Genomic DNA, 132,653 nt, shown 5'->3' with positions numbered 1-132,653 from the left:
CCAGAATAATGTACAATAGGGCAATATCACCCATTGTTGCTCAATGATCCCTGCACATGTACACTACACATACTTATGCATCGTGTGCGTAATGCTATACATACACACACCTATACATAGCGCATATATTATGCATAGTGTGTATACAATGTATTCCCATACATCTCAGAATACTGTAATGCGTGCATAATGAATTGGTTGGCTAAGACAGCCGCGTGCTATCGCATTGAGACTCCATGGGCCGCACGCCGCACATAGTCGCCCCGCCCCTCCATCTCCCCCCTCCCCCTCCAATCCCCCCGCCCCCCTCCGGTCCCCCCTCCATGCCCCCCCCCCCCGCGATTGCCGCAGACTCCGTGGCGCCACCTCGTGACGTCACCGCCCCAGCTGGCGCCGCCGCGGCGGCTGCCGTGGCAACCGATCGACCAATGACAGGCGGCGGCAGTGGGAGGTTGCGGCGGGGGGGCGCGGCGGCCAATGGGAGGCGGCGGTGAATGCGCGCGCGCGGCTGATGAATGGGCGCACCTGTGGAGCCCCCCCCCCACCATCACCGCCCCCCTCCCCTCACTCCCCCCCCCACTGCAACCCACCCACCAGGATGGGAGGCCGCCCTCGTCCCGAACGCCGCACGAACACCGCACTAACACTAAACACCCAACAACAACAACAGCGGCGGCTCCCCTAGCCCCATCACAACCACCACCACCACCGCCTGACACAGATGTACACGCGACGGGGACGACGATGATGATGGTGGTGGTGTGTGTGTACACTGCGTGGCTACTGCAAAGCAGCAGCCACGCAGCGTTACGCAGATGCGTAACCTCAACACGTGGATACTGTACGCATAGCTACGCATATAGTTCCTTCGCATACACACAGCTGCATACACATTGCTGCGTGCAAATCGCTTTGCAGTATATGCATTTACGCATTGCTACGTAATGTACACACAGCTACGTACACAGGATAACCTACACATTGTTGAGTACGTGCACAGCTGCATTCACAACGATACACAAAACTGCATTATATATACACACACACGTCACTAAACAAAGACATAGTACACACGCAATGAACTACATATGCATAACTACACAGCCACGTGCACAAAGCTACAAATATATGCACGCATGGTGCTAAACACATTCACACAGCCCCCTTTGCACATAGCTATAAACAACGTAAGCCCCCGCATAAGCCAAATATATTCACACAACAACACAAGAACAGATAACCGGTCCTCCCAATGATGTACACACACACACATACAAGGACCCAGGCCTTGCCTTAAACCCAAAATGTGGGAAAATAATGTTTTTTTTGTTGTTGAAAGTCTTTGTAAAGCAAATTTTTGTTCTCAATTCCTTTTTAGCTTTTCAGAAGAGGCATGTGGGAGACTTTTGATTCCTTTATTGAGGAGAGGGGGAAAAAAAGCCGGGTTTAAGGCAACAAAGGTCCTCATTGTACCTGAAAAGTAGTAGTTGGGAAGAGTCTATAGGAATTCAAACTTAACAGGCAACGAGGGAGTGTGGGAGGGAGTGTGGACAACACATCTGCTGATAACCCCACGGGCACCCACTAACATAATCACCATAGCAACATATATAATAATAAATATACCCAATTTCAATTACAACCAGTCACACGCATAAATGTAGTTCATTGTAATATTGGTAACAAGGACTTCTTTCCCCCCAACCCCATACATTTTGGTAGCTTTTAGCATCATAACCTGATGGGAGGGGAATTACTTAATTGACTACTGATGAATATATATTGCTGTTTATAAAAAAAATTACTCTATTTAAAAAAATGTATTCTGGCCCTTACCTATTGGTGAACTGTAAAGTCTGTTGCAAAAGTCGATGTTTTATATTGTTTTCCTATCTATAAACAAATTACAGCTTGTTAGTCTTTATATTTTAAGTCAAGGCCACGTTACTCATTATTGTGACATTGTGATGCTACTTATGTATACATCCACATTGTATGTGGTTCCATTCAATAAAGTACTATAATGTGCAGAACTGTATGTACATTGCATTAGATATATCATAAATAAGCAATGTGAAAACGTGGTGGCTTGTGATATACAGTACTGCCGGAATGCTGTCAACATTCCAACATGAAATGGTAATTTTAAGATTTATTACTAAAATGTAAGAGACAACACAGCTTCAAAAGTTTGTTTACAACAACGCACAGAAGGGACGTTACAATAATGTTCTTAGCATTGTACAATTAATAATAATATGATGCTGTGCATATAAAGCTGTTATCATAATCCTCCCATACAATGGGTTGTTGTGGGTCCCCGAGTTACATTTAACGCAATTATATATGAATATATAAACACACACGTTAGGTCTGAATAGGGTCCAGCGTGAGAACTGGCCCGGTATTAGCGTACTAATAAACTACAGGGCACTTTCCATTGAGTTGTAAACGTGGGGTGTGTGTGGGTGAGAGAGTGTGTGCACATAACAGCGACCTGTTGTGTGTATGTGTGACAATTCAACAAGGATGCCGTGTAAGATCTCACAGGGAAAGCCCCTGTGGTGTATGTACACAAACAGGGTCCCGTGTGTGTAACAGGTTCTATGTGTGAGTGTGTGTGAAACAATGATTGGTGTGTTGTATGTTATTAGGGGTCTCACGCATGTCAATAAAACAGGGAAACCCCTGTATGTATGTATGCAACAGGGTCCCTTCCCCATGCCTTGTGCGTGTCCTTACGTGTGCAACAAAGTCTCATGTGTTGTGTATATGTGCTTGTGTGACAGGGTCTTATGTGTGCGATTAACAGGGCCCTCGTGTGTGGTGTATATAAGGCTACAGTGTGTGTGTGTTATCAAGACTTCACGTTTGTGTGACACAGGATACCACAGATATCGATTTAGACGTGTATAACTGGTCTAATGTGTTCTAATATTCAACCTAGCAAGGGTCACCATGTCTACGTATACAATATATTCGGAGTCTAATGTATATAAGTCTGTAGATGTCATGTGAGGCATGCACTCACAATGGGAAATGTTGCTGTCTATAAATAATTGTTGTGTGTGTATTGTTTGCACAATGTGTGAGTGTTATGTCTTAACTGTAGGTCTTGTGTGACTATGGAATTGCTGATATTTGTTTGTATGAATTTGTTTTGTATGCGTGTATGTACGTCTGCCTCTCTGTACGCTCTATGTGGGCCTGTGTATCTCAATGTTTGTGTCTCTCTACGTATGTCTGTGTGTACATTTGCGTATTTCTGAACATCTCTTGGCATGCATGTATTTTGTGTGCGTGTCTGTGTATCTTCTTGCGTGTGTGTCTCTGTCAGTATGTGTGTGTGTGTCAGTATGTGTGTGTGTATCAATATGTGCGTGTGTCAGTATGTGTGTGTCAGTATGTGTGTGTGTCAGTAGGTGTGTGTCTCTGTCAGTATGTGTGTGTCTCTGTCAGTATGTGTGTGTGTCTCTGTCAGTATGTGTGTGTCAGTATGTATGTGTCAATATGTGCGTGTGTCAGTATGTGTGTGTGTCAGTATGTGTGTCTCTGTCAGTATGTGTGTGTCTCTGTCAATATGTGTGTGTGTCTCTGTCAGTATGTGTGTGTCAGTATGTATGTGTCAATATGTGCGTGTGTCAGTATGTGTGTGTGTCAGTATGTGTGTCTCTGTCAGTATGTGTGTGTCTCTGTCAATATGTGTGTGTGTCTCTGTCAGTATGTGTGTGTGTCAGTATGTGTGTGTGTCTCTGTCAGTATGTGTGTGTGTCAGTATGTGTGTGTGTCTCTGTCAGTATGTGTGTGTCTCTGTCAATGTGTGTGTGTCTCTGTCAGTATGTGTGTGTGTCAGTATGTGTGTGTGTCTCTGTCAGTATGTGTCTCTGTCAGTATGTGTGTGTCTCTGTCAGTATGTGTCTCTGTCAGTATGCCTGTGCGTCTGTAAGTAACATCTAACAGGGGTCCTGCCCGCCACTGCCTGCGACAAATTAGCGGGCGATTCGGCTCATTTCCCGAGGGGGGAGGGTGGCTGATGTGTATGTACACGTGTGTGTGTGTACACGTGTGTGTGTGAGAGAGAGAGGCAGGGTATAAGGCAGGGTGGCCGGGTGGGGTAACAGGTGGCCAGGCAGCACAATAGCTCTGGTATGGGGGCTCTGGGAAAGCCGCGGGGCTGGCGCCAGACTGTCTGGCCTCCTCCCCCCCCCAAGCCCAATGCACACCCCCCCATCCCATCCTCCCCATTACACACATACACACACGCATCCCTCCCTCCCTCCACATCACACACACACATCCCTCCCTATCACACACACACATCCCTCCCTCCACATCACACACACACATCCCTCCCTCCCCATCACACACACATCCCTCCCCATCACACACACACACATCCCTCCCTCCCCATCACACACACACATCCCTCCCCATCACACATCCCTCCCTCCCTCCCCATCACACACACACACATCCTCCCCATCAAACACACACACACATCCCTCCCCATCACACATCCCTCCCTCCCCATCACACACACACATCCCTCCCCATCACACACACACACATCCCTCCCCATCACACATCCCTCCCTCCCTCCCCATCACACACACACATCCCTCCCCATCACACATCCCTCCCTCCCTCCCCATCACACACACACACATCCCTCCCCATCACACATCCCTCCCTCCCTCCCCATCACACACACACATCCCTCCCCATCACACACACACATCCTCCCCATCACACACACACATCCCTCCCCATCACACACACACATCCTCCCCATCACACATCCCTCCCCATCACACATCCCTCCCCATCACACACACACATCCCTCCCCATCACACACACACATCCCTCCCCATCACACACACACATCCCTCCCCATCACACACACACATCCCTCCCCATCACACATCCCTTCCCATCACACACACACATCCCTCCCCATCACACACACACATCCCTCCCCATCACACACACACATCCCTCCCCATCACACACACACATCCTCCCCATCACACACACACATCCCTCCCACCCAGCACCCCACCCTTCCTCTCACTCTCCTCTCTCACCCTCCCACCTCTCCACTTCACCATCACATCCCATCCCACACGCAAAGTCTCCGGGCCACTCACTAAGCTGCCACCACCACCACCACCAACAACTCCACAATCATCACCGGTTCTTCCCGTGAAGTCTCCAAAAACACAGGATTCACGCGCACACTCGCACAACGTGCATACCGATACACAAGTGTGTGTAAATACACACGTGTATATGCACGGGGATGATGTGAATGCATTGATGCGGGACCGCGTGTACAGGTGACCACATGCATTCCGATACACATACCCATACATACATACGTTGCAGCGATTCCACCTTACAGCCTTAACAGAGTGTTGGGGCAAGAGGTGTTAGCGAGCTCTTATAAAGGAACGGTGTTGGTGCCTGGTCAGGTGTGGGTAGGACAGGTTCAATTAATTAGCCACTTATTGGTCTGTTTGCTGGAATCGAACTCGGATGGCCGAGTTCGTAGCGTAAGTAGCGCGCTAATCACTGCGCCACCGCTCCCAATAGATATACACACGTGTCTAAGCATGCATTCCAATACACACGTGTGTACACACTCCATACACACGTGTGTGCATTGTCGACACGTAGTCATACTCATGTTTACATATTTCACATTACTCATACATATATAGGCTCTATACGGAATGCACACGTGTACAAACAGGTCAATATGTATTCGGGTTTGCATTAAATATAAACGGTTACCGGTTTTGTCTTGCGAAATATAAATATCTATATATTTTTTTTACTTGTTTTTAAACTGATAAACTATTAGAACTGCCACCAATATGTAAAATGGTGAGCCCACTGCAATTGTAATCCAAAGGTCGCAGATTCGATTCCATCACCCTGCGCCTCTGTCCCACCCAGCAGTAATAATTTGGTCCACCATAGTCGACCGGCCAGGGGTAAAGTACTCTCACCATTTTCCAAGACGTGTGATTGGCGTGGAAGAGAAGGCCAAACACTTCCATTGGAGCTCTTTCCGCCAGCAGTGGCGAAGCAAGCAAATTGATGGCAGGGCTTGCAAACTTTTGGGGATTTAACCCGAGAAACGAGGGCGAATTGCACCACGCGCGGTGACTTATCCCGCCGTGCGGTACACACGCACGTGTGTGTATATATCCATACTCACACACACACACGTGTGTACATGCAAGTGAATATACATGCATACACATACCCCATGCATAGACGTTAGCCATGCATGCACACGTGGGTGCATGCATGGCTACGCGCTACCACGTGTTCACACACGCACACGTGGCTACATTCACACGTGCGTCCACACACACCACCGCAAGCACAAACCTCTTCTTGGAAACGCAGCTTTGCAAATTATTCTTCAAAATGCACACGTAAAGGAAATAAAACAGCTAGATTCTGCAGCGCAAAATACAGTACGTTATATAAATAAAGTTTAAGAAATCTATAGACTCATATAGTTTTTTTTAATGCTCAAATGGAATTATCCTGTAATTGTATTACAATTGCACGGGGAGTAAGCTAATGTGTAAAATGCTTAATAATTGTACGGGTAGATGTTATCGTTTACTCTGCTTGTAACGTGTACGGAATGATGTACGTGTATATTGCACATTTCCAAGTATACGTTGCCAGCAGTAGAGGGCAATGCAGCTAAATTTTTAGTTGTACTGTACCTTCATGGCCCAGCGTCTTTAACAAACACTGACCAGCGTGCTGAAGTATAGTCAAATCCCCCACTCCCCAATACCCGTACAGCAGTGGATGAACAAAAGGGCTATATAAGGACATAGATTTAAAATTTTTTGCCCTTTGTAAATTATATTTTAACGTGTAACAAAACATCTGTTCAGGAATACACTCACAAAGACAAATTGACATCCAGTTTACATTTGGGTCATACGTCTCCAAAGTCAGCACGGCAAAGTATGTATCTCCGTTCCGATCTAGGTGTATGACAACTTTCTAAAAGTTCTGGTTTTGTATCAGGGGACTTTAGAGAGGCAGGAGAAAGTCGAGAGACGGTGGTGAGGACTCCTCGCAGAGTCCCATCAGAAAGCTGCCTGTGCTGACCTCTACAGCAACACCTGGCTGTCGCACACAATCGAATCTTGTGGCTCTTGCAACAACAACAACAAAAGCCCCCCCCCCACCACCCCCGACTATCCATGTGTGTGATCCACCGTCCCATCAATCAATGCACGCATCTCAGAAGTTGATAACACAGTAAATAAGCCCACCGTTGTTGGTTTTGAACCGTCGGATCAACACGTTGCCAACCAACGTTCCACATTTACCGGCTTAAGCGCGTTCGAGACTGTTTTTGACTTGCTCACGAATGTATTTCGGGGCATTTTCCTCGTGTTGTTCGGCATCATTTCTAACGTTTCGCTTCCCCCCACCCACCCACCCGACGAACCAGCACCTGGGTTGTCGGGGGTTTCCCTCCTTCGGGACGCTGGATTTCGAGGAGGGGGCCCACAATTTTTTGTAACGGGCAATTGACCACCCACCACCCACCCCCTCCCCAAAAAAAAAATTCGACTCCAATTTTTAGCCCATGAAGTGCTCTGCAGACGTTCACGTTGACCCTGTGTGTTGGTGCGTACACTTGAAATGTCATTTTTATTCCACGTAGTCCCACCCCCCCCTGGAGGCATCTTAGTGTGTGACAAGTGTTTACTCCTCATCCCTGCCCCCCCCCACACCACCACACTCTCGTTGTGTCTGTGCCAGGCACCAGGCGTGCCCAGCGTGCTTCCATCAGCTGGGAGGCGGACAAATAAAAAATACATCTCGTCTCTCTCTCTCTCTCGTTGCGAACATCCTGGTGGCAGCTCACGCGAGACAGAAGTTCTCATCTACTCAAAAAAAAAAGATGCAAACCTATCAGGAGTGACTTAACGCCACATTCTCGTGATGTCTCAAATGTATCACACATGTAAGGAAGTCTACCATCATCATCATCATCGTCGTCAACCATGATCAATCCACTGCTGGATGAAGTATGCCTAATTCCGTGGGAAGTATCTCTGTAAATATATTTTAAAACATTCGAACATCGGGTGGATACAGGACACAGTAAACGTATTTTTCTTATTTCAGGCCTCTCTCGCCACCGTTGTTTCTGTTTCACTGGGTTCTCGCCTGGTAATAAAGAGAACTGAACCGACATGTTAAAAACAAAGCCAGCACAAACACTCGTGTTGTTTAGAACAAAGTATAATGGTGCAAAGGAAAACGAGATTAAACATCGTGAAATGTGATACTACTAGAAGAAATAAAACAAAAACAACCACAGAAGACAATATCGCGATGTGTAACCCAGATCGCCATTGCAACATAGGCAATGTATCGCGTGTCTCAATGGACCTACGGTTAATCTACGCGTTAAATTCAGCATAATACAATTACATACACATTCAAAGGTTGTTCGTCCTTCTTAACTCTACACAAAAATATACGGCAGAGGGAAAAAAATATATCTTCCCATCGTCCACACAATTGTGGAAAGAAGTGATTTGTGTTTCATAGTGTGTAAGGTTTCACACTTGCCACATGTGAGTAAATAAATAGTGTTAAGTGTGCAATTTGTGCAGACCTGGGTTGCTGATTTATACACGCATGTTGATGCTTTATACACGCATGTTGCTACTTTATACACGCATGTTGATGCATTATACACACATGTTGATGCTTTATACACGCATGTTGATGCTTTATACACGCATGTTGATGCTTTATACACGCATGTTGATGCATTATACACACATGTTGATGCTTTATACACACATGTTGATGCTTTATACACACATGTTGATGCTTTATACACACATGTTGATGCTTATACACGCATGTTGATGCTTTATACACACATGTTGATGCTTTATACACGCATGTTGATGCTTTATACACGCATGTTGCTACTTTATACACGCATGTTGATGCTTTATACACGCATGTTCACGGTGTTTAAAGTGGAGGGGCTCTGGATGCACATGAAAAATTTAATAAACAATGTCGTGCTTGTAATTGTATTGCATTTAACACGCACATTCTACGAAATTTCATCCTTGTGACTCTAACGTACATTGTATACTACAACATGGAATGCTAGGGAATGTAATATACATCATGTACTACATAATTGAATCCGATTGAATATATGATACATTATATATAGGAGTACATATCGGTATTCTCGTACATTTACGATAACCAATGCATTTTATATACATTATTCTAGGGGATTTAAGATAGATTATATATTACATAACGGTATTCTAGTGCACTTAATACACGTGACATAGTTGATCATTTTGCCGGTGTGTCATTCCAGTATGCATACAGGAGCATAGCACCCCAATCTACCACTGCATATATCCATCTCTTCATGTTTGAAATTGCATGGACAATCCATGCATATATATCGTCATGCGTGGATTGCACTTGCAAGTCATGTGCTATAGCGGCCTTTCAGATGAAGATGGTGACTTCTCACTGGACTCACACCTGAGTGAACACACAGCATTAATACACACATTTATATATATACACACGCACGGGCGCATGTGCGTGTGCATGCATGGTAATGGTACTAATAACAGTGCTGAAGTCCAAGCATACCCCCCCCCGCCACTCAGAAAGCACTGCACGTGTGCCTCGGCGTCTGCCGTGCAGATGAGGCGACGCATGTGCATTCCAGCACCACTGGCTCCCTCGCTCATGCCTCCTCCGTCTCCCCCCTCCCAACTCTTCTCGGGGCCGACACCAGCTTTCATGGGCTAACGGGTGCACAGGGCCACAGCCGCCCCAGGCCGAGAAGCAATTGATTTAATGTGAAGGCAGCCCATCAGCGGCGAATGTAAGCCCACCTTGAAGGGGCACCACACGCGTTCTGTCCACGGCGTACAAATGCGAAGGCGCCCAATGGATTTTTTTTTTTTACCCAGAGCCTCAACACGTCGAGCAGCATATGGTCGGTGAATGTCCCTTCAGATGCGTCGGCACAATAAGGCTCAGACTCACGCGATCGGCTGCCTGGGAAAACGAGATGTGGTTTTGTTCTTCGCGATCGTCTTATTGAGGCCCCAAACATGGGCTGTTTGACATTACATCTCCGTGACGAGTCTCTTTTTTTTGGCGTCTAGCCTGGGACAATACCAGGGACTGGCTTATCTTTGTGATTTCGTAAGTGAGCAGGTGATGTGAGATCATGACACGTGTGAAGTCACTTACTGCTGGGTCAATTTATATGGAGTTGACAATTAACTTTTCACAGCTGCCTGGTAATTTATATATATGGGAAATAACCGAAGTGATTATTTGTTTATTTTCACATTGTAAAATGCGGGTTAAGACTATTTGCAAGAGAATGTTATTTTTAGCTGGTGCAAGAGCCCAAACTCCCAATTTGAAAATTACCCATGACTAACTTGTAAAAGAGTCGAGTCAGCTCCAGCAGCATCGTCATCCCTCCGGGGTCAGTAAAATGAGGACCATTTGGCGAGGCTGCACCACATGGAGTGAATCCAAAAGGGCTGTCCTCTACATAGAATAGTGTTTGCCACTCGAATGTGAAATTGAAAACACGGAGATTTTCAGTTTCATTTATTTGGTATAGCCCTGTGAGCCATTCGGCTCTTGAATCGGGTGCAACCGCAACAAACAAAAAACTAAAACATGAACAAGAAAACACCTTAATTGACTATGTGACTGTGCAAACAGAAAAACCAGGAAAAAACAGGAAAATATTCCTGAAAAATCACCATACACTAACGCTGTGTGCAAAAATCCCAGTGGGATGCAAGTCAAACAACAACAACAACCACAAGACAACTTAGATTAAGGCGATCAGTCTAACGCCGTGCTACAACAAACAAACATGGCCAAACCAAAAAACGTTTTCGAAATCACCAAAATAAAGCCATAAAAGCAATGTAACAGTGATCATAGGAACTGTGCCCGAATTTTCACAATAAACGACATAAACAACATGTAACACCAAACCCTGCAGCCATAACTGGCTGCATGAGTCACTCCACAATAACAGGAGCATCAGTCGAAGTATCAAATTTTTCAATGCACCTTTAAGATCAGCACACTAAATCAAAATACAGAATGATGACCACCCGCTAAATATTAGTGTATGGTGACACATTATGCACATTATGCTTAAAATAATGTTTTGGAAATATTGTCATGTTACATTTTCTGTTGAATTAAGTATGAAACAGCATACATTTGTTGGTGGGAGCGGAGCGGAAGTGCAGTTCACAGCACACCGTGCTGTGAACCCGACGACCTAAGTTACCTTCCCACCCACGTCTAATATCAGTGGTAATATTTAAACTGTTCCTGGGTCAGCCCTATCCTCCACCAACCCGATTGATGGGGCTTGGTGAGCCCTTCATAATTTATTAACTCTGAATTTGATAATTGTAGTTCTATAAAATAATGTTACTCTACTTAATCCAACCAAAAACACATTTTAGCTCAACGAGCTCTCATCTCACTGAAATAAAATAAAATGTGCGCATATATATCATGTACAAACTTACATACTAAGAATTGCACTCTGATTGAATGGCATTCAGGCACCCATAACATATATAACGATTAAAACAATAAAATGTGTAGCCCGTTTGACAATCTACTGCTGGATGAAGGACTTCCCATGCCATGTCAGTTATGGGGGTTGATGGGCCATACTTCACCACAATGGTCATTGCAATTGATGAAGGAGGTAAGGACACCCAGGATAAATTCAGATATGACGAACCACTGATATTGCCTGTGACTAGGCATTTCAATTAGGACATTGGGTTCATAGCGCCGTGCGCTTACAAATGCGCCACCGCTCAAAACACGTAAATATTTAAGAGTAAATATTCTCCTATTATGGTTTTTCCAAAGAATGATTTGCTCCCACCACAATAATGTTTAATTCGCAACACTGGCTCATGGCCCTAAATGGAGAGTGACTTTGGGTAAATATAGCATTGAAATAAATGTAGAAGCACTTGTGTTGTATGGCACTCGATGACTCGACCACAATATATGTTTTTGTGTGTGAACAAGCATTGTAATTTGACATCAATGCGTTGAAAAATGGATGGGTTATTGGTCCAGTGGTCTGCGCACTGTGCCATGAACCAGGCACCCTGAGTTCAGTTCCCAACCACAGGCGATATCAGCGGCGAACTAATTTAACTGGCCCGAGGCCTATCCTTCATCAGTGGTCACTGACGACTTTGGTGTAGTACGGTATAGGGAAAAAAAGCCCTCTAACTGACTTGGTGTGGGCAGACCTTCATCTAGGAGTATAATGACAAATGTCTGTTAGTGTGTAATAAAATATTTAAAATATTAAAGAATGCCACAGATATGCAAGATTGCTTACAGCCTCCCTATCGGCTTGCTATAAATCCAGCTGACAATGACTCACAGATTAAACCTCAGTGGCATCAGGGTTAATGGGACTTAAACTCGCGCTCTCAGCCAGTGTGGCCTTCCCACGCCTAAGGCACTCATAAAGCCATTAATGCACAATGAACTGATACACGAGCCTGTCCAATAATGGTCATTGTTCCATATTGTTTTGTGTTATCTCAGTGAATGCTATTCCCACTCATGAAAATCGCCCTCGACCTCACCTAATGTTCTATTTTCCTCGCAGGGTCGACCCAGATGCCAGATGCTGGGACTGGTATAACGCCCTCAATCCCGCCCCCAGGTATCTCACAGAAACCTATACACCCCTGCTTCTCCGTGATTCAGAGAAGAAAAACGGGACTTACAGCAACTTTTGGAGGAGAAAAAAAAAGTTTAAACAAAGTGCAGAGATCTCCTCGTATCGGGAGTAACGTGTAGGGCTGCGTGTGGCACGCGGTACCAGCGCTCCCACGGACCGGGCATTAGCATGAGAAAGGAGAGGACGGGCCCTACGCCATATGGCACCCGTGGGCCCTTTCGGGGGGGGGGGGGGGGGGGGGGCGTGGGTGGGAAAGGGGAGGGTGAGGGATTGAGATGGGAGTTGGCGAGGGGGGGCGGTTGTACTCAGCGATGGTGGGGTGGGGGGACAGGCTGCTTTGTGACTCGCACACACACACACATGTGCCGCACAATAGGGCACATGGCATACGGAGGCCAGACCTTGGGATTGTGTGCCAATGTGCTGCTGAATGGCGATGCAATGGGAGACCCACGACTCATTGTATATTGGTATCGATCACTCAATCAATGAGAGCCCATTGAGCTTCATTATCTCTTTTCTATGGGACACCTGTGGGCCTAGAGTTAGGTAGGGATGGAATTAAATGCTGGATTTAGTTTTTAATCCGAGGGCTGTTTTAAAAATTTGGGATTTCTGCGACAGATCTGGTCCACATTGACTTACTCTTGTCAACAATCTCATGTACGTGTACAGCCATTTTGTTAGTCTACTGCTGGATGTGTCCCCAAGCTATGCTGATCGTATGGTCCCTCTGACGATACTTTATTCTGACTAGCACAGTTTGGTTTAAAGCAGAGAGCATAGACGTGGGAGTATAGAAGTACAGTACAATAATGGACTTCGCTACACTGCCCTCTGCTGTCCACCACGCAACCTCTCAACCTATAACAATCTGTTGTGTATAGTGGTCACCCATCCATGCAATAATCGGGCTATTGAGCCCTGTCAAGATCGGGCACATTCCATGTGATTTATTCGTAAAGGCTTAATAATCTCGCATTGATTTAAATGCACGCCATGCGTGCGTGAAAAATGTGTGTGTGTGTGGTGTATGGATACGTATATGGTGGCTAGGTGGTGGCGTGATCTGGGATGCAGTGTTGGTTGGATTTTCACAGCCACCGGGTAATTTCTTGTGGGCATTTTTTTATTTTTATCAAACCATGCCATCTGTCGGTACAGTGCGCGTTAGGAAAGCCCGTGACCTCACGATCAAGGATTGGCCACTGGGTGCAGGTGTCACGGTACTTCAAATGTACCGTGTTTTATATGTTTATGATTTTATTGTTTCCCTTCTACGTGACTTGAAGAACCAAGAATATATATTGTTTAACACCGTTTAAACTGCTACACACCTCGGGTCGAGTGGGCTCTGTTTTGGGCAGAATTATTGCAAAATTATGTTCCAAAGCGTAATTTATGCTTGAGTGCGATATTTAAAAGAACATTGGATAAAATTAGGAATGACTGAATAGGCATGTTGTGCTTTGGCACCAAAGCTGTGGAAGAGCTTACCTGGAAGTATTTTGAATGCCCCCAGAATTATTTAATTTAGCACAACATTAAAGGCATTATTTTCAGGAGGTTTATGAACAGCTCGAATTAAGTGGATAGGACAGAGAGGAGACTCAAGCACATGCTATCTTTTATTTGTTTATTCTTGTTTGATATGGATACTGTATATATGCATTCTTTCTGAACATTGTGTTTTGGTCTGTACTTTAATCACTTCCTTACCATGTACGCAATTATCTCAAATACCAATTTGTTCTGGTACCTCGAAATGTACCGCAATAAAAGATGCGGTGTAAGCAATAAATGATTGTTGGCGATGAGATAGCGATTGAAAAACTGTTCCTTAAAAAAAACTCAAGTGTTATTTGTGCAATTGTACACGGTTAGGTATCTGACTCTTGTTTCTGAAATCATAGCGCAATCTAGCATCATGCTTTAGACTGTGGGAGAAAATGCTGTTGGTGAGCGCCTATTTAGTGTTGGCATATGCCAGAACCACACAATCTGCCTCTCCAAGGCTGATTGCTCACACATCACTAATTCTAGACTGAGTGAATCTAGTGTAAGCTCAAGGCAGGTTCAGATATCGATTGCTAATGATCATGGCGAGCTACTGAACTTGGGTATATTGGGTAGTAGCTCGCCAGAATGCCATAATTCTAAAGGCAATGACGCCTCACAAGCATTATAGATTACTGTAAGCGCCTATTAAGGCAGGCATTGCACAAAAGAGGGTGATGTGGACAACACTACACCCAGCCACCTTTGTTTCCCGAGTTTTGGTCACACACGACACCAAGATCTTATTTCAGATCTGAGTTGACCTCAGGGAGGCCCAAAGAAACCACTTGCTACTGATGTTATCCATATTCGCGAATCGAACCCAGATCACTGCGTGTGCTAACCACCAAACCACCAGCTCACCACCCCGCACAGAAAGACAAAGATCCCCCGTGTAGCCTGTAACAGACTGTAGGGGCAAGTGCTGTTAGCAAGTAGCACCGATCAAGGCCGACACGGCACACGTGGGGGTGGGTGGCCAACACCACGCCCGGCCGCCTTTGTCTCCCCAGTGGCGATGTGTACACATCGCACCAGGTACTCATTTGGGGCTGAGTCAACCTAGGCCAAGGCCCGATTCAGATAATCGTCACCGGTGTTGGCCGTGAGCTGGGATCGAACTCGGGTCGCCGGGTTCGTAGCGCAGCGCGCTAACCACTCCACCACCGCTCCTCTCACACACAAACACGCGTGCATACTGTACTGTACATACCTTACTCATGCACACACGCGCATACAAAGATCCCTCGTATAGCCTGTAACAGACTCCAGGGGCAAGTGCTGTTAGCGAGCAGCACCTATGAAGGCCGGCACGGCACACGAGGGGGTGGGTAGCCAGCACCACGCCCGACCGCCTTTGTCTCCCCAGTGGCGATGCTTACTACACACCGCACCGGGTACTCGTTTGAGGCTGAGCCGACCTAGGGGAGGCCCAGGACCGGTTCAGATAATCGCCACTGACGTTGGCCGTGAGCGGCCAATCGAAAATTCGGCTCGCCCGGGATTCGTAGCGCAGCTGCGCTAACCGCTGCACCACCGCTCCCCCACACACGTACGGACACACGTACGGACGGCCACGCAAGCGCACCCGTAGAGCAAAAAGCAGTTCGCACGTGCGCACACAAAGAAGATAAAACATCTCTGCCACACGTGCGTGCGTGCGTGCGCGTGTCAATACGAGCGCACGCGCACGCAGGGGCCCCCAGCGAGTCTGCCCTCTCGCAGATAATAAACACGTGCTGCACGGAGCACGTGCGCGCACCAACCCCGTAACTGGTGTGGGAGTTGGAGGAGAGGAGTGGGGAGTGGGGGTGGTGGTGGTATCGTGGATCAGTTCCCTTGGAGAAGCTCCCCCAGTGCGGGGAGCCACATGGGGCTGGATGGTGGTCGCACAAGCAGCGGCAGAATGCTGCGCTCGAAAATGTTGTGCCTCGTTTTGGAGAAGTTGAAGGGGTGGCCCACCCACCCAGGGGTGGCCCACCCACCCCACCACCTCCTGAACTGCTGTCCCCCAGCGTTCTCCATCGTATTCAGCGGCGCCCATAAATCATTAGCGCGTTAGTCAACGGTGATACGAGTCGCAGTTGTTTTTACTCTATTGAAACAAAAATAGGAAATTATAGAGTTTGTCGGTCTGTGCCTGAAACGACGAGAATTCGCCGGATATCGTCAGATCTATAGGAAGCTAAACCGGGTTGAACTTGGTTGGGGTAGTGCTGGCATAGATCACCACCAAATATAAACCAGGTGTTATAGGCTGCTTGCGGTTCTAAGTTGTCGGTCGGAGTCAGTGCAGAAAAATCCATTATTGAACTGTGCACTGGTCGAACATCTACTACGCGCCTTCATTATAATAAATCTGTGTTTTATCAAATGTTCCCCGCTTTCAGAAAGCCACGCTGACAAGCGTGGTGAAGTATGGTCAAAATACTCACACGGTCAGCACAGTAGTGGTGGAGACCACCATCCAGCAGCGGAGATCTACATAGTTTAATATCAAGGCAAATAATAATTAAATTCGTTGGTGATACAAACGTGGCAAGGAAAAAAAATAACAATATACACGTACAAATAAAACAAATCAAGTTATTTGTTGGATAACATGCAGAAATGGCAATCTTAAACGTAAGGATTTAAAATGTACATTCTTTGGGTCTTTCGGTAAAGCCACGTAGATAGAAAAAAATCACGACGTTTCGATTGCAACACAAGCAATCGTCATTAGGTGAAATAATATAGCGGGAGAGCTGAATCACGAAAGAATATGAATTCCTGCAGTCACGAAAGCTTTAAGTGAAGATTTAAAATGTATTTTGTCACATTTTTAATACTATATAAATGTCATATATATAAAATGCACATTGTTTTGGAGGAAAATAGCGTTAGAAATATGCAGCAAACTGCAGTTAATAAAACGAGAAATTTAGACTTTCAATTGAAGTAAAACTAACACAAATTCTTAACCTTCCCTATAAAATCTGACCGAGTCTCGACACTAAATATGTAAGAGAGAGAGAGAGAGATCCTTGTTTGAAATTGTTTAGTCGCTTTCCTTTTTCCAGCACTTAATATAATATGGGAGTGTATTGCACTTAAACTCCATACAGATTCATACTCTTTGGTTCTATTCGGTAAAGTCACGAAAGCTTTAAATCTAGAATCCATACACATTGTCTTTGGTTCTATTCGGTAAAGTCACGAAAGCTTTAAATCTAGAATCCATACACATTGTCGTAAACCGACTTGCTGTACTGCCTACCATAGATACCTGGTGCGTAGCAGGTGGGTTTTGCCACTGAACCACGATGCATGGGTTCACCAAAGCGCCCCTTTTCAATGGCTGTGGATTATTGGCATTTGCCACCGCACCTGCCACCAGTCCACACGTGTTGTTTTTGTTTGCATAATTAGCAACTTCTAAAATTCTAAAACCGTCACAATCTTGTTTGCCAATCAGTGATAGAGTACCGACGTGGATTTCATTCGTGACGGGGGGGGGGGGAGTGCAGCTGACATAATTTCAAGAACACAGAATCATCCCACGCGTGTGTAATTTATGGGTAAAAATTGTCCTTTGCTTTTAGATATACTGTACATGTTTGATGATGTCATAAGTTTGGCCTTTAACCCGAGGATGTAGCCGTGGGTCGTTAGTCCTTATACAAAAGATTTCATGTATTATTACATAAATTGATGAACAGGCTACCTTTCTTCTGAGAAAATATACATTACAGGAGAACTCTTTTATGCGAAACCTATTTTGCCATGACTTATATTATTCATGGCAGCTAGTAGGTTTGAAAAAATCCCGTTATCCGCAATCCTATTGTTCCTATTATCAACGATCATCCATGGATTTTCCCACCATGCTTTGCAGATCTGCTTCCTATTATCTGCAAAAGTTTCGTGAATGATTGGAGTCGCGTGGCAAATTCCCCCTCTTATCCATTACTCGCTTGACTACCTGGCTTCGCCCGAGACTTGTCATGGATTAATACACGGCCTACACGGAGGGTGGGGGGGGGGGATGCGTGACGTCAGCAGGCACACTGCGTGACGCTACTGCATGCGGGTGACATCACAAATGTGACGTCACTGCTCACTTGCCGTGCAAAATATTATATCCATTATTGCGCCCCCCCCATACAAAAATCTATTTTTATATTTTTTTGCATTGTGTACAGTCTGGAAGCTACCCACATGCCAAATTTCAAGTTTGTTGCATGTTGGGAAGTATGCTAAACATTTCAAAGGGACACACACATTCACAAATTTCCCTTTATATATAGATTAGCTGCAAACAAAAAATTCCCGCGGAGGAGCGGGAAAACAATTTAGCGTAAAACAGAATTGGCGATTGGTCCGCCACGTCACCACAAATAAAAGGAATTCTCCTGTATGGCTTGCACGGAACTGCCAGACCCTACCACGGAAACTCTGCAGAATAGTTCAGAGCTGCATCCTTGAGTTAAGATGCATATCAACTGCGCTGCAAGTTAAGCAGGTTGGCTACCTACGGTGCGAAAGAAGTTCAACATACATACATAATTGCCTGGAACATTAGACTGTGCAAACAGGACCCCCCCCCCCCCTCTGAATGACATGACAGTGTTTGTTTGGAGGTGGTGATTAAATCAGTTTTGTTGAGTGTGGGAATGCAAACTGAGCGTTGCTGTGGCTGCATGAGTGCATAGCAAGTGACTCAGCTTGGGATGGATTTCTAGCACGGGTCCTTCCAGGCACTCGACACCTTCCAGGTCCAGTGGGCAGCCCCCGGGCCCACGCTTTAGGCTGCCTAAAAGTCTCAATGCTACTGACACAAAGAACTTACAACAAGGATCGAGGTCTGGGAATGCAAATAAGCCGCATGTAAATCATCGGTATCAGCAGTGGTCAATCCACAGCTGGAGGAAGGCCTCCCCAAACCGTCGTGATGCCCCACCGTCCCGCAATGTAATAATAATATTTATAACGCGCCAGATTTAGCAGACAAGTCAACAACTCAGAGGGGCTGTCCATAAATGACGTCACGCACCTAGGAGGGGGGGGGGGGTTAGACATCTGTGACGATGTGTGACGAGGAGGGGGGGGGTTTGAGAAATGTGACGTCACATCAAAATGCGCAACATTAAATAAATATAGAATTATATTCTTGGTTCTTTCGGTAAAGTCACGTAGAAGGGAAACAATAAAATAATAAAAATATAAAACAATACAATTCTCACGACGTTTCGACTGCAACACAAGCAATCATCATCAGGTGTGAAAACCACAACAAGAAAATTTGAAAAAAGTGGCGTTTTTTTAACGTTAGCACCACGGAGAGCAATTTGGCAGTTATTCAGATGGACGAGTCCATCTATGTTCGGAAAAAAGGAGGGGGGAGACGAAAATAATGGATGCGGTCTGAAAGTCACCGTAAGTGTGAACAATCAATTAAGACCCGAAATGGTTTATCAAATCCTTCCAATGATTGCTAAGCCAGAATCCATCTTCTCCGTTGAAATTGTGGATAACCTCATGAACGAATCTCTCATGGTAGCCAGATGGCTTGCAAAGAACCTCTGTCTTGGAGAAGTCAATGTCATGTGAGCCTACTGAATTATAACAGTGATCTGCCACGGCCGAGGTGTTGGTCCTACCGTGATTTAGGTCTGCTTTGTGTTTATGAATGCGGTCCGAGACATGTCGTTTGGTTTCTCCAATGTAACTACTACCACAGAGGCAACTTAGTTTGTAGACGCCAGGGTACTGTATGTCCGGAATCACATCTTTTACAGACGGAACCAGATCACGGATTTATGTAATGTGTTGAATCGGACCTGGATTTTGTGTTTATTCAAGATTGTGGAGATCTTTTTTGTGATCCCCGCAATGTAGGGTAAAGTGATGGTTTTGAATGGCTCCTCAAGAGGGTCCTTCTTCATGGTTGGAGTGATAGCTTTGCGGATTGTGTAGTCGGAGTAACCATTAGCCTTAGGAGCTTGGTGTACGTGCTTGAGGTCACTGGCTATGTGTTCCTGGTCGGATATGCATTGGGCTCTATGGTGCAGAGTCTTGATAAGGGAATTCTTCTGGGATGGATGGTGGGGGGAATCCAGTTTCAGGTAAGCATCCGTATGGGTAGCTTTCCTGTAGACAGAGTGGCTCATTGAACCATCAGGTCTCTTTTTTCTTAGGACATCCAAAAAAGGTAGCTTGCCATCTTTTTCGACTTCCATGGTAAATCTGATGGCTGGGTGTATGGAATTGATGTGGTCGAGGAATTGGTCTAGAGCAGGCCGGCCATGTGGCCAGATGACAAAAGTGTCATCCACGTACCTCTTCCATAAGGTTGGGCGCAGATTGGCAGTCTGGATGGCGTCAGTCTCAAATTTCTCCATGAAAATGCTGGCTACAACTGGAGATAGGGGGGAGCCCATTGGGGTGCCCTCAGTTTGTTTGTAGATCACTGTTATAATTCAGTAGGCTCACATGACATTGACTTCTCCAAGACAGAGGTTCTCTGCAAGCCATCTGGCTACCATGAGAGATTCGTTCATGAGGCTATCCAACCGAGAAGATGGATTCTGGCTTAGCAATCATTGGAAGGATTTGATCAACCATTTCGGGTCTTAATTGATTGTTCACGCTTAAGATTCAAAAAAATATTTGCACCCGCGATTCCTAATGTGAGGGACAAAGTGAACCCGTGCCCCCCCCCCCCAAATATAGAATTCAAACTCCGCCTCTGGTTCTATTCCTCAGTTGCCACTCCGTTGTTATCGTTCAATAATTTTCTCAAAAGTTTGAATCACGTCATTAACCTGCGTATGTTTTCTCATGCATGTGTTTCTCCGTCTGTGTCTCAATGCAATTGCAAGGACACCGCGTATACATATAAAATTCAAACAAAGACTACCAGTGGTCTGGTACATCCGTCAGGCTCGCTGCGGGATGCCTGCGTTATTCACATGTTGCTGGCTGGATAATTTAAAACTCAGCATCTTGGCAGTGCTCTTACACGTGCATTAAGGCGCCTCTGGATTAAACGGTGTCCTCCATCAACCCTATAGCGTCACCTTTTTTTTAAAGACTGTGGGAATACTTTTACAGGAGGCACGTCACAATGTTAAATGCACTTTAATGAAATATTAAACGATAACATGCAAAAATAATGATGAACGAGAAACTATATGATGTTGTCCGTCATGAATTGTGCTCTCTCACCCCGCATGTATTTGATGAAAGCCTGCGCTCCCCATTGCTTAAGTTTACTCCTTTTTGGCGATTTTTTCAGGTTCCCTTACAGTAAATGATTGCAGAAAGTTTACATCTCAAATTACAGTACTTGACTCTAACAGTACGAGGGGGCTGAGTTTTCAGTATTAGTGGAGGGGGGGGGGGTTACCAGTGGTGGCACGAGCCCATATTGGAAACCCTCAGCAAAAAGTGTAGTTGGGTGCATCACCTGACTAAAAACGTAATGTCATGCACAAGCTATGTGAGCATTCCATAACAAGTTGAGTGAAATCACTCAGCTAATAAGACTCGTAGCAATTACATTCACTATTTTTGTAGTAACAACAATCATTTAAATGTATAAAGCGCCCTAAATAAGCGTTCTCAGGGTGCTATGCATGGAAAGGCAGAAATGATTAACATCAGCCAAGCAAAGAAGTGAGAAAGACGTTTGAAGATAACTAAAGAGAGAAAGCCATTTTAAACAGATACATTTTAGTTGAGATTTGTAAGTATCTCGGAAGTCCACTGACCTCGAAGGGGCAAGGAGTTCCAGAGTTTAGGTGCCACAATTGCAAACGCACCATCACCCCAAGTGTGTAACCTCGACCATGGGACGGTGAGCAATGGACAATCTGAGGATCTTAATGATTTTGATGGGATATTCGTGGCTGAAGGAGGTTATGAATGTAGGGAGAAGCAAGTCCATTTATGGCCTTGAATACCAGCAAGATAGTCTTAAAATCAATACGGGTACAGACTGGGAGCCAGTGAACGGACAGGAACACAGGTGTGATGTGCTCCTTAAAGGGTTTGACACCCTGGCGGGTGGAATTTATGAGGCATTTAATTGTTTTCATTCTTTGGAGTACCTGAATTCACCCTTGAGCTAATTGGGACCGCCTAAGCCTTTGCTTCGTAACTCTGGACCCAGCGCCCCCAAGTGAAGCTGCCCCCCCCATTGTGAGAGGCGTGTTGTGGGCCGTCCATAAATGACGTCACGCGATCTTGGACGATATTTGACCACCCCTCCCCTCGTCACACGACGTCACAAAAAGTCAGAACCCTCTAAAATATGACGTCACAAAGCTCTGCCCCCCCCCCAAAAAAAATATAAAACATGCGTCAAATCGCTTTAAACTATTGTGATTGTAGTGCGTATTTAATGTGGCGCTGCACTCTGATGTTGTAGGAGAAAACATTTATTAAAAAGTTTATTTCATTAAATAGAACGTAATAAAGTATTAAAGCTTTCGTGACTGCATAAAATTACTCATTGTTTTTTTCGGTAAAGTCACGTATGTAGAAATACAATAAAATTATATTAAAACAAAAAACAATCACGACGTTTCGATCACAACGCAAGCGATCTTCATCAGGTGTCAAGAACAAATCACGGAGGAAAATACAACAAAAAGATGAGAGACGAGAATTCAACAAACCTGAAAAAACATTATGTGAAGCACATCCAGTCAGGCCAACAACACAGTGTGACACTTCCTGGCGGACCACGAATTTCAGAGGAGTGTTAAATTTCGTGTTCAACCTTTGGATTGCACATACCAGCATAGATAGAATGAAAAATACGAGGTACACGGTCAGTAGAAATACATATGCCTCCCTGTCCGTCTTTCCTCCCTCCTTACCTCTTGGTGGACTTGTATATGTATTTCTACTGACCGTGTACCTCGTATTTTTTAACTTGTAGAGCCAAAGTCATTGTATTTTTTCATTTGCTATACAGCCCAGATAATACGACAAATCTCCAACCTTAAACACCCAGTCGTTCATAAAAGTTGAAGGCAGTATAGTACTATAGTAATAGAGCAAGTGCAGGATTATTGAACCGGAATTGATAGCTTGAAAGCATTTAGCGTGGGGCCCCTGAAAGTGCGGCACCCGTAGCTACATATGTAGTAGCTACTTTGCTACTAGGATAATCCGGCACTGCCTCAATTGAGTACCTAGTGCGGTGTGTAAACATCGCCACGAGGGAGACAAAGGCGGCAGGGCGTGGTGCTGGCCACCCACCGCCTCGTGTGCCATTCCGGCCTTCGTAGGTGCTCGCTAACAGCACTTGCCCCAACAGTCTGTTACAGGCTACACGGGGGATCTTTGTCTCTGTGTGTGGCCACGCCATGTAAAGCGCACACGTGCGCCAAGCCCTGTGTCACCAATTTGCATCGCGTTTGCATGAGAGCTGGTGTGCACGTGTTCCCCGTAGCTCCCCGTGGCTTCTTCATGTCGCAGCACCTGCAGGAGCGGTCCCCCCATAGCTACGTCCGGCAGGTGTGACTACAAGGGGGCTAAGAGGGGACTGAAGCCTCAGCCCAGCCCCCCCCCCCCCCCCATCTGTTAAAAGCTCAACACCGTCGCCCACGTGCCTTCTTTTAATTTGCAAGCACCAATTTGATTGACAACGTTTAAAGTGATCGTTTGCGAAAAATGGGAATTTATATCTCGCTCATCTCAAGCCATTGGTAGAAATTCCACCTTCCTGTGGCAGCGGCGAGTCCCATGCATCGGACAACTACTGGACTGTTCTTTTGACCCTTTCCACAAAGTGCTCCCCATTTCATACACTCGCGGAGGGATGATGAGCTGAGTAACCCCCCCAAACTGTCCGCTAAACAGTGCACGGTGAGAGAGGGCTGGACAACGTGCAGAAAAATATTCAAAAAGCTTCGGGGTGAGATCTAGAGCAGATCGCGCGATAGACGGCATCGTAAAGCGTTTTACTATATCAAGGCGATATAACAAGGTCGTAGCCATAAAGTCAACATTGTGGGGGACCAAATCTTTCAGGGAGTGTGGGGGTCCCCCCCCCCAAGAAAAATAAATAAATCTAAATTTGAAAACGAATTTCCTGCCATTTTGTGCCTAAAATATTTTAAAAATTCACGAACACATAGGATGTACTTTTTTTAAACAATAATGCCTAATAGTGTATTGTATTACATTGCTCTGTTTTTCTTTGTGTACCTTTTCTTGTTTCATTGTATGTAATGGCAAAGTACAACCATAACCACAATCATATAAACAGAAATCTATTTTATAGCAATAATTTTTGGGGGGGGGCATTTTGATCATATTTGAATATGGGGGGGATGTCCCCTCCTCCCCCCCCCCCATATATATTATAATTAGGGCCTTGGGATATGTGTCGGGGGTCTCTGGCGTACTGGGAGAAGTGAAACTTGATCAGTAGTAGCCACGGCAATGGATGCGGTCTATACTGGATGTGGAAAAAAAACTATAACCTTTCACGGGTTGAAAACCCAAGCAGACCGTGACTGTAATTAAGCCTGAGCACATAATCTCGTCCATACAGCTCCTCCGTCAACCACTCGGTTTTTGTACTTCTCACTCTAAATCAAGTCACACAACGCGGTCACCTCCAAGTACACGTGTACCGCGCCCAGGTGTGTGTGTGTACGTACACAGTGTCTGCGTTATGTATATTAGTATCTGTGTGTACTTGGTTCGCCTGTGTGTTCACCGTGTTTGCAATAATGGCCCAGTGTTTATAGGTATCCAGTTACTCTACGTCCCTTGGTGTATCTGCGTGTGGATGCACACGATGGTCCGATATGTCCTTCTCAATACTTGTGTGGTCACTATGTTCCTTCGCTTACCTGTGGTGTATATATGGATACTCTCTGTTCATGTGTGTGTACACTTCGATTTGCAGGGCTTAATGTCAGCCGGAGGACAGTCAAAAAATTGTGGATTAAGCACTAATGTCCGTGTATACGAACCACTGTGTCTACACTGTGTTCCTGTACGTCTGTATGTCCCTCTATGTTCCTGTGGATGCACACGATGTTCCGGTCTGTGTGTATCTCCCTGAGTTCCTGTGGGTGGACGTTACATCCTGCCCGTATCTGCGTTCCTGTGTCGCCGTATGTTCACTGCGCACGTCTCTATCTATGTACACTAGCTATGCGTAAGTATTTACACGACTGCCTCCCTTTCTGTGTTAAGTCTCAACACGCGGGGCCACCACGCGCCACTCCCCTGTGTGGGTGTCGTAATAATCACCACCATCACAACCACCACCGACCATATTCAATCCACTGCTGGATGAAGACCTCCCTAAGCAGTCGCTGTCTCTCCATGTCTTGCGGTACCATAATCCACCGAGCACCTGCTAGCACACGAGCCAATTTAAGTGCCCTACCTCCTTTTGTGGAAATCCACACGGGCATGTTCCATTCCTTGGCCTGCCACTCCGTCATTATTCTTGACCACTGGTCGTCATCCCCCTCGAGCGGCGTGTCCTGCCCAATCCCACTTCACGGTTTGTAACATGTTGCATTGTGTTCAGCCTACGTAGGTTCCACGCGTTCCTATTTCTGTCTCTAAGCGTAAATTGCGAGAACGCATTTCTCCATAATTCTCTGGGAACTTTTCAGGCTTAAAAATAAAAAAATAAAACGTCTTCGTTAGTGTCCACGTTGTTGATCCACTCGCCATAGCAGGAAATGCGCACTGATAACCCCGTATTCGTTAGACACATTGGTAGTTTGGTATGTGGAGAGAAACGTTGGACACTATGTGTGTACGTGGAACTTCTTTCGCACCATATGTAACCAACCGTGTTAATCCGAGGCGCGGGGGAAGGACAACAACATAAACACATGCCGAACAAGATACGGGAGAACAGCGAAAACATACTCAGTAGTAGGTAATACACTATATACAAACTCAACCGATTCGTCAACAACATTGCCCTTTAAAGGGAAACGATAATAGACGACGTTTTAGCCAATTGCCCTTATTCTGCTATGAGTGTTGACGAATACGGTGGCAGTGTTACGGGAGAAATGTGTTAAGTGTTTTGTTTTTTTTATTGGATACCAGTACCAAATTCAGTGTCACACATCGTTCGCGGTAGCCTGTTAATTGGCGATATTGCATTTTTCATAATCAAGCATGGGCTGAGTGGAGGACGTGTGTCTAAGTGACACGATCAACAGGCACAAGAGCCGCAGCAACAAAGTGCAATTGTGGCCATCCAACCCAAAGCTATGGCCCCACACACATAGTAAAACCACCGTAGTCTGCGCTCCGTTAACGGAGGAGGAACCAGCAAAAAAAGTACACGAGGCTCTTAACTTGCGAAAGCCCTCTCGTCGCAATCAGCAGACCCTCGACGATTGGCAAGGGACAGGAGCGTGAGCTCGCAATCACCGCCGTGCGTGTACACGGCTCGTTCCTTCGTGGGAGTCGGGGGGCCTCGGGGGGGTGGGGGTGGCGGGATGCAGGTGCAAGAAGACTTCTGCATCCACAGCCGCTGCCACTTTGCATGAAGTACAGGTGCGGCGAGCCCAAAGCGTCGAGTCAGCGCAGTGCACACGCGGGCACCCAGTCACGCAGCCACAAACACGCGTGGACAAGCGGCGAGCTGCAATAACAACCACGACTGCACACGAGCTCCAACAGTACACTTGCTTCACCACACCGACACACGAGCTTCAACATCACCACCACAATCACCACACTAGCCGAGTTCTATGTTTAAGGAGTGTTTTGCATGTGGTCGAATTTTAGAATTTAGTTTATGAAAACGAATCTTAGAACTTTATAATGATCGCGATAGAGGGTTCAAATACTGTTGAACAAATCAAGATCAAATGAAGTACTCAAGTGTAGTGAATTTGATGTTCTCAGCGTAAATTACATTTTGTGTTTGGTTTTAATATGAAAGTTGGCCTTTCTCAGAAAGCAGGGCTTTTTTTGCTCTTAAGAGGCAAATTAGTCACGGGCGCAGCTAAAGAGCAAGTACTTTTCAGGGTCTATCACAAAATAACTTTTCAGGGTCTATCTCACCACGTTCTCTCGACCTTGCTTGTGATAACAAAGCACTGTGATCACTGTGATAACAAAAAACATATCTGTGATGTCATTTCTGGGTCATTCTCCCATGTACTGCTGCTGTGGGAAGTTCAAGAAATAAGAAGTGTGTTTAAAAGAAAACTAAAATCATAATTTTTAAACTAATCAGCGCCTGAACAGCGAATTAATGCAGACTGCACGAAATAATGTCCTCCTCAATGTAAACTCTCACTGACATTTGAACCCTTCAAACAAACATACGTTGCAGAATTCTACACCAGGCTCTGTGGCGGCTTGTGATCATTTGTTGGGCATGAGCTGGGGTTGTGAGGGTTAAACACAGGCGAAGGTGGCATTGCTGACTCATCCTCAATGTTTCATTATTTTCTCATTTTATAAATGGCAAATTTCCCCATCCCCCAATAAGAAATAATTAAATTCAGTTTAATTTTTTTTGTATTTGCCCATTACCCTGGAGGGCATGTCACAACGCGTGATGGCATTTCACGGGGTGGGGCCACAGCCGGCCGGATGCACACGCCTGTGTCACCCCCCGCAACCGCGTGGCGCGTTCCGTGCCACACGCGTGCGTGCGTGGATGCGTGGATGTGTGGGTGTGTGTACGTGTTTGGGGAGTGGTAGTGTAAGTGGTTAGTGCACTGAGCCAAGAACCCGGTTCTCCGGGTTCGAGTCCAGGCCACGGATAACATCATTTGGCAGCCGATATCTGGATTAGTGGACGTGCCCTCTTCACAAAGCAGCACCGACCAAAATACGGCGACGTAAGTCAAGTACGGTACCGGTCCTTCATATCCCGTGACTGGTTCAGCGTAGGGAGACCTTCATCCAAGAGTAGATTGACAGAGAGCTGTGCATTATACCTGTACAGTACTTCAATTTCCCTCCCACATGAAGCCACATACATTCACGAACGGAATTGTTCAAACATCCCAATGCAGGAACCTCCCGAAGGTCTTGAAACTCGGTGAGGTTTTCTTGGATAAATGAAGGTCACGAGTTTCGATCATGAGTCATTAACAATTTGAATAGCAAAAACTTAAAAGTACGTAAAAAAAGGCATGGCGAGATTCCGCTTGGAGTTACATTGATGGGCAGGGTGATTATCTTGGTCTTCTCGAAGTTGGCTCGGCCTGTCACAGGTACCTGGTGCGGTGTGTGAACACCAACACTGGAGGGACAAAGGCGGCCAGGCGTGGTTTTGGACACACCACCTCTTATCTTGTTCCGGCCCTCATAGATATTATCTAACAGCACTTGCTTCAACAGCCTGTATAGGTTATGCGAGTGGGATTATTTGCTCTATCGTTTGTGCGTGTATGCAGGTGGACTTTATGAGTGTGCAAGGGAGGTGGTGTGGAATTGTGATCAAAGAAAACTAACGTTTGATCCCTGGCGACTGACCAAATGGTACACACTAGTGGCGACTTGGACATGGGACCTGGGCCTGCATCTGCCTTAGGTTGGCACAGCTTGAAAATGAGCACTTGATGTGGCGTTGTGGTGAATGTCAGCACAGGTGAGACAAATGCGATAGAGTATGTGTTGCACTGGCCACGTGACCTCACCGAGTCTTGCCAACCTCGTTCCAAAAGGCTGTGGCGTTAAACAGGCACCTTGTTGATGTCTGTGTTGCCTTCGTGCACCCGGTACTCGTCAGTTAAGCGTGGACTGTGCTTGGATGGGTGACCACCATGCAGAACAGGTTGTTATAGACTGCAAGGATACGTGATGGGCAGAAGAGGGCAGTGCAACACAATCCTTTGTGCATTGTACTTATTATATGCTCCCATTTCTATGCCTCCTACTGTCATCAACCCCCACTGACCAGCACGGTGAAGTTTGGTCAAATGACCCCTCATGACCCATAAGGCGTGGGGAGGCCCTCATCCAGCAGTGGATTGACATAAAACTGTGTATCTACATCAGCAAGTGGTCTTGTAGGGCCCAAAGATGGTACTAATGACTGTGCCTTCAGTCAAATTCCCAAAGTGACTTTTGCCTTAACTTGGAGATTACGTTTTAGCAGAAACATTTGGCTGTGATGCTCCCTGTTGGGCACAAGTGGAATGAGTTCTATAGCTCGGGCCAACAATAGTTATTAAGTTGTGAACCGTTACAATTTGAAGCTCCCCCCCTCTAAGAAAATCAACAAACAGAGCTATCAAACGGAAGCCGACACGTTTCTTGCATGGAGAAAGTTTATTATGAGTGGTAAGGGATGGAGACCATTGGGAGAGAATTCCAAAGTGGGAGAGTGCGAGGGCAAGAAGCAAGACATTAGTGTGGACATATCGTTACGTAAAGCCAGCGCCGCCGGTTCGCCTAAATCAGTGGTTCTTAACATTCACTGCAGCCTTGCACCCGCCCAGAAAGGGCATCTCACACACCCCAGGGGGTCCAGCGGTGCACCCCAGGTGAAGGACCACTGGCCTAAAAACAACACGCCACCCCTCCCGGATGGCAGCAGCCTCAACTCCACGCCACAAATAACAAACGAAGGCGAGAGATGGAAGCGTGAGCCTGGACCGCAGCCGGTGTCGAAAATAAACAGCGACGCGACGACCGTCGACCCTCCCGGTGTCAACCTTCCACGGCGACAACGGTCGACCTTCAACCGAATCGGGACCGGTCCACGTGGCTGATGCGGTTACCACCCGATGACGCCACAAAATCGGCGCGTCGATGATTCGGCGGGGCCTGAGAAGTGGGGCCACGAATCTCGAACCATCGACGGGGCATCGTAAACACTCCGCCGCCGCCGCTGATGTCTTCAGTCATTTAAAAGAGGAATGGGCGAGATCCACCCTGCTTCTGAACAGACAATTGAGTGAATATTCATGACGAGCCTTTTTGCCCATCCAAGGACGGGAGTATTGCAGTAAATCTGAAACTTAAGCAAGGGAAAAGCAGACCGCGACGTGATATATTCATTGCATCAATTCGTGTGCAATATGCAAGGGCGTGGTGACACAGACCTATTTTATTTTAAGGTTATAATCCCTTGTTCATCATGACGTCCTTTTTACTTTGATGTCTCAATAGCGTTACGGAGATCGCGTGACGTAAAAGTTCTACAGTCTACATTATAGACTACCAGTACGCTCACCGAGGTTAAAAACTAGGCTACAATCTGCATTATAGACTCCCAGTACACTCACACAGCTTAATAACCATTACTGCAGTCTACATTATAGATTGCCAGTACACTCACTCCGATTAAGAACCAGGCTAGTCTACATTAGTGTTTTTTTATTTCTATTCACTTTATTTTTTATTCTTATTTTTATATCTACGTGACTTTACCGAAAGTCACGTTCCTGGGTGATTATAGTAGGAATATGGTAACTTTTTTTTTATTGTGCTTAGCCCTTGGTTCATGCACTGTTGGGTGAAGGCCTCTCAAGGCCATTGTTTGACCATACTGTGCTCCACCACGATGGTCAGTTTGCTCTTGGATTGGGTGGGGGGTGACCAGGACTGGTTAAAAATCCTCAGATATTCACCAAGTAAATGTGCCACGTTTGGCCAACGTCGTCATGTGGTTGCCCCAAAGTTGGCTCAACGTTCCATGTTTTTTTGTGCCGCATTTGCCAATGTGTTTCTGCAACTTTGCAACTCTGGGGTTCAAATCCGTAAATTATGAGAAAAACCCATATCAGAAGAGCATAATCACCCGAACTGAAAACCCACGTGTTAAACAACAAGATGGAAAATGCGTCCAAAAGACAGAGTCTTTGAGCATTATGCAAAACAATTACATTGTAGGTACTTCAGAAAATAGCGACGATTTGTTTGCATATGCACAAAGGTGTTTAATACACATGCGTGTTGTCTTGTTTAAAGCCTCTGGAGTTGCAACGGTCTTGGCCTAAAGGGAGAGTAGATCTAAGTCAACGTTTTGAAAGGCTTGCCATCTTCCACCCACCCCTGCTGATCTCAGACTTTGATGGCTTTTACGGTTTGGTTTAACATAGATCACGACGGTGTTTTTAACTGGAATTAAACATTGCTGTATGACATTGTATTCCCGCTGTTCATCACAGCACTTGGCTTAACGGAGTTAACCTAATTGGTGTATGTGAATATATTAAAAACGCATTCACCCACAGAAGCCTCATCGAGTCTTAATGCTCTAGGGAGGGTCCTGCATTGGGATATTCGGCCACTTTATATTCACGTGCGTTTGGCTTCCGTGTGGGAAGAGCCCCCTTCCAAAAATGAGAGACTGAAACGCCTCAACACACACGTGACGGGGTGACACATTCAACACTGTCACTTTTTCCACCTCGCGGCCCGCTCAGCCTGCAGCACCTGGCAAGCCGCGGGCTGGTGATGCATCCACCTAATTAACTCAGCTCAATTCGAGATTCAGCAGGAGGCATTCGTGTGGTTGTGCTGCCCTCTGGCGTTGGTCCTGTGGCTCACAGCGACAGCGGACGGTGTGCATACAAACATTATGCTAAGTGCGGCACTGTAATGAGCAAAAAGGACAGAGGAAACATTGAAAGTCTAGCACAAGAATGATAACTTAACCCATATATTTATCCTTGCAAATTGTGAATTTTCGCATGTCTTTTATTTAAACTTCAAATGTCAGCGAACCATAGGCGATTTAAAAACGTAGAACTTCTTAATGCTCGTCATCTGGTTGAGTAATTGGAAAAAAAAGGACTCGCGTACCTTGGGGGCATGAATGCCTTTAAATACAAACACATACACACTGAAACACAACGTGATTGTAAACTCGTTTAATAATAATAAAAAACATTATTCTTTTCGCAACAGGTCCACATTTTAAAACATCAGAGCTGTAACTTTAAAACCCGACAGAAGCATGTACAATTGGAGGTAAATGCTTCCATTCACTTGACATAACATTTGGCAAGTACTCACAGTCAAGAGTGTTATGTTAATGTACAACCATTTCATGGGATGGTCACGAGGCTCTGCAGCTCTCTAGGGAAGGCCCTTTGTGCGATTAATAAGGCCGTGTCCGCTACGTAATTGGTTCATCTGCATGCACAAGATGAAGAAGACACACGTGCCGTACAGAATCACGGGAAAACACCCGCACAACACCTTGTGAGCCTAAAAATGAGCTCCCTTTATTAGAGGTCCAACCACCAGCTGTAACATGAGCAAGGAAACGTAGAGTTGCACACCCATCACCAGCTCCATACAAACTGTGGCGGCGAGTTGTGCAGCCGGGCTGAACGTGGTTGCACAAAATCCGTTCGTGATGACAAGGCTCCCAAGACAATTGCCGAGCTGAGCATTGTCGAGTGTTCTTTTGAGAGTTCAACTATGAAACTATATATATATTTTTTATTTATTTTACCAGGTAACGCACACCGATATATATAGCTATTTTTAAGAAGTGACACGGCCTCACATAATAGCTCAATGAAGTGGCGTATGTGAAGATTCATAGCGGCCAAATACGCTGAACGCATGTTTCTAAATGTGGAGGGGAAAAACCGGAGGACCCGGAGAAAAATCCACGCGACCACGGGGAGAAGACACAGACTCCAAATATACAACAGGCGCCAGGGTTTGGATTGAATCCACGACCTCCTGCATATCAGGCGAGGGAGTTAACATCTTGCCATCGTGGCGTCTCGCATCAATGATCAGGGCTCCAAAGAACTACAGAGCTGAACCCTCTCCAGCATTTACAGTGGCTGTAAACTGGGCCTAAAAGCAGCAACTTTAAAATCGCGGAGTGACAACAACGAAACACGGTGTTTGTCCCACGCCTTCATCAAAATGTGGGATGTTTCGTTACGGTGTTTGTCCCACGCCTTCATCAAAATGTGGGATGTTTCGTTAAGCTCAAGATTGTCTCCTCCTTGCACAGACACTGACTGCACTATGCACACATCCTTTCCATAACCAACTGTGCCCTAGCGGAGTGGCCCAGAGTGGCATGATCTTTATGAGTTGGAATCTAGGCAAGGTTGGAGAGGTGAGTCAAGGTTAGGATTGCTTCAGATGTAAGCAACACAAATTGAAATCGTACTTGAATATTGCAGCAAAAAGTTTGGGTAGTATGGTAGAAAAAAATGGTATATACAAGGTGGCTGAGTAAATCAAGGATCACAGCACTCAGCCAGTCCTGCAGATTTTAAGTGTGCTTCAAAGTGGCCAGCCACGAATGTGCCTGGTTTCAAATGCTTGTGAATGTAATGGTACGACATTTTCAGAACAACCTTTCAGCAAACCTTGACTAGATGTTGCCCTACAAAGGTGCCACTCCCCTTTGGGTGAGTTAGTAGGCCACAGAAGTGTAGCAGGAAGGATGCTTGGAGGAGCTATTTATGGTGGAGAATGTTTACATATTTAACACCCTATTTTAAAGCCCCCCCCCCCTGCCCCCTTCAAAAGTCATCCGTCTCATTACTCTACATTTTCACGCATCTAACATTCGATTTGGCGGGTCCCGTTAAAAACGTCGAAGCGAGGTTTCGCTGTACAGTACTTTGTTCCTGCAATAACGGACGACACATTCATCAATGCAACATGCTCATGGAACTGTATAATTAGAAATTAGAAATACCTCGAAGTAAGCCACACGGGTCCTTGCCTAATCGTACAAATTCCAAACATTAAACTCCACAAGTCTGCAGCCGTGCACATTATCTGGCCTTCTTCAAGTCAATAAAGACCGCTGCCGAAAGACAAAATAAAAATAAATCTGTAGTGCAAACACGTGCCGAGTTTAAAAACAAGCGTTTGATTAAAATTGAGGATCTTTCTTTTTTTTAAAACAGCAACCCAAAGACACAAAATGGTAAAACACACATTTGACAAAATACATGACTGTACGCACTCCAGGGGAAAATGAAAATCACTGGCAAGCCAGTCCAATGAGGATGCGTCTTGTATTGAGGTGACGTTTTGTACGAGCAATTGGTATTGCATTGCGTATTTGTGTTGTATCTTATAAATTAGTTATATTCAAAATAGCTCATGCATTATAATGCAAGCTGCATCCAAACTGCAATGAGTGAGTGCTTCATTATTACATGGGCACACACACACTGGATGTTAGTCTACAGCACTCAGTCACGGATGTGTGAAGGGGAATACTGAATACTAATTGATTTTTGATCATAAACATTATTTCATTTCAATAGACACAGCAATAATTAGCATAACCTCATTACTAAAACGCCTTTTGACATCCCAGGGCCTCAATAATGTGCTGACGGAAACTTTTTTCAGAATTTACAGTATAAAAATGGCTAAACAGGCAAAGAATAATAGCAATCGGGCCACTTTATAACTAAAAATCTACAAAAAAATGCCTTTCTGCCAACACAAACTAGGCCTCTAGTCTCAAAGTGCTGCAGCCAGCTGAGGGCACTGCTCACTTTAGTTAAATTTTCCGGAGAAATTGCCAGGCGACAATGGCAGGAATCAAACCACCGACGCCATCAAAAAGGCTCCATGGTGACAGCGCATTCACTACTCAGCAAAACAGACACTTAACAGAGTGTGAGATATCACATAACATGAGTGCTTGTATCCGTCAGTCGTATAAGTAATCTGTTTCTGCTGAATTTCATTGAACACGTTCTTAAGTAGCGGAGCATCTGCACAGCCAAAGGTTCAAACAGACGCACCTCTAACGAGAAAGATACAAAAATAAAACGGTAACCGCAACCGGCCTGTCTGAGGTAAAGGTTACTAGAGTCGTAGCAACGTCACAACGTGCAAAATAAAAAAACACCACGACACCCTCCCCCCGCGCTCCACGGCACGACCAAACGCGCGTTGCCAGAAACTCCATCCCCTCTACCGTCGCGTCACTCGCCGGAGATCGGCACTCGGCGACGAAGGGGCTCTCATCGTTACGGAGCGCGTCGTCGCGGTGGGCCCTATGCCGGGGTGGCCGGGCGTTGTACGAACGCGCTTGGCAAACAATTAGTGGTCATTCGCGTAACAGCCGTCTTTTCTTCATGTTTGAGAAGCCATCGGAACATTAGGACAACGGGACATTGGCGTGGAGGGGTTGTTGCCCCTCCGACCCCTGCTACACTGCGGGGAAAATGCTACAAAAGAAAGTGGGAAGGTGTAGAGGCACAGCTGGCCAGATGGTGGGCTGCAGAGACTGTTGACAGCAGCCCAATTTGGAAGAGGTGGCTTATTAATTTATATCCAATTAATAAATCTGTTCAGCTGTCATGAATCTGGTCCTGTGAGAGAAGCAGCCAATCTTGTGAGCATGAGACTGCTAGAGTCATACATAAAGGCTGGGTTGTAAGAGGTTTACTTTTATATAGAATCCAGATGGCAAATTGAGGTTTAGAAGGAATAAAAAAAATGCAATTTGCAGAAGTGAAAGAAGCATAAGATGTAAATACGTTGTCCTAATATTGTTTTAGCTTTTTCGAGTCCCACGTTTGTGAGAAAATGTGAATAGTCCCTTAAAATGAATAATAACTTCAATCCCTCAATAAAAGTTATTGGAATTATTGGTACACATTTTAAAACATTACTGCAGATGTTTAAATTAATATTTTTGTCACAGATCAGCAATTCATCTCTTGATGAATTTAAATTGGACAACTCTCAAGTAAAAAAACCTATAAACTAGTTCTGCTAATACTCAGCACAGGATTTAAATCAACTGTGCATTGGACCTCGCAGCAAATTTTCATCGTAGTTCATAGGTCAAGTTTACATTTAAAATAAATGTTAAAATATGGCTGCGTGGTAAATAACATATAATACATATTCTTGGTTCTTTCGGTAAAATCACGTAGAAGGGAAACAATAAAATAATAATATATTGTTATATATATTTTTTATTGTTTCCCTTCTACGTGACTTTACCGAAAGAACCAAGAACATGAATCCCTGCAGTCACGAAAGCTTTAAATCAAGATATAATACAGTTTTTTTGTTTATTCTGATGAGAACTGATTGTACTGCAATCAATAAACGAATGTTTGTATATAAAAAAAACACCTACGTTTCTCGAACATCTTTTCGAGTGGGATTAGTTTGTTAAACCTACGTGCCAATTTTTTTATGTTTGACAATTAAATTGTAATACAACTTGTATACATAAAGTATTTAGAAAAATATTACTGCTATTTTTAAGGCGCTTTTGGTGTGAAAGGCTCTGAGTTTGTTCAGGACAAAGCCTGCATAACTAGGCCCAAGTAAATAAAAGTCTTCCATGATAGAAAATTTGCTTTCAGTAATTAAAACAAAAAAATGTTGTCTTGTTTTGGTGTTAAGACAAAATATATGTGCAACTGCTATTAAAAATAGTAATAAGTAAGCTTATGGTTAAATGTTTTATGAGGTAATGTCATTCCAGAATTTCTCATTACATTTTTCCTAGACCAAATAGACCACAAACTCCAACTGTTCATCACATTGCGATGGCCCAGGAAAGAACATTTTGGGTTGTTTGGCACTTGAAATCTTTCATAGTGTGGCTTTCCATACAATTTTCCCAAACTAAGAACAATAAAAATTTGACTTTTTTCCCCACTTACTGGTGCTGCCAAACAACACTGCCCCCCAAGCTAATGGTCTACAGACTACGGCCGTGTTTCCTCAGCCTCCGAAGGTCGGAGGACACTTTAATACAATGCAGTGGCTCGCAACTAAATCTGTTGTGCTGGTGTGCATGGGGATTGGAGGAGACTGGTAAACACGAAGAGCCGAGCCAAGGATGATGCTCATCGAGGTTTGGCATTTGTAATCGCTGATCTAAGGCACTTGTTACAATTTTTATTCCATAACCATTTAAGTACAATTTTGTAAATACAGCGCTTGAATGTGACATTTTTCTATTATTTAGGACTTTAAAAAAATACATTGGCCTAAAAGCCTGGTGTTCTGTGTCGTGTCATTTACTCCCACTCCCTCCCAGACCCCTCTCTTTCCCCCAGCACCACCAGCCTCCCTAAAAGCCCAGCCCTCCCTAATAAAAGCCAGCACTCTCTCTCTCTCTCCACATGAGACTCCACACCCCCTCTCACCCCCTCCTCCCACCTTGCAGGAGTCTGTGAGGGACGGTCATAAAAAAAAAACCACATGGGGCGTGCTTCTTAGGACCGTGCTCACTGCTTAGTTGTGCTGGACGGCCGATCTCATTCGATTTTGGCGCGTGGCGGTGGCGGCACCGGCAACCGTGATGCCGGCGGCACCCCAAAGTTACAGCCGTTGGAGCAGTTGTTGTTGAGCGGCTTCTGGTGTGGCGTGACGTCATTCTCGGAGCCCGCGCTCCCCCTGGGGCTGCTCCGTCGGCTCGGTAGCAGCAACACGGCCATCAGCGACAGCAAATGGAAGTGGAAGTACATGGAGCTACGGGCGCACACGGCGGTGGGGGTACAACGGACGAGTTGTCGGTTACCGGCCACAGGGTGGGCCACTCACGAGGCCTGGACCGCGAACGACGACTTTAATCCAAGGTCAAAGGCAATGGCCGATTGCTTAAAAATCTGTAGCTACGGCATGGCCGGCTCCGATTAGCACGGTTGGCTACGTACGGTGCGAAAGAAGTTCAACATACGTACATACATACACGATGGCTTACTTTTTCATGAAATGTAATTTTGCTTATTTTAACAGTTGTGTGCCTCTCACAGGAAATTAACTGTTGACTTTGCTTAGTGTTTAACTGGATGTGTGTTGAGCGAGTGCATCAACTGCTCGGCCCACCCAGAATCCACTTAATTGGCCTTGTTGTATCGGATCGATCGGCCATGCCATGCTAATCCACTGTTTCAGCCTTGCGGTGAATGATGGATTAATTTGGCCGCAAGGATGTTATGCTTAAACATTAGAGTGCTCTGCAGTTCCGGGCTGGGCCCGGAGGAGCAGGACTTACGAGTGCCAAATACCGATAAAGCGTCCAACCATAAAATGCGTGCGCGGGCAGACGCTAGTGTTTGTGGATCATTGGTGGACCCCACTTAGCCAAACTCCTGGGTGATTTAAATCAGCGTGCCTGCACTAAATGATCGCGATTGGTAGAGATGGCAGCTAAGCAAAATAGCTATTAAAAGTTTCAACTACAGACCTGGGCCAGGTGACCGTGGAAGGTCGTGGAATATTTGCAAGTTGCGTTGCCCGAGCGGAGCTGTGAATGTGTAACTGTGACCCATATTGCGGAGGACTGCCCTCTAACCAGGCTGCTCAGGAAGACTGAGAGCACTGAGCACTGCAGACGGAGATGTTGTGGCCTGGCTCGGCCAAGAAGGCACACGTTCGAAGAAAAATAGTGGTACGTATTACATTTCCCACATCTGGCTTCGTGACATCAGCGCGATCCACCAACCCCGCTGCTGACCTGTAGAATCGCAGCGTGGGCTCAGTGGCGAGCAGCACGAACGGCGCCACCGTGTAGGCGATGCCCATCTGCGTGGAGGCCCACGTGACCACGTCGTACGCCACCTTGAGGCCTCGTGAGCCCAGGAATAGGTGCCGGAAGTTGTTCCGCACCTGCACACACCGCACCGCACGCAAGAGCGCTCAGTCAAATTGATGTGGCGAGCGAAAGGTGTTACAGGGTGTGGTGGCTCATGGCTGCTGTCGGGTAATTTGAAGACAACGGGTGGTGGATTACGTGGATTTGTAAAACTTCTGAACCCACTGGGCTGCAAGGTGACCCAACACATGGTAAGGTGAGAAATTGGGCCGCGATTCCCGCTCGTGCAGAGCGATGAGTGTTAATCCCCTCATATGCACTGTGGGACTTCTGGTAATTATTTATTCAGGGAAGCGTCACTACATCTCAAATTTCCCGAGTGCTCTGCCTTCAAATGCAATTCCGTCCAAATTCAATTCCGTTAACGACGTTTTCGCTTGTGGTAGAACAATGGAGTAATTTGACAAAAACTTCACGCATATTAAAGGATACCACGAAAGTTTATGCACAGATATATTAAATAGATTGGTGTACTGCCATCGTGACCTGAACAACTCGCAGAATCACAACCTTCCCATTTCCTCCTCCCTAAAGCACAAAGCTTATCAACGAATTGGCCAAACATCCAAAAATGCAGGACCCTCCTGAACAAAAGTCTTGAAACTCGAACAGCCATTGCTTTTTAAATACCCCCATTCCAAACTGTTGAGAACCACGAACCAATGCGCCCTTCTAGCTTTGGATTTTGCTCAGTCACCCATGACACACCCTCACTGCTCTGGAAGCTGGTACATCCACCCACCTTGGAACTCTCTCTCGTGCCAGGTCTGAACCTCGCGATACCTTGGGAGCCTTTTACGTTTTGTGTGCAATGTAAATCTGACTTACGGTTTTTCTCTTTTTTTTAATTCCCTGCCTTTCATAATTCACTTGTCAGGATGTAACAGCCACTGGGTTTGGAAAATAAACACATACAGTGGAATTATAGGCAGTACATAATTATTTACACAGACGTGTAAACCAGTGTTTCGGTTGAGTGGCTTGCATAAGAGATTTGGCAACAAGCCATTGATAAGGTATCATTTGAAATATCTACCCAGTAAAGCCTGATTGGGTCTCAAGACTATTTAAATGGATATGTTTTGGTATGAGTGGCCATTTCCGTATGACGTTTTGGGAATTAAAGGAAATCGTAGGTGGAGACCTATAACTGAGTAGTCATGTCATCCACATACTTTCTTTACTGCCTCATACAGGATTCACGTTGGCCTGCAGCTGAAGAGGTATCTCACATGCACGACTGTTCCACCCCCCGCATGATCCAACAACACAGACCATTGCCTCAACAACCAGCAAGAGGAAAAGATTATAACTTCCCCTGGATGAAAATTGTTGTGTACTCACGTGGTTCAAAGTCAGAGCACACACACCGCTACATTGCACCTTGGTGTGTCTATGCGAGATGCTGCGGCAGAGGACTCAGGTGGCACTACTAAGTTCATGGTCTCAGAAAAGTCGCACAAATAACTCATCGTATTCAATGGGGGCTTTTTTTCACTTAATGTGGCTTATTACAGATTTTTTTTTTATTAAATAAAAATTATTGACATGCACGACGTCTAAAAGGAGCAGCTCCCCACAGGTAACTTCAAAAGACATTCTGGGACATCTCCTTGCAGGGCAAGATGACTTACTGCACCGGCAGGCGCAGTGGTAATATTGAATGATGATGGTGACGATGAGGACCGTTGCTTTTGACTCATCGTGGTGGACTACACAATCGAAGGTTGCCCAAATGGAATGTCTTTGTTTCATGACAACGTGAAACCTACGGTATAATTGGAACACAGGAGGGAAATTTGAGATGTGAGATGAGTTTTTTGCTGGGGGGGGGCAGGGGGGGGGGTGGGAATGGGAGGGGAGGGGCTCACAGCTCGAGCTGCCATGGTCATGGGGATGCCGGTGAGGAAGGTGAAGTAGTATCCGGGGTAGACTCCATGCCACACGGCCGACAGCACGAACGTCGCCACCGTTCGGTGTTGTGCAGCTCGCTCGTAGCACACCCTGCCGGCACGTGGAGAGGTCGGATGGGGTCAGAGATTACACGGGTTGTATGAACGTGGTGGGGGGCTCATAGAGGGGTCAGAGGTCATACGGAAGGGTTCATGTGGAGGTTAAAGGTCACAAGAGTCTCACAATTTCACAATTGACCAAGTTGCAATATTAAGTCGTGTAGCTGGGTGGCTTGGGGCAAAAAAAAATACAATTGAATTTTTAAAACGCCCCACCTCCGGCTGATAAATAAGTACCACTTTGTGGGAAGTCAACAGTATTCATTGTACAGAGAGACTGGTCCTCACGACATGAATGTGGAATTGCTATGATTGGGTCAAGCCTGCCAATGCAGGTGGGAGTACTGTCCAATGCTTGGTTGTGCATGGGGATACTTAATCTGGGACGTTTTCTCAATATCTCATGACATGGGTTAAATACGTAGAAAGCAAACACACAATGTGAACTCACCGTTTCAGCCAAAGTGCAGTCTGTATGTTCCAGTTATCGATGAACATTTTGAAGCTGGTTGCTGTCTGTAGCGACAAAACAAACATACATTTTCCAATCGTAAAAACACAATGCACCAAGCTTGTGCGTTAAACATTACAAAACTACATATTGCACCCCGTTTTTTGAGACATTACTTTAAACAGGAGTAACTTGCGTGGCAAAGAAAAAAAAATAAACTCTCAGAGGAGTCACTGTTGGTAAAGGAAATTTTTCATTTTATTAAAAATTTCGAACAGCTGTTAAGCCTTTCTGTACAACCTTTCTTTTACATGTTTAAAAGGAGGCAGATTTCAAAAGAACATGGGATCCCTTCTTAGAGGATCCCCACATCCGGGGCTCTTGGCTCAGTGCCACTGTGACGACCATCTTGCAAACTGCTTGAAATCCAAAAGAAAATATTCAGTTATTTTTTTATTTTACCAGTTATGGCCCACTGAGCTATATAGCTCTTTATCAGAAGCGACCTGGCCACAAATGATAGCTCAACGAATTGGCTTATCTCACGGAAATGTATTGCAGCCAAATACTCTAAACACATTTTGATTCTAACTGTGGAGGGAAAAACCAGAGGACCCGGAGAAAAATCCACACGCCCAAGGGGAGAAGTGTAAACTCCAAATATACAGCGGGCGTCATGGTCGGATCGAACCCACGACCTCCTGTATACCAGGCGAGGTACTTAACACCTCACCACCGTGACGCCCCATGCTCCTCAACCAATAGGCGGCACAGCTCCTAACTCTCTCACTTGTTAGTCACTTCCCACCCCCTTCGTTCCCAGCCCTCTTCTAATAATTAAAAGAAAACAACGGCCTTCCCCGTGATATTCCAATGGTAGGCTCTGTCATCACGCCTCATATTTATCTTTAACACCCAAATTTGTATCATTTTCTAACGAATCTTGATTTGCAGCTTTCGTGACTGCAGGAATCCATACTCTTTGGTTCTTTCGGTAAAGTCACGTAGGTATAAAATTTAAAATAAATCACGACGTTTCGGGCGCAACACAAGCGTCCGTCATCATCTGGGAAAGTCATGGTCTGCTGCCGAGGCAGACTGTTTTAAAACCAGTTATTTAACTATCTCCTGTAGTTAATAACCAATGGTGATCGATAACGATTGTCATCGGCGCGAATCTGCAGTGGTCGGGTTAAAACGTTTTTTGGTGTGGACATGTTTGTTTTGTTGTAGTACGGAGTTAGACTGATGGCCTTAATCCAAGTTGTCTTGTGGTTGTTTTTGTTGTTTGACTTGCATCCCACTGGGATTTTTTTGCACACAGCATTGGTGTACGGTGCTTTTTCTGCAATATTTTGCTGTTTTTTCATGGATTTTTTGTTTGCACAGTCACATAGTCACTTTAAGATGTTTTTCTTGTTCGTGTTTTAGTTTTTTGTTTTGTTGCCGGTTGCACCCGATTCAAGAGCCGAATGGCTCACAGGGCTATACCAAAATAAATGAAACTGAAACTAACACTCTTTCTCCATTTAGATCAATTTACTCATGCCTCTCATCTAAGTTTGAGAAAATGTCTCGTGATATCGCTGTGAATATCCTTAATAAGAGTGTCTAATTTTCCAGACTCCTCTTCTGATTTGCATGCTGTGACTTTCTTCATGCTATATCAGCGTCGCTGCTCCGTTGTTATAACATCGTTTGATATCATTTCTATATTTAGTTTTTCCCAAGTCCTTGATTTGTAAGGGACGAGGTAACTGCGTAAGTTTCCACTTCATAAAATTCCAATTCATAATAAGCTAGGCATAATGGTAAATGGCTATTAATTTATATTTCCTAGAATCTATTTGACAGTAAGTACAACAAAGTTAGTTTAACAATAGGCCATTTGTTATTGGAGGTACACGACTAGAAAACACAATGGAGTATAAACTGTGGCATTTATTTTAGGTGGACTGGGATCAAATTTATTACAAATAGGTGAGACAGTGAAGGTTGAGGTGCTGTTGAAGATGTAATTTAATCAAGAGCAGTATATCAATGCACTGAAAGAGAAACGTTTTAAATTTACTGCGTATTTCTAGACATTGTATTCGGAACAGAATCACGGGACAAAAGTTGGCAAACGCGTAAAGAAACGGAGATACATGCTTGGAATTTACTATGATCGACAGAAAGAGGAGCAAATGGAATAGAGAACAAATGCTAGAGATGTGGAATTCTGAGGAAAGGCAAGTGAGGTCAGGGAGGACACATCGCTATGAGGGATGACACCAAGGGTACAAGGCTGGGAAGGGAGTGGTGGCCAAAAGCGGAACATGTCTGAGAGGACGACCACCACGGGGGTGGAGCAATGAGATGGAGCTCATGTACGAGAGCAAGGTGGATTCGCAAGACCATGAGAGATGTATGTTGAACTTCTTCCGCATCATAGGTAGCCAACCGAGCTAATTGGAGGTGCGAGAGAAGGACAACAAAATAAACACAAAAAGCAGTTCTAAAGAAATTAGTTTTTAATCAATGTTTAAAAGTGCATAACTCCAGTGACTTCCTATTAAGAGATGGTGATAAAGTAGCAAGGCCTTCATCCAGCGGCAGATTGATCATAGCTGCTGATGATGATTATGATAACATGACGGCTCGCAGATATAGCTTGGTTAGCGAGTTGTCCACGCCCATTGCACGACTTGCGCAAGGGCTCGTCGTACCTCGATGTTCCAGATGTTGAGATTAGACACCAGGTCCCACTTGCTGCGGCCGTTCTTGTCGTAACCGTTGAAGCCAAAACCGGCCGCGTTGTTGATCGCGTCCGCTGCCGAAGACACACAGAGCGCACGGGACGCGCGGGGCGTCAAGCAACAGCGCTAGCGGCAGGCAGGGTGGCCGTGCGCACGGCCAAATGCTCACCAAATGAATATCCACAGCCTAGAGCTTTAATGAAATCCCGGCGCACGCTGTCAACTCGACTGAGACGACTATAAACGCCGACTAAATTGGCACTGATCACGTACGTATTTTCACAGCCAAGATTATGATTCACAATTGAGTTTTTTGGTTGGGCGATGGCCATCCACCACCCGATATAGCCAAACAAATTGAATTGTCACGTAGGTGTACAAATGGCCGCATTTCATCGGGACATCTTACCGGTGAGCTGAAACTAAAATAACCGACACGTTAAACGCTTGCGCACGTGACAACTAAACGTGTTTGGTGCTGTACGGTGGTGGATGGTCTTACGTCAGACAGTCTGGCCAGATCATTACACGGCCTAACGCCAAAAATCTATCGTAAATGAACACCGAGCCCACTGCATCACACTCACCCAGAGTCCAGGCGAAGTAGTACTTGGGCCGCCCACCCTGGCAGGACACGTAGAGGTAGCAGAGGCGCGCGTGCAACGGCGCCGAGGCGATGAATGCCTCGTCGGCATTGAGCGACACGGGGAAGGCCTTGGAGAGTGTCAGGTAGAAGACGAGCGAGAGCAGCACCATCAGCAGCTTGGATGTCACGGCCGCCTGCTCACACACAAAGATAGACAAAAATCCCCCATATAGCCTTAATGGACTGATAGGGCGAGTGCTGTTAGCGAGTAGCACCTATGAATGCGAGGAGGTGGATGGCCAACACCATGCCCGACCACCTTTGTCTCCCCAGTGGTGAGTACCAGGTACTCATTTGAGGCTAAGTCGACCTAGGGGAGGCCCAGAATCGCGCACACACGCACGCACATAAAGACCCCGCCCTTCCGTTTAGATCCGCAGACTCACAGCGGCACATGCTGCTCGCGAGCAAACATAAGAACCAGCATAATGCACCAAGGAGGTGATGGGAAATAAGGTGGAGGGAAATGCGATTGAGGTAGTGGCAGCTGAGGTGGGGGGGTGCTGTTGAAGGGAATGCGGCAGACGAGGGAAGAAGTGAGACTGGGTATAAATTGAGGAAATAGCAGTTAAATGGTGTGGCAGTTAACGGGATGACAGCTGAGAGGGCAGCAGTTAGATGGGTTGGCAGTTGTGGGGGTGGCGGTTGCGGGGGTGGGAAGACTGGGCAGGTTCAGGGACAGCGGTGACATTCGGTGGCAGTGGCTGTGAAACATCTGAAGGGGGAAACAGGAAGAGACGGCTGCCGTGTCAAAAGGCGAAGGTTGAAGAGGGTGGCGGAAATTGAAGGGGGGCGCGGCAGCTGAAGGAGGGCGGTAGTAGATGGGGGGGGGGCGGCAGGTGAAAGGGGGTGGCAGTTGAAGGGGGGCGGCAGTGGCAGTAGAAGGGGGGCAGCAGTTGAAGGGGGGGGGGTGGCGGTTGAAAGGGGGGGCGGCAGTTGAAGGGGGGGAGGGCGGCAGTTGAAGAGGGGGAGGCGGCAGTTGAAGGGGGGGGCGGCAGTTGAAGAGGGGGGGCGGCAGTTGAAAGGGGGGGCGGCAGTTGAAGGGGGGGGGCGGCAGTTGAAGAGGGGGAGGCGGCAGTTGAAGGGGGGGAGGGCGGCAGTTGAAGAGGGGGAGGCGGCAGTTGAAGGGGGGGGGGTGGCAGTTGAAGGGGGGGGGGTGGCAGTTGAAGGGGGGCGGGGCAGTGACAGGGCCCGGTGGGTGGGACATGCAGGTGCGCACCGCAGGCGATGGCTCATGTAGGGGGCCGTTCTCCCGGCCGCACGCGCCACTGCGCTCCCACCCCTTGTAATGGCTGCCCTCAATGAAGGCCGTGTAGTCCTTAAAGGAGCTGCTGGGCCCTGCGAGGATGCTCAGGAAGTTCAGGTTGAAGCTGAGAAACTGCAGCAGAGTAGGCAGTCTCCTGCGCGAAAAAGAAAAAAAACCGAGCTGTGTTATTCTGCATTCTACAGACAGTCTCAGGCACTGCAGGGGAACCTTCCAATGCGCATTTCTGTGTGGGAAACATGCAAATGTATGTTCAACTCTACGTTAAATTGGACGTGCGTATTTGGGACACGATTATCACGGTTGGCTATGTACGGTGCGAAAGAAGTTCGACGTACATATAAGCACTCGCATTCTAACAGTGGTACACGAATCATATCGGCATGCGGAAAAAAACCCCATTAAATTAAAAACAACATTTTAAAGTATTTTATTGCCAATTTTCATAAATAGACGATACATATCTGGGAATTTGTGTTGGTAAGCCTTGTAGGAAAGATTTGTAGCGACTGTTTTTGTGAAAACAAGCGAGGGGGTTCTCAAATGGAGCAAATCGTCCAATCTGTAAATGATGAGAAAAACATCGTAACCATGGTAACAGCGCAGGCTGGAAAACCGTGAATTTTAAACACACAAAAACGTGTTAAAAAAAGCACATGGCCTTTTATGTTTATTCAAAACCCCATCAAGAATACTTATTTAATAATTAAAGAGGACCATAACGTACATCTTCAGGAAATCCTGGTGGCTTTTGCATAATGCCCAGAGGCGTTGTGCTATTCTTACACGTTTTTGCGTGTTGCTTGAAACTTATCAGATGGACCAACGGGTGGATATAATATTTCAAGGGCGCAGAAATAAGTGGCCGGTGGTCTTCTCTTAAACATATGCGCACAACACACACAATCAAGTACAGATGCCGCACAATGTATTTGTGCATATGCACATATTCACGAGGCAAGGAAGTGTAGCAGTCTTCACACAACATCCTTCAGTTGCTCCGTAACCCTTTGTAGATAACCACTAAAGGGTCATGTCTTCGTGAATCTGTGAGTATGGTGGAGAAGCGGAGTAACCGAACGTAGCCAAATCAGAGCACACTGCGGTTCATTATCTCCTTTGAATTTGCATGCAGGAATACCAACGTGTGCACGCCCACGCGTGTGGATTCGTGAACACTCGTGTCTGTATGTGCGTGTGTTATGGTCTCACCTGGAGGCCAATCTCCGTTGTTCCACCGTAAGATCTTGGTCTTCTTTAATCATGCCTGGTGGCACGCACACACACACACGCACACACAAACACGCACACACACACAAACACACAAATCCTGTGAGCAGGCACCAAACAAGACCAGGTGCTCATTGTAGTCTGGGTGGACCGAAGGGAAAGGCAGACCAGGGTCAGATTCCAATTGCCAATGATGAGAACAGTGAGGAATTGACCCTGGCTCACTTGGATTGGAGGTTATTGCTTAAACCATTGTACCACTAATCCAAACGGAAACAAAGAAACAATGACACACACACACAATGATGAAAATACAATGAAGCACACACACAGAGAAATGCAAAGACAAATGCACAAAGGTATAAAGAGACACAAGTTAATACACACACACTGAGGCCAATCACCTTTTAGTGAACCTGGTTAGACCATTTTGGAACGTATTATTCGTGAGCACCCATAATGGTCAACATTTCGTACAGGGGTGTGGTGAGGCCTACCATCAGGCCCGGCCTCTTTTGCCTGGTGTTGAAAAACCTGGCTGCATGTTTTCATTTAAATCTCAGTGAACTGCCATCGGCACACGTACAGAGTGGGAGGGGGGGGGAGGCTGCCTTACATGCTGGGCACGCCAGCCCCGCTGTGCACTCCACGGCTGCCGAGCACTCGCGTGCAATGACACGCAGGCGCGCGTGTGGCGCGTGTGTCGAGGGGTACGGCCAGTACCCCCCGGTCTACGTCGGGCGATGCGTTCCCGAAACGTGCGACGACGAACATCGGAATGACGCAAGTCAAAGCAAAATGTAGTCCGCACGCAACGAGAGCGAAAACGAATACAACGGTAGGGTACGATGCAGCTGTGTGTTAGTGCGCGCGCCTTCATCCTGGACGTACCGACAACGTTATATTAATTTACTAAATGACTAAACATATTGTACCCAACACAAGTGTATAACAGTAAACTTTAACACAAATTATACAGAGTGCAATAATATACAGTGCACAATTAAAAAAAAATCACCAAAAATGCATGACATACATAATACATTCTTCTCTACAGGAGAGTACATTGCTTCATGCGCGACACAAAGTAGTTTACGTACAGGGTAGGTGGAAGCAAAGGCTGAGAGGCGACCGATACGAGAAAGGATGAATGATGATGCTGTCAGTAACTCAAGACACAAGTCGGGGGGGGGTGTTGCTGCATTCACTTTGGGAGATTCCTAAGCTGATATGCCAGGGATTTCTCAGCTACAAAAAAAATACTCAATAAGGAAGCGAGGCAAACATTCTGAGTGTTGTAAAGAAAACGTCTTTGAGACTCTGTGAAGTATTCATGGGTGAAGGAAAAAAATGGAGCCGACATTTTCTTTCTCCGTTTTCCACAATTTTATTCAAATTGTGTTCCCGGCATTGCGTCTTAAAAGAGACGTTTCGATTCTGAACTCTCGCAGAGCAGTGTTACAGAACAGCCTGCAGAAGATGATGTAACAATGTTTAGTTTTACATAGCGCCATTTGTGCAAATTGCATCTCACAATCGCAGAGGAATCACAGCTGGAAGGTAAGCCAGTCCCAACAATTGAATCCTTTGGCGGAACCCCGGGGTCCCGCAAAAATCAGGTCAATAATAATTATTATTTTTCAGTCCGCCCACTACGTGATCCCGACAGCAACGCGCCGCCCGCCCAGACTCGCACCAACAAGCGCCAGCAGCAGCAGGCGGCGATCGACACGATGGGCGCCACCCCACCGGCCAAACGCGAGCCCCGGGGGGCGTCCGCCGCAGTCGCGCGCGGCGACGACGCCCTCCGGTCAGCCGTCGATCCTCAGCTTCTTTGCCAAGGCGAGCCCGCCGCCCCCCAGGCAGTGAATTTAACGTGTTTATGTAATTTTTCAACTTTTTACGAAACTTAGTGCCCCCAAGTAGCTCTTGACGAGGCCAATCGATTGAGACTAGTTTTGTTGTCGGTAAGGCAACAAGACTCGTGTCGCTACGCGGTTTTTCCCAACCCGGGGCAGTGATGGGACCCCGGGGTCCCGGCCAATTGCTTCAATTGTGGAAGTTTTCAGTCAATTAATGACCGTTTATACGTGTGGGGGGAAACTACAGCAACCGAAGAAAACCCACCCGTGCGAGGGGGCAACGTTGTATCCCATACAGAAAGCAGCAGCAGCAGAAGTTATTTGTCCACACTTTGCTGTACCGCCGTCTCCTGGCAAGCCAGGGTATGGCACCTCGACGCCCATGGGAAGCGAGTTTCACAACATCCGTGTGATCCACCGACACTCGTCTCCACGAGTTTACATTACAGGCCATGTGCGTAGGGAGCATTGCCTAGCGGTGGTGCGGAGCGGTGGTGGTGGTGGCAATGTCATTTCCCGTGACACGCGCAGAAGGCGCGCTGCAATTTCCCGCGTGTCCTGTTCGCATGTATGTTGAACTTATTTCGCATCATACATAGCCAACCGTGCTAACAGGAGGCGCAGGGGAAGGACAACAAAACTAAATACAAAAAGCAGTTTTGAAGAAATAAAATATTCTTGAGAATAAAATTCTCGAATGAAATTTTTAAGAAATGCTTGAGAGATTCTCATTGCATGGCAATGAAACTGAAAGTAGTATATTTTTTATTCTAGAACTTATGCAAAAGTGAGAATCCAAATTTCACGTTATATTTTTTTCTCTGCAGTTCCTGGGTTATGTGGCAGAAATAATCAACGAACTTACCGCTCTTGAAAACTCTGTTTAATCAAGGACAGCTGCCTGGGTTCGAACACAGAATCTCATGAGTGCCGGATCACTGCTGTAAACAGGGCTGAGCTTTAAACTTACCATCATGAATCTCAAAAGCCAGGCTTGTTATCTTCTGTGTCATCACCATCATGGGACTGAAGGACAAGCAGAGGTGAGGGAAAGAGGTCAGAGAGGACATTATAAAAAGATAGCAGCACAACATCGTTACGAAGGGTGGGAGAGGTGGAAAAAGTTTTCACAACATCCATATTCTCTTTTTACAGCAGCCACACAATAATGCAAATATATTGTCCACCAGGCCACATATTTTTAGTTGTCGTGTACTTGTGACCACATTATGCCATATGCTATGTCACATGTCATTGTGATGTCACCATCGGTACATGTGCTTACTAATATTTACCTCCTATGTTCAGGTCTCTCATCTCTCGATCTCACTTTTATCACACTCGCCTGCATATCTTGTATACCGCTCTCCCATCTCTAACACTTGTTTTTGTACCTTTCACCTCAATAATGTGTATTAAATTTGTCTTGGCGGCCCATAAATTGGCAGGCCATTGCTGGCTTACGGACCGCTGTTGAACAACCCTGCTCAAGGAGAACGTTATAAAAGCAAATGCTGATATGCCGAGGTAATAATAAGATCCCGTGGGCACATAAGGCCACACGAACTGAAATACCAACTTTGTGAAAACTGGTTCAGTGGTTAGCGTGTGCTGCTTTTAAAGGCGCAAATTAATTTTACAGCGTGACGATCATAAAGTAACCAAATTAATAATAACATACACGGAAGACTTTTAGAAAAAGCGTAAAGGAAAAAATTAACGCAAACATATGGAAGAGAAAAAGTTGGCCTTCTTTGAACATGGGAGGTACAGATGAGAATACAGGAAGGCCATGCCTTGCTGTGTGTGCAGTACAGGAGAGGGAGTGACCTCCCATTGTGTCAAGATTGATCGAATACTGAGACACAAGGCTGTATTTGTTGATGAGGACAAGGCAGGGAGGAGGAGAAGGGAGCCAAGTTTACAGAAGCAAAACAACCACAGATAAATTTCTGATTAATCGTTAGCAAGCAGAGCCAAGAATATATTGTCGAAGCTCCACAGTGGGATAAAGCGATTGATTTGCCGCTGAATGAAAATCCAGCAGCAAACATTTGGCGACAAAGAATAAATGAGCGCGTTCCAAGTCTGAGTCCAACATGCACCAACGCGCGGGTGCATACAAAGATAAAGATCCCCCATATATCTTAAACAGACTGTAGGGAAAAGTGCTGTTAGCAAGCACCAATGAAGGCTGGAGCAGCACACGAGGGGGTGGGTGGCCAGCACTACGCTCGGCAGCCTTTCTTTCCCTAGTGGCGATGTTTACACACGACCTTAGGTACTGATTTGAGGCTAAGTCGACCTCGAGGAGGCCCAGTACCGGTTCAGATATTCGTCACTGATGTTGGCCATGAGCGAAAATATGACTCGGGTCGCCAGGTTCGCAGCGCAGCGCGCTAACCGCGACACTACCGCTCCGCCCAAACGCACGCGCGCACGCGCACACCCACACGCACGCACGCATTAACTTGTCCGAATGTAACTACCGTCATTGCCCGTGGAGGCGGCAGTACAAGGCACATTATCTATCATCTCTGACGCCTGTGAGCGTACCGACCGCTGCCAGCCGCACCTTCGCAGGGGTCAAGAGTGCGTCATCGCACGTCCGCTAACCAGTCGCTGTGCGGGCAACGTGACGTCATGGCGTAACTCAACCCGCGGGGCAGATGTGTGGTATAGGAGGGATGTGGAGAAATAGGAATCATGAGGATTGTGGTCCAAACAGTGGTGTAGGGATGGCACCGAGTCAGATCGTGCCTCGTTAGGATTTCATCTTGTCAATGTTTGTAGGATAATTCCTGTGGCACCACCATACTAAATATGGCAACAAAACGTTCACGCTTATGTATTTACTAAATATCTACGGCACAGCACAGGGCAATACCATCTCATTTTAGTAAACCGCCGTGCAGTCATTATCATCATCGCTATGATTATCATCATGATAATTATTAGTGACCCTTCAATAGTGCCTTTCTCATATTGATATATATGCCATTGGCATCAAGGTAGGCTTCATTAAACTAGGTATGTTTCCAAAATGGCCTTCCGAGTGCTGTTATACTGACAACGAGTGTCATTCCCCAATGCAGAAAAATTCTGGACGTTAGGACGCGCGCCTCCAACAAACGTCTCTCATTGCTGTAACTCGCGACGTTTGATTGATCACCACGAATCCATTTGGACCTGCGAGACTCACCCAGAGAAGTCGGTGGAGAAGACCCCCGAGGTGAAGATGTAGACTCGGCTGATTTGGCACACGGTCAGGTAGCCCATCGCAAAGATGAAGGTGTATCTGCAATGCACAGACACACGCACCATGGGCCGAGGTTAATATTAGCAACGCAGAGATTTACCGTATTCTGTGGACTTCAGGAAATGCTCTTGACCCATGTAATTAAGGAAATAGATGGTGGTGTATTTTATAATCCGGAAGCTGTGCTTGTGTGTACGACCACATTTGCATAACTTTATAGACACCGGGTACAGGTTCTTCATGCATCTTATTTCATGCAGCGCCTTATCTAGAGTATCAATTAATCATTGTCATCATCAGCCATGGCTAATCCACTGCTGGACGAAGGCTTCCCAAAGCCACTGCCATCTCTCACATTCTTACGATGCAATAATCCGAGCACCAGCGCATGAGCCAATCTCTCACTGCTCCATCAACTCATTAGAGGTGCTCTCAGAAGCAGTCCATCCCCTTAGCTGCCAATCCGTCGTTATTCTTGACCAACGTATCAATTCGTCGTTGAGAACAAATTCTTAGGCTCACGATGCGTGCAATTGAATCGCGCAGAAGAGAATACATTCTGGCATAATGTCCACATATAGGTCAGCGGTGCGAACAAAATTGTACACATAAGACAGAAATCCATTCAGGACCAGTTCCTGCCATAGTAATGAGGAATTGCTACCACTGTCTTAGGCAGGTTTGAGCATGACATCACATTGCCAATGGACTCAACTGAGTTTGTGCGTGCATGTGTGTGAGTTTATGCATATTCCGGGGAGCGGTAGTGGAGCGGTTAGCGCGCTGGGCCACGAACGCGGCAACTCGATTTCGATTCCTGCTCTCGGCCAACACCAGCTTCAAATAGGTACCTCGTGCGGTATGTAAACATCGTCACTCGGGAGACGAAGGCGGTTGGGCATGGTGCTGGTCACCCACCCCGGCATGTGCCGTGGCGGCGCTGATAGGTGCTGCTCGCTAAGAGCACTTGCCCCAACAGTCTGTTAAGGGTGTTTGGGAGTCTTTGTCTTTGTTTATACATACGCATAGCAATGTGTACGCATGCATTGCCACGTGTTTCCCTAGTGACAGACCACAAGAGGCAATCGTGTAGGGGACGTGGGGGGGACGGCAGGGTGTGGCGTTTGTGGAGGCAGTAGCATTCATTGGCATTAGAAATCGTCGGAAGCGCCAGCTTGTGCCAACTGCATCTCTCCCTCTCCTGACACAGCGAGACGTTTACTCGCTGAAATACAAATCGAGGGTTGGCCTTGGCAGTCAGATCTGGCACAAGGACTGTGCCGAGGTCGGTCTGCAACGTGCCGCTCTGCTATTGGCAAACACGTGTATTTTGTTTGGGCCAAAACGCATGGCGAGGGTTTCCCAATGCTAGCCACCGTTTCTAATCGTTACAGGTCTAACTCTAAAAAACAAACCCTTAGTCCTCTTAATGGTCTTGAACTCACCTTGGCACTTAACCCTCGTCAGAAAAAAAAAACATTACTTGTAAATCTAACAACCCCAGGGAAATCTATGGCCCTATCATTATGATACTGGAGCCCTATTACAAAGACGGCTAGCTCTTTTGTTATTGTATTTTTTTTCTAATTTATCACAGAGCAATGACTTGAAAGGAAATATGAAGCCATTTTGTGAATTCCCTGCGAGAAGAGGACCTCCCCCTCACCACTGGGAGTATTTGACCATACTTCACCGTGCTGGTCAGTGCGGGTGGGTAAAGGTGTGGAACATCGTCGCGTGAGTTTGGAAGTAGAGTACAACAATTGATTTGGCCGCACTGCCTCCTGCTGCCCCACCAACTCGCCCAAGCAAACCAATGGCAACCCTGCTTGTGTGTGGTGGTCACCCATCCACCAGGCACAGACTACAACCCTGCCTTGCATAGCAGAACTCATGAGATCGGAGGCATTTCCTGGCGACGAGGCCGTAAGGCAATTTTGATTTGTTACAGATGGAAACAAACGTGTGTGGCGATCTGGCACTTCCGAGGATTTCCAAGCAGCCACCAGCAACGGCATCCCGGTGTGAGATGGTAAACGTGATTACATTATTTATCAGGCTCTGGGCAGCATGGTGCGAGGGGTGAGATTGTGGTGGGGGGGGGGGGAGCAAGGCGGGGGGGGGGTGGGGGCGGGGCAAGGGGGCGGGGTCTCCCCCTCTTTATTCCACCTGATGACGATTGCTTGCGTTGTGATCGAAGCGTCGTGATCTACTATATTTTCTACCTACGCGACTTCACCGAGAGAACCCAAGAGGATGGATTCCTGCAGTCACGAAAGCTTCAAATCAAGATTGTCCCCCACTGTTCGGCGACCATACTTGTGCACGTTGCGGGTGTCCACGAGGACGATGATGGCGTAGCTGGCGATCACCTGCACGAAGAAGTGAGTCGCGTACCTGTGCACGCCGCACAAGAGAGGCAGAGAATGTTCAGGCAGGTGCTGCGAGACGGCATAGCAACGTGAAGACCGTGGCTGGCTCCCCAGTGTTGAGGATTACGTACAGCGAGGGAAAAAAGTATTTGATCCCCTGCTGATTTTGTACGTTTGCCCACTGACAAAGAAATGATCAGTCTATAATTTTAATGGTAGGTTTATTTTAACAGTGAGAGACAGAATAATAACAAAAAAATCCAGAAAAACGCATGTCAAAAATGTTATAAATTGATTTGCATTTTAATGAGGGAAATAAGTATTTGACCCCTCTGCAAAACATGACTTAGTACTTGGTGGCAAAACCCTTGTTGGCAACCACAGAGGTCAGACGTTTCTTGTAGTTGGCCACCAGGTTTGCACACATCTCAGGAGGGATTTTGTCCCACTCCTCTTTGCAGATCTTCTCCAAGTCATTAATGTTTCGAGGCTGAGGTTTGGAAACTCGAACCTTCAGCTCCCTCCACATATTTTCTATGGGATTAAGGTCTGGAGACTGGCTAGGCCACTCCAGGACGTTAATGTGCTTCTTCTTGAGCCACTCCTTTGTTGCCTTGGCCGTGTGTTTTGAGTCATTGTCATGCTGGAATACCCATCCATGACCCATTTTCAATGCCCTGGCTGAGGGAAGGAGGTTCTCACCCAAGATTTGATGGTACATGGCCCCGTCCATCGTCCCTTTGATGCGGTGAAGTTGTCCTGTCCCCTTAGCAGAAGAACACCCCCAAAGCATGTTTCCACCTCCATGTTTGACGGTGGGGATGGTGTTCTTGGGGTCATAGGCAGCATTCCTCCTCCTCCTCAAAACACGGCGAGTTGAGTTGATGCCAAAGAGCTCCATTTTGTCTCATCTGACCACAACATTTTCACCCAGTTGTCCTCTGAATCATTCAGATGTTTCATTGGCAAACTTCAGACGGGCATGTATATGTGCTTTCTTGAGCAGGGGGACCTTGCGGGCACTGCAGGATTTCAGTCCTTCACGGCGTAGTGTGTTACCAATTGTTTTCTTGGTGACTATGGTCCCAGCTGCCTTGAGATCATTGCCAAGATCCTCCCGTGTAGTTCTGGGCTGATTCCTCACCGTTCTCATGATCATTGGAACTCCACGAGGCGAGATCTTGCATGGAGCCCCAGGCCGAGGGAGATTAACAGTTCTTTTGTGCTTCTTCCATTTGCGAATAATCGCACCAACTGTTGTCACCTTCTCACCAAGCTGCTTGGCAATGGTCTTGTAGCCCATTCCAGCCTTGTGTAGGTCTACAATCTTGTCCCTGACATCCTTGGAGAGTTCTTTGGTCTTGGCCATGGTGGAGAGTTTGGGATCTGATTGATTGATTGCTTCTGTGGACAGGTGTCTTTTATATAGGTAACAAGCTGAGATTAGGAGTACTCCCTTTAAGAGTGTGCTCCTAATCTCAGCTCGTTACCTGTATAAAAGACACCTGGGAGCCAGAAATCTTTCTGATTGAGAGGGGGTCAAACAATTATTTCTCTCATTAAAATGCAAAAAATTTATAAACATTTTTGACATGCGTTTTTCTGGATTTTCTTGTTGTTATTCTGTCTCTCACTGTTCAAATAAACCTACCATTAAAATTATAGACTGATCATTTCTTTGTCAGTGGGCAAACGTACAAAATCAGCAGGGGATCAAATACTTTTTTCCCTCACTGTATGTATGTTCAACTTATTTCGCACCGTACATAGCCAAGCGTGTTAAGCAGAGGTATGGGGGAAGGACAACAAACTGCACCATTTAAATCTTAGTCGACTTATGGGAGGACCAGGACCAGTTCCGACATACATCGCCACTGATGTTAGCCGTGGTCAGGAATCGCTTACAGCTTCTTCAATCAATGGTAGAACACACAGGCACATTCATGTAGCCCCTATAAGCAATTTCTTGCCAAGATCCTGCACAAAAACAGTGAACAGATGAATGAAGAAACATCTTGAGCCTGGACTTGAGCATGGAGTCGACAGCATTGATGGCGGTTCACATCTGAACTATTATGAATGTGATGCATGCTTATAACATTTTTTTTTTACCAGACCCTGCTAGATATAAAGGGGAAACGAATATTTGCATGAAACACAAATGCGCTTAAATTAAAGGCATTTAAATTAAAACAATAACAAAAAAATAATTTGCACCCCTTCTGTCCCGGATTACGCAATTTCAAGACCGTAAGCAAGCGGCATAAACGGCACCGCTCGGTCACCGCAGGGCTTGGCAGCCGACGTCCCTGAAAGCCGTAACGCAGCAACGCGGCAACGCAACCCGCGCGTGCGTGCGCGGCACGGGAGATCATGGCGCGAGCATCAAATCCAAGCGCGCTGCCGCCAAAAGGCGCAGCAGTTGGGGAAAGAATTCTAAAAGCACGGAGCGAGCGAGAGGGGGGGGGGGAAGATGGGGGCAGCAGGGGGTGCGGGGAGGGGGGGGCAGGAAGCATCGCTGCGCGGCTCGGAAACCGCACGCACGGCCTCGCCGGTGCTGGGCTCCTTCAGAGGAAATCCTTTAGAGGGGGCGGGGGGGGGGGGTGGCAGAGACGATCCCTGCTATTGGCTCGCAACTTGCTGGGGTTCCAACGGGGTTCCCCTTCCCATCATCTGGCCACAGATGCTGCCAGACTTGAGCGCGCGCACACATCCTGCCCTAAAATACCATTGCCGCTTTTGTTTTTTTGCACTGAAATCTGTGTCCCTTTGTCTGGGCGAAAGGGAGGCCAATGATGTTCATTATTAAAGTTCTCCAAAGGAGAGTTTGTTGATGTGGTTTGCACAGCAGCAGCAGCAGTAGCCGTTAATATTACTGTAATGAAAATATTTAAAAGTTACGGTTAAAGTTGTTTTGTTTTACTCACTCGCTTGCTCAGCTCATTCTCTCCATGCACTCAAGCAACCACATAACCGTAGTTAAGGGCCCAGGACATGACCTTTCACTTACTTTATTGGTACAACCTGATAACCTATATACATGAGTGGGTTATTACACTCTTGACTGATACTGGACAAAATAAAACTGGTGACACTCACGTTTTTTTCCCCATCTGAGACGGTAATAAATGTCTTCTGTATTTGGAGTTTGCACATTCTTTCTCCCCGTGGTCACGTGGATTTTTCTCCAGATTCTCCAGTTTTGCCCTCCACAATTTCAGACGTGTTTTGATTATTTGGCTGCTGCTATAAATTCCCACGTGTGATATTAGCTACTTCGATGAGCTATATGAAAAAAAAATCTCAGTGGGCCTTACCTGGTAAATAGAACAGTTCAGTTTAGTTTAGTTCTATTGACTATCACTTTGTCCACAGCTCCACTCACCCATCCACCCATACATTCACTCATCCACTGACACACACGTTGACTCAAAAATTAAAACACTGACTTCATGACCCACCCATTCACTTACTCACATTCACACACTCAATGATCTGCCCATCCACTTCACTCATCCATTCACACATTCCATTCCCCTTTCAACCACTGCCACACTTACCCACCCACCCCTGGTTTCACCCACCCACCAACACAACACCCAGTCACTCACTCACTCACCTATTCAACACCTCGTTATCCACCCACTCACTAACTCAAGATAGTCACCCAACCACTCACCTACTCCACACACCCACCCACTCACTCATCCCCTACCGACAACCCACCCAATCTTACTTCCCACCTAGGGTGCCCATGGTGGCAGGATGTTAATTACCTCACCTCGTATACAGGAGGTCGTGGGTTCAATCCCGACCCTGACGCCTGCTGTGTATTTGGAGTTTGCATGTCTCTTTCCCCGTGGTCACGTGGATTTTTCTCCGGGTCATCCAGTTTTTCCCTCCACATTCAGAATCAACATCACGTGTTTAGAGCATTTGGCTGCTGCAATTTTCCACGTGATCATAAGCCACTTAGTTGAGCTATCATTTGCGGCCAGGTCGCTTCTAAAAAAAAGAGCTATATAGCTCAGTGGGTCTTACCTGGTAAAATAAAAAAAAGGATTTTAGTTTTTAAACAGTTTAATCACTGCCCCAGTCCATCCACCCACCCCATTTCACTCACCTCACTCATACAACCCACCCCCCCACCACCCACCCACCCTGTCACTCACCAGCCAAAGCAGAAGATAGCGAAGTACGACCCGAGGAGCGTGGCCAGGCCGTGCCGCACACGCTCGCTCGCCGCCCTCGGGTGCAGGTAGAGGCGGAAGAAGAACGCCATCGCCAGTGCGAGCAGCTGGCACATCACGAAGTTCACCTGTGTGGGGGCACGTCCCGTGGCGCGCGGTTAGCTCGGCACCCATTGAGAGCCCTTTGTCAATTCCCCCTTGCTGCGTGAAGGCCGCTCTCTCCCCCCACGCTCTGTCGGGTCACCGGGCTGGTCAGCGGAGGTTGGTGAAGAGGGCATGGCCGCTCAGAGACTGGGTGCCAAAGGCAACATTTTCCCCAGGCCTTACACAAAAGAGGGCTGCCACAACAAGCCCGTATTATTTATTTATCTTTACCTATAAACACGGTGGCATCACGTGAGATGGTGCCCCAGTACTTCAGCCCGGGGCCTCAAGGTATATCTGTGGCCCAGGGGGAAGCCAGGGCCGCTTTGGATGTCACTCGCCACTGACGTTAGCCGTGACAGGGACATCAGCTCAGGTAAATGGGTTCATGGCACAGCGCCCTGATCACTGCACCACCACTCAAAAGTCGAAGAATCTTGAGGCGGATGGGGTAAGAGAACTCACCCCGTACCTCTGACCAACACGGTTGGCTATGTACGGTCTGAAAGAAGTTCAACCATACACACATTTACATGCGATGTGAGACGGCACCGCAGCGATCCTGCGTCCAGATCCGAGTTTGCGGAACGCGTTAGTAAACCGGGCCGTCAGGTTTAGGGAGCCGGCGGGTCTCAGCACAGTCACCTATGACTACGTCTGTGAAGTCTCTGAGGGCAGGGTGATGGAAGCGCTGGTAGCCGCATAGTTTCCGAATGGAAACGCGTTTGTCTCATTACACCGACAGCACACTGGCAGCACACCGGGAAGAAAGTTTTGGGGGATGAAAAAAATCAGTGCTTATCTCCACAGTCAGTTGTGAGCCAGTGGTGGAAAATCCACATTCCTATGACAGGGATAATTATTTTCAATAGCATATATATACACACACCAGCGTCAAAATATATCGCCAGTATACGACATGCAGTGTTGAATGGGTTCAACTTAAAGAGGGGATGGAAAGGGATACACGTGGTAACACACACAACAAAAACCACATACATTGGGTAACAATGTTTATTTTAAATAATTACTTTCATTTAAAGCTTTCGTGACTGCAGGGATTCATATTCTTGGTTCTTTTGGTAAAGTCACGTAGAAGGGAAACAATAAAATAATAAAAATATAAAACAATAAAATTCTCACGACGTTTCGACTGCAACACAAGCAATCATCATCAGGTGTGAAAACCACAGCAAGAAAATTTGAACAAAAGTGGCGGTTTTTTAGCGTTAGCACCACGGAGAGCGATTTGGCAGTTATTCAGATGGACGAGTCCATCTATGTTTGGAAAAGAGGAGGGGGGGAGATGAAAATAATGGATCCGTAAGTGTAAACAATCAATTAAGACCCAAAATGGTTTATCAAATCTTTCCAATGATTGCAAAGGCCAGAATCCATCTTCTCGGTTGAAATTGTCTCTGTGTTTGTATATGTGGATAGCCTCATGAACGAATCTCTCATGGTAGCGAGATGGCTTGCAAAGAACCTCTGTCTTGGAGAAGTCAATGTTATGTGAGCCTACTGAATTATAACAGTGATCTGCCACGGCCGAGGTGTTGGTCCTACCGTGTTTAAGGTCTGCTTTGTGTTCACGAATGCGGTCCGAGACATGTCGTTTGGTTTCTCCAATGTAACTACTACCACAGAGGCAACTTAGTTTGTAGACGCCAGGGTACTGTATGTCCGGAATCACATCTTTTACAGACGGAACCAGATCACGGATTTTATGTAATGTGTTGAATTGGACCTGGATCTTGTGTTTATTCAAGATTTTGGAGATCTTTTTTGTGATCCCCACAATGTAGGGTAAAGTGATGGTTTTGAAAGGCTCCTCAAGAGGGTCCTTCTTCATGGTTGGAGTGATAGCTTTGCGGATTGTGTAGTTGGAGTAACCATTAGCCTTAAGAGCTTGGTGTACGTGCTTGAGTTCACTGTTATAATTCAGTAGGCTCACATGACATTGACTTCTCCAAGACAGGTTCTTTGCAAGCCATCTGGCTACCATGAGAGATTCGTTCATGAGGCTATCCACATATACAAACATCAAGACAATTTCAACTGAGAAGATGGATTCTGGCTTAGCAATCATTGGAAGGATTTGATAAACCATTTTGGGTCTTAATTGATTGTTCACGCTTACGGTGGCTTTCAGACCTTAGCCATTATTTTCGTCTCCCCCCTCCTCATTTCCGAACATAGATGGACTCGTCCATCTGAACAAACTGTCAAATCGCTCTCCGTGGTGCTACCGTTAAAAAACCGCCACTTTTTTCAAATTTTCTTGCTGTGGTTTTCACACCTGATGATGATTGCTTGTGTTGCAGTCGAAACAGTCGTAATAATTTTATTCTTTTATATTTTTTTTATTATTTTCTTGTTTCCTTTCTACGTGACTTTACCAAAAGAACCAATAATATAAAATAATCACGTGAAATTTGTTATGATTGTTACTTTGGCAAGGAACATGTTGGAGAGGTGTTTTTCCAATCGGCGAATGTGCCAGGAAATTATCTTTATACACGGAGGAAATGCAAATGTCGTTTCACCAGTGCTTCGCTCAACAAAGGTAGAAATGTGTCTTAATGGTCTCATAAACCACGGAGTCCCAATGCTCACAAATGCACCGAGGGGAAGGGCAGCACTGCAGTCTCCTGCCCACAACCTGGATTTAAGCCAGCAGTAGGAAATTCCACATTCCCATGGTGGTGACCAGTCTCGCCACAGGGCAATCACTGTGACGCAGTCTCACCAGGTGGCGTTCATGTCACCGGATCAGGTAAGATAACGAGAAACCACGCTAGGTTTCCAATTCTCAATTTTTATTTGAATAAAAGTTGTAGAGAAAATGAATAAGGATTAATGTCCTTTCTAAAAAATGTATCGCGAACATGATGAACATTTATACAGATTTGACATTGTGGTGACGGTGATAATAGTGGTTGTGGTTATCATGATTTTTTGTAGCAGTAGTGATAACTTCTGATGGCGGTGATAGCCAAGGTGGTGGTGGTGATGATGGGGTGTAGTGGACCCTGGCTGAGAATCAAAGTCACGACCTCACAAGTGTGCGAGTCCAGATGCTCGACAAACCAAGTTATAACTCGAAAAAAATCACCGTGGTTAATTTCTTTCCACGTAGAAAAACATCATCGTGACTCAATTCATCTATATTGCTCTGCGAAAGAAATAACTAAGTACGTCCACTACAAAAAATACATCTGCCAAAACAACAAATCAATTAAGACAAATCCACACATTATTTCATTTCTGCTTCAACCTACCCGTCCCACCCGGAAAAAAAAACTTGTTTGCGTGGTTGTTATTTTTAAACACGGGCGATTTGCGGGTAACAGAATGTAACCTCGCTCACGTCATCGCACGCACCCCCAGGGGCCAGACGACAGAGACTCCACGCTGGCGTCACTGCCACCGGCAGTCGCGGTGTGGGATGGGGGGGGTCTCTTAGCACAGCCCGGCTCGACATGGCCTGCTCCTCGCCCAGCCCCGTAGCGTGGGGGTGGTGGTGGTGGTAGTGGAAGTGGTCGGAGGGGGCGAGCTCCACCAACACCGCTAAGGAAAGTTTATCGCCCTTGTAAATAATTATGGATGTACCTATGATGGAACGTAGCCAACCGTGCTAATCGCGTTGCACCGATTGCTCGCGCGCACCGACTTGATCTGTCGCAGCAACTCTCTTGTGAATGTGCAAGGCTTCACCTAACGACGACGGTGATATACCAGCCTTCCACACTTGCTGGAGGGGGCTGCACAAAAATCGTAGCCTTTCCTCGCACACACACACACATACAAGGGGGTTTATGACAGCGAGAGGAGATTTCTGTACGACGGGCAAAGGCAGATTTTTATTAAAGTTTGTTTCACAATGTGTCGTGCCACCAACTCCACCCCCATCCCTGCTGCGCGTTTAAACGATCACGCTACAGGATGGGCACCTGTGCTTGAGCCCCGTCCGCGATGGGGTGCCACGGTGCAGAGATGTTAACTACCTCGCCTGGTCCACAGGAGGCCGTGCGTTCGATTCCAACCCTGACGCCGGCTGTATATTTGGAGTTTGCGGTGTCTCTCTCTCATCATCATCACCACGGTGGCTAGGAGATGTTAACTACCTCGCCTGGTATACAGGAGGTCGTGGGTTTGACCCTGACGCCTTCTGCTGTATATTTGGAGTTTGCCGTGTCTCTCTCTCTCTCCACGTGGTCGCGTGGATTTTTCTCTGGGTCCCCTGGTTTTTCTCTCCACATTTGAAAACGTGCGTTTTAGAGTATTTGGCTGCTATACTTTTCCACGTGATAAAGCTACTTCGCTGAGCTACCCATGTGTGGCCAGGTCGCTTGTGAAAAAAAAAGCTACATAGCTCACAGTGGGCCTTTCCTGGTAAAATAAAAAAAAGTTTTAGTTTAAATAGTATTTGGTTACCCCAACGGCTGGATTCCCTGCTCGCGATGCCAGCAGCAAGCAGCCAGGGGCTGGAGGTGGGGTGGCTGCGGGAAGACGCAATGCGGGGCTGCAATGTAAGACGGTGCGCGTTTCAATGCCAAGCGTGGCCAAATGCGCTGCCAATGCCGCCCAGTGAAGGATAAATAACGCTGCTGCTTCTGCTGCTGCTGCTACGATGGCCCCATGGCGCTACTGGATGAGGGGAAAAAGGTCCCGTGGCACACATGCCCGGCTGGCACGGCGACGATGCAGCTCTCCCACCCCTCTCGCCTGCGACCCTGGATCTTGACTCGATTCACGATCGTGAATCAATTCAATACTCAAGTGGGATTTCTCATGGTTTCATCTTACTTTCTACTGTTCTGAAAAAGAATATTGTCCTCAAAATATATTTTTTCACAAATGCTCTTTCCCATGTGTAAATGTTTTGTCACACACGTTTGCATAAACGTAACATCGTATATAACGTGCATATTCTTTGCATTCGTTGTATGGAATAGATCCTGATTCGATGCATGTACCATGAATGCAAAGATAGATTTTATAGGAGGAATGAACGGATAATTACATGCCAGAACACATGTACACGTTGGACTCGCGTGCACACACACAAGAGTTGGATATGAACCCTCTTCAGTCTGGCTGAGCTGCAGTAGTGTTGCTAATGAGCGCCTATTAAGTGGGGATTGTCTTCCCTACAGTCATAAAGACAAAGATCCCCCGTATAGCCTTAACAGACTATTGGGGCAAGTGCTGTTAGTGAGCACTGAAGAAGGCCGGCATGGTACACGAGGGGGTGAATGGTCAGAACCACGCCCGGCCGCCTTTGTCTCCCCAGTGGCGATGTTTTCACACCACATCAGGTAGTCATCTGAGGCTGAGTCAACCTAATGGAGGCCCAGGACCGGCTCAGATAATCGTCACTGGTGTTGGTTCTTGAGCGGGAATTTGAACCCGCGTTGCCGGGTTCGTAGCGCACGGCGCAGACTGCTACACTCTAGGGGAGCGGTCCCCGAGAGACTCACAGACACATTAACGCGCACTGGAACGCGTGTTGCAAGTATAGTCAGAGTTGGCATCCCTCCTTTTAAGTGTAGGATTCAATTGCTGTGAGCGAATGCTTGGTGACGGCGGTGAGGTCAGGGCCACGCCCAGACGCATTGTACAGCGTGCTAATGTGGTCAAATCACAACGTGATCTCATCTTGGGCCGAGATGAATCACGTAGGGATGGACACGCAGCCATTGACGCGTAGAGAGGCGACGCATACAAACAGACACACAGAAGGGCACACACACACACAGACAAAGACACACTTCAGCAGCACACTATGGTAATGCACAGATGGACATGGACTCACACTGATGGACACAAAGACAAAGATCCCCCATATAGCCTTAACAGACTGTTGGGGCAGCTAGCACAAATAAAGGCCGGGTGGGCACGCGAGGGGTGGGTTGGCCAGCACCACGCTCGGCCGCCTTTGTCTCCCTCATGGCAATCTTTACAGATCGCACCAGGTACTCATTTTATGCTGAGTCGACCTAGGGGAGGCACACGACCGGTTCAGATAATCGTCACTGGTGTTGTCCGTGAGCGGGAATCGAACTCGGGCGGCCAGGTTCGTAGCGCAGCGTAGCGCCAACCGCTGCACCACCGCTCCCCACTTCTGATGCGACACACACACAGGACTCACACAGATGGACACGCTGCTCGTGCACAGAGACCAAGGAACATGTCACGTCGGCACTGTCTCTGCTGTTCGCTCGACTGGCTCTCCCGCCCACAACCTTCACAGCAGTCTCCCGAACCTCCCTCCCACCATCCACACATTCCTAGCGAGCCTGACATCCACAGCCGCCGGCAGACACAACTCATGTGCCCCCCGTATTACTCTGCTACAGCATTCTCATCGCATATGTGTGCGCTCTCTCACACACATACGCACGCACCAACAGAGAGAAACGCAGAGACACACACACACACACACGGGCTGCCCGGGCAAGTGCGCTGCTGCGGCGGGTAGAGACCGGAGAGTGTGAACTTGAACTTGTTAAAGGCGATTCCTTCTCACAAAGGGTGCAGTAAATTATGGCCGGCGGTCAAAGCTCAAGCTTTGCCTGTGGCTCCAACGTAAGGCCAACAGACCGGCTTGCAGCTGTCCCTATATTTACAAAGCAAAGGCTGAATGAGCGTCGAGAATCTGTTGTAGTAGGGAGGGCCTCCTACACGAAAGGGGCCTTTTGCCAGTTCCGTTCGAGCGTTTCGCACGCGGAATGGACCGTTGCTTTTTTTTTGGCATTCGAATGGACAAACGCACACAAATATACACAGACGGTGCAGCAACCCACCCACTTAATGTACCGCCACCCAGACACATCAGCGCGCTGCAGGAAGGTGGGTGTGCTACACGTATAACGAACGTGCGGACACTCCTCCGCCAATTCATTCTCCTGATACAACGGTGGAAGCTTATTTTTTCAAATCCACCGCCCCAGCCCTGCCGCCCCGGCATTTATCCAAACCCAGCAAGAAGAGGCCAAACTATTTTCCACAGGGGCCTCTTGAGGCCCTTGCCACCGGCGGTGGCAGAAGAAGGCAATTGCAGGTGCTGCCCCTTTACCTTATTTAAGGTGCGATCCTGACAAATTCCGACCCGGCAATGCCACCTCGCCCAGGAGTTGTGAGTTGTAACACAAGTTTGGATCGAAAGAGGCGGAGAGGCATCTGGAAACAACACCAGGCTGGGCAAGACCAACTGGCAGCCACTGATACGCACGTGTTCAAGATAAACAGTCGCTTGCCACAGATTTGAGAGGGAACAAATAAGCTTTGGGAAAACTTCCACTGTAAGCGTGCAAATACACCAAGACAAAGATCTCCCGTGTAGCCTTAACAGACTATGGGGCAAGTGCTGCTAGCGAGCACCTACAGTGAGGGAAAAAAAGTATTTGATCCTCTGCTGATTTTGTACGTTTGCCCACTGACAAAGAAATTATCAGTCTATACTTTGAATGGTAGGTTTATTTGAACAGTGAGAGATATAATAACAACAAAAAATCCAGAAAAACGCATGTCAAAAATGTTATAAATTGATTTGCATTTTAATGAGGGAAATAAGTATTTGACCCCTCTGCAAAACTTGACTTAGTACTTGGTGGCAAAACCCTTGTTGGCAATCACAGAGGTCAGACGTTTCTTGTAGTTGGCCACCAGGTTTGCACACATCTCAGGAGGGATTTTGTCCCACTCCTCTTTGCAGATCTTCTCCAAGTCATTAAGGTTTCGAGGCTGACGTTTGGCAACTCGAACCTTCAGCCCCCTCCACAGATTTTCTATGGGATTAAGGTCTGGAGACTGGCTAGGCCACTCCAGGACGTTAATGTGCTTCTTCTTGAGCCACTCCTTTGTTGCCTTGGCCGTGTGTTTTGGGTCATTGTCATGCTGGAATATCCATCCACGACCCATTTTCAATGCCCTGGCTGAGGGAAGGAGGTTCTCACCCAAGATTTGACGGTACATGGCCCCGTCCATCGTCCCTTTGATGCGGTGAAGTTGTCCTGTCCCCTTAGCAGAAAAACACCCCCAAAGCATAATGTTTCCACCTCCATGTTTGACAGTGGGGATGGTGTTCTTGGGGTCATAGGCAGCATTCCTCCTCCTCCAAACATGGCGAGTTGAGTTTATGCCAAAGAGCTCCATTTTGGTCTCATCTGACCACAACACTTTCACCCAGTTGTCCTCTGAATCATTCAGATGTTCATTGGCAAACTTCAGACGGGCATGTATATGTGCTTTCTTGAGCAGGGGGATCTTGCGGGCGCTGCAGGATTTTAGTCCTCCACGGCGTAGTGTGTTACCAATTGTTTTCTTGGTGACTATGGTCCCAGCTGCCTTGAGATCATTGACAATATCCTCCCATGTAGTTCTGGGCTAATTCCTCACCGTTCTCATGATCATTGCAACTCCACGAGGTGAGATCTTGCATGGAGCCCCAGGCCAAGGGAGATTGACAGTTCTTTTGTGTTTCTTCCACTTGCGAATAATCACACCAACTGTTGTCACCTTCTCACCAAGCTGCTTGGCAATGATCTTGTAGCCTATTCCAGCCTTGTGTAGGTCTACAATATTGTCCCTGACATCCTTGGAGAGCTCTTTGGTCTTGGTCATGGTGGAGAGTTTGGAATCTGATTGATTGATTGCTTCTGTGGACAGGTGTCTTTTATACAGGTAACAAGCTGAGATTAGGAGCACTCCCTTTAAGAGTGTGCTCCTAATCTCAGCTCGTGACCTGTATAAAAGACACCTGGGAGCCAGAAATCTTTGTGATTGAGAGGGGGTCAAATACTTATTTCCCTCATCAAAATGCAAATCAATTTATAACATTTTTGACATGCGTTTTTCTGGATTTTGTTGTTATTCTGTCTCTCACTGTTCAAATAAACCTATTATTAACATTATTGACTGATCATTTCTTTGTCAGTGGGCAAACGTACAAAAACAGCAGGGAATCAAATACTTTTTTCCCTCACTCTTAGAAGGCTGGCACGGCACACGAGGGGGTGGGTGGCCAGCACCACGCCCGGCCGCCTTTGTCTCCCTAGTGGCGATGTTTACACACCGCGCCTGGGACTCATTTGAGGCCGAGTATGACCTAGGGGAGACCCAGGACCGGTTCAGACAACCACCACTACTACCCCTCGCCCCCCCACCCCCCCGAAATGACGGTACGACTCCCAAAGCATTCCATCACAGATACTTGGGAGTCGATTGTTCCGAAGTGAACGAACGCCAGGTGCGAAAGGCCCTGGCACCTTGCCAAACGAAGGCGGGATAATCGTGCTAATGGCACCACTGCCCTTCCCTCCACCACCAACTGCGGCCAGGGGGAAGTATGAAGGATAATGATTGACAAGTTAAACGCTTTGGGGCAAGGATTCGGCCCTGCCAATTTCTAAATAAAGGAGTTAACGTACGTATACGTGGCCGTATGTGCTGTACACGTGCATGTTCGACTCACTGTCTGGTAAAGTGGACATTTACAGAATTAAAACCATGTTTTTTTATTATTATAAGCGAGTGTTTGTGTTCCCTTTAGTATGATAGAGAAAATTATGTTTTCTGCCTAGGGGTGGAAATTATATTTATGTTGAACTTCTTTCGCGCCGTACGTAGCAAACCATGCATGTCAGAGGTCCGACAATTGCTTTAGAGACAAACCCCCCCATGGTTTGTCAGCGAATGAATACGACATGAGGCAAAATGCAGAGTAGGATTAGGCAGCCGTGCTTTGATCCATGGCTCTCATTTCAACAGGTTTCAGCCAAACCCCCATGCGCACGCTATCTAAAAAGACATGCTGGTGTGAAATTGTTGTGTTGATGGGATTCACGCTTTGTTTTGCAGAGCGAGATGAAGATTACGTTGCTCAGAAACAGCTTGCGCTGTTGTGTGCTTAGCTAGAAGTAAATACGACGCTTTAGGTGGAAGGTTTTATGTTGAACTTGTTTCACACCGTACGTAGTCAACTGTGCTAATCGAAGGTTCTCTCAGGAGGCCATGGGGTGGTAATGTTCACCCGGGAGCACCGATCACGGGCTGCCAAGATTGTTGGATTTGAATCCGCAAGCTCAAGCAAGATGACATCGTTTTAATTGTCTCAACACATATACAGATGTGTCAGCGCAAAACAATTAGCCTAGGTATATATAACTGGTTGCTCGGTTAATTTGAAGTTACCTGATGATGGACGCTTGTGTTGCGCCCGAAACGTCGTGATTTATTTTATACCTACGTGACTTTACCGAAAGAACCAAAGAGTATAGCAAGGATTATTTGGTAGGAAGGATTATTTGGTAGATAGGGTCAGAGTGAATGCTCGCTCCTCAGCAGAGGTTATCAGACCGTACCAGTGGTTGCAAAAGAAATCCCCCCCCCCCTTGAAGGAAAACTGCCAAAGTGTTGTGCAAACCACTTCCTATTGATGTGGAAGAGAACTCCCACAGGAAAAAACCGTTTCACCGTACGTACATGGCAACATAACAGACAAAAATAACAACAAATTCCTAGAAATATTTATATCAGTGTTGTATTTTGTAATCAAAACAAGAAATTAGGAATTTCGGGGCACAATTCATATAACGTGCGGCGGCTATCAATTCACTTTATCAGACAGCCATCAAGATGACGACAGCTGTGGCTGTCATTTTCTTGCTTGATATCAATATGCAGCCTGTCCACTCGTTGCTTGCAGGTGACAACCACTCCATGTACACTCTACAATGACCGTGAGCCACGACCTATCCGCTGCATCTCGTCGCCCAAACTCGCTCCGGTGCCGAGAGAAAGCCCGCACGCGGCGGTGGTTGGTTTTCCGGAGCCATCATTAAGTGATTCTAAAGATCCAACAAGCCTCCTGCGCCACAACGCAGCCACGGTGGGCTAACAGCAAGCAGTGTTATTTAATTTAGTCAGCATTTTTATTTAGTTCAGTAGGTGTCTTAGTCCAGTTGACGCCGATAACCTCTGGAAATGTAGTCGAGTCTTAGTCTGTGGATTCCAATTAACGATGTCGCTAGTCTAGCCAACTGGAGTAGTCAGAGCTGTGGGTTGTGAGTGACGCTCAATATTTCTTCCCCAACATTACGAGGTCAGCCAATCAGTAGACTCGGTCACATCTTTTTTTTTAGATTTACATATACGCCAATTACCATTGTTGGGTCTTCTTCAGCGGACTGCTGTCGATAATCATAATGATTCTGAATGATCTTAAGTCTAAGCCGCCACTCAGAATAGTTTATTTTGTCTCGTCAAAGTTGTTCGTCGGGTGAGTGGATGGCCTAGTTTCCAGCACACTCCCCACGCCGACACCCAGCCACGCACATCGACGAGAGCGGGTTTCTATAACGCCCACAAACAGGTGCCGCCTGGAACAACGCAAAGGTAATTGAACAACGTACACGTCCTTACAGTGCCTTTTCTGTGGCTAAGCGAGAGTCCGGTGACATTTGAGTGTGCAGAAGCATTGCTAAGCCGTGGGAAGACAGGATTACCTCTCAAGATTTGAAATTCAACTCTGGTCCTTGAGACAAAACTGTTTTTTTGGCGTCGGCAACAAAATGGTATTTTTTGTTTTGAGTCCGCAATAAGGCTCGCGTAGGTCAGCCAAAAAGTATTCCCTTGATGCGCATTACTCATTTGTCTGTCCTCTCAAGGTTGGCAAAGGGAATATTTCTGAGTTTTGAAGAATGTAAATAAGTGTTTTTTATTTACTTCGAATGATGTTTCATATCGATGGTCAAGTTGTGATGAGAACAAGAACATTCCATTCGACACTTGCGCAGCTAGCAAATGGACCACCTTGTGACGGAGAACATGTAAAACTATAAACTAAACCCTATAAACTTTATTTTATCAGGTAAGGCCCACTCAGCTGTATAGCTCTTTTTCAAAAGCTACCTGGCCACAAATGATAGCACAACAAAGTGGTTAATTACGTGGAAATGTATAGCAGCACAAATACTCTAAACGCATTGTTTCTAAACGTGGAGGGAAAAACCAGAGGATCCAGAGAAAAATCCATGCGACCATGGGCAGAACACGCAAACGCCAAATAAACAGGCATTGTCAAGGTCGGGATCGAACCCACGACCTCCTGTATACGTGAGGCAGTTAACATCTCACCACAGAACTTCTTCCCAAGTACCTTCAATCGTATTTTCTTTCACGCTGAGAAATAAAGTTTTTATGCCCTGCAAAGAGTTCCTCACCACGTGCCAATCAAACTGAAATATTTCAATCTGACAGCTGAAGTAAGCCAAAGGAGGTGACATTTTCAAAGGGGAAAAATACTAGGGACTCTAACCATCATGAACTTAGAATATCCGGGCACCTCTTCGCAAAATGTTTATTTTTAAACTTCAAATGGAAACATAAATCGTGATGATGCTGCTGCTGCTGCTGCAAAGCAGATCCACACCAGCGATAAGCAAGGGGGGAGCTCATGCCAGAAACGGACAACGCCGCTGGCTGATGCCGGTGTCGACGTGCGATCACTTAGCGTGCGATTCAACCGCAAGGCCAGACGTGGTGAGCGTGCCCACAGTTTAATGGATTTCCACGTGACTTGGGGCGTCCCGAAGACTGTGGCAACCGGCCCGTCTCGCAACGCACTTATTCCCCCCGTCCACTTTCAGCCGGGGCTGCGGCCGCGAGTTGCGCTGCACGTATTGGGCAAGCGAGCAAGCCTCAGGAGAAGTATTGCACATAAAGCCCACCGCTGCTTGTCAAGTTTACCAAGGTTCACCGTGTCACAAGAGTCATGGCCACAACGCTCACACGGACGCCGGTCGGTGACAATCTGCTAGCACCGCCCGATGCTCAGGTGGGTTGGCGGAGGGGGCAGCTGAGGACTGGTACAGTTTGAGCACACCGCAGATGTTTACCCTTGCCAGGAATCCAACTCGGAGAAGGTCATAGTGCAGGGCGCTGACCACTGGAACCGCCGCTCCGTCCCGAGAATCCACCAAGACACACTGGTATTAACACCCATTAAAAGTAGTGTTTATAATTAATTTACATGCTTTCTGATGTATCTATTTATTGATGGAAATGTGGTCCCTACAATGAAATGCCCCATGTATACTCACAGATCAAGCGGAGTACACGATATGCAAAAGAGAAATTGAATGGGAGCCAGTATACAGTATAACCGTCACCAAGAGCCATATCGTTCATTCAAAGCAGGTTCCATGTCTTCTGGGGAAGCGGTGGTGCAGTGGTTAGCACACTGTGCTACGTAACCATGACGTTTGAGTTTGGATCCTCGCCGTGGCTCACGTCAGTCGTGAGCGATATCCGATCGAGTCTTGGCGTCTCCGTGTCACCAACCCGCACTGACCAACGCGGTGAAGTATGGTCAAACAAACAATTCCACATCACCCCCCACCCCCCCCCACCCCCAAGGTAGAGAGAGGCCTTTTTCCATTAAAGCATTGACAAATGGCGATTCGTAATTATATATGTTACATATAATGTCCTCTATTACTTGAACCTGTAGACAGGCTTTGATCACTTTAAATGACAGAGACTGCTACATGCGAATATCGATTCTCAATAACGAAGGGCCAGGGGAAAGGTGAGGGCAGGGTGGTGGCTTGCAGGGATGTGAATTGTTGACCGAGATGTTTCAGCATGGATTTGCATCAATGGGAAACACAAGCCCGACCGTGCCAACGTAAAGCCATATTTATTCCCTGTTAGGGTATGTCCTTCATGGTAATAACTGTATACTTATCTCAGCGCCAAACTTACCTCATTAATTCGGACAATGTTGTTTATTTTGTCATGCGGGAGCCTATTTAGGCCCATTCCATCCTATTCAAGGTAAACCTCAGCGACCGACGTTTATGTAGGCAAGTACTTACGCGATTGCTTTTCAACACGTTAACTGGAAGTAATTTTTATAATTTGTGGTTTTGGATTTCACACTGGCTCATAATGGCCCACTCTCGCAAGCGATTTTGCCGCACGATTCCAACTCGGACTCTGAATACCCGGAAGACGCAATGCTGCAAAAGGGTTACTGACCGATCTGTACGGAGCGAGTCTCATCCCCCAACTACAATTTAGATTTATAGACATTGACCACTACATCGCAGAATGCTGCACGGAAATAGAGACCCATGCTTATTTTATGCAGAGAGGCAACGAATCCTAGGCAGTGGAAACACAGAAGGTCGTGTGCCTGGACATGCACAGGGGACAGGGAGTTGGCAGGGTACACGTGTGCGCTTTCTCTACGTACGTCAGTTTAGCATGCACAAGTATAAGAGTCTAAAATAACTATTTGAAAGGTGCCACACACTGCCCTAGTGTTCGTATATATATTTTAAATGTAATTTTTTGTATTCACTAGATCACATTCCTTGAGATTCTCACTTCCCAGGGGGATTCATTGACAAGGTTTTCCTGGGTAAAAAAAAACGCTATTCTTTGTTGATTAGGTCGTCAAACTTTCACACAAACATGCATCAATTCCCGTCATTAAATACATTCTTACTTTGCACGATAAATGCATTGAAGTTTGTAAGAATTCATAATAAAAAATGTATGCAAATTGCACGAGGACTGCCTATGACCAAGCCACACGGAATGCACCCGATCTCGTCAGATTTTAGAACGCTAAGCAGATTTTGAGCCTTGCGCAATGCTTGGTCAGGTCACTCAGGTGACCACTACGAAGCTACGCGGTGGCCGGCAGAGGCGAGTGCGGAAAGAAATCCATTGTTGGGCTGTGCTCTCTCCCGATTACAACCCGCTGGTGGCCAGAGTGGTGAAGCATGATCGAGTGACCCTCAAGACCTGCAATCCATCATCGACTGGCAAAAGAGCCGTGCGTCTGCCCGCACTGTTGCAATTACTCCCCCGGGCCACTGATGTGCACGAATCAGCACGGGTAGGGAAGGCGGGTGTGCATGTTGCCGATGTGAGTGAGCGTGCTCACTGCAAGCAGCGGGTACAGAGACGAGGCTAGGCAGTGAAACGATGCTCGTAGTTGGGTGAACAAAAGGATGGCCAAAGCAATGCCGCAAAAGGTGCCCACCCGCCTGGTGTTTACAAACCGTGCCATGGCATTGGTAATTGACGAGTTGAGTGGTATATAAAAGTGCTGATCAAATGCACCGTCTCTGCAAGATACTCCGCGCCTGGTAGTCTAGCAACTGGTTTGATTGCAACAAGCGATCGATGGCTCAAATCCCAAAACATTAATCGGTTACCAAAACCACCAAACATTACGTTACGGAGCGCAATATTAATATTTGTAAAATTCGCAATGGATTTAAGGGTCGAATGCGCGTGTGCACGTTGCACAGCGACGGGCTCCTCTTTCCGTGACTTTTTTAAATACTGTACAAGATAGTTATTACTTCGTCGTTTTTATATAGGCAGTGTACAAAGCATGAGTGACGAATGCTTATTCAAGCGTTTAAATGTGGTAACGCGTTCTCCATGAAGAGACATTTTTTTAAACAGACGTTTCCTTTGTGCCTTGTGAGCGTATGAAATTGGCCATCTGACACTGACGCGCACGACTTTAGGAAATTGGAATAGTGTTAAGACGCGAACGACACTGCGATTTAGCAAGGGGGTTTCGTGCGCAAAAAATTCACACGCGAGAGTGCCGTGTCGAACAGAGCTAACGATAAGGAGCAGCTCATGACAACGCTGCTCATCATCATCAGCCACGCTCAATCCACTGCTGGATTAAGACCTCTCCAAAACATCTCCATCTCTCGGGCCCGCAAAGCAGTACTAACCCACAGGCCATCGGCTTTACAGCCGATTTCATAGCTCCATCTCCCCGACGGAGCGCCTCGTGGGGGCATTTTCCTGTCGTTTGGATGCCGCTGTTGTTAGTGTTGACCACCGATGGTCATTTCTTTCAGAGGTGTCCTGCCTAAGCTCACTTCTTATCCGAGCAATCTAACTTAACGTATGCTCTCCAATGCTTCTCGTGTCAATGCTTTTACTCCATGTGTCACAGCAGGCACATGGGTATGCTGCTCTGCATTTGTGAGCTTTGCCAAAGCACTCCGAACCTGGTCTTATTCACCTGCTTGAAACATTTGAAGGGAAATAAATAAATACATTTAAAATTGTGTTATGAGATGTGCATGCCACGTTTGCCAAAACCAGCCCAGTTGCGTGGGCCTGAGTGGGGACATTGGGGGATGACATCACCCAGGGAAGGAGCGTGGTTGGGAGAGGGGCATGTGGGGCCTGGCTTACCCTTTGTTAACATTTTAAAAGAAATGTCACAACGGCGGCCAAAAATAACCTAACGACCCGCAACACACAGAAGCAATAAAGTTTTGCAATGGCCAAGAAAAATGTCAGTGACATTTGTGGACCGAATGGCAACCATACTGCTTAACATCCACTGGCGGGTGAAGTAAGCATTTGCACTGTGAATCAATTGCCCAGATCCACGATCAGTTTGCTGTATGTGAACAGCAGTTTGAAGGCTATTGGCCCCCACTTGACAAACACGCATTAACGGGACAGTGTTTGCAGGGCAGCCCTGTTTAAATAATACAAGGCCAGGTATTGCTGGCCAGTCAGCGATATGAGGTCACTTGGCTATTTTTTGTTGTTGCCGCCATGATAAGCACACGTCTTATCTTACCATCGGGTGGTGGCCTTCATTTTTCCAAAAGTAACTAGGCCTCAGCTCATCCATACTTGCCCTCGGCGATTTGACAAATCGTCATCACTCAGGGTTCAGTTCAGTTCAGTTTTTTTTTATTTTGGTATAGCCCTGTGAGCCATTCGGCTCTTGAATCGGGTGCAACCGCACCAAAACAAAAAAACACGAACAAGAAAAACATCTTAAAGTGACTATGTGATTGTGCAAACAGAAAATCCATGGAAAAAAAACAGCAAAAATATTCCTGAAAAAAGCACCGTACACCAACGTTGTGTGCAAAAAATCCCAGTGGGATGCAAGTCAAACAACAACAACAACCACAAGACAACTTAGATTTAGGCCACCAGTCTAATTCCGTACTACAACAAAACAAACATGTCCAAACCAAAATACGTTTTCCAAATTACCAAAAAATAAAGCCATAATTGCAACGTAACAGTGATCACAAGGCCTGTGACCGAATTTTTACAATAAACTACATAAATAACATGTAACACCAAATCCTAGAGCCATAGCTGGCTGCATGAGTTACTCCACAACAACAGAAGCGAGTATCAAATTTTTCAATGCACCTTTAAGATCAGCACGCTAAATGAAAATACACAATACTTTGCAGCGTCATCCGGAGCGAAACATTTTATTTTATTTTACGCCAATGAATAGCAGTGGCAGCTTGGGGTGTACAACTCCTCTACAGCATAGGGGGTGCTATGGTGGCGAGATGTTATCTCCCTAGCCTGGTATACAGGAGGTCGTGGGTTTGATCCCGACCCTGACAATGCCTGTATATTTGGAGTTTGCATGTTCTCACCGTGGTCGCATGGATTTTCTACGGGTCCTTTGGTTTTTCCCTCCACATTTAAAAACATGCGTTTAGATTAATTGGCAGCTGTACATTTAAACATGATATACGCCACTTTGATGAGCTGTCATTTGTTGCGAGGTGGCTTCTGAAAAAGAGCTCATATCTCAGTGGGCTTTAACTAAACAAATTGCTTAGTTTAGTTTTAGATTACAAAATTGATTTCATTTTGTTCCATTTGTACTCTTCATATTTAAGCCGAAAAGTACACTGGTGCACAATTTGTATGGATCATAAATGATGTATTATTAGAACGGCAAAACGATGCTTGTATTATACTTAAAATAGATTATTTAAAAGATAAATGGATTAATTTGTATGTACAGTACATGGTAGTCCAGCAGACAGAATGCTGGTCAATTGATGCAGCCACCTATTAATTACAAGGAATTAAGAAAGGTGAGAGGAATTAAAAAAAGTGAGAGTGTCTTCTGCTAAGTCAGAATCCACAATGAATCATGATAAAGGCCGGTGTTGTGCAAGGAATAAGTGAGTAACCATGGATATGCGGGAAAAGCTATGAACGGATGTTTCCCCATTGGAATGCAGTATTTGGTCATGTAACAAATATCCGATTCAGGCTGATAAACGAACAGACGGAGGGCAATCACTTTGCAAAAGCTGGCCTGCGTTTGTTAACCCCCTCACCCCCACCCCCGAGTGCCGTGGCTAACATTTCCTGAGCAATATTATAACAATTTACGTCCAAAGTGATTCACCCTCGTACATTTTTATTTTTTGGAACACCCGATATAGGGCAACCCCGTGGAGGCGGCAAAATTTCTGAGAAGCCCAACTCCCCGCCACCGCCGTCACTGCCGCACTGGGAGTGTGATTCCAGTGTGGCCTCAAAATACTGGCCTAATACAGGCGTGGGTTTCCCCCGGTATATCCGTTCCTTTAACCGGCAACCGATCGATTCCATCAAGAACGTTTGGGTAACTTACGATTTGCAAGGTACATTTATTATTATTATTGATTTGTAAAACAATATAGTGTGTAGAAAGCAAACGTTGAAATGAAAGTAGCAAAAAATAAACGAATGAAACTGACAAATATCACAAGCCAATTCTGGAACGCACAATCCAATGGATACAATGCGGTGCCAACCTGGGACTGCCCGTCACGTTTCTGGGCAGCGTGGTTGGGTAACGCAGCTAAGAAAGTCAGCTTTGCATGGTATTTAATCTTTGAGCTTTGGCGAGTGTATAATTTTTTGCGTTTCGGAATTATTTTACAATGTTTGGTGGGGGGGGGGGGTCCCAAAAAAACGCCACAATAAGCAGGACACGGCATATCCGTTTTCGGCGCTTTCCACGGCTGTGTCGGGGACACATTTGTGAGTGACGTTGCACGTGAAGATGATCAAGAGGTGATCTCTTATGACAATAAACATCGTACGAGCTGGACAGAGGTCATCGGAAACATCAAATTTACGGTTGTGCCCTTTAATTATTTTATTAGCTGGATTTACTATGCCATTAACATCCTTGAGTGAACCTTGTCCGATTATATTTTTTTATTGTTGACAGTACTTGGACCATAGTTAATTCTGTAAACAAAAACCCTTTGCATTGATACATTCAAAATAAAACATACTTTAAACATAGTACAATGTATCACAACTGTGTGCAACAGTCGAAAAGAGTTTCGACACAGGGCAGCCAAATCTGTTCTTACTTGGGTGCCGGCTCACTCATTTTTTTTGTACATCTTGATTGGCTGAAGTATTTTACACTGCTGATAGAGGCCACTGAGATTCAGGCAATCCATCAATCAGTGCATATTGCCCACAATGAAAATGATAATCAAAAGCGACATCGCACCAATGCGCTGAGAGGTTTTTAATCAGAGCATATTACCTGTCATGAAACCGTGGATCAGAAGCGCGCACACTGACAAATAAAAGAGAATAGCTGAAAAAGAATACAAATAAGTATGGAGAGGTGGCTGTTGGGAAATATAACGAGAAGTAGAAAGATCACAATGGACACTCAAATTTCAGATGATATACAGACATGACGTATTTCCCGCACCTCCGGATTAGCACGGTTGGCTATGTACAACGGCGAAAGAAGTTCAACACATGTACATACATACACACAGACGGTCCAGAAAAATAAGTGAGCTTGGGCAGGACACGTCGCTAGAAGGAATAACGGCCAATGGTCAATCCTGGTGATGGAGTGGCATCCAAAGGAAAAGCCCAAGAGGACGACCACCACCACAGAAAACGAGTGACGAGATCAGCTTGTGTGCAGCCTGTCGCCATTGGTTATGGGACCAGACTTGAAGTGGCCTTCATCCGGCAGTAGACAGAGGATAGCTGCTGCTGCTGAATACTTGAAGGTAAATATTACATTTGGAATTTAGACTGCAACACACAATAGCCTTCTGTAGATAATTAATGTCATCAGGTCTTTGGCATCCACTTTGTAAGAGACAGCGTGCTTTCGTAATCTGGTATAAATTACTAGGCAGGAGTAAAACTTCTGAGTTTGTGCAAACTGGCTCAGTATAGAGACTGCTGTCCACTATGTTACTGAGTGTATGTATACTCACTAGGCCAGACAAGACAAAGATATCCTGTAAAGTCATTACAGACTGTTGGGGCAAGTTCTGTAAGCGTGCACCTATGAAGGCCGGCATGGCACTCTAAGGGGTGGGTGGCCAGCACCACGCCCGACCACCTTTGTCTCCTCAGTGGCGATGTTTACACAGCACCAGATACTCATTTAAGGTTCAGTCGACCCAGGGGAGGCCAAGGATCGGTTCAGATAATTGTCACCGGTGTTGGCTGTGAGCGGGAATCGAACTCGGGTCGCCGGGTTCATAGCGCAGCGTGCTAACCGCTATATTACTTGGCCAGAGCACATGCACAGAAAAACAATATCATTTGTACAGTCATGCCGACAGTTGGGAACATGTGCTGTGAGCCAGCACCCATTCCAGCTAACACAACGCACGAGAAGATCGTGTGGCTAACACCGGGCACTAGCACCAGTGCCGGCTGACGTTACCACATTGGACCAGGAACTAATGTTATAATAATAAAGTCGTCCCATGTGAAGTTACACAAAAACACAATGCAGCCACTTCAAGTTTGAACTGAAAATGACATTCTAAACGGAAATTTCGTTAAGAAATGCCACCTTAAATTTCAGAGCAACCAACATAGAAGCTAAAGAATAAAAAAAAATTAGGCAAAGCATGCTGCTATAATGCAGACCTTTGCGATGGCTTTAATGTCTAGAAAGCTGTCCAAAGTATGTCACCGACCCCCTAGGGCCGAGACGCACCTATTACGAGGTTGGACGAGAGACGGGGAATACCGTACGCAACCCGGCACAGGCATGTGCATCACCATGGCCACAAAACCCCCCACACGTGCACAAACACACGCGCACACACGCACACCCACACACTCCATGAACAGCAGCATGGCCCACGGTGTGAATGAACGGGGTTTGGCCATTCATAATGGCGACGACCGCGATGGCCAGGTGGCTCAGGAGGGGCTGGTGTTCCGCGTACCTGAGCTCTGAGCCAACAATTGTGCGGCCATAAGTTTGAATCCTCGGCACCGCCCCAAAACTATGCCAGTTTCGCAAGAGTCTTAAAGTCTCAGGGTTGTGTGTTCAGATGTAATGCTGGTAAAGGGTGCAGCCCTGAAAATGTTCACACTCACGCCACTGCTGGTTTAAGGGCCTCCACTGGAGGGAGTTATAGAGAGCCCATCTAGATTGTATTTGGCCTATTCTTCCACACGAGCCAGTGGCCTTGGAAGCAGTGGGGGGTAAACCCACACTTTTACCCCACCACGCGCGACCTGGACCATTGACTGTGGTGTGCCCATCTATGGTGCCAGGTGGACAGAGTTGCAGTGAGGATTGAGAAACTAGCACCGTAGTTTGCCTTTCAACTGCTGCTCCGATAGATCGAGACCGAACCGGGCGACCTCTGAATTGCCAGTCCAGCATTGCGAACCATTTACACTGCGGTGGCAGCATCGGTAGGGATGCAATCACTGCGGTGGAAAAAATAACAGAAGGGAAAAAAAATATGACAAGAAAAATTCTACCGACGGATTGTGGCAGGGCCTCCCCACTGGGGAGGACAGGAGAGGGCACATTCCACTGTGAATGCCGGAGCAATTAGAATGCCTACGTCAGACGAAACAGTGCAAATAGACATAACCTGCCGAGCTTAAATAAGAAAATGACCGTTCATGCAGGTGTGAAAGACACAGAGGCTGCAGCGAGAAGGCACCACTGTGTGCGCGTTTTCTACGCGGAGGAGCCGTGCCGTGGTTAGTGCGCTGTGCTCAAGTTCCATTCTTGCTCACGCCCAAAATGAGTGACGAATATTTTCAATTGGTCCTGGACCCCCCCCCCCCCCTCGAGGTTGATTCAGCCCTAAATGCGTAACAGGTGTGGGGTATAAATATCGGCACTAGAGAGACAAAGGTGGCCGGGCATGGCTGGCTATACCACCCACTTAATAGGTGCTCGCGAACAGCAAGCACTTGGCTATACGGCGGCTACATGGGGAATCTTGGTCTTAATGTGTATTTCCATAGAGGGATGGCATACGGGTTTTACTGCACTGCGCTGTGATCTTGGTGATCTTGGTGACCTGCATTCGATTCCGTGACATTGTCAACTGAGTGGTAGAAATAGTTTTCTTAGACTTTACCCAGGTCAGGTTCTGTTGAGCCTCAAACGATAGACTGCTCCAGTCACTGGCTGCTGCCGTTGTGCCACACTTACTTGTGAATAGGTGCAAACTAAACTGGACATGAACCCAAAGCCTAGCTCGCATTGAAAGGGGAGACCGTTTATCCTGGAGTATGCACATCTGTGTGCGTGTGTGTACACGTGCAGCAGTCTTGTGACCATGCATGAATTAAAATACAATTATACTCACTTATGAATAGGATACGTATTTGCAATCTGTATCTTTTCGCTACGATGAGGCTTATGGGGCGAATAAAACATTGCGAATAAGCCCGAAAACAGAGACAGTACAAACGAAACAGGAACACTGTAATACGAAATATAATTCCTAAATCACATCATTACCCGTCTGAAGCTTGGTGAATCCTTAAACACTTAATGCTCGGCTTGACGGCTTCAGGGAAAATGAGGATGAGGGTCAGTGTGTTCACCACGAGGGCCATAAACAGGTGTTACTTTGCGTTTTACCACCGCACCTGACAGCGGGACATTCACGCACAAAATGTGTTCGCGCTTCAAACGTCAGCGCTCGTTTCAAACGCACCCCGACAAAACGACCTTTCCGTGTAGCTCTGCCCTGAAGGGGAATGACCCCTCCCAGGAGCACCACCCTTTGAGCCGATTTATCTGACAAATCCAGCTGGCTGGACTTGCCGCTGGCACGCCCTGCAGTACTCACCTAACGACGATTTTTTTGGGGGGGTATTTGTTTTGTCAGGTAAGGCCCCAATTGAGATATATAGCTTTTTCAGAACTGACCTGGCTGTCACAAACGATAGTTCAACGAATTTGGTTATCAAGTGGACATTCAAAGCAGCCAAATATTCGAAATGCCTGTTTCTAAATGCGGAGGGAAGTTGGAGAAAAATTCCACGCGACCACGGGGAGAACACGCAAACTCCAAATATACAAGTGTCAGGGTCGGGATCGAACCCACAATCTCGTGTATACCAGGCAAGGTAGTTAACATCCCGCCACCGTGGCACCCAAACGGACACGTGGAAAACGCACTGCGGCCTGAGCGTGCCCGTACTCCGCTGATGGGACTCAAAAAAAAGAGTAAAAAACCGGTCTAGACCGCATGCATGCAGCCATATAAGGACTGCTTCGTGACGTTATTTATTAAGGATCACTGTCTCCTCATATTCACGTTCATTGGGTATCACTTTAAAAATTGAGATTTTTGTTTTACCGAATTCGAAAGAAATGGCTTTTCTTGTTATTTTGGTTGCCGACCCCTGGTCTAGACGCTGCCTGCTTCAACAGACGCTGCCTGCTTCAACAGACGCTGCCTGCTTCAACAGACGCTGCCTGCTTCAACAGACGCTGCCTGCTTCAACAGACGCTGCCTGCCTCAACAGACGCTGCCTGCTTCAACAGACGCTGCCTGCTTCAACAGACGTTGCCTGCTTCAACAGACGTTGCCTGCTTCAACAGACGCTGCCTGCTTCAACAGACGCTGCCTGCTTCAACAGACGCTGCTGGTCTGGAAGGCCTGCGGGGCTATGCACAAAAAACTGAATGGAATTTGTACCTGGTGGAACGAAAGCCTCGTCTTTTATCACCACAATCAACCATTAACGGTGTGTTAGAAACTTTATAACACCTCAATAGGCCACGCAGAGTACATGGGGAGCGTTCTTGCTGGTGACATCAGAAACCATGCAACATTTAATAACCCGCACTCACCTGATTTGACTCGTTACAAAGTTGGAAGTCGTCCGAATTTGGGCCACTGAACAAATGCAGTCAGTCAACATTTGTGTATGGACAGGCAAATGTCGATGAACTCTCATAGTTTGCATGTGATAATGCATCAAAGGATCAATGAAAATATATATTTTTTTTATACTCATGATGCATAAATCGAATAAGTCTAATAGTGCAAGCGGAAGACATTATTTTAATGATCTATACAAGTTAAACGTTTATATGCTGTTACTTTTAGGCAATGCAGAACATACAAGAAAACAAACGAGACTGCTCAAGGAAAAATACAAGAAGCAGAACAAAAAATAAACACTACAGCCCAAAGACCGTAAAACATGCATGCACTAAGACACGAGCGGACGTGCGGGGGGGGGAAAAAAAAAACTACGTGAACAGAATCGCGGCCCCGGATTGTGACAATTCATTGAATTTCTGAGATGGCGAATTGTGACACGTAACCAATCAGGGACATAGCCGGCGCGATGCCGTGTAATCTGTGGGTTGACGTAGATGCTCATTTTAGGCTTAGGCCAATTTTGCAGATGCAGGTGCAGATTCAGTTATCACAGTAAATGCAATTTCCAGAGGGGCGTGTATATAAATAGCCAGGAGCTGAGCCCAGGTGATTTAAAGGGGCATGATAATCACAAGCAATGTAACAATTCACACCCACGGTGATTTGATGAATCGCCACCATTGAGGTGCACGATTCCATTCAAGAATCGGTTATTTTCGTTCATGCTTTCTGCGAGCGTAAACATTTTAATTGACCGATCGATACATTTATTGTTACGCACTTCATAACCAACTTCTCCACCTCCCTCTCATTTTTCCCCGTTCAATTTGATTTGCTCCATTCGCTGAAAGTTAACAGCACATCATTTGCAAAAGTTGTAGATAAATTATTCTCACAAGGACTACTGAAGACACGAGTTGATTTTAACTGACAAATCGGTGCATCGTCACGTTCATAATGAGACATAAAACAAACATATATGCCTTGTATTAGTATTTATTATTCAATTGGTGCAAACTTTTCTGGATGGGTTTCAGAGTCTAACTGGCAAATGCAAAATTCAATACTGCACTCCCAAAACACATAATATGTTGATGTTACTTTCCATTAATCAGATTACATTTCCATGAAAGTGTATTTGTTTTAAATACAGGGAAGATTTGAATTCCAAAATACGAAGCCAGCTGGGTGAAATTCTACAGCAGGGTCAAATGAGAATGAAATTTTCTTTCTACAACAGAATAACAGCGTATTGCTTTCCGTAGTAACAAAAAAAACCCCGCCACTTCCTGCATCAATGGAAAAGTGCAATATACTCAGTGAGTCATCACTCATGGTATTGCCCCATCACCCCACAACAGCCGACACTCATGGTCAGGGCTCGGCAAAATGCGGCTCCCGAAGCCCCCCCCCCACGCGTGGCTCTTCATAAGGGCCGCTTCGGGACGTTATCTATGAAGGACTGCCGTCTCGTATTCACCGACACGCATTGTGGGCTCTCGAAATATTGAGTTTTTTTTACCGAATTGCATCGCGTATTAACTGCTACGTTTAAAAAAAGACAAAAGTGCATTAGACAAAGTGTGCCAGGGGGGAAGAGCTCGACAAGAAACATCTCTGGCGAAACGAGCTTAAGTGCGCAACCCGGTCACACCCCAAAATAAAAGGGGAGCGTGACACAATGCGAACTACGTCACCAATGTATCTCAGGGTTAAAGCTTAAAAAAGTGTAAAAAAAACCGGTGAGAACCTCTTGATCGTGATATTTATAGGAAGAAGCCCAGATTCAACGTGGTAACAACGGCCTTTAGCAAGAAAGTGGCAGTGAAAATCAGCCTAGGTATGTGTGGCAACTCATCGATTGATTAATATGATGAATGAGGCTCACTATACGTGTAATGAATTGCGCGCAATTACTGTTGCGTTAAGTTTTTGTGGTCGCGCTGTATAGCTCTCCGTTGAGTTTTCATGAAGTCTTCCCAAGCACTTCAGGGAACTTCAGAAGGAACACGGAAGTGAAACGTCAGACATTGTACCAAACAACCTTGCAGTACAACCGCTATAAATCACATTTGAGAATTAATTTCTATTTAATATACGAATGCAAAGCGTTTGGTAATGTTACGTCGAGGCGAATGGGACGAATGAGAGATGATAAAAACGAGATGAAATAATGGATTCTCTAATCCAGTCATCACCAAGAATCGTGAAACTTAATTTACAAAATGAGTGAACAATGCAGAACAGGTAAATCAGCAGTCGGCTAATCCACTCCGGAGCCAGTATCGACCCAGTTATAATTTGCACGATGATGTTTTTGTAATGTAGATGGGGTAAAGACATTGTAAGACCCACTGAAAACCCCAGCTACTGTGCACATCAGTATCATATCCCACGATTTCAAACTTCAAAATGACCCGCATTAAGAGCAAATAGAAAAAAATCAATAAGTCAATAAATAACACGAATTTAAATACCAGCATGCATTCAGATTTCTTTGCCAATTGAATAACAGCGCTAAAAATCCATGACGTGAATAACGACGACGATGATGATGATGAAGTTCTACAAACATGCTGAAAAGACGTCTCACGCAAAGTCACAAATTGTGCAGTGCTGCCGATTTCAGCCGTTTTGCCACGGATTTTCCAAGCAATTTTTTTGCACTGTATTTGTTATATCACAAACTGCTCGCACCAGGGGCACGTGACCTCTATGGGCTCCACCTAGTTTATTTATAAACAGAGGAAATGATTGCTTGTTGGATGCTGCTGCATGCTCTGGAGCGGCGGCTTCATCTAGGAGCCCAATAATCTGTTACTGCTGGAGGCTAAACTAACTATATCTATTTTATGTTACCAGTTAAGGCCCACTGAGCTATATAGCTTTTTCAACGAAGTAGCTTATCATGTGGAAATGTACAGCAGCAAAATACTGTAAACGCATGTTTCTAAATGTCGAGGGAAAAACGGAGGACCAAGATACAAATCCATGCGACCAAGGGGAGAAGACGCAAACTCCAAATACATAGTCGTAGGTTAGGATTGGGATCAAACCCATGACCTCTTGCATACCAGGCGAGGTAGTTAACAGACTTAAAAATGAAGGTCACACAAATGGTGGCTGACGAGTGATCTATTACTAGCTGTGGCCAACACTGGTTCAGTCCCTGCTCCTGTCTGGTAAGTTCTGGTGGTAATTTACCAAAGTGTCACATCTCCATATATATAAAAGGCAAAGTTGTAATTATGTGTGTCTGTTCAAAATGTTTAGCCTACTTCCCGACATGCAACAAACTTGAAATTTGCCATGTGGGTACTTTCCAGACTGTACACCATGCAAAAATTATAAAAATACACTTTTTTTTAGGGGGGGGGGGAGCTCAATAATGCATATATTTTTTGCACGGCAGTTGAGCTGTGACGTCAAACCTGTCACGTGACCCACGCACGTGGAAGCGTAACGCATTGTAGTGTAGCGGTTAGCGCGCCGCGCTACGAACCCGGCGACCCGAGTTCGATTCCCGCTCATGGCCACCTCCAGTGACGATTATTTAAACCGGTTCTGGGCCTCCCCTAGGTCGACTCAGCCTCAAACGAGTAACTGGTGTGGTGTGTGAACATCGCCACTGGGGAGACAAAGGCGGCCGGGCGTCGTGAATCCAAGTCCCGGGCGATGCCGGGTAGTAAAGCTAGTCTGGTATAAATATAACATTACAGAACCTTCAAATACTGTACAGAATAATGTAGCAATAGAGCTCAACGTATAACCAGGTAAGAGCCCACAGAGACCAAGAGTCTCTTTTTCAAAGGAGACCTGTGTGCTTGTGTTATAGACATTTTTTTGTTATTTGACTGGCATCTAATAAATGTAGCACAAAATAAATTCACATGTTTCTACGTAGCTGCATTTACTCGCGCGTCCCTTGGAAATTGGACCGCGACTCTCAAAGGTACCCTTCACTGGGGTGAAAACAAGCGGCATTGATTAATTGACGCCGAAGATTTTTTTAACGATCTCCCAACAGATTCCGGTAAGCCCTTTGGTGCACGAGCGGGGCAAGTGGCAACATTGCAGTGCTTAGGGGGCCCCCCTCCCACACCCTGACCACCGTCAAAACAAGGCCGTGGAGTAGCACGGCTGAGAAACTGGTGCTAGCGGCTTTGTGGCGGCGGTGGTGGTGGGTTTGAGATCGATCGGTAGAGTGGGGGAATTGGGAGGATGTGGAGTTTTTGTGGGGGGGTGTGGGGGGGGTGTAGCGGTGGTGGCTACTTTTGTTGCCTCTCGGAGCCCTCACGGTATTCCGGTTGCATACCCAAACGTCGAGACGCGCCCCCGACTGGCCCGGACGGCTTTGCAATCACGTCAGGCACGCGGTGCGGTGGGTGGGTGGGGAATCCACGTCGCTCTATTTTGGTGACGCTGGCAGGGCTCACCTTGGAACAGGGAGCGTCCCTGTTACAAGACGAGATCATTAGGGGGCTGCCAGGGTGGAGACTGGGTTGAGGCATAAAGGAGGAAAGGGATTATCGCTGAACCCCATGTGCTCGTCTCTCCGTTGCTGTTAGCAGACACAAACAACACAAAATACAGACCCCCCCCTTTTGTAACTCTTATTCACCACGGCCATGAACCGATGCAAATAACGAGTGTTCAATTACTCTATGTGTCGCTAGTGCTAAAGCGAGCATATACTCATGTTGTGATTCATACGTTTCTGTTGGTAGGGCCGTAACATCACGCCATGTATCCAGTTATCTTTAGAGAATATGGTAGTTTCGATTCTGCGCATATACTGGCCTCGAGCTAATCGTGCTGTCATCTATAAAATAAAAAAACCCCTACAGATATGACATGAAACACAATCGTAACGATACCAACCGCACTTTAATCCATTTACACAACTGAAATACAAGAGATGGAAGTTAAGAAACCACAGTTCATGTAAAAGTTGCACGTGTGGAAAACAATTCACAAGGAAATGCAACCATAGCGATGGACAAAACCGCACGAGGCCGAATGCAGATTTAGAAAGTTTTAAATTTTCTCAGTTCTCCCGCGCCCAAAAAAAATAAAAGAACCCACACATCTCGTTGTTACGTTCTTGCTGTCATTTAGCGGGGTGACTTCCATCAGTTGAGAACCAACGTGGAGACAAGCGACACCGACAAATGACGGACAGTTGTGCAGTTTAAGACTCAAGCAGAGCTTAGAGATCTACAAACTCAGCCACCGAGGTTGACAATTGAAGTAAAAATAACCACGTCACGGTGAACCTCAGCACATATTTGACATTCTACCAGCGATTGATGACATACGTGTGCGGGTTTGTGAAGGAACTACAACACAACACTCGCATAACTGGCATAACACACTCGCACAACACTTTAAAAAAGGTGTCAAACATTAAATTGTAGGTTTAACACGTAGGCTTTTGCGACCAATATTATTCATAATAAAGGTTTTTGGGTTAGATCGCGTTTATTTATAAATGTGGTGGAGGGTTACGACACATTTATAAATAAACGCGATCTAACCCAAAAACCTTTATTATGATTAAATTGTAGGTTAAGTAGAAATGTAATTAAGGAACCAATCGTGTGGGAAAATTACCAGGGCTCGGGGTGTATTTTAAAACACGGAAAGAGCAATGTGTATTTTTACCCGCCCGGTTGGCTATGTAGGGCGCGAAAGAAGTTCAACATAATACATACATTTAAGTCAGTTTAACACGTGGTAGGCTTTCGCGACCAATACCATCCGTAATAGAGGTTTTCTGGGTTAGATTGCGTAAATATATAAATGCGTCGTTAAAAAACCGCATAATGCGCATGCATAATGTGGCTGGCTCTGGAATCCCAACCCCCACGTGGCGCAAGAGGGCACAAGCGTGGCCACCACATCCACATAATATGGCTGTCGCCTGATGAAGCTCGTTGTAATTACTGCCAAAAGGTCGTACTCGGATTGGGCTTGTCTCTCCAACACTACCGGTGTGCTGTACTAGTGACGAATTGGCCACGGTTCTGTTGACGTGACAACCCCTTACTGGTTGGCTGTGTCGGGTGGTGGCGGGTTTAACGACACATTTATACATTTACGCGATCTAACAAAAAAAACCACCCTCTATTATGGATACATTTAAGTCTCCTCGCTTGTCACCTGAAGACTATCGGCCAAATATAAATATGCGTTCCCATAGATCTCATGCCCTCAATATGCACACTCGGCGAGTAGCCTAGACTAAGGGGCTGGTTGTGTTAATCTGATTCTCAAGAGCACTCAGCACCGAGGCAGACGACACACACACACACAGTTTTCTGGTAAACTCCTAAAACTCCAACAGGTAACTACCAAAGCACACCGGCGTTCTGTGCAGTGGACACTGAAAACCCACCGCTGGCATTGTGTTCCACCGGAATATCGCTCAAGTTTGAAAAGAATAATTCAAAGCAGCAGTCTCTCCCGACAGATACTGTGACTGAAGCCCACTATGTGACACGGGTGTCACAAACCGACCACAATAAGACAATCAAAATTGTCACATGGCAGGATCATGAGAAAATGGCGCTTCGGGGCAAGCTTTACAACTATTTAAACTATTTTTTTATTTGACCAGGTAAGGCTACATAGCTCTTTTTCAGAAGCGACCTGGTGGCCACGAATGATGTCCCCAACGAAGTGGACATTTCTAGCAGCCAAATACTCTAAATGCATGTTCATTTTAAAAACGTTGAAAACTCCAAATATACACCAGGAGTCAGGTTCTGGAGCAAACCCACCACCACCACCTTCTGTAGACCAGGCGAGGGAGTTAATATCTCACCACCCTGGTGCCCATTCATTCAGCAGTGGATTGACCACGGTTGAGGGTGAATAGACAGACACCACTTAGGCAGCTGTCCATGTGTAACTATTATTTAAGCTACTGTGTGCAATAGGTGTGAATGCAAAAAAAAACACACACACATTCAGTACCCAGATTTCAAACACGGTTGGAAATATTGACAGCGTTTTTCGATTGGTGTAAAAGAACAGGAGGAGAGCTCGCGCTCTCAGCGAAGTCATCAATATTAATGATACTCAGCATCACAATCTTATCGATCATATTCATCACGTTCATTAGCGTCATAACGTCAGGATCAACACTCAAATCATTCGTAATCGTCATCATCGTAGTCATCGATACCATCACCACATTCATAATAATCACTCAGCGTCACCATCACATTTTATTGATCATCTCAAACGCCATCACATTCATCATCATTTGTCGTCACATTCATCATCCCACGATCACTACTCGTAATTACATTCAGAATCGTCATAATCAACGCCCTGATCATAATAGTCATCATCACCACTATCGCCGTGAAGATGGTGATACATGCACGTGTTTGTAATGGTGTTGATGGTGATACATGCACGTATTTATAATGGTGTTGATGGTGAAGATGGTGATACATGCACGTGTTTGTAATGGTGTTGATGGTGATACATGCACGTGTTTGTAATGGTGTTGATGGTGATACATGCACGTGTTTGTAATGGTGTTGATGGTGAAGATGGTGATACATGCACGTGTTTGTAATGGTGTTGATGGTGATACATGCACGTGTTTGTAATGGTGTTGATGGTGAAGATGGTGATACATGCACGTGTTTGTAATGGTGTTGATGGTGAAGGTGGTGATACATGCACGTGTTTGTAATGGTGTTGATGGTGAAGATGGTGATACATGACGTGTTTGTAATGGTGTTGATGGTGAAGATGGTGATACATGCACGTGTTTGTAATGGTGTTGATGGTGAAGATGGTGATACATGCACGTGTTTGTAATGGTGTTGATGATGGTTACTTTGATCATGATTTAGACGGTTATAACGATGAATATGGCAACGTGACAATGAGTGATTATAGATGATCAAGGCGATGATATTAATGATCACGATTGTGACAGTGTTAGTTAATGACTGATTATGATGATTTTCAGATTGTACCGATGAATGACCGTGGTAATGCCTGTAACATTAATGATCGCTACGATATTTATGATATAACGACTATGCAGAAGCGCGTAGCGACGACCGCGATTATTCCATGCGTAAGGCGGTGGTGATGACTACGATTGGCGACGATGAGAGATTTTTGCCAGCGAAGAATAATAATAACGACGCACATTTGACGGCGACCGACGAATTTAACGACGGCAATGATGACGGGGAGTTTCACAGGAGATCACAGCGTTGCCCCCCCCCCACCTCCCCTATCACACCTGGTCGATGGGCATGTTGAGTTTGTTGCTCAGAGGCAGCAAAACGGTGGATCCCGTGGTGGGCAGAGGCGCGTCCATAGCGTGGCTGGCTCACGGGGTCCCCTCCTCCTCCTTCTTCTCCTCGTCTTCCTCCTCCTCCTCCTCCCTTCTCGTCGTCGTGAGCTGCAGCGGTGCTCGGGAGAGAGTGGCGTGTGGTGCGGGAGGAGGAGGGCAGGCTGGTGGTGGACAGGAGGAGGGAGGGGAGGGGGCGTGTGAGCTTCCCCACACGCAAACGCCACCGCCACCACCACCGCCAGCACGCCGCGCTTGTCCGCCCTTCCTGCTGCTTGCTTGGTTGCTTGCTGCTGCTGCTGCGCTCGTGCGTGAGAGGGCGGGGCGATGGAGCGGTGTCTGTGACGCGGCGGAGTTCTGCCGGCAGGGGGCAGCAACGGCAGCGGGGGGGGGGGGGGCATCCACGACGGTTGGGCACGTTGAGAGAGAGAGAGGGCCGGGTGAGTGGTCGCTCAAGATTGTGTGGTGGTGGTGGTGGTAGGGGGGGCCTCCGGTCCCATCGGTGGGTTGGCGGTGGCTGTGATGCAAATAAATAGTCTTCTTTGGTTCTTTCGGTAAAGTCACGTAGAATGAGAATAAAATAATAAATTTATAAAATAACACAATACAATTCTCACGACGTTTCGGCCACAACACAAGTGGCCTTCTTCAGGTGAAAGGAACAGACCTGTCGGGACGACAGAGCTCTGTCGTCCCGACAGGTCTGTTCCTTTCACCTCTGTCGTCCCGACAGGTCTGTTCCTTTCACCTGAAGTAGGCCACTTGTGTTGTGGCCGAAACGTCGTGAGAATTTTATTGTGTTATTTTATTCTATTAATTTATTATTTTATTCTCATTCTACGTGACTTTACCGAAAGAACCAAAGAAGATGAATGCTTGCAGTCACGAAAGCTTTAAAATCGAAACAAATAAATGATGACAATGTTTATAGCGTTTTGTTTCGGGCATTAATTAATTTTGTGCTGGTGATATTTAATGTCAAAATTTAGTTCGGTAAACCACCCTGGTTAAACTACCCTAAGATCTAAATACCCCCCCCCCCCCGAAAAAAAACACCGGATAGCTACGTTTAAAAATAATTGTTTTTATGTTCCGACAATATGAATCATTTTGTATGACTGATATTGAGAGTTAAGTTAATGCATTGTGTCACCAGGGCTTTGGGGGCTGGGTGGTTTGTGGAAATGTTTGCATCGGCTGAGTGATCCGCGGGCCTTAACATTTTGAGAAACAATGGTACAGAGGGACCCGTATCTCACATTCAGAGAGAAGCGTGACTATAGTTTTATGTTACCAGGTAAGGTCCACTGAGCTGTATAGCTCTTTTTTCAGAGGGGGCCTGGCCATAAATGATAACTCGGCGAAGTGGCTTATCATGTGGAAATTTAAAGCAGCCAAATACTTTAAATGTGTGTTGATTCTAAATGTGGAGTGAGCAACTGAAGGATCCGGAGAAAATTCCACACGACCACGGGGAGAGAGAACACGCAAACTCAAAATATACCAAATATACAACAGGCATCAGGGTCGGGACCGAACCTACGATCTCCTGTATACCAGTTGAGGTAGTTAACATCTCGCCACTATGGCGCCCCAAACCAAATGTCGAAACCCGTCCAGAGTTTGCTTGTGTTGAGCCAATGCTGCTGAAATTGTGCACTCCCAGAAGGCCGTGATGGCTGATGGGATGTGTAAAAATATATATATACATACATAGGGACAGATATGTAAGAGAGGCATATTGTCTTATTGTCTGGCTATCACATATGAACCTCTCCAAGCTTCTTCGTGTACTCCAAACAGCTTTTTCTTGAATACATTTATGTTGGCGTGAAGGAAAAAAAGCAATAACTTTTGTGTCCATACTCTTTGGTTCTATTTTTTACCGAATAGAACCAAAGAGTATGGATCCTTGCAGTCACGAAAGCTTTAAATCTAGAACTTTTGTGTCCTTTAACAAATTACTGTGGAACAAAAAACAAAAAAATGTGCAAAGCAGCATGGATACGTTCACGCTTGGAATTACAATGAGAGGCAGAAAGAAGAACACATGAATTAGAAAACACATGCACGTTATTGACATTATATTGACTGCTAATAAAAGCAAGAGGGCATGTGCATGACAGGTTGCTAGAACGGATTATTATAATTATGCTTGTTCGCCTAGGAACGTGTCACTAAGTCTTAAGATTCATTCAGGAGGGTCCCGCCAAGTAATTGCAGTTAGGGGAGATGCTGTTATGAGTAGTCCCGATTGAGTAAATTTAAAGACATTCTTCAGCATTGAGATATTTGGTCTATACCAGTTACATTGTATGTGGGGTTTTTTTGCTGTGGGAGGAAACCAGAAAACCCAGAGAAATCTCATGCAGAAGAGGGGTAAAACATACAAACTTCACTCAGAAAGGTGCCCGAGTCGGGAATCGAACTCAGGATCTTCTTGCTGTGAGGCACACCCTGCCACCTCCTGTGCCACCTTGCTGCTCAAATAATGGCTGATGGGAAGCCAGGGAATGGAACCTGCCTGAGAGGACATCCACTGAGTGCATGTAGATATGAAATCAATGCAGGTGCTGGGTGCATTGTGACAGCACACTATCGTGAGAGGTGGTGGTAGCTTGGGGCGGGGGGAGGGGATTTCATCCAGCAGTGGGTTGACCATGGCTGCTGCTGCTGCTGCTGATGATGGGTGGAGTCATTAGCCATGTTCAAACGAGTGTTGGGCGGTGCTCATCTCTCCCCGATGCTGAGTAAGCTACTCATAGGATAACCACTCTGTGGACCTCCAACAAAGTGGAACTTTTTATCGACTCTGGTGGGCGATAAGCTGAATCAACCCCAGAGCAGGATTTGAACTCGCAATACTTCAATTTGAAGCTACTGCACTCTATCTATAGCATTACCCAGATGAATAAAGGATTAAGCATCGTATCACATTGCAAGTCACGAGATTCGAAGCTGTTTAAGTACACATGCTATTTGTAATGTGCGTGCTGGAAATCGTTCCAACAGAAACCAAAAAACTCTCAAAACATTGGCCAACATACTCTTTGGTTCTTTCGGTAAAGTCACGTCGGTAAAAATAAAAATAAAGTTAATTTATTTTTACCTACGCGACTTTACCAAAAGAACCAAAGAGTATGGATCATTGCGGTCACGAAAACTTCAAATCTAGAATTGGCCAAAATGCTTTGATTCAACAGCCAAAATTTACAGTGTATTTAGGAAAATGGCAGTACTGTACCAATGTTTTGGACAATTTATCTTTTAAATAAATGCCAACATTCTTGGATTTTGTCCTTTGGAAGGGCAACTGAATATTGGCATTCGCCAAAAAACGTTAGCACCATGTGATATATATGCTTGGCAGTTTGCTTACAAACAATGTCTCCGACAAGTTGTTGTATACACAGTGCTACATCAGCTAGAACAGCTAAAATAATGCAACTTTAAACGGTAATCGCTTGTCGGCAATTTAATTGCCAGAATGTTCACCATAAACTTCCTTCTGATATTTTAACCTCTATTAGTGTATCCAACAAGATACATTGTAGACGTTGTTATCGTTGTATCACAAAAAAGCTGTAAAAATGTTGATTCTCATAGTGGAGTTTCTCATTGCGTTAATCTCGCAAACCAACTACAATATTTTGTTTGATTAGCAACTTTATGATACAGTAGAAATGTATTTCCAAAAAACTATAATTTTTTAAAGCCTCCGAAAGGCCAAACTATGGAGTCTGGAAATTTCAAGAAAGTTTTCTCTTTAGTATAAAAAAAAATCAGCAGAAAATTCACCTCCTTCACAAAATCTGTCCTTCCGCATAAAAACATAATTTGACACATCACATCAGCCATACAAGACTTCTGGGAGTGCATAATTCAGAAGCAGTGGTTCAACACATGCAAATTATGGACTGGTTTTGACACTCCATGTTTCATCAGCAGTCAGGGTTGCTTGAACCAATGCTGTGAACTGCCATATGTTTAACGATTAAGATAGTACGGAGAGGTATTGTAAGCTCTCTTTGTTTGGTCTGTATGTTTACACGCCTCTGAATCAGTTGACAAAATAAACATACATCATTCAAATACAACACAAAAAAGAGGGCAAGACAGCCGTCTTCGAAGGAAAGGAATCTCAAACGTACACTTCTGTGTTGTGCATTAGACTCAGGTCGAAGGCTAATGATTTAACCAAAACCGCGCTAATCAAATGGCAACAGGTCTAAGGGAATGTACACGTATCAAGAAATCTATGAGCACTGGTTTGAGATCACATTCACCATTGTTAACGTGACCTAAGACCAGGTTTGAAAGTTGAAGACCCCGAAAGGTCATTTTCCGGACATTTGCTAGTGTGGGTAATTTACCACCTGAATGGTTCACTGTTTGTTACCTCTGGTATCATCACCAGCCATAACCCATCTACTGTTGAAGGCCTTCCACAGCCTTCGCCACCTCTCATGGCCTTGCAATGCAAAATAAATACATTTGGATGTACCTGCACACAAACCAATGTCATTGTTAGATCTTCACGATGCAAGTACTCCCAGACATGTTTTCTGTATTGGTCACTTTTTAGTTGGCCATTGCTCTCATCCGTTCTAGTGACATGTCCTGCTCAATTCAACTTAATATTATTAACAATCAATATCGTCTATGACTTGCGTAAGTTATCTAATATTGAATATGCGTTCCTCTTTCTGTCTCTAGATATAATTCCAAAAAACACCTCCCCATGGTATTAATTACGCTGCCTGTCCAGGTCTTCCTTTGAAAGAAGATTATTCCTATTGGGATCCCACTTGGTTAAATAAAGGACGTTGAAGCGGAGGGCATGAACATCTCCAAACCTGTTTAACACGTCGACTTTCGCGACCAATATCATCCCTGATATAGTTTTGTTTGGGTTAGATCTCCAAATCTAATGGCAGTTTGGATTTGTGTGGAAAGAGTGTGCTTTCCATCCAGTGTATTTGCATAGGGTTTATACAACTTGTAGACTCAAAAGTTTAAGAGCTCATTGCTGTATGAGCAGGAATTTAAGTGGCTAAAGCCAAATATTTGCTGTTGAATTATTAAGCTACAACAATATTTGCCAAAGAGACAATGAGCTAAGTTGTAGCCAAAGGCATCTATTGTGAGAGTGATGATGAAGATCCATTGATTCATTAATAGATTCTTAAGGCTCATGACGTATGCACCGAAAAAGTGTAACAATTGATGTTTGTTTATTAAAACGTATATGCAAATGTATGTTGAACTTCTTTCGGCACCGTAGGTAGCCAATCGGAGGTCCGGTAATATTGACCATTACTAATCGTCAGACCTTGCAAGCTAAGTTCGCTTGAGCCTGGTTAATACTTGGATGGGTGACCACGTGGCTTCCCAGGTATTGTAGGCGTTGGACTGTCAGGTGGCAGTAATGAGTGTTGCCCTCTTGTATCCGTGGTGGGGCTTTCCCCGGGATCTCCAGGTCCCCACCGCATAGCACTCATGCATAGAATTGTCTAAATATCCTGAATCCAAGACACTCATGAAATAGCCTCGGGGCTTTGTGAGGCCTTTATGAATATGCTATTGTTCACTTGAGGCTAATGGAGTGCACGAAGCTGAGACAGAAAAAAACAAGTCGTACATTGTGTTTATTCCTGAATCAAACGGTGTATTAAAAAAATTGCAACAATTCAATGAATAGATAACGTTGAATCATTACATCCTACTTACCTTTACTGTATTTATCTGGGAGGTAATACAGGGAATTATGTAAAACGTAAAATTGTGAGGATTTCCCTCCCATAAGTATTTGTCAGGGAATAAAAGTAATTAAGAGAAATAAAACGAACAACCCTATTCACGATGAGAATAGGGTTTCCCCTTTTTTTCTGGCAACAAAACAGGTGTTAAGATGTTAAAACACCAAACTGAAACCTTTTGAGACGAGGCTCAAAAGAAAGCTGTCTCTGGTGTGGACCAATCAGTTTTAAAGACAATGCCAATATATTATCAGAGTACGTTTTTTGTTTTTGTTTGCATTCTGACCACAAGTATTGTGGTTAATGCAGACATGGTTCCTTGTAAAAGGTTTCAGTTTGGTGTTTTAACATCTTAACACCTATTTTGTTGCCAGAAAAAAGGGGAAAACCTATTCTCATATTTTGGTACTGGCAAAGGAGGTCCCATGATGTAAACCTATTCACGATGTTTTGCAAAAGGGGCCAGACATCGGGGTCAGAGATTTGTGGTGCCAAACTAAGGTGGGGGGGGGGGCAGGGGGGACAATGACCTAGGAACAAGGTCACAGGTCGGTGCATTGACGTCACCACACTTCGCCATTGTTTCCTTCCCATTGCGAGATCCCACGGCAGTTAAACCGGCAACACCCTGATATACAATATATGCTCTTGCAGTCTTGCCTCACTAAGTTATTACTCGTCGGGTGCGTATATGGGTGCCCCCTTAGAGGCGACATGTGGAGAAAGGAGGCAGCCCAGTAGCTAAAGTGGGCAGACCAGGTCAATATTTATTTGACATCAGCCTTCGTCGTCCCTGTTATGTTCTTTTACTCATGACAGTATTCGTGATTTTCAGTTTCGCAAGCCAAAATATAATTGCACCAATTTGTGTCGAAACTCTAAATCTGGAGGGTGCAGTATTGATGTAATGCATACATCGTGGAGATGCTGGGTGGATTGTTGCATCCAGCAGTGGATTGACCACGGCTGGTGTTGATGATAATCATACTGAAAACCTTTAGAAGCACCATCCGCTGTGCAAGGGATGTAAATTTATGAGTACGGTCTCAATTTACAAGATTAATGTTTCCATGTATTGTCTCAATGGTAGAATAATAGCATGTGGAAATTAACCACAACCAAATTACAGGAAAGACTGTCCCCACATTGTTACAGCCTTGCAGGTCTCACTTGTAGAAGGACGAAGTGGTATTATAACTTGCTGTGTGCAGTCTTCAAAACATTGCAGACGAAACTCAGCAGCTGCACTTTACGTTTGGTGACCAGATTCCACACTCCAACCTCCACGCCGAGAAATGTAACTCTAACGAATCATTATTTTCATTCATGCCTTCCATTAAGCTAATTTCGACGGAGGAATAGCAAACACCGCACGAACTCTGCTCACCTGAAGCCCACTCGTGGCTAGCGGACCACGGCAATGGCATTTAGCTAATCAATATATTAACCGTGCACAAGACGAGCAAAATGTACAGCAAAATCACACTTCGGTTTTTTATGACCATTGCTGGGTATATGGAGAGGGCCTCGAGAGGATCTTCTTTCAGCAGCGATGTGAGCAAACAATTGCCGCGGTGCACTGTAACCCACTGGCTTTGTAACCATGCATCAAATCAATTAACATTGACCACTGCACTCGGCCACATCAAATTGTTTGAGCAGAAAAAGCACTCTTTGAGAAATGGCAAACAAAAGCAGAGATGGCATGTTGGGGATAACCCCCTGTTGTTAACGACGGTATTAGAAGAGCAAGCCACCACCGTTGAATTCTGCTAACCCACTTGAATATTAGGGGAAGCACTGTTGGTGGATGCTATTGTAGTGTAGTAGAACGACACTACTGTATTGGCTCGATATGGGGGCTGTAGGCGGGTGTCACGGGGGTCGTGTCGGGCCGTGACACTCTGCGCGAACCCATCAGAGCACGTGACCGGATGAAGAGGGGCCAGGGGCCCCAGGCGGGTCACGTGGTTGGGGTTCGGGCCTTCCCGAAGGATCGGGAACGGGGGCGTGGCCCGGGGCGGAGCCGTCCACGCGGGAGTGGTTATAAGCGTGGTGTGGACGGAGAGCTGGGGGCTGGGGGCTGTTCTGGGCTGTTCTGCTGTGTCAACTCTGGGATGAAGCCACCATCTACGATCCTCGGTCTCGGGTCCAGTAATGTAGTAGTAGTATCCCCGTGTGTTAACTAAGTTAGGAACGGTGGTTACCACCCTATGTCGTTATCCTGTTCATTTTAAGAGTTACCCGTTGCGTTTAGCTAATAGTGTTGCCTCCAAAGTTCTAGTGTGCACCTGAATTTAACCCACTACACTATTATCAATGCCTAATAACTCCTTCTACCTTGCACGGCTATCTGTGGATATAACACGGATAATATGGTATGAATGTGCCCACACTTTGGGGTCTTCTTATCTGCGATACACTTGGGTAATAGGAAGAATGGATTCGCAGATGAGCAGATCATAGCGTTTTATTTGTGGATCGATTGGGGCTATTGAGCTTGAATCGGTGTTTATTGAGCCACGTTAAGAACCTTTTTTGTTACTGAACTGGAAAGATCCGGGCTTCAAAACCATGCAACTACCCAACACAAGGCCGGCTCCTAAGTTTAGTACATTGATGGTTTTTAACTCACCAATGTGGCATTTTGGGGTTGACGGCACGGATTGTGGTCAGAAACGTTTAACAAGAATATGTTTTGTTCTGCTCATAAAACGTTTAAATACATGTATGAGCAAATACGGTTCTACCACAGGAATCTTAATTCCCTGAAGCAGCTCCAAAAACGGTTTGCACATTTGCTCCAAATAATCGCCGTACAGTATTTAAATAGTTGGAGTGTGATGATTCAGGACTGCTATCTAATCGTAATTTTATGGTAGCAGGCTACATTGGGAGTTGAACGGGCCAAAATTTGTTTATAAGCCTTGGCCATTCAAAGCCTGGTCATGTTCGCATGTGTGATAAACTCAATGTAACTGAGAGAAAAAATATGGATGAAGGCTCATAAGGGGATGAATTAATTGTTATTCCCTTACAGTGATGAAACAAGCCCAATGTCCACATCATTTAATGTTAGGATGCGGCCACATCTGATACAATGTATTGGCGAGGCCATATTGAGGCCCATCGTCATCAGCCATGAGTTATTCACTTCTGGATAATGGCCTCAAAGCTCTCCATCATCGATCATGACCTTGGAATGCAACACTTCCATCCAGCTCCTGAACACAAGCTCCATCTCCACGGTGGACATTGCCTTGGGCGTGCTTCCTATTTTTGCTACCACTCCCTCCGTTCGTCTCGACCACCGCCATCAAGACTCCCAGTGATGCGTCACGGTTGTTGACGACGGTATTCTAGCAAGTTTTACCCAAATCTACACGCATTGAATGGACGCCAAACATCTCACTCACGGGTCATCCGTCAATTATTTCTCGATGGCAGCGCCATACGAGCCTCTGCGCTTTTGGCGAGCTCCCGTCGCATCGCTTGTTAGCACTCGCAACGGATCGCTTCTCGGGGAAGACGGGGAAGTCCACGGAGGCTCAGGGCGGCGGCTGGGCTGCCTGCTCCGACACCGTCTCACGCGCTCGCTCGCCTGGAGCTCTACGCAATGCTACGGCCACCTACTCGTGTCCCAAACAGGGATCTGTTAATATTGTCACGCCAGCTGTAGAAAAAGCACTCGACCCATTGTGCGTTATGCAAAACGGATCAGTAAAACCCTGAAGAAGTACACTGTTGTCGTCTTGGTTTTTCTGAGGTCACCATCAATATCAATTTGACAAAATGTGACCGACTGACAGGCAGCAGAGAGACAACTGTAGACCGGTCTCGTCATTATTTAGAAACTTGCGTTTAGAACACTTTTATTCGATACATTTCAACGTGATAAGCCGCTTCGTTGAGCTGTCATTTGTGGCCAGGTCGCTTCTGAAAAAGTGTTACATAGCTCAGTGGGTCTTTCCTGGTCAAATAAAAAAATGAGAAAAACATTAGCAATCATCAGCACCAATATTCACTGCTGCAAAGTCTGCCTCTGGGAATCATGCATGTGGAGTCCCAACTTTCACACGATGGAGCCTATTAGCTTGGCTAGTGCCAACAATGATCACATCTGTTAGAATGAAACGTATAGTTTACAAGCCTGCGTTATTTTTCTGTTTCCGATGGGGGTGATTTTTCTCGTCAGGTCACAGATGTGATTGCTGCTGAAGCTGGCGCTGAGAATAACAATTAATCCCTCTCTTTCGCTCGCTCGCCTGCTGCCAGTCACAGGCACATTCCCTCACCCCAGAGGACACGCGCCTGCCATTTTTACCCGTCATATTTCTGTTGTTGCTTTGCGTTTCTAAAAATAAATATTTGGCTCTCACCACCCCGCACATACACGGGGGGGGGGGGGGGGGTCTCGTCACTCCCCCCCACTTCCTCGCGTCGACGAGAGCTGCCGTGGCAAAGCCGTCTCGTCGCCGTGTGCCTTTACATAGCAGCCCTGAGTCAACTCTCCGAGTCAAGCGTCTGGCAGCAGCAGCAGCGGCAACGGCAGCGGCAGCAGCAGCGGTGGTGGCGGTGGTGACGACACTCGCGGGCAATGCGGGGAGAAACCATTGCCACGTGTTATTGCGCTCGACTAATATCGAAACGACCGTGTGGGTCAGCTCTCCGATGCGTTCTTCGGTTGTGCCGCGTATTTGTGGGCCAGAAAGTCCGACGTTTTTTTTTGCTTCGTGTGTTGGGAACTCATTGAGGAATTGGAAAAATTGTCTGACACGTTCGCTGCACGTGCTAGGAGCCAATTCTTCAGTTCTTCATGAACACGGCACAACCTAAAAACACTTTACACAGAGAGACGGCCAGCTATACATAGCACATCAGTGGAAACCGACACAGTAGTGTTGGCAGTGATAACTTTCTGACTCGATATTTTCTAGCTATATTTTCTAGCCATTTCGTTCGAGTATATCCGATACCAGAGTATGCTATGAGCATTTTCGTTATTAATACATTTGGACCAATTGTTGCTATCTGAATTACAGTCCTGATTGATGTACATACTATTCCACTGCTGGATGAGGAACTTCCCTACACCCTAGCAGGTTATTCGATCCCGATGCCATCCTAATGGACCTGAGATGCATCAGAGAACACCTTAAGAACATGCCTGTGCTGGCCATTTAAACTCCTCCTGGCACTATTCTAGGAAGGTCCCTACATTGAGCTGGCAGAAGTCACGAATGGCTTAAAAATACTATTTCAATACGTTTATTTTGCCAAAATCCAAGCGGTGTGAATAAAAATATCTGTTTCATTGACTTGCGTGAGGAATGTCTGTGTAGTGGGGCAAGTGGGAAAGCTCTTCACCGAAATGTCGATATGAGGGCACTTGTTGGGACATCTCGTCTGACCATTTTCTAACAGGGCTGCACTGTTCTGCAAACATTCCAAATGGCCCGGGTCTCATGACAGGATGGCATGTGACAGCTGTGCAAGAACTCTGACTCAAGGCTCTTTCTTCACACGACCTTTAGGATTACATCTTTAGCCACAGTATAAGGCGAGTGATTCACCCTGTCCATCTGCTGAGTAATCCCTCAGAAATAGAAAATAATAATTTCAGTTCCAAAATTTATTTTTGTACATGCAGTCATCGGTAACTGATTTTGAGAGACGCTTTCAATTAACCAATTAAACTTAATACGTTGAAAATACATGCCACGTGTGAGAAACAATCAATTAGCCTCATGCAAATTATGTACCAATGTTGACTTTAGGATAATAAAAACAGCGTACTAACAAAATAAAGCTTGACACAATACCAACGAGACAGGATAAATAATTTATTCTAGAATCAAAACTCAATTCCAAATTGTGACAATTTAATTGCTTGGAGGTGAATTGCTGTGTGCTTTGTAAACTGGACTGAGCTCATCAACATTGCTACAACTGAGATCTTGGTTTAACTTGACCGTGCAAACTGGACCAGTAATGAGTGCAAGTGACTGTCCAGCTATCCGGATGACAATTCAACAACACGATGAAAGCTGGGATTGTTTCTACTCTGTCAGTGAGATGAATGCATTGTACACGGCTGTCTCATCAGGTAGGGGGTGTGCTTTGGATAGTGGACTGCGACTGACCGTTGATGCCTGTCAACCCCTTGTCCGTGTCCTACCGTATTACAGACCAATTCAGACCTTATTGGTGACCCTTATAAATCTCAGCGTTCATCCTACAAAGCCCCATCACAAGGGAGAAACACAAACCAAATAGACATTTTTTTTGCCCGTATTGAAACGGCTGTAATGCCATATGGACCTGCAAACGAAACTTCCATGTAAAAGAAGACGGGGAAAACCGTAATGGGTTGACAGCTATGATGTTGGACACACTTTCCATGTTTTTCCGGGACCTTAATCCCCGTTGTGTACTGGAGTTTCCTGGCAATGTGTCTGATCGCGGTGATTCGCAAGTCCTAAAAGATCATGCGTGGTGTTGTCGTTTGTCTTTCACATTTGTGTTTCTGTTTTTTTATTTCTCTCTCTCTCTCCCCCGTTTCGCCTGTGGATGTTGTTTTCGTGTGGCTTTTGTAAAGTGCTTTGAGTTGCACGTCCATTCATGCTCGAAATAAATAGCAAATCCTGATCCTTAGCTTCTGAGACCTGGCGAGATAGGAGACATTCAGAATGACTTGGTCGGAGAGGTTCGTTGCAAGATGTGAGTTCGTCTGACACGTCGCATGCAGGACTTTAAACTGTGCAAGTCTCAAGCGATTACGTGAAGAGAAGTCTTCCACGTGTCTGAGCAGTGAGTGCTGCTGCGAATTTGGGCGACAGAATTCCGCTTGTGCCCCCTACCACCTGCGGGGAACGGTGCGCCCTCTCGTTGACCCCACAATGCTGCCCCGAGGGCCAATACTGCCACCTGCTGTAGGTGACAGCATCGCTTTACCCCCCCCACCCCCCCCCAGTGTCCTTCGTGTTCTGCTGCACTTCTGGCATGAGCCACAGAAGCGGGCACGGACCACCCCCATCCACCACCTACCCAGTAAACATTCCAACGTTGGGTTAACGTTGGAATGTGGTTGGAATGTTGGACCAACGTTGACCCAACGTCCCACGTTTACCGGGTACATGAACACATTACGCTTTTAAACGTGGAGAGAGAACGACTCAGAGGCGCGAGGAACCACAGACACGCAGGAAGGCAGCAAGCAAGCACGTGATGAGCTGGCCCCGACAATTGGCCAAGCTCTGTGATCCTCTATATATTAAGGTTTGTATCGGCCAATTAGTGAGTGTTGACACGTGGGAACACCCGGAGTAAACCCACGCGTGCAAGGGGGGGGGGGGGGGGAACTCTATCCCCATACAGACAGAACAGGTGGAGTGCACATTTTTGCCGTACTGCCGTCTCCTGGCAAGCCATGCTATGTGCACCTCGACGCCCACGGGAAGGGAGTTCCACAACATTGGTGCTATCCACCGACCCACGCCTCCACTCCGCTGGATTAGAGGCCACGTGCGTAGCCATGACAGATCCTAACAACCAACCTGCGCAGCCCTCCTACGAGACCCCCCCCCCCTCTCCGCCACCACACAAGCAGTGTGGCCACGGTGAAGGAGAGTCGTGAGGTCGACCGGCGTTGAGGTGGCCGCAAGGTCAGAGCGCCGAGTCTGCACCGCCGAGATCCGGAGTTCAAGTGCAGGTTTCATTCACTCGTTCTCACCCGTGATTAATACTGAACTCCCAAGGGTAAGGCACTGACGGGTGTTCGGCACTGATGGGTGTTCAGTCCAGTCACCGATGACTGCACAAACACACGCACAAAAAACACCTTTGTTTCTGTACCACACCTGAATGTAAAACATGACAGTATTGTTATTCTTAGTTCTTTCGGCAGAGTCACGTTGAAGGGAAACAACAAAATAATAAAATATATAAAACTATAAAAATTCTCACGACGTTTCGACCATAACACAAACGGTCGTCTTCAGGTGTGTTGGAAGACGACCGTTTGTGTTATGGTCGAAACGTCGTGAGATTTTTTATTGTTTTATATATTTCATTATTTTGTTGTTTCCCTTCAACGTGACTCTACCGAAAGAACTAAGAATATGAATTACTGCAGTCACGAAAGCTTTAAATCAAGACAGTATTGTTGTCACGCTATTCTGTCGCAGGGCGGGTGTGGGTATAGTGCCGCCCTCTCCACGCCGCGAGGAACAGGTCGTTCGAAAGGATCTCAGCTAGCTCAGCTTGCGCGAAATTGAACTGCTCAGCAAGAGGTCCGAATCGCTCCTTTGTCTTATGACATCACGCCGAGAGCACGCTCTGAATTAAATTCGGGATAAAAAATGTAACGCGTTAAGTCGGTGCCGTGTCATTTGAACTGTGCTCAGCTGTCGCCATTCACGCCCACACGCTCACATTGCCAATTTACTTTATGGCGAACAAGTAGCAGGCAACGTCGGGAGAAATGTCCCCGAACGGAATGTTCTAGAGGCGAGGGCACTTGCCGCTGGGACAATTTCACGAGGTTGACCCACACGTGGTAGAGCAACAGGACTCTCCGTCATGAAAACATGAGTTCAACATTATGGGTAGAGGTTTCTCAGCCTGGTAATTAGGAATGTAACGATGCATAGATTATTCGATTACATTTGTTTTTACACCCACAACACACGTATCGAACCGTGTGAGCGAATAGATTAGTTAGTGTTTACGTAAATCACATGCAAATGATCTGCTGTTACATTTATGATGACAGTAAAATATTGAGAATCCACCAATGTGACAATAAATACACACGTGGATTCTTGACGATAGAACTTGTGACGATCAAATTGTTGTGGGACAGGAGAAGAATCCTTACATATTTACTCAATCATCATCACCCTTATTGGGGTTCAGAATGAGCATCTTTATTTATTTATCCCGGAGTAATCCGACGAGCTATGAAGCTCTTTTTCACAGATGTCCGGTAGTTTATAAAATGAGTAACACTGGGTGACACTGTACTACATTATGGGAAGTCTAAACTAGACTTTTTATTTGATCAGGTAAGGTCCATTGAGCTATATAGCTATTGTTTAGAAGCGACCTGGTGACGAATGATAGCTCAACGAAGTTGCGTATCATGGGGCTAACATGCAACCTCCAAATATACAGGCGTCAGGGTTGGGATCGAACACCACGACCTCCGACATACCAGGCGAGGTAGTTAACATCTCGCCACCGCGGGAAGTGAACTACCTCGTGACAAGCACAAGTAAATTCTGATTGTCGTGTCGATAAACTGGTTCTCATCATAATAATGTGGACTGTACACGATAGGCTAAATGAAAATAAGCAACGGGCATTACTGGTTTGTCCATGAGGACACGGACTCAGGTTTGATGCCCAATAAAATGTGTCCACTGTCGGTTTTCGTTGTTGTACTGTGTACCTACTCTGAATTGTACCGAATGTTGTTAATGATGATGACCGACGTTCCTGCAGAAGCGCCAAGCGCGGTGAGCGAAACACGAGACATCTTGCCGAACAACAATAAACACATTCTCCTGCGGAGGGAGCTGGTAGGAACGTTGGGTTGCTCGGTCAATGGCCAGGGTCAACGGCGGCACCACGTGGTGTATTCCGCAAATATGCCTGACTGTGAGGGCGGGCACAAGCCGGCGTGAGTAGGTTAAACGTTGAGTTTTATAAGGGCACCACGGGGTGACCAGCCCCTCCCCACCCAGCCCCACCCTCCCCACCCTCCCTCCCCACCCTCCCCACCCAGCCCCCCCCACCCTCACCACCCAGCCCCTCCCCACCCTCCCCTCTCCACCAAGCCCCACCCCTCCCATTTTTGGATGCACGACGGACGGGCGGACACAATAATCCCCTGTGGGCCGGTGTAACCAGGAGGTTCCTACCAGTATTAATCGGTGTGTTTACATACCGTCATTCATGCAAATAGCATCTCACAACGCCGCATAAACTGCAAACACGTCGGAGAGCATATGCACAATTTTTGGGGTCCAATTTAAAGTATTGCTGCTGACATACAAGGTCCTCAAATGAGCTCGCACCAATTTACATTGGGGACCGTCCATAAATGACGTCACGCGATTTTGGACGATTTTTGAACCCCCCCCCTCGTCACACGGCGCCACAAAAAGTCAGACCCCCCCCCCTCAAATATGACGTCACAAAGCTCTGCCCCCCCCAAAACCATATTTCCATTTTGAAAATAAAACATGCTTCAAATCGCTTTAAACTATTGTCATTGTAGTGCGTAATTAATGTGGCGCTGCCCTCTGATGTAGGAGAAAACATTTATTAAAAAGTCTATTTCATTAAGTAGAAAGTGTTGTCTATATTTATTTAAAGTTGCGCATTTTGATGTGACGTCACATTTCTCAAACCCCCCCCCTCGTCACACATCGTCACAAAAGTCTGACCCCCCCCCCACCCCCCCTAGGTGCGTGACGTCATTTATGGACGACCTCCCTTGGACAGCTGATAGCCCTATACGCAACACTGTCGCGACCTCCCCTGACTGCCAAATGTACAATCCGCTCCGCAGTGCCGAGAACGCGACTCCTGAGCCAGGGGTGATCGAGCCTCTGAGCGCGCTGCGCCCTGCCCACTCGTGGTCGGACACGCGAGCTCACTCGCCCCGCTTTTGCTCTTCTCTGAAAATAAGTAATATATATGTAAAAAAAACTTTTTTTAAAAACACGCTTTTATGAAATGTACCGTACTAGTAACGGCAGAACTCCACGACTCCAGGAAGTGGGCCCGAAGCTTGGCCACAACGTAAGGGGACCGTGGCCAATTACAGCCAACGTCAGTTGACCCTGCACAATTAGACCCAAGCCGAAACATAACATATAACAAATAATGTTTCCAAATATATTTTTTAAATATTTAATGATAGAATATAGTATTGTCATCAGTAATACATAAGTATACCAAGTTTGCAGTCGATAGCACATTGGGAAAGTGGGTTAAGATCGAGTTACAAGATTTGAGGATACAACGACAACGTGTCACCTGGCCTACACTTCCCATGACCAGTGGGATTCCGGACTGCCCTGCGGTATTTATACCTCCTAGTCTCTCTCATGGCGCACTGAGATCGCTGAAAGAGAAACCGCGTCTCATCAATGTCAATTGTTACGAGTTGACGACACTAATTTCAGACAATTAGCGAGCGTTTATACACACGGGAGGAAAACGGAGCACGCAGAGATTAAAAAACCCCATGAGTACGATCGGGGAGGGGGGCACTCGATCCCATACAGAAGGGGCAGATGATCATATTGGTCCACACGTTGCTGTATCCGCCTTCTTCTGACGAGTCAGGGCATTGCTTGGTCCACCAGTGCTGATTTACAGGCGTGCACCACCACCACCATTGTTTTACCCAGCACGTTTTGCACGTTGCTTTCGCGTTGTATAAATACAACCGTCATCCGCAAACCTAAAGTTATTTATATTTGGATAATCAACAGGTGCAGTCCACCCCACGCAGAATCACGCATCTCGGAATCATTTAACTCGAGGTGGAAAAGAAATCGGTTTAGACGACGTCCCGAACGTCAATTTCCTCTCCCAAGTGTACGGAGACTACTCACCAACACCTCCATCAACTGCCTGTTTTTTTTGCTCCCAACATAAATGTTTTATTTCTCTTGTCTTTTCCATCTCGACCAAAGTTCCCTCACGCTATCATTAATTCTTCATGCTTCACTTTGCCGACAGCTTTTTGTGTTATCAATAAAACAAAAGCGACTTTCTGAACTTCGACTGCGCGTCCACGCCGCATTCTGATTGTAGAGACGGCATCGCTTATTCCCTCGGCTTTCGCAAACGGGCCGTCCATAAATGACGTCACGCACCTAGGGTGGGGGGGGGGGGGGGGTCAGACATTTGTGACGGTGTGTGACGAGGAGGGGGGGGGGGGTTTAAGAAATGTGACGTCACATTAAAAGACGCAACTTTAAATAAATATATAATTGTTCTAACAACACTCATTGTTGTAACAACACTCCTACAACATCAGAGTGCAGCGCCACGTTAAATACGCACTACAATGACAATAGTTTAAGGCGATTTGAAGCATGTTTTATTTTCAAAATGGAAATATGGTTGGGGGGGGGGTAGAGATTTGTGACGTCATATTTGAGGGGGGTCTGACTTTTGTGACGCCGTGTGACGAGGGGGGGGGGTCAAAAATCGTCCAAAATCGCGTGACGTAATTTATGGACGGCCCCATACCTATATAAACCGAAAATCATTGAGAGGCCTTCATCCAGCAGCGGAATTGACAGAGGGCTCTAAATTGGTTTATATTTTGTAAACAATCTTGACGATAATCGTCATAACAGCAAAACGGGTTTAAAGTTGAATTAATTTAAAATGTAGAGTTAAACAGAAAGGAATGGCCAGGTGTATGTCCTGGTGGTTGTTACAATGTGGCCCATGGTTTTAGATTGGTGATCACAGTTGCACTCTGAGCTATGAATTAGTCCATTTGTGTAGGTTAGAACCGCAATGAGTATCACTGGCTCTGTAGTACGATACCTAACCTGGCTGCCTGGGCTGCAGTCTTGTGGCAGCAGAGGGAGCCGTGCGCTTATATTTTGCCAAACCCTTCATTGGGCCTCCAGATTAAAGTCCTAAAGCAAATTAAAGCCTCGATTGTGCAGTTTTTTTTGCGTGATCATGGGCCAATTCCAGCGCGATTACTCGAGTTTTTTTGGCAGAAAACAGCCACAAATTACATTGCACTTGTGCCACTGGTATCGCGTCTTGAGATAAAGCTATGATATTTCAAAACCTTCGTGGTTTTTTTCAGAGCGCCGCTCTGGCAGACGGTATCACGTCATAACTACTTCAGTAATCACTTCAATGGGCACCTTTATCCATAACGGGGAACAAGTGATCATTAATATGAAAATCAAACAAAAATGTTTTTTTTGCAGAGCTGGAATAAAAGTTAAATAATAAACAAACCAAATTTGTGGTGTTCTTGTTTTTCTCCGTTACAGTTATTAGTGACCAGGCTGACGCCGTCAAGCTCGCTAAAAATTCCAACGTTGTTTAATCACGGGTGGTTGAAACCTGGATTCGAACCCATGTTTCATCAGCAGTGCCAACTAAGTCCTTTGTCCTCAGAGTCGCCCAGTGCACGGCAAACGAAATAATTACGTTGTATGTAACGCATGTGAGTGGTTGGTGCACACTGCGGTATGAAACCGGGCCACTCCCAGTTGGTTCCGAAACCACGGCCAACATCAATGCAGAGCAAAATCTGAGCTGGTCTCGCGTGTCCCCACTTCACCAACCGACTACCTGACCAGTGTGGTGAAGTATGATTTTACAAACTCTCAGCACCAACAAGTCACTAGGAGGCCTGCATCTAGCTGACGGATGGACGAAGTGCTGAGCCGTTGTATGATTACGTACGCCGTACTGTATTGTGAAGAAAACAAAATCCACTTTGTAGCATGCAGTACATTTTTGGCAATTCCATTCCGAGTGCAATACTTGGCAGCCGAATCGAGAATCGAACTATTGACTCCAGGCAGCGAAGAGCACAACGACCACTTGGCTACCCAGTTATTTATAATGTATACCTTTCATGCTACAGGGATCTAAAAAGGTGCCATTTCATAATTGCGAGTGAAAAAAAAATCAGTGCGTGAATTGGGGTAATAGCCGTGTCTGAGAACCATCTCAGATAATATACATGATATTGAGGGAATTAAATATATATGGCAGCCAAGCAGAGACCATACATTGCAATCCAACTAGCATCAAAATGGAACTGGAGGCAGGGGAGTAAACCTAATCACATCCATTCTGACATACAAACAGCACGGCCTGCAACATTCATAGGTTCTCGGGTACAACGTGCCAGTAACCCAAATGCCTGCGGGCACAAAACCCCATTTTTTGAGAAAAATTTGTCAAGGTCGGTGCAAAGCAAGAAAACCTAATTTTGTTACCGAGCAACCGAAACACGACTTGCTCCTGCTACTGCTCGTCCCCCCCCCCCCCCATAGAGGCCACAACACGCCCCCAGGACTGGACCACCTCGTAGCCAAATCCAGTCGTAGAAGAGCAATGCGCTCCGATTGTTTGACATTCGCAGCTTCCTTGGGGCTAATGTACGGTGCGAAAAAAGTTCAACGTACGTACATTTGTGATGGTGATTTTTTTTTTTTAAATGCTGGTTTCTGGTTTCTGCTTGAAATGTTTGGCAACAAATGGGAGGAAGCCAGAGTGCTTGGAGAAAACACCTTGGCACGTGGGGGAGAGCAGTCGCCGACTCCCGCAGGCTTTACCGTCCCACAAGCTTCGCAGGTGGACGTCAATTGAATAAGGGTGCGTCGTGTTTGCTGTGCCCGTTCGAAGGATGGCAACGTTGTGTTTTTGCAACAATTTTCTGTTTTTAAATATCGACGATGCATAGCAACTGATACGGCTGAAACTCAAGTTTCCACGTTGCTCGCCGCCCATCCATCTGTGGCAGCTCCGAGTTCGGAGGTTGACAGTCAACGTGCAGCATCACTTCCCCTCGTGACGTTCCCCCCGCCCGTGCCGAGCTGGGTCCACATCGTGATTTCATCACAGCGTGGGTTGCGTGATGAAATCAACGCGCGCGTTCGTCTTTTGTCTTCCTCTAAGCCTGCCTTCCATTTTCCCCAATGAGGCGGCACGGCGGCATGTACACGTGTCGAACGCAAATCGAGACGGCACAAAAAGTAGAACACCGTAAGAAGCACCGAATTCGTAGTTCCATAAAAAAAATCCCTACAGCCTCAAGAGTTCACAGCAGTAGGGCTCCCTGTTGTGAGGCTTTGCACTATTTGACGGGAAAATTATGTCTTCTAACTACCTAAAATCCAACATTCATTGCCATCCGCATTGTTTCCCTACTGCAAAAGTCAGGAAAACATTCAAGCTGGAAGCACTGCTGCAGATCGTGACGAGTGATGTAAGCAATTACGTCTCACGAATAATCCTGAGTAACGGATAGACAAATACATAAATTGGCATGGGAGTTTCATATAATTTACATAAACAACACAGGACCCGATGTTGGGATGGGCATTGATGACGGACCATAGTCTTGCCCGCGTCGTGCCGAGCATGCATTGCTTTGGGTTTACCGCAGTTTCGAGGCCGGATGCCCAGAAATTGCTGCAGATTTAATAAATAAAATAAATAACGTTTTCTTGAGAGAGGATGAAATTGACATATCACTTCAACACTTACGTGCAACGCATCTTTAAACATTGCGATTCCCTTTTCAAATGTAATTATTCTTGGGATCTTTCGGTAGAGTCACGTAGATAGATTCAAAGAAAATAACAAAAAACTACAACTACAAGTAGTTTTATTATTGAACCTATCTACGTGACTTTACCGAGAGACCCAAAGAATATAAATTCCTGCAGTCACGAAAGCTCTAAGTCAAGATGTAATTGTAATGATGAGAATGAGGTCACATCACGAGACACGTTCGTTCGGAACTCTCGTACAGCAGTGTGCATCGCCGTGTTGAAGAATGGTTCGCAGAAGATGGTATCACAGAACTGCTTCCGAGATCCCTTTCAGGGGCCTTTGTAAGTCACAAACTAGATGGGGCACACTTTTCCACAGGTCCCGTTTTGAAAGATATGCTTTTTCCGCATGCTAGTCAAACAAATGCCTTTTATTTGCAGGGCTGGAACTGAAGACGATCAACTCACTCTACCCGAGAACCCCGGTTTATTTATGGGTGGCTAAAACCTGGATTAGAACCCAGAATCCTTGCAGTGCCAGCTCATTGCTCGAATTATTTAGCTCATGCATCCACCTCATTAAAAACAGGCTTTATATATAAAAAAGTGCTACTCTAATCAGCCGCGTGCCATGATATTTCTCAGAGTAAGCCACGATGAGCCAGTGTCGGTCAACGTCGATTAACATTGCAGCATTCGACAAATGCCCAAAAATGACACGGCAACGGATTAATAGCGGCCCTCCGCTCCCGCGAGTTAAGATGGACAAATTAACGTTATCGCTGCATTGAAATTCGATAAGTCATTGTGACTTTGATCGTTTTTTTTGTTGCGGCCTAAACATTAATTACATTACATTGAATAAAAAAATACCCGAGCGGATAAGGTGAGAATGAGATTAGGAACAAGCCAGGAAAATGGATGTGTTACGCAGTTGATGCATAAGTCCACAGCATTTAAAGTAGCTGCAATGCGTTATGTAACGCGGATGCTTTATCTGAAACACGGTGCCTCATGCTGCACGCCCACCCGTTCGCAGAAGGCAAGGGGAGAGGTCACTTGCCTCAGAGCAAATTAACCAGGCACCCACTCGGGATGGCGCGTTTCAGACGCACGCGTTTTGGCTGTGGAAAACCTCGGATCCAGTCCAAAGCGAGGACGGAACTGAATCCAACGAGGTGAGCTAAAAGGAAAATTGAAAACCACCCTGGAATAAATAAAAATATATAGTCATAGATGTCACAGACGTGACCCAATAAATCTGTCTTGGGCACTTGCGAAGGAACTTTTGGAAGAAATGTTGGCTTCCTTGGGAGATGTGCGTTTGATTTATGCCATTGTAGCTGGAGCGGTCACGTGCAGATTGCCTCTCTGCATGGGCTGGCTGGAACTTGATGCAACAGGGTTAAGGGCCTGGCGTTGGAACGGATGATGGTGATAATGATGATGGATGACGTTACTGGACCGTGTTGCCTTCGCAAAAGAGGTTATAGGTGGCTCTTTTAATGCATGGTTTACATCTGAGGGGTTTGCCTCGTTAGATGTTGATTCTCTTTATATGTGGTGAATGTGCAGGATCCCGATGGAAAATCTAAAAAACAAATAAATGCCAAAATATGAATATTGTTTATATTTTTATGAAAAGTGGTTGGGTTAATTTAATGTTTGAAACACTTTGTTTAGCAATGTTTTACGATCATGTGGTGAATTATTTGGCGGGAAATGTACTTTACTATATAAAAAAAATTGTTTTCATAAAGAAAGCCTTAATTTACACTTGATTTAAAATATGCATATTCCCAAAACCAGATATTGCAGTAAAGACTTCAATATCGTGGCCAAATAAGTTATTTTCAGATTAATTTATGAGGCTGGCAATAAATAATGCTTTGCAATAAACGGATCCAAGAAATATACCAACGATGTTTTGTTTTAGCAAAATTACCCGAATAGCTACTTTTTATACGAGATATATAACCAAAACTTTTTACAACTGTTTTGCCCAAATTCATTTGGTCCAAGCTGCCAAAGGGGAAAACGCGTCAGAGAGTTCAACCACAGCAGAGATGGAACTATGCCGTCAGTGCAAGGAGCGAGATGGACGGTGGCTGCACTGAGCCTTGACGGATGACGATGGCATGGGGAGGCCTTCGTGAGGAGGCCTTCAACCAGCAGTTGGTAGACAATGGCGGATGATTTTGTTCAATTCACTGCTAAATCTTTTGCTGCTTGTAAATGGGTAAACAGAGCCTGGGTATCATGGGGGAAGACACTTGGCCTGTGGCCAGTAGCATAAACCACCTTTAGTGAAAATCTACACTGCTGTAATTATTCGAATAAGAATCCAGGGGAATGTTTTACGTTTCTTTTTTTATTGCTATCGATCACTGGTTACATTCTTGGCTACTTAATATAAAAGTAATTTTCAACAAGTTTAAATAATTAAAAATATATATTGGAATGGACATGTCGGAAATGCAGCAGAATATGTATAGGGCAATTATATAAAGCAGATTGGGATGAAAATAATGAAATTGGGGTGATGAGCAGGATGTAGTTCATTACGAAAACAGAATTTGACAAAGCAAAATGCTCCATCATTTTGATTTAAAGCTTTCGTGACTGCAGGGATTCATATTCTTGGTTCTTTAGGTATAGTCACGTAGAAGGGAAACAATAAAATTCAAAAAATATAAAACAATACAATTCTCACGACGTTTCGACTGCAACACAAGCAATCATCATCAGGTGTGAAAACCACAACAAGAAAATTAATTTTGATTTAAAGCTTTCGTGACTGCAGTAATTCATATTCTTAGTTTTTTCGGTAAAGTCACGTTGAAGAGAAACAACAAAACAATAAAATATATTTGCAAACCGACACACCTGAAGATGACCGTTTGAGTTATGGTCGAAACGTCGTGAGAATTTTTTATTGTTTTATATATATTTTATTGTTTTGTTGTTTCTCTTCAACGTGACTTTACCGAAAGAACCAAGAATATGCTTCATCATGCTTTAAGAAGAAAATATTCATCATAAGCAGGCATCCATAATTCACTGTGTAACACGATTTTTGTTCCTGGGTAGTGTTATTTTCTAATTGCTTATGCCTCTAAAGCATAGAAAACGGCTATTATTCCCCACAAACCCTGCTTTTGTGACCAGGACTATACGTGAATGAATGACACAAATGCCCACCACGTTTTCTCATTGAAAATAGGAAAATCTCAAAATATCACTGTTCTGGTCACAAAAGCAAAGTTTGCGTGGAATAATGCCCATTTTCTGCACTATTGAGGCATAAGCAATTAGGAAATAACACTTACTAACCCAGGAACAAAAACACACATTTTGTTACACAGTGGTATAATCTATCCACTGCCGGATGACGGCATCCCTCACGTCATTCCTCAGTCTTACGACGCCAGAGTTGATGTACACGCGAGCGGATCTCATTGCTCCACCTTCACATGTGCCATCATCTCGGGCCGCACTGCCTCCTGTGACAGTCGTATCGTCATTATCCCAGACCCGGCGCCGCCATCCCCCGTCAAGTCAGGAATCTCACCCAAGCCCACTTTTCTTAAGTAGTCCATAGTCCTCCAGTTTGCATTTCTTATCCGATCCACGTGGTCTTCTTTCTCATCTCGGTGCAATTTCCAGCGTGCGTGTTACAGTGAGGGAAAAAAAGCATTTGATCCCCTGCTGATTTTGTACGTTTGCCCACTGACAAAGAAATTATCAGTCTATAATTTTAATGGTAGGTTTATTTGAACAGTGAGAGACAGAATAACAACAAACAAATCCAGAAAAACGCATGTCAAAAATGTTATAAATTGATTTTCATTTTCATGAGGGAAATAAGTATTTGACCCCTCTGCAAAACATGACTTAGTACTTGGTGGCAAAACCCTTGTTGGCAATCACAGAGGTCAGACGTTTCTTGTAGTTGGCCACCAGGTTTGCACACATCTCAGGAGGGATTTTGTCCCACTCCTCTTTGCAGATCTTCTCCAAGTCATTAAGGTTTCGAGGCTGACGTTTGGCAACTCGAACCTTCAGCTCCCTCCACATATTTTTTTTGGGATTAAAGTTTGGAGACTGGCTAGGCCACTCCAGGACCTTAATGTGCTTCTTCTTGAGCCACTCCTTTGTTGCCTTGGCCGTGTGTTTTGGGTCATTGTCATGCTGGAATACTCATCCACGACCCATTTTCAATGCCCTGTCTGAGGGAAGGAGGTTCTCACCCAAGATTTGACGGTACATGGCCCCGTCCATCGTCCCTTTGATGCAGTGAAGTTGTCCTGTCCCCTTAGCAGAAAAACACCCCCAAAGCATAATGTTTCCACCTCCATGTTTGACGGTGGCGATGGTGTTCTTGGGTCATAGGCAGCATTCCTCCTACTCCAAACACGGCGAGTTGAGTTGATGCCAAAGAGCTCCATTTTGGTCTCATCTGACCACAACACTTTCACCCAGTTGTCCTCTGAATTATTCAGATGTTCTTTGGCAAACTTCAGACTGGCATGTAAATGTGCTTTCTTGAGCAGGGGGACCTTGCGGGCGCTGCAGGATTTCAGTCCTTCACGGTGTAGTGTGTTACCAATTGTTTTCTTGGCGACTATGGTCCCAGCTACCTTGAGATCATTTACAAGATCCTCCCGTGTAGTTCTCGGCTGATTCCTCACCGTTCTCATGATCATTGCAACTCCACGAGGTGAGATCTTGCATGGAGCCCCAGGCCGCGGGAGATTGACAGCTCTTTTGTGTTTCTTCCATTTGCGAATAATCGCACCAACTGTTGTCACCTTCTCACCAAGCTGCTTGGCAATGGTCTTGTAGCCCATTCCAGCCTTGTGTAGGTCTACAATATTGTCCCTGACATCCTTGGAGAGCTCTTTGGTCTTGGCCATGGTGGAGAGTTTGGAATCTGATTGATTGCTTCTGTGGACAGGTGCCTTTTATACAGGTAACAAGCTGAGATTAGGAGCACTCCCTTTAAGAGTGTGCTCCTAATCTCAGCTCGTTACCTGTATAAAAAACACCTGGGAGCCAGAAATCTTTCTGATTGAGAGGGGGTCAAATACTTATTTCCCTCATTAAAATGCAAATCAATTTATAAAATTTTTGACATGCGGTTTTCTGGATTTTGTTGTTGTTATTCAGTCTCTTACTGTTCAAATAAACCTACCATCAAAATTATAGACTGATCATTTCTTTGTCAGTGAGCAAACGTACACAATCAGCAGGGGATCAAATACTTTTTTCCCTCACTGCATGTATTTTCCACGTATTGCTCCACTTTGTCCATGTATGTCTCCAAACACGCACACTACAGCAGGTAATATGCCAATGCAGGTTGCGCTTCAGAATCAAATTTATTTTCTAAAATCATTCCAACAACCTCTTTCTGTCCACTTGCTAAGTCGGCACGTAATATTTGTTCCCCCAGATATGCGCATTCCATTTGCGTCCTTCACGCGAGCATTCCCTTTTGTTGTACACACTTTGTGGCTTCCCATGCAGTGACGAACTGTAATTGAATTCCACGGTCGCCAGCAGTTGAAACGGTGGCCTGTGAGAGCGTGGTGCAAAATTCCCAGGTAGCAGTCTTCACGATACCACACTGCCCATTGCGGTGAAGTATGGTCACACTATTCAACACCCTCACCCTCCCCCATAGCCAAGAGCCTAAAGCATGTCCACCGCAACGTCAGCTGGACAGGCTCCAACCTCGTAGCTGCATTGCGGGCCGTGTCTTGGTAATCCTGATTAAATGCCGGGGTTCATTCATTCAGCGAGTGCGTAATCTCAGAGGCGTGCGATAGCGTCCTTGGTGGCCATATGTATGCAGAACTTCTTTGGCACCGTACATAACCAACCGTGATAATCAGAGGTGCGTGGGAAGAACAACGAAATGAACACACAAAAAAACAGTTCTTAAGAAATGAGCTTTCGATCTATAGATTTAAAAGTGCATAGCTTCAGTGGCTTCCTAATATCGGAAGGAAGAGCGTTCCAGACGGCCACAGAAGCGCATCCGAAAGTGCACGAAGCATTCACCGCCTTTGTTTGACGGTTAGCCAAAAGCCGCTGCGAGGCTGACCAGAGACCGCGTGATGGTTGATGTTCCCTGACGAGATCAGCAAGGCATTGGTGGTTCATAATATGTAGATGCTGAGGTCAAGTCACCGAACACTTTCAAAATGCCGTCCAAGCTTTCAAACACAATTCATCATGGAGAGTTATTGTTTCAGGTTGAGAACCCACACTGAAAACGTTTTAAAAAAAACCTCACCGGGAAGGCAGCGAACGGCAAAGTCCACGCAAATTTGTTTTCAAACATAGATAAAATGCCTTGGTGAACAAACGGTGTGAGTGATATTAAAGTAGAAGCTTGTTCGAAAACCATCCGATGCCAATGAGTTGTTGTGCCTACCAACGTGGATTTCATAGCTCGTCATCTTGCAGTGGAGTTGTAAATCTCTCGCACCGCACTGGGGACTCTAACAATCTCAAACAGGGCAATGCCACATTATAATTTGTGTTCAATAGCCTGACCGCTATTTCGGGAGTGTCCGATAGCTTGACCTCAGTGATTTGAGCTGTTGAATGATTGCTTGGACACTAGTTGAAGCAGGACACTGCCACTCGCGGTGAAAGGCTTAATGTGCTCCTTATCCATGCAAAACCAAATCCCTATTCACGTGTTCCCCATAGGGTCACTACAGGTTGCTTTGCCATTCGTCGACATTGCTCGTTCCAACATATGTTATGCAATGCTTACACTAGCTCCGTAATCTCGGTATGGTGTCTACCTATCTGGGTTTGTCTAGGAATTGGCATCAGTTTTTCACGTGGCTGGAATTGATGAGCGCTACGATCTTGTACCGGTACTGTGCTGAACTTCATCGAAGTACAAATGTACTTGCGGTTTTGATAGACCTAGGCCGACTTGAGACAAGAGGTCCGGGTTTTCCCTGTAAAAAGAGGTGGCAACCCTAGACATTGACATGTCCAGTAGTTTCACCCCTTCCGCCCACTATTGTATGGTGGCACTTTTAACAAATGCTTCATAAGCTATGCACGTTAAGCAGCGATGAAAAACTACGAAGATATTTGCAAAGGTGGACTCACGTCTTAGGAGACGAATGATCGTTGCTATATCGGCACCTGGATGTACGTGGACGACAAACACCTAATGGATGACTCGAATGTGGAAGAATTGGGCTTCTCTTTGTCTCTCTCGACAACTGTGGACCCCGACTCGAACGCAGCTCCACACGTGGAAGATCAAAGAATCGCCAAACTGCGACTGGGGTGATGTCTCATCAATCAGACACCACATTAGAGTATAACAATAGGTTTTACCCTTTCTGGAAATAAAACAGTTGTTAAGATGTTCAAGTAACCAAGCAGAAACATTTTGAAAGGAATCATGTCCGCATTACACACACATACCTGTGGCGAACGTGCACACAAAAACACGGCTCCGGTAGTATACGCATTGCCTTTGAAACCGACTGGTCCACACCAGAGACGGCCTTCTTTAGAGCCTAGTCTCAACCAGTGTGAGACCAGAGGACGCCAAAACGGCGAACAGCACAAAGACAATGCCACTCTCAGGGCATTCATAGTTCGGGGTCTCGGCGACGACGCTGTGATCCACGCAGCGTGACGGTCTCCTTGGATTGGTTTGGGGGAACTTAGCATTCAGCCATAAACCGCGTTTCGGAACCCTCGCTCTTCCCTACCGCCACACGAAAGAATAAGAATGATCGGTGCTCACATAATCACCATCAGCGGAGGGCAAGAACCAGAAGCAGCATCATCATCATCATCCGTGCTGCATGCACACCACTGCCATCGCCTCTCTCTCTCTCTCTCACCTCTGCTTCAAAGCTGCTCCCTCATATACACGCCTCGATGGGCGTAGGGCCACATTCAATAACTCAATCAGTTGGGTGATTTCACATCTCATAAATCAATTGAACAATGAACCACGGGAGGCTCAAGTGGTCACATACCCCCTTCCCCGCCACCACCGTGACTGAGTGTACGCACCTTCCCCAACCTAACTCAGCTTCTGTGCTTCCCGCATGACAAGGTTGATTATACCACCTCGTGATAAAAGTTGAAGCTTTGTATAAGCGACACAACGGTAGATGTTGCTGCCCTGTCCTCTGCTGACAATGTCATTTAATCAGCGGCCGGGCGGTGGTGGCTCAGCACGCCTGTCATCTAGCACCGGACGAGCCGGAGGCTTGGTGGATCGCACAAATCTTGCGAAACTTCCTTTCCGTGGGCGCGGAAGGTGTCTCGCCAGGAGGAGGCGATAGAGCAAACATGTGGAGTCCACCTTTTTCGGCGATTTGGGATCCAGTGTTGCCCTCTTTCGAGCGTGGGGTTTCTTCGGTTGCTTTGACTTGTTCCCGAATGTTAATCCTCATTAATTGGCCGATAACATCTTCATATATAGAGGGATGCGGAGCTTGGGAAATTGTTTGGCGTCGGCTTACCGCGTGGGTGCCTTCCTGCTTGTCGGTGATTGCTCGTGCCTGAGTCGCTCTCTCTTTTTTTGGAGAGTGAGTCAGCACTGTGCATGTTGTCATGATTATATAACGCCCGTTTTACGTGTGGTGGTGGTCCATCCAAGTACTATCCAGGCTCAAACCTGCGTAGCCTCCCCAGAACTGATGAGGCTGGGTGCATTTCAGGTGATTCGGTCCTCACAGATAAGTGAAGAGCCCTTTGCCAGACAGCAGTACCCACACAACGACAATGTGTACCTCCAAGACATTTGATTAAATGCGTGTGCCATCACACCTGACTTGAATATGTGCTTAACTTGCTAAACCTTAAATACATTTTCTAAACGAAACACACCTTGACCCCTGAACAAGTTTAACAAATGTTCCTCTCAATTTATTTTGATGTAAAATAAACATGATCGTAAAATAACACGTTAAGTGTTCAAACAAAATATCAGATGTCCATGTAATGAAAAGGCATGGGATCTACTTTCTGTGCTGCTTGCCGGTACTGCTGCTGCTCCTCTGGGCGAGTGTCTCGCCTCCACCGACGTCGGTACGATCCATCAACCCCACCTCCTAAATGCTTCATCACAGGTGTGCGCCATCAGACATGTACACGTCACGATCAGCCACGACCTATCCACTGCTGGATGAAGGCCAATTCTCTCGTATTCTTACGGTGCAACAATCCAGCTATCACCCAACCACGGGCTGATTTCACCGCTCCATCTCTGGTGCTCTCTCTCTGGGCTGCTACTGCGCCGTTATTCTCAGCCATTGGCCAGCAGCATCCCTTCCCGTGATGTGTTCTGCCCAAGGCCACGTGCTTCTCTTCACGGTCAATGTGATGTCTATATGCACGCGTTCTCTACTCCATGGGCATCCCTTCTCATCTCTCAGTGTAATTCCAGGCATAGCACCTCTTCACGCTTCTTTGTGCCCTTCTCAGCTTTGTGTTGCATTGCCCATTGTTCCGCTCCATATGTCATAACAGGTACACATGAGGCTCACATAAAAGGTAAAAGTGCAGTCCTGCAATTGTTTGCTTTCGCCACTGCTGGCATAGGAGCCTCCATAATAAGCTCTGGAGACTCTCCTCTACGAGAGGGCCCCGCGGTGGTGAGATGTTAACTACCTCACCTGGTATACAGGAGATCATGGGGTCGATCCCGACCCTGACGCCTGTTGTATATTTGGAGTTTGCATGTCTTTCTCTCTCTCTCTCTCCCCGTGGTCGCGTGGGATTTTTCTCCGAGTCCTCCGGTTTCATCCCTCCACATTTATAATCAACATGCGTTTAGAGTATTTGGCTGCTATACATTTCCACATAAGCCACTTCATTTGGCTATCATTTGTGGCGAGGTCGCTTCTGGAAGAGGGCCTTTCCTGGTAAAATAAAAAAGAATATATTCAGTTTAGTATTGTGTTCCTATTCTTCCACGCTGGTCAATCGTCTCGTTTAAAGGTGGGGAGTCTCTACACGCTGCCCCACCACACTCGACCTGCCCATCGACTAGGGGTTCACATCTTGCCTGCTCCTCCCACAGAACTCCTCGACGAACGTCTGGCGAATACACCACGCGACACACGGCACCAAGTGGACGTTTCATGTTTTATTAGATGCAAGTTTCAGAATCGGAGTAAAAGAGCAACGTTATAACGCATGAAATGGGGTATGGAGGGGAAAGGTGTAGGGCCAAGGGACTCTATTGCGACAGCACACCACGATGGAGTAGGGGGCATAGGTGGGTGGGTAGGCGGATTGGCAGCATGGCTCTGCCTATACTTATTTTTGCATGCAATGGCACGCACGCTCCACATACTGCCTGGTACACAGAGAGATGGGGTTTTTTATATATATTTTTTATCGTTATTTTTTTTTACATCAAACACGCATGCAGAAAGTTGCTGGTTACATCGACGATGTTACTGAGCACGTAGCCGTCACAAAGGTTGTACATTATGAGGTCTCATAATGTAAAGGTTGCATTCTTAAGCTCTGGGCCCATGGGGTCATCAGCGTGGTTTGAAACAGTCCCTGGAGGCAGGGAGATTTACTTTTTGGGCCACGGCGTGGATGCCCGTTGAAGAGACTCGTGTGGTTACCAACTCTCATGAAGAAGGCCAGAAGAGTGTTAACGTCTCTGGAGATCGGACCAACTTAAATGGCAAATGCTCGCAGAATTCAATATCCCTCTGAACATGTTTTAGTTAGTGATAAAATAAAAAAAAGTTTTATATTTCACTGAGAGCTATAGCTATTTCAATATTTCATAAAAACCCATGGGAGGCAGCAGTTTCCCCCATGCCACTGCAAATGCCATTCTTTTCATCGGCACTGACAGAGTAGACCCAGGGCTAAATATTGCAGCATTTGTACCTAAAAGGTGAAACTCCTTTAGTCACAATGCTGAAAAAAGAAACTCATTTAGTCCCACAATTGTGGCACAAATCCCAGTCTCATGGAATCAAAAATCACAAGCCACTGGCCCTGAAAAAGTGATTTCATACTCTCAGAAATTCTCTTAACCTGAACAATGAACAACACATGGTAATAAACGGTTATTAAAAGCTCATTGGGGCAGGTCTAATATTTTAAAATAAAATCGTGTTCTTTTCCGCAATTGCATGAATTGAAATGAAAATGGACGGTTTTTGGTTCGGAATTAAAAGCTTCCGTCAAATCAACACGTGGCTTCTGAACAATCTCCCCCCCCCCAAAAAAACAGCACTGTTGACATGCATTTGAAATGTATTTATGGTGCTAAGATTACTGTCTGTACCTTAACACATCCGTGTCTATTTGCGGGTCGCAGTCATTGAAACGGTGAATTGGAGATGAATACAATGATGACAAATGTTGGTTTGCACGTCAACAAATATAGGGGGTGTCCTTGAAAGATTAATAGTGGAATGCAAATTGAAATGTGGGGTCATTGGAGGTAATTTAAATAAACTGTCCACTATTTAATCACACTAGAGCTCATGCAAGCACCACTGTTTAAAGATGTTCATTTATAGGGCGCTTAAATGCCGCGGCATCTATCACAGATCGCAACATCTCAAATCGCACATTTCATTGCCTTCTGGCAGCCTTCGCCTTGAGAGCCCCAAGTGGCAAGTGTCTCCATGTGGCACGAGAAGTACACGAACACCCCGCCTGCAATTCGGGAGTCTGCCGGCAACGTGGCGATATTTTTTTGCGACTTTTCCCCGATGTCAGTACTGCAGGCCTTCCTGCACAGAGAACATGGCACGAGCTACAGCTGCTCTACACAATATATTGGCACGCACAGATATACATACACGTGTACATTCACACATACACCACGCGCATGCGAATACACGTGTACGCTACTATACAAGCCCCGTATGCGTATGAGGCAATTGCTCAATCAGGTTCTGCGCTGAATGCATGCAGCTCCGTTAAAGGACATTTACAAGGCTCCAGACTCTGAATAAAAGTTCCGCGCGACTGATTTTTAAAGTGTGCGTACGTTTAACAATGTCAAGATATTGTTATTGTGTGCCCTAAGATAACTGCGGGTCAGTGTGGCCTCGCAGTAGGCCTCGGGTGACACAATTTCCTCGACAGATGTGACTGATGCCAGTAGAGTAAACCGAACAGCACATGCAATTCTTTTAACTATATCCACATGTTTATTTGCGCTGCATATGTAAAACCTGGACTGCATCGTTTCAATATCACTGACTTGGGGTAAAGCTTGAACCATATTTTTTTTGCGATAAAGTCTAATCGGAACAATAACATTTAGATTTGATCGAATTGAACACAATGTCAAATGGGTTACAACGACCCTTGCCAATCAATAAGCTTATATTTATAAAGATTAAAAACAGCATGCTTCCCAGGTACCTACGAGGATGCAAATCCCTTCCCCATATCATCACAGCTCTTCTCCTCCATTCAAGTGGAAATGTCGATTCAATTCAAATGCAAATGTGCATTTCTAAAAATAGGTACAGTCCATGATGGCCATTGTCAAACTCAAACTGCAATCCTCGGGAGGGATTCTGACCCATATTTGCACATCTACCAGATAACTAGAGCGCATCTGTGTGAGATTCCCTACAGCCCTGCCGTGGCAGGAAACCACTTTAAATTTACATCCAGAGGCATGAAAGTTGGTTGCAGGAGACGCTAAAAAGGAATCTTTTTGTGGATATAAGTAGCGTGTGACCCCAGGTGTACACTTTGGTCTGGTATTCTGCCTCCTGAAACCAGTGGCAGCTCTTGGGTTTTTCCATGCTCAGGTGGTTTCGCGCAGGTGGATTAATCACCTCACTGGAATGTGCTGGCAGTCATTGGCTTCATCATTATCAGCGATTTCTCCACCTGATAGGCATACGCAGCTTCCCAGGAGAACTGGTCTGGTGGGAGCACGATATTCATTTCAGCGTCACCATTTGCTGCCTTTGCATTCAAATTATCAATTAGTCCACCTGCATGCGTCATCACCTGAGAACTGGAAAATCCATCGCATTAACTGACCCAGTTATGAGCCGCATTGTATGTCACTGTTTCCATAGCCATTCGTATTCATCTTAAATTACCCTTTTCATTTTCACTCCCCCTTTTGACAACAATGATACGAAAAAAAATCACCTCATGGAAAATGTCAGAGTATACTTAATTAAGAACTACAAACGTGGAACTTTGAGGGCTGCAGATCATTCGGTGACTTGTTGCATTTGGGAGAATGTTATCCTGCTGCACATGTATTGAAATTAGTTCTGGGACAATTAGGCAATTAATCAACTAAACGGTATAATCGATTACATATTTTTTTGAGCGATTACTTTTGGGCCCTTAAAACATGAGAGATGGCTCGACATCCTGCCTCCCAAAGGCAGGAAACTCTCTTTGAGACAAGCCAGCTTGACACAAATTATATACCAATGATGTCACCAAGTCCCGGCCATCACCTCCCGTCCAGCGGCACACGTGGGAATCGAGGTGAGAATTTCTTGTTACAACAATTTTTTACAACTTCTCTCACGTTATCCGATTAGCCAAGTAATTGAACCGATACTCTGAAATCGATTACTTAAAGGAATCGGCCAAACTCTAACACTAATTGAAATGCAGAACAATTGGCCATGGCAGAACGTTGTTGCTGCTGCACCGTCAACAGGCAAATAGTTGCTGAAGGCCAGAGCTCTCGCTATTTAAATCCAATCAAAGATAACTAAAATGTTGTGGTCACGAGAACCATGGGTAATTTGATCATTTGACAAAGGTTCGTGAAAAGAACAGCCTGGATTTCAAACTCTCTGTTTCTGTAACAAAACAGCTTGCAGGTTACAACATGTGACTTGGTAACCAGGAATCGTGGAGCACAGTAACACGTTTCTAGCTGCAAGGGCAGGTCCCGTGTTCTAAGGGCTAAACATGCGTTTAGATTATTTGGCTGCTATAAATGTCCACACAAGGCCACTTCGTTGAGCTGCCATTTGTGACCAGGTCGCTTCTGAAAAAGAAGCTAATAGCACGGTAGGCTTTACCTGGTAAAATAAAAGATACATGTTTGACTTAAAACTGTCGTGACTGCAGCAATTCATATTCTTTGGTTCTTTCGGTAAAGTCACGTGTAGATAGAAAATAAAATTAATACAAATTGTGTTGCGATCGAAGCGTCGTGAGTTTTTATTTATTATTTATGTTATATTTTTGTACTATTTTTATAAATTTTATTTTCTACCCACGTGACTTGACCGAAAGCACCAAAGAATAAAAATAAAAGATAGTTTAATTTCACCTGTGTTTTATAGTGATTTGCTCACATTTCCCATACTTTGTGCTGCTCACGTGTTTTTTTCTGTATTGTTTTGCTGTTGTAACGTTCTGATCCCGCGCCCCTGACTGGGCATCTGTGAAAAAAACAAAGAGCCTTACAGCTCATCGGATTCCTCCCGCAGTAGAACTAAATATTCTGATTATGAGTTGATGTCCACACGGATCGCAAAGAGATGAGGCGGCGTCATCATTTCCATCCCCACACGTCAACCTGCGATGTATTTGGGGTTGTTCACACCGCATCGTTGTCCAGCGTGATGTCTATTCCGCAACACGTGCCGGGAGCTTCTTCAGTTCTACTCAGTTTTCTGCTCCCATCATGCGGAGCGAAACATCAGACACCATGTCAAACAATGTGCGGTGAAGCCTGAAAACATATCGGACAGCTGTAGGTCACAGCCGCGAAGATCTACGCAGGAGAACGTGCGAGTATTCGTCACCAACGTCAGGTGAAGAGCATGGGCCTCACAATCGGTCAATACAGGCTTGGATATTTTCACGCACCTGTACATCTCAACTAACGACAAGCAGCGTTAATGATAATTGTTTCTATTTTCATGTTTTCTGTATTGAGTGGCCAACAGAACACTTTGATCTGCAGAGCAGCAGTGTTAGCACAACACAAATTTCTAATAAGCATAATCGTGTAATTTCTTTAATCAGCCAATTACATTAATTGCACAAACACCAATGCTGCAATTTTTTTTAATTCGTGTATTTGTACTGAAGTGGCTGTTTGTATTAATTAATGTTTACTAATTTATGACATTTCCATCTATTATTATATTAATTCCCTGAAAAAACTAAATTGGGTCCCACCAAGGGTGTTTGATATTTTTGGCCAAGCATACAAATGTATCCATTCGGAATAATCCTAAGACAAAATTAACAATTCACCACATTTTTGTGTTTACTTAATTAAAATGATGATTGATTGCTTTTAACAAATACAATCCCAGGACGCTGTCACAAGGCGATACAAGTTAGATAATTAACCGTGTTTCGTTAAACAAGACCCGGTCACTTTAGACGCCCAATGTGATGATCTTGGGGGCCCAATTGACTGCACGCCATCTTTGAAATGTAAGCAATACGCACACGGCTCTGTATCGTGTTTATCTGTAGACTGGCAAACAAGAACAGTTGGCCAAGCCCCGAAGGTGCCCCAGTTTGTGTTTGTCGGCCGACCTCAAAAACCCAACCGTAACATCTCGGTGCGTTTTGGTGCGTGCAATGCCACTCGCAGTGCAAGACTCGCTGCGTTAAATCATACGCACCGACACTAAACAATATTCAGGCTGCACTGCATTGCAGGAATAGTCCACAACTCGGGTACATTTTGACGAACGTAGGCGAATTAAGCCAAGTGTCGATTTAACAAAACACGGGCGGCGCTGGCTCGCCTTGTTAGCTGCTCCTCAATAGTCGGGGGTCAATGACTCAGCAGTGCCCACGTGTTACCGAGAACGAGTCTGCAAGTAAAACGATCACGTTAAAACGCAATAAAAAAAGACACGACGGTCTACATCCTTCACCCCCCATTCTAAGTAAACGACAAATATGTTTTCAGAACCTTAATTAGCATGTTTTGCGTTCATCGTGTTTGAGATGTGTCTCTATTACGCAATTACGCCACAGCGGATGCAAGTAGCCGCATTTTTGTCGTCACGAGCCAGGGACAATATTGTTTGTCAACACAGTGTGCACTATGCAGTGGTTATTGTTGTTGTCTCATCATGCACACACACGTTGTTTTTATTTTCCAGTTGATGAGAACTCTCATTGGCTGCAGTGGACGCTAGTTTGCGTGTCTCATTTTATTGCACTTTTTAATAGTTCATTGTTATAACATTACTTACGTACATGCATTTCTAAGTACGGGCAATCCATATTTATATATAAAAACACATGGAGAAAGCACTACATCTAACAGTTCAACATAGCTTTGACACCATCCCCCCAACCATAATCTGTAAATTGTAATAATCACAATCGTGTTATACAAGGGAATCCGTCCCTGCACACAACACACACAACATACACGCAGTATGCCGGGAGGTTACATAATGACTATTTAGATCTATAAAATGTTATAGCGTGGTTGAAACGCATTTATCAAACACATACGCGTGTGTGTTCAGTGCAGCACAACAAAGCCAATTCTAAAATCAAAATCGTCACCAAGTAATAATAATATATTCAAATCGCTACAAAAAAGGCTCACCACTTTAAATTGTGGCTCATGATTACATTTTATAATTGAAAAACTGCGAATAAGGTCACGGTATTAATAATAATTATGATCCGTATTTGGAAAACATCATACTAATAACAATACAAAAAATAACGACAACAGCAATTATAATAAAAAAACCTCAACATCTTCCACAGTGGCATTAGTAATAATACATTGAGAAATAATAATATTACATTCGGCAAAAAAATGAATAACAACATCGATACCAACTACAACAACCTCCCCTCCCTCCCCACGAGAAAGAGCAACAATAAATATGACGATAGCAACACTGACATTGATAATAAACATAATTACAAGATTTTGTAATGCGATAAAACCCCACCCGCCGCCACCTGTGACCGAACGCGGGACTAGGACTCACGGACGGAGTGCTCAGTGAAGTACTTCGACTCGAAACGACACCGCGGTCACGATGAATCTCCTCCCCGCCTTCACGTAAGACTGTTCGCTACCCTCCTGTGATGAGTGAGCCCGAGACGTTTCGCGTCCGTGACACGCGCGTAGCGCGGAGCGAGTGCCAGCCGCCGCTAATTTGATTGATGTCCTGAATTTGAAACCCAGGTGAAAGCCCCTTTGAGATGAGGGCGCATGATGTGCAGCTGTCCGCGACTTGAGCCTGGGCTGCCAAGACTTACAGAAGCCACGAACGTCGCACAGGCCCATAGCTAGCTCTTTTTACTTGAACGGAATTCCTCGGCCGTTATTTAATCAGCCGAGTGTAAATTTAGTTTAAAAATATGCTTCTGCAATGGATATCTGGCTACTTACAGTTACGGTTCAATGACCGTTTTTGTCTTCTTGGCCCAAATAATACAATTTGGAAATATTGCTTACAATTAATTATAACCAATACAGTATATTAAAAAATGGGCATCCGTATTTCTCAGCTTTAAATGATAAGCATCTGTGTTTACACAAGAATGTTCATGGTAGCCAAACAGCCCAGGGGAAACGGAGGAATTTTTAAACGATGCTATATTAATTATTCCACTAAATTACAAAACTGTATTTGCCTCAGATTGAAACACAAAAAGCGGGTTTCTTGTTTACTCTTGCTGCGATTAAACCATCGAAACTTTAGAAGAGTAACAATAATAGCTCCGATGTAGAGCAAACTACGAATCTGAGCCAAAATGCACGAAATGCATTCTCTTCCAGCGGCTCGATTTTTTTTATTTCCACCATTCGATCGGCTTGGCGAACGCACAAAGATGCCCCGTTATAGCGAGTGCCCGATGGAGGCCGATATGACCCTGCCGTCTGCTCTGCCTCGTACCTCAACTGCACGCTCCTACACGACTGCTTGACGCGCGCGCCACCGCAGTCAGGCAGGGAGCCAACCACCACTCACCACCCACCACCCACCATTCACCACCCACCATTCACCACCCACCATTCACCACCCACCCATCACCACCCACCACCCACCATTCACCACCCACCACCCACCACCCACCATTCACCACCCACCATTCACCACCCACCATTCACCACCCACCACCCACCACCCACCATTCACCACCCACCATTCACCACCCACCATTCACCACCCACCATTCACCACCCACCATTCACCACCCACCATTCACCACCCACCATTCACCACCCACCCATCACCACCCACCATCCACCATTCACCATTCACCACCCACCCATCACCACCCACCATCCACCATTCACCACCCACCACCCACCACCCACCCATCACCACCCACCATTCACCACCCACCACCCACCACCCACCCATCACCACCCACCATCCACCATCCACCCATCACCATCCACCATGCATCCACCATCCACCCATCACCATTCACCACCCACCCATCACCATTCACCACCCACCATCCACCATCCACCACCCACCCGCCCATCACCACCAGCCCATCACCACCCACCATCCACCCACCATCCACCCATCACCATTCACCACCCACCCATCACCATTCACCACCCACAATCCACCACCCACCACCCACCCATCACCACCCACCATCCACCATCCACCCATCACCACCCACCATCCACCCATCACCATCCACCATCCATCCACCATCCACCCATCACCATTCACCACCCACCCATCACCATTCACCACCCACCATCCACCACCCACCATCCACCACCCACCACCCACCCGCCCATCACCACCCGCCCATCACCACCAGCCCATCACCACCCACCATCAACCCACCATCCACCCATCACCATTCACCACCCACCCATCACCATTCACCACCCACCATCCACCACCCATCACTATCCACCACCCACGCCCCACGCCAATGCTGCTCCTCATGCACTCTCATCCGGGCCAGGTAAAGGCTAAATTGTGCAGATGCACGTGGACTGCGCACCTGGGATTCTAACCCTGACCACCGCTGCCCACCGCCAAGTACGATAAACGCCACATGACCGATTCAGAATCGTGAGGTGGCTCCGTAGTTTCGAGGACCTCGTAAAGCCATCATCGATGTAAGGAGGATTTAGCCCGCAGTGCTAGAATCGCAGACAACATATCCGGGCAGCAAAGCGCAATTAAACCAAGTCTTTCAGGCCGTAGAAAGTTGATGGTCACAGCGCGGTCACGGACGACTGCATTCATATAAAAAAAAAACACATTCCGATAAATTTGGTCAAACACAGCTCTGAGGATTTAAGTGGCAGACACAAAGCTACTCATCTGCACGGCTGGAAGCAGCCCAGTCGTCTGGCACGGATAATTCAGTCAATAATAAAACCCATTGGATATGCTCATGATAGAACACAATTCATTCACTCACTGCCTACAATCTGTTGCGTGTGTTTGTATAGCAGTGCGGCCACAGGCGCTGAGCTAAGATGCCATGTACACATACGCAATGGTTCACTGCTCTCTTACGCGTGTGCATGGTTCAATATTACTCAGGGCTCGTGTAAATAACTCACGTGTGTCTTGCTCACCCGAGTGTCATTCTTCAAAGCAATCCTGAACCGCATGCGCGTTTCACTGATCACTTCCGAATGTTTGCAGCGAAGAATAATTTTGAAATTGGGAGTTTATCAGCGCAGTGTAAAATAGTGTAACATGTGCCGACAAGTGTAAGCCACTGGAGATACAGCTGCTGCCATAGGAGAGATTGTCCAGTCACGTGTTCTCTTCCCAGTGCATGACCGACAGTGAAATCGTGAAAGGAATAAAGAGGTTGATCCACTCCCGATATTGAGCCTTCATCCAGGTTTAAGCTTGCTGAGACGAGACAAAATGTCTGCCAAGGGAGTCCGGTTTTATATACTGTGTATATACACAAACATTTACAGACATGTGAAACATTGGTGCTTAATGCGGTTTTCCAGTATTCAGTATCATATTTAATGTGTGTCAAAATATTACAACAAAATAAAATGCGAGCGCAACGCGCCTCTTGTTTCCGTTACAACCTATATTGGCAAAACAGGCCACAGACTGTCGGCCCTTGGGTAATGTAAACATTAATTGGGTAGAACCCGGTGAGTGATTTCATTCTAAAGCCACAATCGTTTTCTCTCCCCCCCCCCCCCCCCCCTCGATGTCTGAATCAAGCATGTGGCACTTGCGTTGACCAGCCATGCC

The 132,653-nt window shown here is 45.9% G+C and overlaps 1 protein-coding gene across 1 annotated transcript; it reads right to left on the bottom strand.

Moving 5' to 3' along the window:
* Positions 1-32,197: 32,197 nt before the first annotated feature.
* On the bottom strand, positions 32,198-91,741 carry LOC116942671 (membrane-bound glycerophospholipid O-acyltransferase 1-like). Its single transcript, XM_032954866.2, has 13 exons — positions 91,350-91,741; positions 58,923-59,068; positions 54,698-54,775; positions 52,322-52,417; positions 50,090-50,145; positions 47,240-47,294; positions 45,983-46,163; positions 44,705-44,897; positions 44,088-44,191; positions 41,380-41,444; positions 40,788-40,920; positions 38,779-38,930; positions 32,198-37,790 (listed from the first exon to the last, which is right to left on the bottom strand). The coding sequence occupies exons 1-13, from the start codon at positions 91,425-91,427 to the stop codon at positions 37,577-37,579; spliced, it is 1,551 nt and encodes a 516-aa protein (XP_032810757.2). The 5' UTR covers positions 91,428-91,741; the 3' UTR covers positions 32,198-37,576.
* Between the last annotated feature and the right edge of the window lie 40,912 nt (positions 91,742-132,653).

Source organism: Petromyzon marinus, chromosome 15 (genome assembly GCF_048934315.1).
Source record: "Petromyzon marinus isolate PM22_M1 ecotype Great Lakes invasive population chromosome 15, UKy_Petmar_22M1.pri1.0, whole genome shotgun sequence".
Taxonomy (NCBI): domain Eukaryota; kingdom Metazoa; phylum Chordata; class Hyperoartia; order Petromyzontiformes; family Petromyzontidae; genus Petromyzon; species Petromyzon marinus.
This window is presented reverse-complemented; position numbering and strand designations above follow the sequence as displayed.

Coding starts and splice junctions, on each gene's coding strand:
- LOC116942671 (XM_032954866.2), bottom strand. CDS start 91,427: ATGGACGCGCCTCTGCCCACCACGGGATCCACCGTTTTGCTGCCTCTG. Junction 59,069..91,349: donor TCAACATGCCCATCGACCAG/GTGTGATAGGGG, acceptor GCCCCCACACAG/GTGAACTTCGTGATGTGCCA. Junction 37,791..38,778: donor CCCACGCTGCGATTCTACAG/GTCAGCAGCGGG, acceptor GTGCGCCCGTAG/CTCCATGTACTTCCACTTCC.